The sequence below is a fragment of the Rhinolophus sinicus genome, linkage group LG01, assembly GCF_036562045.2.
Source record: "Rhinolophus sinicus isolate RSC01 linkage group LG01, ASM3656204v1, whole genome shotgun sequence".
Taxonomy (NCBI): Eukaryota; Metazoa; Chordata; class Mammalia; order Chiroptera; family Rhinolophidae; genus Rhinolophus; species Rhinolophus sinicus.
This window is the reverse complement of record NC_133751.1, coordinates 130,238,890-130,383,068: the sequence shown is the minus strand read 5'-3', so window position 1 is coordinate 130,383,068 and position 144,179 is coordinate 130,238,890.

Sequence of the window (144,179 nt, the reverse complement as noted above, 5' to 3'; positions counted from 1 at the left end):
GGAGGGGAGAGTTTTTATCATAATTCGTGTTGAATTTTGCCCAAAACTTTTTGTTTTTTAAATTGATTGATTGAAAATGAGAGTTCTCCTCTAGCTGTTTAATACAGTGGAATACATTACTCAATTTTCAAATATTGAACCAGCCTTATAATTCTGGAATAAAATCCACTTGGCCATAGTTATGTAGTTTTTTGCTGTTGTTGTTGTTGTTGAACACACACACACACACACACACACACACACACAATATTATATTATGTATATATATATATGGTTGAATTCAATTGGCTAATATTTTCCAATAAATTTTTGAGGTTATAATCAAAAGGGATATTGCTCTCTAGTTTCTGTTTTCTTTTGTCTTTGTCTGGTTTATAATTTCCTATGTTTTTGCATGGTTTGGGCATCAGAGTAATTCTATCTTAATAAAATAGATTGAAAAGTGTTTTTTTTCCATTCCATTTTATGGAAAGTAGTGTGTACAATTTATGTTAATTCTTCTTAAATATCTAAAAGATATCTTCAGAGAAACTATCGAGGCCAGAGCCTGACAAGTCAATGTTGTTGTTGTTGTTGCTGTTGTTGTTGTTGTTATTGTTGTTGTTGTTCTTCTTCTTCTTCTTCCTCTTCCTCTTCCTCTTTCTTTTCCTCCGCCTCTCCCTCTTCTTCTTCTCCTCCTCCTCCTCTTCCTCCTCCTTCTCGTTCTCCTTCTTCTATAGTTCTATAGTTTTTAAATTATGAATTTAATTGTTTTAACATTTGTAGGACTACTCACATGATTAACGTCATATTAATGAGTTGCACTAGTTTGTGTTTTCTAGGCACTGGTTCATCTTACAAACTTGTTAAATTTATGTGTATAGAGTTGTTCACTGTATTTCCTTGTTATCCTTTTGATGCATGAAGAACCTATAGTTACATCTGTTTCATTTTTGATATTGGTAATTGGTTTCTTCTCTATTTCTTTATGTATCTGTCTTGGTAGAGGTTTGCCAATTTTATCAGCGCTTTCAAGAACAAGCTAGCTATTTTTTAATTAAAATTTATTGGGATGACAATGGTTAATAAAATTACATATGCTTCAAGTGTACAATTCTATAATACATCAACTATATACCACATTGTGTGTTTATCACCCAGAGTCAGTTCTCCTTCCATCACCATATATTTGATCCCCTATACTCTCTTCTATCCCTCACACCTCCCTTAACCTCTGGTAATCACTAAACTATTGTCTGTGTCTATGAGATTTTGTTTCTTTATTTGTTTATCTTCTTCCTTGGTTGCTTTCAGTTTTATATCCTACATATCAGTGAAGTCATATGGTTCTCAACTTTTTCTGTCTGACTTATTCCACTTATCATAATAATCTCTAGATCTATCCATGTATCAACAAAACAAAGAGACAGCCAACTGAATGGGAGAAGATATTTGCAAACAGTGCCTCCGACAAGGGGCTGATATCCAAAATATATAAGGAACTCATGCTACTCAACAACAAAAAGATAAACAATCCAATTTAAAAACTGGGCAGAGGACCCGAAGAGACATTTCTCCAAAGAGGACATACAGATGGCCAATAGACATATGAAAAGATGTTCAGCATCACTAATCATCAGAGAAATGCAAACAAAAACCACAATGAGATATCACCTCACCCCAGTCAGAATGGCTGTCATCAACAAGACAAATAGTAACAAGTGTTGGAGAGGCTGTGGAGAAAAAGGAACCCTCACATACTGTTGGTGGGAATGCAGACTGGTGCAGCCGCTATGGAAGGCAGTGTGGAGGTTCCTCAAAACTTAAGAATAGAATTACCATATGACCCAGCAATCACTCTCCTGGGTATCTACCAAAAAAGTCTGAAAACATTTATCCGTAAATATGTGCTCCTATGTTCACAGCAGCTTTATTTACGGTGGCCGAGGCATACAAAAAACAACCAAAGTGTCCTTCAATAGATGATTGGATAAAGAAGATGTGGTATATATACACAATGGAATACTACTCCATGATTAAAAAACAAAATTAAGTAGTGCCATTTGCAACAGCTAGCTATTTCATTCCTTTTATCTATTGTTTTTTATTTTGTTTCAATTTTATTGATTTTTTTTCTCTTTTTTTAAATTTTGCTCTCCTTTTTCTAGGTTCTTGAGGCAGGAATTTAGATTACTGGTTTGAAACTAGTTTCCTTTATCAATGTATGCATTAAGTGCTATAAATTTCCATCCCAAAACTGCATATCTGTTTTCCACAACCTTTTTTTTTTGGGGGGGGGGAGAGGGGAATTCCATTTCTAAATTATTTTTATGTATATTTTTATCGAGATAACATTCACATAACATAAATTAATCATTTATAAATGTATCATTTATCGACATTTAGTACTTTCACAATGTTCTGAAAACATTACCTTTATCTAGTTCCAAAATATTTCCTTTTCTTTCACCAGTTTTATTGAAACATAATTGATACATAATAATCTGAAAGTTGAAGGTATAAACCTGATGATTTGATACACTTATATATTACAAAATGATTACCACAATAAGGTTTGTTACACATCCATCACTTCACTTCACATAACTGCAACATATATATATATATATATATATATATATATATATATATATATATATATATATATAATGTAATGGGAACATTTCACATCTACTGTGTTTCCCACTTTTAAGTATATAACACAGTATCATTAACTAGAGTCACCATACTGTATATTAGATACCCAAAAATTACTCACTTTATATCTAGAAATCTTTAACTTTTGACCAGCATCTCCTCTTTTCTCCACCCACCCCCAACCGCTTCAGCCTCTAACAGCCATCATTATACTCTTTGTATGAGTTTGGCTCTTTCAGATTCCACACATGAATGAGATCATGCAGTATTTGTCTTTCTCTGTCTATCTTATTTCACTTAACATAATGACCTCAAGGTCCATCCATGTTGTTGCAAATGGCAAGATTTCCTTCTTTCTTGTAGCTGAATAAAATTTCATTATATATATATATATATTAGGTTGGTGCAAAAGTAATTGCAGTTTTTACAATTGTTTTTAACCTTTTAAACCACAATTACTTTTGCACCCACCTAATACACACACACACACACACACACACACACACTACATTTTCTTTATTTATTCTTCTGTCAGTGAACACTTATGTTGTGTCCATGTCTTGCATATTGTGAATAATGCTGCTGGAGACATTGGGTGCAGATATCACTTCAAGATAATGATTTCATATTCTTTGGATATATATTCAGAATGGCATTGTGTATCATGTGGTAGTTCTAGTTTTAATTTTGGGGGTATCCTCCATACTAAAGTTCTTATTGGTTGTACCAATTTATATTACTACAAACAGTATACAAGGGTTCCTTTTTTTCCACATGCTTGCTGAAACTTGTTATCTCTTGTTTTTTTCAGAATAGCCAGTCTAACAGGTGTTATGTGATATCTCATGTTGGTTATAATTTCCACTTTTCAAGTATCTGTTGGCCATTTGCTTGCCTTCATTGGAAAAATATCTACTCAGGTCTTATGTCCATTTTTTAATCATATCATTTTCCTCTTTGCTATTGAGTTGTATAAATACTTTATAGACCATGGATATTAATCCTGTATCAAATATATGGGTTGCAATTATTTTCTACCATTCCATAGGTCATCTTTTCATTTTGTTGGGCATTCAAAGCCTTCCTGCCTCAGAGATGCTACATATGAGATTACGGGACACATAGCAGATTTATAGTTTTGAGCTTTCTTCTGATTATTAGTTATTATTAGACTTCTGAATTAGTATTCACATTATATCCTCCATTTTATTGTGAAATTACTGTGAATAATAGAGGATACAATTTCCTAAAAATCTAGAAACCCAGAGTCTGATTTTAACTTGATTATTTGTGATTACAAGAATATGAGTCAATTAAGAGTATGTCCACCTTGAATACAATTAATTGAGATTTAGTGAATGTGTTACCTAAACTATCTCAATTTAATTTTCTCTAGCTTAAGTATCACTATGATATGAACCATGCAATTGTTGGTTGATCGTGCTATTGCAATATCCTTCTAACTAGTGTGTAGCCATTATTTCCATTTATACTTTAAGATGGAGATTTCATTCACATCACTTTACCTTAACATGTTTCTTCAGACCACTTCACTATACCTAAGACTGAATCTTATGCTTCTCCCTCTGGACTTCTACAATTTCTTCTAGAAAGACTTTCTGCATACTTTCTTTGTAGCAGTTAGAATGGTAGGATGGCTTCATAATTCTCTTAAATGTCTCCTCTCCAAAGACTGCAAGAACACTGAGAGTTGAATGAATGCATTGTTCACCTTTGTCTCTGCAGCTTCTAACAAAACAACTAGAACAAGTATTTTGATAATGAGTAAGCAAATAGGTGAATACATGAATCAAAGCAACTATAAGGTTAAATATTATGAAATAAAAAAAAAACAAAAAAAACAGTAAGTTTCAATTGGGGGCAATTAGAAACTTCCCTAAATTTTTAAAATGGAAAATCGAACCATTAACACATTCCCATTAATATGAGCTAGAAGACATATGACTAAGAAAATTATTCTCTTCATTCTGGGTGATTTTAGAAATGATTAGATAATAAATATAAGGACATGGCATTGTGTTAAGTTAAAACTTAACATGGCATAACCCAACGTTTGGAGTTTTTAACTAAGCAGACAAAAAATTGTTTAAAAATATTATGCCTGTGATCTCAAAAATTAGTAGCCAAAATATTTAATCTTATAATGATACTCAATTCAGCATAAAATTGAAATTGAAATTTTGTACATATGAAAAATAGATATATGGATTCTATTTTTTATTTCCTGTGACTGACAAAAGCTCAGGCTTTAAGCCACTTATTTTTAAGAATATGCCTTATTTTTTCTAACATGTACTGTGTCACAGTAATCTTCAGAAAGCAGTCAAGTTGATCCTGACAAGTAATTGAGACATGACTCTACTCATTATTGGAAGAATATTCTAGTACCTATGCTTACAATAAGCCCAAATAAAAAAAGATTCTTTCTGCTCTCCATCCTCCCTAGAATTCATATAGTGGGTCAGGCTGCCCTAGATGCAAACTGGTATCTGTTTAGCAGTCTACATTTTCACACACCGCTAGAGAATAGATTAAATCTTAAAGGAAGGTGACTGCTTATACCTGGAATCATCCCTGAGGGTGATGTCCCTAGTCAGCTTTGGGACAGTGGTCTTCACGAGGGTGGTCTTTATATAAATGTGACATAGGCAAAAAGAGACTCTAGGGCAACTTAATCACCCCTCTCCGTGTTCTTTCTCTTTCTGTGACACTCCTCTCTTTTCAACTATTCTTTTTTCTCTAATCCATCTCTTTCTTGAAAATAAACACTCAAATGGATCTAATACTACCCAGTCACTTCCACAGAAATTGAAGTCAATATATACCTTCTTCCAAAGTATTTACTTTTCACACCTCATCTATGAAAGAGAAATAGGTAATTCCATTGTATTAATGAAATTTCCAGCCCTGGTAGACAGCAACTGCTCTAGTGGAATGAAATAAAAGATGCATTTACTACACTATTATAATATAGCCTAGACTAATATTATGCATTCAGAATTTTTAAAATATAAAAATAAGAAAAATAATGCATTACATTGAAAAAAGCACAAGTTTGGTTTTCTTTTTTTATACTTTTGTTATTGTACACCATTAAAATAAGCTAAATGTGTTGGTCAGGATTCTCCAGTGAAAGAACCAATAAAATATATATATTATATTATCATGTTATATATATTAAATCTTAAAAGAACGTAACTGCTCATGCCTGGAATTTATATAGTGGGTCAGGCTGCCAAAGACGGAAAACTGGCAACATCACATAAGTTATTATATATTACATATAACAATACATAATAAAATATAATTTATATGTATATAAATTTATTTATATATGTATGTAAATGTATTATTATGAATTGGTTCACACAATTATGGAGGCTGAGAAGTCCAGATCTAGGAGAGCTACTGCCAGGGTGAGTCTGACCTGAGAACCATGTGAGCTGATGGGTAAGTTCCAGTCTGATTTCCATTCTAAAGGCAGAAGACAAATATCCTAGCTCAAAGACAGGCAAAAAGAGAGTTCTTCCTTAGCCTTTCCATTCTATTCAGGCCTTTAATGGATTTAATGAGGCTCATACACACCAACAAAGGCAATCTGCTTTACTCACTCACCAATTCAATGTTAAGCTCATCCAGAAACATCCTCATAGACACACTAGAAATAATGTTTAAGCAAATATCTGGGTACCCTATGGCCCAGTCAAGGTGACATATAAAATTCACCACCACACTAACGAAGATTATTTAAAAGCTTTATTGGTACCAAATTTGGGGGAGGGAGACTTTTAGATGTATATGTAGTTATATAGAACACCATGTATATTAGTAAGTTGTCAAATTTTTTTAATTTTCGAGGAGGGATGGAACAGGGAAGGAGTTCTTTTCCTATAAATCAATTTTCAAGTTGATTTTCAATTTTCTTGTAAATCATTAAATTATTGTCTTATAAGTTGAATGCTTTTACATTGTATTAATTAAACAAAATTTGACATTAGTTTACACAAACCAATTTCTTGACAGCACCCTAGTAATTATAATGATAATCAAAATCACAGATTTTGTTTGCCACCCTCATGCATACTTGGAAAAGAGAAATGATAAAAGAAATTCCTATTCTAAGAGCTTTTAAAATCTATGGTGGAAAAAGTCAACAATGGGAATACCGACTCTAGATAAATCAAAACATTAAAAACACTGGCTTTGTCAGGAAGATATTATTTCATATTTGTCCTACTTTAGTTAATAAAGCTGTTATTGGGCAAATCCCACCAACATAGTATCTGGACAGAAAAGACATACTTAAGATTTCTAGTTTTTTGTCTGTTTTTTATTTGTTTGTTTGTTTGTTTGTTTGTGTTTTAAGGAACAGAGATGGAGACACAATTAACATCTCAGTTTCAGAGACCAACATCATGAAAATGTATCAGAAAAATGACTGTCTGTCTATCTATCATCTATCTACCTGTCTGTCTGTCTGTCTGTCTATCATCGATTTACCAATATAGATGCACACATATATGAGTGCATGTATTACAAATAACGTTTGCCCATCATGTGTTGCTTAATTTCATAGTAAGAGTGTAGACAAAATTCAGTATGAGGTAAAATGCTGATTGGCTTCAAAATCTGTTGTCTCTCAGGGATACCTTGATAAAGCATGATTTAGGGTTATCTTATATTCACCTGGGATAAAGGCCTGAAAAATACAAAAAAGATATGGCATCCACACTGCTGTACATATCTACATCATCCAGACTAAATACCAGATACAATCTAATGAACTCTCTAACAATAGGATTAAAAACAATTTTTGTTTGATACTCAAGCATTTTCACTATATTCAGCACCAAATCTAAATCTAACTTGTAAATACATCTGACTTAGCTGTGGTGTTATGTAGACCAGAGCCAATTACTCCTTTAGATATTAGGCTTATTGCCTCTTTTCAAACTATTCCTGTTAATGAGCAAACAAGGAACATATAGTAGATGGGAAAAGCAAAAGAATACATATTTGTATTTTTATTTCTACTTTGATTTTCTATATGGCTTTTCCTCAAAAGAAAACAGATGGGAAGCTTTGAAGAAAGTCACAAGATGGTAGAGAATGTACAAAATAAGATCTATGGGGGAAGGTTAAGAGAACCGTGTGTGCTCTGTCTGGGGGATATCGAAAGACAGAGTGGAAATATCAACGCTGTCAACACATATATAAAAGGATATCAGAGTGATGTGTTGTTGCCATTGAGCAGGACCAGCAGGAATTGAGCTAAATGACAACAGGAAAACTCCCGGAGAAAGGCAGGTCTTACTCCCACCCCAATCTCAGCCCATCCTAAATCAATGCTGCCAAATTCTCATGTAAAGAAATGAGAAGAACCAAGCCATTATTCACATTCAATAAATTTTAAAATAGTTCAAGTCCAACCATGACAACCAAATGAAAATAGATTATCCAACATAAGCAGCTGTACTAAATGCCTGACATCAATCTGTACATGCTGCTAACTACTCAGTAGAAAGTTAGGTTAAAGGACACTCTGGATATGTAGGGATTGAGGGACTGGGACTTTCTCAAGCCCATTATTATACTGTCTAGTGTGGGGGCACCAGGAAGACACCCTTCTGCACAGAGGCCTCTGGAAAGGACAAAGGGCCTTGGCCTGGCAGCCGAGAAGACTGAATTCTGGTTTAATATGCTATTGAATAGAGCATTCCATCACGAAGTTCTGGAGACTCACTAAGGTTCCTTCCAGTTCTATTGTCCAGAGAAGTAGATAACTGGTTGGAGAAGAGCCTCTATCGTCTCTTTTATTTTATACTCCTCTTATTAGAGCAGTTGTGAGCTATTGCTTAAATACAAAAACTATAGTTTTTAACACTTTGAATTCTACAGCATGTCCCTTTCCAATATTCTGTTTTAGTGAATTCTGTCAACTTTCTGAGGAAGACATCATAATCTCCATTTGAGACTCAGAGAAGTTCACAATAGGACATTATCAGTAACAGCAGATCCCAGTAGCATCACAGAGTAGAAATGTGAGTATCCACGCTAAACATGAAGACACAGAAATCCAGGGAAAGTGAAGAAAGAAAAGGAGCAACAGATTTGAAAGAAAGGTGAGGGTGATGGAATTGTTGCAATAATGTGCTTACGTTATCTAATTTAATGTGATTTTGTATTCTTACAATCATATCAGCTACTTTATCAAGATTTCAGCAGTCATCCTGTCCCTTGAGGTCCCCATTAAATCATTTCTAACTCCATCCCATTCACAGCCCTTCTCCAATATTTCTGCTAATTTCTACAGTTTCAAATTAGTTTGTGTGCTCCTGATGGATTCTCAGTTTCGTATTATGTCTTTTATCACTGTTTATTTATTGAGTTCCTCTGACATCACAGTTTTCACTTCTTGATTTGATGTCCCTCGCCTACATATTGACATTCAGAGGAGATACAGAGTTCGCTATAGACTTTTACACAGAAGAGATTCAGGGGGCCATGGAGACAAGCACTTCGTTGAAAAACTATATAGCAGATGATTTAAAATAGAACATTATAATTTCCTGTTACGCAAATAAACTTCCTTAGTAATTTTTATCAACAGAGTGGATGGCCTGTCACTTTCCCTCCCTCTCTCTTACCAACTTATGTATTCAAAGGTTCACCATTTCTACCCCATTTAGAGACTGAATGTCCTAAATAAAGACATTCATTCTCTAAACGAATTCCTGGTGACAAGCAGGGATATAATTTTAACTGATCTTATTTCAGAGGTGAAGAATTTCATAATAGGAGTAGTTAACATTTGAGGTGTTTTCACTTACAAAGTACTAGAATCAACATGTAAATCCAAGTCTTTCAAAATTTTACCTTGCCAGGGGAAACATATTTCACCTTATACATAGCTTACCCTAAATAAGCTTGACTCTTTTGAGAAACATGTTATAGTAGAATCTCTATAACATTTCTCCTCTATGGAATACACTAGGCATATGGAAAATCTTCCAATCCTCCTCCGGCTATCACTAATTCCATAAGGTTGACATGAGATCTTCATTCAGTACACATATATTTATAATTCCTTCTTGTTTGCTTGGAATATTCTTTAGGGATATCTTATTTTTAGATTAACTTGAGCCTCACAGCAACTATGTAAATTTACAGGAAGGATAATAGTCTGACTTTCTGAAAACATTTTTATCCCATGACTGGACAACAGCACCTAAGCTTCAAGGCCATCACTTCTGTAAGGGCTTGTCTAGCTCTTCAGGAGAAACTTCCCACTAACATTCCTGAGTTGGTGAAAAATCTTTGAGTTATAATTGAAGCAAAGGACTTTGGAACATAGCAGCCAATATCCCAGAGTTTTGACAGCATGCCCTGGAGCATCTCATCCTTGCTTAGGCCCAGAAACTCTTTGTCTTTGAAACATTTTTTCCCCATTCTTGAGAGATACTCAAGTAGTGCAAGGGAAAAAGTAAACATCAGGTCAAAACTACCTTGGTAATAACAAGTATGCCCTCATGTCTTTTAGCTCTCCTTTAATCTCTCGGATCAGTAAGTAAAAGGTCATTAAGAATCTTGACCTTATTTCATTTTTATCATAACTTAACAACTCCAATTAGCTTACCCAATAAGAAGGAGCATAGAATAAATATCCTTTTAAAATGGAAGGGCTGAAGCAGAGCTCAGTAGAGAAGAGCTTATTGTTAAAAATGAGGATGAATTAAGCAGGCTTTAAATTATATTCCTTTTCTAATTTCTTTTTAAATTATAATAAAAATTTTTCATTAGCTTTCCAATGGAAAAGAAGGCCTATTTTAAGACATTTACTAGGTACCCTCTACACCATTATACAGTAGAGAGAATCATGACACATGTTATGCACATTCACTAAAATAATTCTTGGGATATTTTAATAGCATCTCTAGAGTAAGCATAATGACATTCTGTAGAATGATTATGAACTGGATCCTGAAAAACAGCTCTGATAATAAAGCATCTTTGAGTCTAATTCCCCTACCCAGTGCTCACTTCTACTTAGTCAAGGTTAAAAGGACTTTACAAACCATGTGAGTAGAATAAGATTGTTGTTTCTCTTGTGTAGCACTTTTCCTTTTACAGAATTAAAGGCTCTACTTTTCTTCTTGGTGACACCCTGCTGCCCACTGGGCAACAAAAATACACAAAAAAGCCACATCTATCTATGAAGACTTTGTGCTCACATTAAGGAGTTATCTGTAATTTCCTACAAGACCATAAGGAAGGACACCTATGTGGGAGATGCTTTACAGTGTGCACACACCCCTTCCATATTCCTACAAACACAAGATAATTTAGAGGACCGCATGACAGATAAAAAGGGGACAACTTCATTGTCAAATAATAATACATAATTCATGTTCTACTTTCAGGAATTTTGAATTTAAAATAGAATCCTGAAATAATCTGCACACAGTCACTAAAGACTCTCTGAATATTTTAATAACATCTTTAGTGTCTCTCTACATGACTGTCTTCTGTAGAATGGTTAGAAACTGGAATGCAAGTTTGTAAAGCCACTCTGATTCTATGATATCTTTGAATCATTTTTGCATTGCAGATCTGCTGAGTTAAGGTCAGTTAGAACCCTTAGAGTATGTTCACATAGGCTGATGACTTAACTTAAAAGGGATTGAAATAATTTAACATGGTAGAACAAAAGGGAAGCTTTTATATAGATAGATAGATCTCGCTATCTATCTATACATATATAAAGATTATATATATAAAGATTACACATATAAATAGTATATATAAATATCAGATATGCATGTTATATATAAATATTATATATAAAGGTTATATATATAAAGAATAAACATATATATAGAAAGAGAATATGTGTGTGTGTGTGTGTATATATATATGAAAATGTAAAATAAGGCCTTTCTCTCCAGTGAGTTACAATCTCCTTGGCATAGCTGAGAATATAATCCCAAAGTGCTCATGCCTGAAAAAATGTACCTTGTACAACTGGGACATCAAGGAAACCCTGAACTATTTTTTTTTTTTTAATCATTCCTCTCAGCCCTTCCCCACCTTGCATTTTGTATTCCTGTTTGAATATTTTGTATTTGTAAAGGAGTATGACTAGTTTTACATTCAGATTTATCTCATAAATCTCTCATTAGCAAATGCAAACTTTTAAGGAATTTAATTAGAAGACTTCCACTTCTCCCAAAACTATCCATAATGTAAAAGTTTCAAATAGCAAAACAAAAACATTGGGATTTCTAGTATAATCTACCACTGATTATTAAAGAATACATGAAGTCATCCATGGGTTAAATAACACTTAACTGAAGATGGAAAAATCCTTCACTTTTTCTAATACAAATGCTAGAAATAGGGATCCTGCCAGGTAACCTGTTGGAAATTATCAATTATGAAAATGTACTGCTGAGCTGACTGCCCAGAAGAAGAGGGATTAATGACTCTTCGGTGAACTTAGTATGATCTTCTCTCTCCAAGATGGGAGAAAAGCTGTCTGCTATCTTCAGCAATCGTAATCACACCCCAATGACCTTACCTCTAATGGCAAGAAAAATGAGTTTCCAGAATTGATTTAGCTGCATACTGCATACAATTTATTAGGTACTTTTTACTAATGATGCTGCTCAGCAAAACCTTAATCTTAAAAAAAATAAATAAAAAAAAAAATCCATGTATAAATATATCCCTACAAACAGTAATCATGCAGGATCACTTTTTGATCAATTTGTAAGTATTACCGGCTTCTATAATGAAGGAAAATGGTGAATGTATCCATCAACACCTCCAATAAAGCTTTGCTTCTCAACAGTCCATGTCTTGGTGCTCACAGAGCGTGATGCTATGTGGCCACCATGCTGTAAATGGACAGGGGACAGGGCTTGCAGCCAGAGGTCCTCAATTCCTGAGTCCTCCACATTGAGGCCTGAGGGGTTATTTTGAGCACTCCTGGATGCAAAAGCCCTGCAGTACAGCACTTGTGTGAGATAATATATTTAGTCCTGAAGAAGAATTGGGTTTACTGATGACAAATGGCTACATTTTATGGACCTCGTTTCTTTACAATCATTTTTTCTAACTAACATTTTATAAAGTAATATTGTCTAATTGTATAAAGTAAGATATTCACTTTCCTATTCTTGTAGAAAGAACACACAAGATATAAACACTTCTTCCATTATGAGACTTCTTGCTGGCAGAAATTCTCTTATATCTTTAATCCTACGGGCTTCACAAATAGTAGAGTCTCCATAAATTTTAGTTGAATAAATAAAAAAAACAATTACTGTCATATGCTCTAATATAGTAACACCCCCTGCATTAATGTGCAGTGTAGACTAATACTGTCTCTCTTCCATCATGAATGCCTCTCTTTTCACTTCTTTCTGCTTTATCTACACCTAATTCTTATTACTCCAGCACCACTTCTCACATCCTTTTGGCCTAATATGCTGTTAATCTTTTCTTTTTATTTTTGTCTTGTTCATTTTTGTTTGTCCTCAATTATTTTCTTTCCTATTTCAGGTAATGTCTTATTAGACAGATAGATGATAGATGGAGCGATGGAGAGACAGAGAGACAGATAGCAAGATAGATAGATAGATAGATAGATAGATAGATAGATAGATAGATAGATAGATAGATATAAAGAAATTCTTAGACCTGTGAATATCCTTTTTATCTGGTTCATTAAAAAGCCTGCACCCCTGAAATCTCTAGGAGGCTTACTGGTACAACAAGCAGTACAACTATAGTTAACATTTTTAAATTCTTACTATATGCCAGGTGCTCATCTAATGTTTTTCATGAGTTAACTCATTTAACCTTTCAATAGACATATAAAGAAGTTAATATTATGATCTCATTTTATAGGCTAGGCTAATGAAACACAGAAAGTCTATATAACGCACCCAAGGTTATAAAGTTAGTTAGTGTCAGAGTCAGGATTCAAAAATACACAAATGTACAATGCTGATTAAACAAGAATTTCACTTTATTTAAGTTAGGCTCTTCAGTGCTGAAATGTCCCTCCCGCTTTCGGGCCCTGGTATAAAGATTATTTAGAACAGAGATCCGGTGGTTCCAGACCCATTCGGCAGGTAGGTTCTCATACAGATGGGCTGCTGAGGCTTCTCACCATGGGATACACATCAGTAAAGAACAGGGAGGTCCTGGGAGCCCCTTTTCCTCTCTGCACCACGTGTCTATGATTTCATGCATGCCCTTCACACTGTGCATTAAATCCATAGGAACTGAAGGTAATCTCAGCCCAGCTCACCTCGTCCCTCTTAACAATTCTCAAACCTCAACCAGGCATTGTGGTCTGGCCTATTTTTTTTTTTTTTAACTATAATTTGGTTAAAAGAAGATTATTTGAATTTCAGAGCAAGTATCCTGTGTATGCAAGGTGCAAAGTGTCACTGAAGCTAAAAAGCACATATCCTCTCCCAGAGCTGCAGTTACTCTCTCTGTTATTGTACTTAATCACTTCCTCCCCATTCCCTTTAAGGCCTATGAGTGATAACTCCCTGATGTTGCTAGCTGAGGAATGCCTGACCATATCTTGTTGTCTTCCCTTAACCCTGCTCACATCCTTGTAAAGAGCACCGTCATTAATATATTCTCCAGCACACCTTGTAAGTGTTCATCTGTTTCCTGCTAAGGCCTCCATTGTTATACAAGGCAGCCAATTTCTTCGTAATCTGACTCTCTTATAGTATTCCAGTTTCTTTCAAGTGCTGTGTCTATTTAGTTTAAAATTTCTGTGCTTGCAATTCCCCAAACAAATCATGCTTTTTAAGTCATTCTACCCATTGTTTATGTATATCAATCTACCAGGAGATCTCTTTTCTTTCTTGTCTACCAGAATAACCACACCCCATCTTTCAGGTCTCTGTTTGTGGTGCCCTTTCTGTCAAGCCTGCCCTACATTCCACAGTTAACTTGGAAGCCCTTCAATGCAAGCACACACCCCAGTCTGCATTGGTTCATCCACATAATCATTCATTCGTTATTCACCTAATCATTCATTTAAATCCATTTAAAACCTATTAAATAGGTGTTTTCTATGTGTGTCAGGTACTTCTCTAGAATTGAAGTTATAATAGTGAATGAAGCAAATAAAACCCCATGGTACATTGGGAGGGGGGCATTAGATAGAGAAGAAATAAAAATGGGTAGGAAGACCTTTTAGCAAAACACTAGTCAGTGCAAATCCAGAAAGAAAAGCCTGCCTTGGGCAGTGTAACTGTAACAGTAAACATGAGCGAGAGTAGAAAATGAGACAGAAAATGTGAAGAGCTGAAGACAAGGGAGGCCACTCTAAGGACTTTGGCTTTTACCTAAGTGGGAACAGGCTCCCATAGGAGGGTCTGAGCAGAGGTGTCACATACTCTAACTTACGTTTAAGACAGTATTACCTAGCTGCTCTGTCAAAAATGGACCTGAAGGGATGCAAGGGAGGAAACAGAGATTCAGGTAAGGGATACCATAATGTCTCAGTTTTATTGTACATCTTTCTCTTCACTGACCTCTGAGATTCCTGAATGAAAGGTGAAAACAGAATGTTTACATCTATGAAAAAAATCTGTACAAGTATGTGCAGAAAACACAAATTTTGGATTCAGAATAGTTTCTATTTTGAGTATCAGAGCTACTAATTACTGTTACATAGCCTTGAACCACTTTTTCAACCCTCTCATCTATTTTTGAGAAAGATTAAGAATTCCTGCCTTATAGTATTATTTTATGACTATTGAAAAAAAAGTATGTAAATACCCTGACACCGAATAAATGTTTTTATTTAGCATTTTATTTAGCTAACAAAAAAAATAGTTTGTTGTAGCTATTGATATAAAATCTCCCAACCATTCATTGAAGCATACAGCACAGAAAAATTGATCAATAAATATTTAATGTTTTGGTGTTTATATCAAGAATTTTTTTTTAAAGTAACATTCCCAATTCCACAGAATAAGTAAATCGTTAAAGAGAAACTAGATAAGCCCACAGTCTTCATATGTATGATCTGTTCTGATCTCTCTACATATATTTAATTTCTTTCCTGAATCCCCACTGATTAATGAAATTACTATCCATTAACTTTTACAGTACCTAACAAGGCCAAGGTCTATATTTTGCCTTTGTATTTTCAGACTTTCTAGTCACACACACACACACACACACACACACACACACACACACTTTTCAAATATAAAGCCAAAAATTCCAATAACTGCTGTGATACATAGTAAATAGCATTTCAATGAATTTACTTAGATTTGAATATCAGTTGATTGCTAATGCACTCTAATTTTAAAAAATAGAATGTATTAGTATCATATTTGTATTGTAAGAGGTATACTGTCTAGATTGGTGATTGGATACCCAATTCTGAGGTTTCCTAGACAAAAATGTCCGACATATGAAGGTCTCTGGATACAGATTAGAGATGGGCCAATGAGTCTGCCAGTGCTCATTTGGTGGACAAGTTCTAAGACTTGAAGCTCTGAGTGAAATGAGAGGGGTCATTAGAAAAATAATTTGAAATAATTGCATGGAACACTTCCCAATGAGACATGTTCTAAGGTATTCTTCTGTTCTTGAAATTATGGTACATTTTTGAAATGCAGCTTCTGCATGATTGAGATTGTTATAGGAATGCACGTGAGAAGGAGGAAAAGTATACTCTTCCATTTTTGTCATGGTGATCATGGACAATTTTGTGGAGTCCCAAATTAAAAAGAGTTTAATGTTATTTGTCTACCTTGTTGTTACTTTCAAACCATTTTCCCATTCTCCTGAGGCTACTTCTGATTGATCAACTTGCTGTTTTTCACTCCATATGAAGCAAGACCTCCAAAACTAGCTGACATACAACAGGACCACCGTCATTCTTGGACAGCAATTTGGCAAGATATACTGAATTTGCATATCAGCTTACTCTTCTACCAACAATTCTACTTTGGACTGCAAACCTCTCACATGAGAGATAGGAAGCCATATAAGCCATATATAAGTATGTTTTTCCAACATTTGTCATAAAAATACAAAATTAGAAAAAAAAAATACAACTGTCCATTGGTGGTGAAATGTATAAAATACAGTCTGGTATGTTCTCTACAATTTATACAGCAGTTAAACAGCATGAACTAGGTCTACATATATCGACAGTGTTACATTTTGAAAACATCATATTAAGTAAGAAAATCCAATTGCAGAATAATACATACAACAAACACCCGGTCATTAATGGAGAATTGTAAACCCATATTGTAAACTACTAACACTGTAGAATAAAAACACAAATGGAAAGGACACAAATAACCTTGAACATGGTACTTACCTCTAAAAAAGGAGGAAGGGAACAGAATACAAAGAAAGCATCAGATTGTTCAGTAACAATTTGTTTCTTATACATTATAGTATTCATTATATTATTCTCTATGCTAATTTTTATACTTGAAACAGATGTAAGAACTTAATCTATAAATAAAAATTAAACCTGATTTTAAAAACTTACAATTGCACACCAACATGAATGAATTGTAAAACGCAAGTGCTCGGAGGCTGATCGCCTTAAGGACTACTCTGTCAGACCCAGAGAATCCAGGAAATTGACTCATGACTGAACCCAGGCAGTATTTGTGGATTAATATGTCAGAATTGACTAATCTTAGCTTCAAAGCTGCTAAGAGACATGACTATTCCCTGATTCATTTGATATATATTTTTTACATTTGACTTCTCAGATCAGTGGGCAAACTTACGTGAATATAGCTAGAATGGCCACATGTTTCTCAGGAACTTCGGCAATGACCACCGGGGTACATATAACTGCCCCTACACACACACACACACACACATACACAAACACTCCTCCCGGAAGGTATGATTCTCTAGTGTATTAGCACTTTAGTTAGGCAGCAGGTCATTTTCATTAGATTTTTTTGGCCTTCCAGGGAAGTGTGTCCTTCCAAAGAGTGAGGGTGGCTGAGTTTCATAATGTCAGGCATCATCTTCATGTGCTTATTGGTCTTCCCTATGTTACTTACATTTGCATTATTTTGTCAATCATTGCTTCTCTTGTGACAGCTGCACACATGTAAAAACTCATAAAATATTTGCAACATAAATCTCATATTATAGATATTATATGCATTAATGTAATAAAATATAACCACCTATGATTCAACATTATCAAGTATTTTTATTTTATTCACTGCAAAAAAGTTTAAGAATTAAGAAAAACAATTTTATCCCAATATATGGGCCACAATGGTATTTAAAAGTTATCACTTATTCCTGTCAAAAATGTTGATAGCTTAGAAATGAATCTATAAGATACACTAAATATATACACGAGATATAGATAGATAGATGATAGATGATAGATAGATAGATAGATAGATAGATAGATAGATAGATAGATAGATAGCAGAAAGAGATATACGGAAAGGATGTGTACAGGAAAGGATAGCACTTGAAAAGGCTGGAGATTAAGTCAGAACTACTAGTTAGGATGCCTGATTTGCTACTTCATAGCTGTGTCTTTATAAACTTATAAACACACACACAATGGGATTTATAGATGATGTAATACAGAATTGTACACCTGAAATCTATGTAATTTTACTAACAATTGTCACCCCAATAAATTTAAAAAATAAATTAAAAATAAAATAAAATAAAATAAAATAAAATAAAATAAAATAAAATAAAATAAAATAAAATAAAATAAAATGGGGGATACCAGAAACTATTTCATAGATTAAACATAAAGGTTAAATAAGATGGCAAATGCAAGTCACTTAGCCTTGTGTGACATGTAGCAGGTATCCAATAAATGGAATTTCAATTTTGTAAATTCCACATCCATGAAGATAAATGTACATAATGGAACAAATGGACTGAATCCATTCATTGTCCATTTTGTCTCTTCTCTAGAATTTATAATTAATGAAGTGCTACAATATCCTTTTACTGCTCACCAAATCTGTGTACAATTTGCATACATTTACCCAAATAGTGCCTGTAAAAGGAAATGTCATAGAAAAGTGGCTCTAAATGTAATGGTTTAATTAACCCTTTTTTGCCTGTGTGTATAAAATAACTCTTGCTTAATTTTTTCTGAGGGATTTTTTTTCCTTTTAGCTACAATTTTAATTCAACAAAAATTCAAATGAACTTTTAAAGTAATAAGTGACAGTCTAAGCAATATAGAACTAGTGTATAATCATATAGTATACTGTTTCACTCTTTAACATTAATAACCTTCTGATTACTTGAAAAATTAACATGGAAGACTGGAAATAATTTCTTGAGAGAACTGCAATCATAAAAATATTAACCTAATAACTTTTCTATTCCTATGATGCCTATGCATTTCTTTTCTAGCTTTTCAAGACTGGAAACATATATGAGTTTCCTTTACTTGAAAAGATGTACATAATATATCTTAGGAAAGGCAACAAAGCTCAATAAAGTAAGGGGATTAAGGAATAGAACAATTTAATTTATGGTTCTACCAACAGTCTCTGTTCAATCTTGGGCAAGTTGCTTAATCAAGTTGGAAGTCAGGAAATACTACAATAGACATAAGCAGTGTCTTAGAGAAATAAGTACCAGAGATCAAGCTAAATAGACCAAGGGGAGTTGGGGCAATATGATTAGAAATTGAGCTTATTAAAATATTTATCCTGGCACTTGCCCTTGCCCTTAAAGAAGAATAAAGACAGAAAGAAGTTGAAAGTAATGATGGAGTTTAATAAATGTCAAGATGAGTCTTCAAATACCATCACACATAACCTTGGCCAGGTTATATAACTACTTTGAAACTTGGTTGCTTCATTTATAAAATGTTGGCAATAATGTTTCCCGCAGAACAATTCCTGCACTGTTTAAATAAATTACTTCACATAGCTAGAATAGCCCAGAGAGTGCCTCTGGACAGATATTTTCATTTTTGTCATTAATAACAATTAAGAACCATATGGTAGTAACTCAATAAACAGTTTTGCCAGAACTTATCACTGTCACTTTGTCTTCTAGGAGAAAATAAACAGAATCCTGAAACTGTCTATTCTTGACTAATTATCTATTTTGAATACTATCTATTCTTGACTAATTACCTATATTTGAATATTTATATATTTATATACATATATACATATATATATTCATTCTTATATGAATATAAATATAGATTGATATAGAATCATAACTATATCCTCTATTTCTCTAAGAGCTCTTGGCACAAATTATTTTCTGATCTCCCACCCTGGTAAGCATAGACACAGGTCATAAGTGACACCTCTGCCATTTGTTTACAAGTTTAGTCTGGAGCAGATCAGAATTTTTGATTCTCACTTTTTCCCTACATCCCAACCAAGTAGGTCTCACATCTCACATTCCATGTTCAAGAGGAGGAAATCAGAAAGTAGATTTTATATTTTAAGGCCTAGAGCACGACCATTCTAATAGCCTTCTTATCTAAGTACAGATTCCCCAGGGAGTGCCTTTAGGTCTTATTTGAAAAATAATATACGAAACGAATTGTCAGAAGAGTGAACAAAACAAAATACCTAGGTGCTATGGCCTAATGAAGTTGATGCATAAAATTAAATATAACAATTTATTTAAATAAGGTATTCAGATTATAAAACTAAAACCCAAACACAGTCCACGTAAAGCAACAAAATATAGAAAAAATATCAGTGCCCTTTGGCTATTGCCTGTTTCAAGGATGATATCATGCCGACAATATACAACAGGGACTGAGTAAGGTGTCAGCCCAGGCAAGGGATCCCAAGAAGGTGCAGAGAGCAGCTGTATTCCAAAACCTTGAATGCAGACTCACTTGCTGTAGGAATAAGATCAAGTGACTTTCTATCATAGTAAAAACTTTGTTTTGTGGCATCACAGAGACTGACCTGGTCAGCTCCCAAACTCTTGTCTGGAGACAAGGTTGGGTGAGAGAATTGGTGAGCAATCCCAGACGTGATGTATTTCATAGTGCGGAAAAACTTCTTAAAGCTGAAACTACCTGCTCAATTATTTATTAATTATTGTTTATACAGTAGCTAAATCACAGTGGTATGTGATACAAATCATTGCAGTCATCATTATTGCAAGTTTGGCATGGAGTTTACATTCAGATTAATCAAAGCACAGCCAACCAGGGCACTGATGTAAGTGCACTGAAATAACTGAGTTCCTACGCTGCCAGCTAAAATTCACTAGCAATTTAGAATCTCCACTTAACATGCAACTTTATAGAGTAGGTGTTCCCTAAAGCAAGTACAGGATTAAGGTAGCCCAGACAAAATTAGCATGTAGGCTAATGTTAAATTGCTCCTCATATTTCTTATATATTGCAAAATGAAAGGTTTTTCTTTCTCTTGTGTTTTAAAGCTATGATTCCATATTTCCATTATAATCCAAAAGGAAAGACAAATCCTTATTTCCATTGCCAGGGTACAGGAAATATGCTCGAATATGACTAACCAGATAATAATGACCAAATGAATCAATTAATTGAGGCTATATCTATGTGACACCTCTGGAGTTAAAAAACAAAGAGGAAGAAAGGTGGCAGTAGCAATGGCACATTTGTGAATCTCTCCCAATCTTCACATAACGACAGAGAGAGCAACTTGATAGCTAAATAAATAAATAAATACATAATGATAGATAGATAGATAGATAGATAGATAGATAGATAGATAGATAGATGATAGATAGATAGATAGAATCTATAGACAGTAATAAACACAAAAGGTGTGTTCACAAACCACAATGCTCAAGCAGGTGAGGTGAACCCACCAATAGCCGTAAGACTTGCAAGGCATCAGTATCTGTGTGGGACAGAACAGAGAGAAGAAACAGGGTAAGTGATGTACCTGAGAGCAGAAGAACCTTAAAATAGCTAACAGTATTGAACCATTTTGAAAACAACAATTTTTCAACAAGCCAAAGTTTTGTCCAATCGAGTAACCAGTGAGTGCACAGATCCTGAAGTAATGCTTTAAAGAAAGGGAAAGTCTAGATAGATCCTAAGACATGTTGAAATTGACCAGCCAAGCCTCTCTTCCAGAACAAGGATCTACACTGAGAAGTAACAAGTGGTATGAAGTTAAAATGGAGCAGGAAAGGGACAATTAGAGAAGGAACACAGACTGTGCAAATTAAAGTGCCCGTGTTGGGAGAAGAGAGAAGGAAGAAAATCAGAAATCTGAGAAAGCAAGCCATCATAATTTTGAACACTGCACAAAAACAATAAATTGTTGACTCGATCCTCTGCTTCACCCAATCTAATGTTGATTCCCTGTAAAGTATTCTCTATTTCAGTTATTTCACTATTCATACCGTGTTTCCCCGAAAATAAGACCTAGACGGACAATCAGCTCTAATGTGTCTTTTGGGGCAAAAATTAATATAAGACCCAGTCTTAATTTATTATAATATAACGCAAGGTATGATATGATATGATATGATATGATATGATATGATATGATATGATATGATATGATATATTGAGTCTTATATTAATTTTTGCTCTAAAAGACGCATTAGAGCTGATTGTCCGGCTAAGTCTTTTTCTCAGGGAAACGGTATCTGACTGGTTCTTTTTTTTTGTTTTCTGTTTCCATTTTTTGTGTTTCCTATCTCTTTATTGAGGTTATCACTGAGATCGTTGAGCATCCTTATATCTAGTGTTTTGAACTCTGTGTCTGCTAGATTGCTTGTCTCCGCTTTGTTTAGTATTTGTGTTTGTTTTGTTTTTATTTTTTCTTTGTTTGTTTTTCTGGAACTTTGTTCTTTCTTTCATTTGGGACATTTTGGCTGCATCCTTGTGTTTGCTTCTATGTATTAGGTGGAGCTATTATATCTCCTGGTCTTGGTAGAAAGGCCTTATGTGTTAGGTGTCTGGTGGGTCCCAGTGACACAGTCTCCCTGGTCACTGCTGCCAGATGTTCCAAGTGTGTCCCTGTGTGGGTTGTGTGTACTCTCCTGTTGTAGTTGAACCTTGTTTGCCCTTGGCACATCAATAGCAGGGATTGACCCTCAATTTAATTAGTTGTAAGAACTGGCTGTGACTACAGTGGAGGAGCTGTGCCCGGGGGCTAACCCTATGGGACAGGATTTGCTTTAGTAGGGCTCTGGTGTCTGCCCAGTCTGCCCTTAAGGTATGTCATTTATGGAGGTGGTAAGGTGGTGCTCTGGTGTGCACTAAAGCAGGTCACTGTGTGTATTGATTCTGGGAGGGGCTGTGTTGAAGGCCAAGATCAGCTTCTGCCTGTGTCCTGTCTGTGGCCACTTGGTTATGAGCTACAAAGTAATCTGCAATTCATTTGGTCTGACCTTGAAGGCTCATGAGAGAAGCTAGGCTGTGAACTGAGGCTGTCTGCTGCTGTTGCCAGTATTAGGGCTGCTCATCATGAAGTACAGGGCAAAGTGAAGTCAGACTCAGCTTGTTTTTGTTTTCTGAAACTTTGAGAAATTTTAGGAAAGTCTGCAGCATGATTCAAGACAGGCTGCTTGCATGGTAAAGCCACTGAAAGTGGCTTGGGTGGTCCTGAAATTTGTGTGGGGCAGAGACTCAGCATTTCTCCTGTATGGGGCAAATAGTGTTAGTCAGGTTGATGGAGACACAGACATGGCACTCACATGCATGTGATGGTGGAGGGCTCAATAAAGGAACAATGGTTTCTGCCATTTCTGTCGGGGAGAAAGCTGCCCCTCCAGCTCTGGCCCTGCAGCAAGAATATTCAGTTTCTCCCACTATGTCCTCAGAGCCTTTCAAGCTGCTTCCCCAGCACTGGAGCTCACAGCAAGTGAGACCATCAGAGAGTAAGTCTATGAACAGGTCCTATAAGAGGAATGCCTAGGATTCCAGTAGCCCTCTGTCTCACTTAGCCACAATCTCCACTGGTTTTTACAGTCAGAAGTTGTGGGGACTTATTTTCCTGGCATTGGAATCCTGGTCTGGGGAGCCTAGTGTGGGGCTGGGACTCCTTGTTTCACAGGGGATATCTCCACAACTGAGTTATCCCTTCTGAGTTTTAACCTTTACAAATGGATGTGGGACTAGCCCGTTTCATGTCTCCACCCCTCCTGCCTGTTTTGAGGTGGCTTTTTCTGTATATCCTTAGTTATATGACTTCTGCTTATCTAGACTTCAGGTGATTCTCCTAAATTTTTTTTTAAAGAGAAAAGTCATTTTCTCTGGCAAAAACCATGAATGACTTGTAATAGGAATAAAGTTAGATCTAGGCTTTCCAGCAGCAATATTTTTGTTAAAATAAAAGATTTACAAAACTAAAATACTCAAAAAACTGAGCCAATCATTTTCTATCCAGCAAAACTAACCTTCAATATAATGAACACAAACTTATATCAAAATTCAAGAACTCACAAAATGTTACTCCTATGAGTGTTTTGTTTCTTTTTTTTTTTTTTTGTGTGTGTTTTTTATTTTTGAGGATTCTTATAGAGACTAAATTCCATACAATTAAAATGACAAGTGAATAGGTGTGATATAATTACTTATATAAGTAAGACTAGGTGAGGGTAAAAAGGAAGAGAGTATAATGCAAAGCGGCTATATGCTCAGAGAGTGTGGCTATGGCAAAATTACAAAAAATGAGGAAAGAATGGAGAATGCATATATAAGAATATTATATAGATGGGGATGACAAGAGTATAGTTCTTCTGACACTAGTGTGTGATTATTTGGAATAAAGTAAAAGACTAATTATGGGATAGCATAATTTTGCTATCCCCTGTGTCCTTAGAAAGCAGTTTGCTTAGTGTGGAATAAAAGAGATACATAAGTAATATAGAAGAGATTAAATAAAGACATTGTATAGTTCTAAATTCTACTTAAAGGTAGAAGTATGAACTCATGAAGAGTTTATCATATACACATATACATGACAAGCATATGTATGAATGTATATATGTGTAGATGGATGGATGTATTTTCTAGCTCTAGCCATTGATAAGGCATACAGGAAATAACCAAATGCAATACCAGTGAGGATCCCTAGCATCTAGATATCTTGGGATCCTAAAATGCTATTTTTCTAAGATATTTCACAACACTATTTCCTTCTTTAGGAAATGGATAATTCCATATCCAAAGCAAGGAATGTACATGATGAGGTAGAAACTTCTCTTAACTGTTAAAAAGGAAACTGTCAAAGACTACTAGTGCTGTTTCAAAAGGAATCAAGAACAAAGTTGAGGGGGCTCTTAAACGAACAATTAAAGCTTTAAAATAGATAATGACTAAAATTTATTAAAACCCATGAAATATGTTTAAATCAATGGACTAATAATGATTAAAATAACAGAAAATGAATTGGTCCCCTTCAGAGATGATAGCAAACTAGTAAATAAAATTAATAAATCAAGTATTTTTCTTGCTTTTCCCATATGAACTTTACCATTGGGTTATCAAATTATAAATGAGGGTGAACATCTCTTTATAAAACTAGTCCAAATACTGCATGAAAAAAGAAATAAAACTGTAATAGCACCATTTTGCATTTCCCAATGAATAAATACATCATTGACTAACAGTAGCTTCTAACTATATAAACAGAGAGACAACTAGACATTATATACTCCCTTGATGAAAGAACACACCACCACATACAGACTTGCCAATTGTGTCAAACCTGAGCCTAATTAGACCTCCTGATCCAGCTTCCAAATATCAGCGTATACAGGGCATTGAGGAACATGGCAAATAATATATTGGAATCAGCAACATCAGGACTAAAAATCTAAATCAGCAAGACTAAACAATTGTGTCTATAAATATGCATGTGGATGATAAAACAAAGGAAGTGATTGCTATAAGTCAGGATAATGGGTAGAGTTCAGGTCATCTAACTTTTTCATCCTTTTCTGAAAAGGAAAAGTGCATCCTTTTCAGCACTTCCAAATAGTAAACTTGGTTAACTGTTTTCCAGTTCATATAAATTCATAATGAATAATCCCTCAGATATCAAAAAAAGTTAGCAACATCGGTTCAACAAGTTCGTGAACTTCATTGTCAGACCTTGTATGTTCTGACAGAATTTTTTCTTTATGTATATAATTTGTATCCATTTTTTAAATAAGTGGGAGCAAACAGTACATGCTATTTTGCAATGTGCTACTATTACTTAAAAATCATCAATATATTTCCATTTTATTCCATATCATTTAACATTATTAAATGACTGTATGGCTATTGATTATATTTAAATAAGAACATATTCAACAAACCTCCTATAGTTAAACATTTATACTGTTTTGCTCCAATTTTTATTATTATATATAAGCCTGAAATAAACATAATAAATATTTATCCATATCCTTAATTATTTTCTGAGAATAAATTTGTAGAAGTGGAATTACACATCAAGGAGATATCTCTGTATGAATTGTAGAATTATCCCTCAGTTAGACTGGCGTGTTTTACAAGAGCATTACATTATGCAATGAGGTTGATTATTCTTATCAGGATATTAGTCAAAAATCATGTACAGTCAAACCACTCTGGGAAATTATTAGAATATATTATAAAATATAGTATATGTGGCTTCATGTAAATAAATTGGAAATGGCCTATAAAACAATGTAATTTCACTGGAGAACTCAAGATGTCCTATTCACGACACATTCAAGGGAAATAAAGAACAACATTCAGCTAACCACTATGCTGCATACCTGAAATTAATATAAAATAATATTAAATGTCAAAATAAATAAATAAATAAATAAATAAATAAATGTAAAAAAAAGTACGTTCACATTCATTAAAAAAACAAACAAACAAAAGAATCAAATTCTAGTCTCCCATATCTTGTTTTTTCCAACTCTCCTAGGAAATAAGATATATCTTGACTCTGTTTACATACTGTTTCCCTTATTTATTTACTTATTTATATTTATTAAATTTATTGGGGTGACATTGGTTAGTAAAATTATATAGGTTTCAAGTGTCCATTTCTATGATATATCATCTATATATTGCATTGTGTGTTCACCACCCAGAATCAGTTCTCCTTCTATCACCATATATTTGATCCCTTCTTCTGTCTTCTACCACCCTCATCCCCACTTACCCTCTGGTAACCAATGAACTGTTGTCTCTGTCTATGAGTTTTGGATTTTTTTGTTTGTTTGTTTGTCTTGTTCCTTTGTTGCTTTCAGTTTTATATGCTAAATATGAGTGAAGTCATATGGTTCTTGACTTTTTCTGTCTGACTTCTTTTGCTTTTTTAAACCATATTTACAACCACATTACAGTGATGACCTTTAAAATTTAAAATTATAAGCTTTCCTACTTGGATTAAGATATCCTTGAAGTCATGAAAAATGTCTAATTCATTTTCTTAATTTCTTCAGAATCTAGCCTAATGCAACTTGGAAAAACGTATTAATTAAACAAATATTCATTGAAAGAATATGTATTTATATATGAATATTTTGCTAATATTTTGAACATTTATTTTTACCAAGCATTAGGATAAATTTTCTTTTTGCCCTTTTTTATTTAATACTTCATGACATTTTCATCATTATTATCCCCATTTTACAGATGGGAAATCTAAGTCTTAGTAGGTAGCAGAGTTAGGATTTATATCTATGCTGTTTGACTTCAGACTCAGTTTACAACCAATACTTCCTTTATGAATAAATTTGGAGTTTCAGTTTTTGTTTTGTTTTTTAAATAAAAGCGGATGTGCTTTTAGCTCATTTTCATCTGTCAGTGAGATTTTACCCTATCTTTTCAAGATTTATTGAATTTAAAGCTGCCTAAAAACAAAGAGGAGAAACTGCTCAAATTCAGGAAAGCTACTTCTTTCAAAAATATATGGTACAAGTTTGGCTTAATTTTTCATTCTGCATAATTATATACTCTGATTAAACTTGATTGTGGTAGAGATAGCCCTAAATTTTTGCCCTTTCTGCTGTCAGCTTGGATAAAGGCAGAGAAATGCTAATAGTAGAAGTAAAAACCTAAGAACATATGAAGAAAGTGATTATATATATGTATATATCATATACATATATATAATTATATGATATAAAATTATATATGCATATAATTATATATATGGAATTCCTATTTCCTGTTACTTATGAATGTAATCTAATTCAGAAATAAGATCTTTGCAGATGTAATCAAGTGAAAATGAGGTTGTTAGGGTGGACCCTAATTTGATATAACTTGTGTCCTCATAAGTAGAGAAGAAAAGACTCAGATAGGCACTCAGACACAGAAAAAACCCACGATTAGGTAGTGGAAGCAGAGATCAGAGGATGGAGTAATGAATCGACAAGCCCAGGACCATCAAAGACTACCAGCAACTCCAGGAGCTACGAGAGGCTCATGGAACTTTTTCCCCTCTAGACCTTTCAGAGAGATCATTGCCCTGCTCACACCTTGATATCAGACTTCTAACCTCCAGACTGAGAGAATAAGTTTGCTGTTTAAAGCCACCCAGTTGTTGTACTTTGTTACAGCAGCCCTAGCAAACTAAGACAGACCCCTTACAGAAGCACTGCGCTAGAAGACTAAGTGTGATCCCCAGTTACAAAAGCCCAACACACGTATTTGCTTTCCCTCCTTTACTGGGACAGATCACTGTTTTGATATTGAACACTGGATCCAGTACTGGCTTGTGTGTAGGAGCCAGTGAGCTAGATGAAAAACAGGTAGATATTTTTAAGTGCTGAAATCACTCTTACTTAGTACAGCGATCTGCACACACTCGGAGGAATCAGGGAAAGGAAAACCAAATGGGGAAGGACACCTACCCATGTCTTTTCTCATGCTTATTCCTGGGGCCTAGAGGAAGGATAGGCTAAATCACCTATGCTCAAAATATTCTCTCTCTCTTTCCCTCTCTTGTTCTGTCTCTTTCTCTTCTAAATTGTACAGAGGGTGACAAAAACGCATACACATTTTAAGAAAGGAAAAAAGCTACTAAAATTGCTATACTCAATATACACCAATAACAAAAGATGAATATAAGTTACGTTTGACTTGTGCAATTATAAGAGGTGCTCAAAGTGGTTACCATCAGCATCCAGACACTTCTGATTACAGCGAACTACTTCTTGAGCAACGTCGACCAAAGTGTCCACTTGTATACATTTTTTGGCATTCCTGGTATATCTGAATTTACATAGGTGGGATCCACTACCATGAAATTTGTACACTATTGTGTACTTTACATTTCCTTTATTTTACTTGTCCTGAAAAATTCAATTTATCAAAATTGTTTCAATTTTATGAGAGTTTTGAATATATGCATTTATTGACCTCTAGTATGCTAAAATTAATTACTAAATTAATTTTACATATAAAATACACAATACATAAATATTATATGCAATGCATTTTTTGCTCATAAAACTATCATTCTCATAAAACTATTTGCTCATAAAACCATCATGCTTGATTTATTGAGTACAAACACGTAGTACATTTGGGCAAATAATACTAAAGAAATTTACTCTTACATCTGCTTACATTTTGTTATAACAGAGATATCAGCTGCTTAATTTTAAAAAAAAACTGCATCATATTTTTATCTCATTTTAGAAAAGGCAAAACTTGGAAGAGAAACTACCCTCTACATAAAAAGAAAAAAAAAAAAGTGTTGTTTGTACTAAATGCCATTAGATTAAGCATTTATGGAAATTGCTCATTTTATAAAAAGAGATAGCGATCCAGGAATTATTTTTTTAAAGAAACTGTTCCTTAAATACAGTTTGTAGGACAGAAACACCATCACCAAACTGCAGAGACCACATTAACATATGGCTGCCAATAAGCGAGGAAGTCCCTTGGTTTTCATTTCCTTATAAAACAGTCAGGACTCCACAAAAGCAAAAATGCAAATCCTTTAATGTTATGGGCCACAGGCAGAGTTTGGGGTCCCCTCTGTGCATGACCTGTAATGTTCTGATATAGTTTTTACTGAAACACTTCCTATGCTGCTCTTATAAGTAAATTATATTTAAAATGTAGGTAATAAAGGAATATCCTGTTTAAATATTCGATTCCTCTATCTAAACACAAGTTTAAAATGATCTTTTTTTTTAGCCCTGTTTAGAATGAGTAATGATTGTTACCATTATGCTCAAATTTCCACAGAAAAATTGAATACCTTTTTTTCTCTCTTTCCATGACAAGGAATATAGAAAAAAGCTAAAGAAAAATGTCTGATTTTACTATTCAGTTACATCTTCCACATTTTTACTTGCAAATTGAGTCAGCCAAATTCAACTTTCCAGCAAGGTGGAATTTAATGTACCACTTTGTTTATTTTGTTATAAAGACTCCTCTGATGCAGCTAATAATTAATAGATTAATTTTGGGTGTCTCCATTTGCCTAGTCTCTGAATTACCCTTAATTTAATTGTTTAATAATCTGCCTGCTCATGCATGGGAAGTTAATATTCAACTGCATTAGGAGACTCTGTCTGTGTAGTTTATAGTGTAGCTTATTTACAGAGGAAAGCTGTTCAAAATTTCTAAACATTAAATACCTTTATTTTACCATCTGATCATAGATGTTACCATATAAATATTGTCTGTATTTTATCCCACTTTATCATATGACTCCTAGATGCATATATCCAAAGGGATTTATCAGGGAATGGTTATGTAAGGTATATATATATATATATATATATATATATATATATATATATATATAACTTCATCTCTTCAAGTTTTATGAATGTCTGCAGAAATTAATTTTAATGGATTATTGCTAGGTGGAATATTGTCCTCTTTTCCTAGTACCCCTGGAAATTCATAAAATATAGAACAAACTCACTTGTTGCACCATTATACTAAGAAGTTCAATTAACAGAAAAAAAGTATATATATACTTCCAGTATTAAGTGTCCAGGTTTTATTACCTCTATCCTAGAAGACTGTAACAACCCCCTAATGTTCCCTCCACCTCTGGTGACTCTTTTCTCCATGTCCTGACACAGAAATCACATTCACCCTTTTAAAGCACAACCCCTTCCGTGCCTCCCCATTGTTGAAGATATTAAATAAAATTCTAATTATGCATTTAGATATCGAGAAATGCTGTGAAAAATTTCTCTACAGAACCCATTCCTCTTATTACCTGAGAGGATTTTCTTCTGTTTTTTTTTAATGTTTGTTTTTTATTTTATTTTATTTTACTTCTATTTACCCTCTTTTTATAGAACTTCACTAAAAATCCCAACTTATTTTTTCTCCAAAACCTAAAGTGGATGTGTCTTCATTAGAAAAAGCTCTTTTACTCTTTACTTCACACACCAAAGTCACTGAGCCCAGGAGAAAAGCAGATGCTCAGCCTACCTTCCACCACATGTCTTAAGAATGCATGTTGTTATAACTACTGATTTGTGCTTCCTAATCCCTTCACCTTTTCCCTCATCCCCACACCCCTCCCAACTAGCAATCACCATGCTTCCCCGAAAATAAGACCTTGTTGGACAATCTGTTGTAATGCATCTTTTGGAGCAAAATTAATATAAGATCGAGTCTTATATAAGACTCGATATTATATATTATATTATATTATATTATATTATATTATATTATATTAATTATATTATATATTATATTAATTATATACCTGGTCTCTTATTATAGTAAAATAAGACCAGGTCATATATTTGCTCCAAAAGATGCCTTAGAGCTGATTGTCCGACTAGGTCTTATTTTCGGGGAAACACGGCATCAGTTTGTCCTCTGTATCTCTGACACTATTTCTGTTTAGTTTGCTCATTTATTCATTTATTCAGTTCTTTAGATTCCACATATAAGTGAGATCTTATGGTATTTGTCTTTCTCCGTCTAACTTATTTCACTTAGCTTAATGATCTCTAGGTCCATTCATATCATTGCAAATGATAAGATTTTCTTTATGGCTGAGTAATACTCCACAGGACTATGAAAGACAGTTTAGGGATTCTAATCAATACTGTAAAGATTGTGTAGGGTGTCAGATAGGCACTTGTCTTATTAGGAAGACCACTTCATGGACAGTGTAGATGCCTGACCACTGTTCTGTACCCCTGAAGCTGAAGCTGAATAACAATGAATGCCAAGTATAATTTAATGTATATATAGTCACAGGACATGGAGTACAGCATAGGGAATACAGTAAATGGAATTGTAACAGGTATGTGCACTGTCAGAGGGGTAGTAGATTGGAGGAGGGGTTAACACTTTGTGAGGGGTGTAAATGTCTAACTATTACATTAGTTTGTACACGTGAAACTAACAAAAAAAGAGAAAAATTAATTAATTAATTAATTAAATAAATAAAGCGAAAAGTGTCACATCCTTTACCCTGTGACATACAAAAACAATGCACATTGTAATTAGTTACAGTGGCTGCTGTCTCCAAGTGTCTTTGGGTCAGGCCACCATGCAGAAGCTCAGTCATTCATTTTTTACCCTTTACTATTAAGACTATGTACATATGTCAATTCTACAAGGATTCTCGAGTAGGAATTTTCCTGGAGGTTACCACATACCTCTCTATTTTCCAGTGATGATCTTATGTCATCCGGGGAGGATTTCCTATCCTTTGTTGCTAACTTTTTTTACTTGCAGAGACTCACTTGTCCATACAGTTCTCCAGTTTGTTCTTCTCTCTATGTATCCTTTCATGTGTGTATGTAGAGAGAAACAGATTGATAAAACACAAATATATATACATATATATATATAGTGTATGTATATTTGTATGTGTTTTATCTATCTGTTTATATATACATATATATGTGTGTGTGTATATATATACATACAGCAGCAGGCAACAAATCTTGTTTTAACACCAGCATTTAATTAGTTAGCAGATAGACACAAAAATATAAAGTAGGCAAAGATTGGTTTCTTTTCATCTCTCATTTTCTTACTTCTTTCTATAGTGAGGGATCCTTGTTAGAATTTAGAGCCACTTCCTCCTGTGACTCAGAATGAGGCATCTCCTATCATTCTTTACCTTAATTCAACTGAGCAACATTTTACCAAGATTCCATCTTGAAAGACCTGTGTAAGTGTCTTTAAAAGAAGAATAATATGCCCAGCAGTTCTTGGAGATACATATTTATTATAGAAAAGGGTTTTAAGTTATGGCATGCCTGACAGAAGTTTGATTAGTAAACACTCAACACAACTTCATGTCAACATAACAAGTATGGACTGGGCACAGAATATACAAATATTCAGAGAACAAAATAGGCTGTTTTCTCTCTAGTTAAGGAAAAAGGAAGATAGGAGAGAGTGAATCAATGATTTTGTCGCTATCCAGAGGACTTAAATAATTTAATTAAGTGCTACTCAAACAGTTAGCCTAAAGTAAACTCTATGTGTTGTCATAGTCTTGAATTTAAGTCACAAGTTTATAACCCTAAGTCTGCATGATTTCCAGCAAGTTGCTTAACTTACTGAATTTTAACTTCCATTTTTATAAAGAAAATATACCTCATATACAACATTTCTTTAGGATTGATTAAAGAAAGTGTTTATGACATTGGTTTTCATACTAGGTATTACCTAACTCTTGGGTCCAATAGGAGTGGTTAGAAATCCTACAAAAATTAGATTCACATTTTGTATTATAATATATGTCATATTAGAATAATAATACCAACAATAACAATGATGATGGTAATTATAAACTACACATACATATGAAATGCTGTATTACAACCTACGTCATATGAGTAATGAGATACCACTTTCTCAATTAATACAAAGAACAACTACAAAATAAGTTGAGCAGAAATATGGAGGAGGTGTCAAACTAACATAATATATTATTTATTACTCTCCTCATAAAACTGGCTTTATATTTAGTTTGGTGGAGGAGGAAATGAAACCTTTAGGAATCCTCCTTTTTTTTCTTCTGTCATTCAATGGATCTTTCATCATTTATGGACAATCTGCTAATGTATTTCTAAAAGCTCCTTCTTACCTTCATTCTGAAATAATACATTTCGTTCTCTGGTTACAGTTATATACCTTCATCAGCGGATTTTTTAACACTATTGTCCTGTAGCTTCTCGATTTTCTCAAATCTTCCTTTCACATCAGCTGCCCACAGTCTCGGCTTTATACCTTGAATCCTGCCATCTCTTAGCCATGAACCACTGCCCAAATCTTTAATTTTGAAACAATTATTGACCAACTTCTATTATTGATACTAAATCCTCTCTTTAAATCCCCTCAATGTTCTCTGTTGCCTCAGTACTTTCATGCTCTTGGAGTATGACATCCCATCCTTACCTTATTTAGCATCTTTACTTGGCCATTTTTCCACCTTTAACAATTTAAATACTGTTCTGTGATACTTCTTGGAACTGATTTCCTTTCCATATGGTTCTTTCTTATAATTATTTGCCAGTCTGAAGCTCAGACCTCACCATTTTCTTTCTTCATTTCTGCTCTTGCTCGGGCAAGTACACCAGGAGAAAATTACAAAATTAGTTAAATTATTTCTATTAAAAATTGGATAAAGAAGTTGTGGTATATATACACAATGGAATACTATTTGGTGGTAAGAAAATATGATATAGGAACATTTGTGACAACGTGGATGGATTTTGAGAGTATAATGCTAAGCAAAATAAGTCAGACAGAAAAAGCAGAGAACCATAGGATTTCACTGACATGTGGTATATAAACCAAAAACAACAAAAAAGAACAAGACAAACAAATGAGAAACAAAAACTCATAGACATAGACAATAGTTTAGTGGTTACCAGAGGGTAAGGGGGTGGGGGGTGGGAGATGAAGGTAAGGGGGATCAAATATATGGTGATGGAAGGAGAACTGACTCTGGGTGGTGAACACACAGTGGGATTTATAGATGATGTAATACAGAATTGTACACCTGAAAACTATGTAATTTTACTAACAATTGTTACCCCAATAAATTAAAAAAATAAATAAAGAAACAATTCTGAACATCCAGAAAAAAGAAAAAAAAAATTCTGATATAGAACAAGGGTTGTAGATTGAAGGGCCTACATGGCTGAGACTGTATTATAAAATGTTTTTACTTAGCACAACATTATGAAAACAAACTTGTATGCCTAATGATGAATAATGTTGGGCTATCTGCCTAAGTGTGAGAAATCTCATACTTTATTATGAAGCTGAAAACTTCCTTCATGTCTATCCTTTGTACCTCAGAAGATCTATCTACATATAAGCCTTTGTCCCAGGAGAATGACAAAGAACACATCTCCTACTATCTGATTCTATTAGTTTTATTGCTACCACAATTCTAATTTTAGAATATTGTTACATTAATTATACCTTCTCATTTTTTTATAATTATTTGTTATTATCTGATACAGCCTTTCTCTTTGTCTACAAAACAGTTGCTAAAATATTTATGTTATCTCTGACAACTCAGCTCTGTTGTTCAATTTTGTATTGAACAACGAATAACAAACAGACCCATTTGTGTCAAAGATACCATATGTGATACTGAATACAATATCTGGTTAAGTTTATGGTCGATTGGAATTTACCATGATCTACCAGCCTTTTGCTAAGAATATACATAGATATTAAATGGAAATGATGGGAATCATAAGCCCAATTCCTTTAGTATTTGAGGATAACACTGATCTCTACATTTTTTCACCCAGGACTGAGGTACTGAATCTGATTCACTATCTATATCAGCAATGTTGGCAGTTTCAGAATTTTCCACATTGCTCTTCCTAACATAATAGCTCTCACTCCACAAATCAAGAAATCAATGTGAGTGTTTTGCCAACTACTAAGTATATCAATCTCCATAATGCATTTGAAAGTCTGGGGAAATGACCATGAAGTAGGGCTATGTGATCACTGAAATCACTATGAAATGTATTTGTCTTAAACCTGTATATAGTCTGGATTTTGTAAGACCTAGGGGTTATGATGGAATTTTGAATCTTCTGGTTTCAGTGTTAGCTGAGACCCTGTATTCAAGAGTACTTGAAAAATCTAGATATTCCCCTTTCTTCAGTGTACAGTTACTCTGCTAAATGACCACAGGTCTCTTTGTGAACAGATTAAGTATATATTTTTGTATATACTAACCTGTACAACTGAAGTCCTCCTTGAGGGGACCTATTGAGTCACCTTCCATTGGTGAGCCCTACATAATTCTGACAACTGGCATAGATCAGGAAATTAGGCAAAGGATATGATTTTGTGTTGAAAGACTAACTTGAACTTCCAACTCATTGGATCTAGATTTTTTATTTTCTAGTCACACAAAGCAAGCAATATCTTAATTGGTTTTCCATCTCTCCCATACCTAGGAACATCATTGTCTGTTGGCCTTTGCATAGATACGTATAAACCAAGGTAGCTTGGTTGCCACTTAAGCTTAAGGCTCTTTATGGCAACAACATTTATCTTGCCTCTGATGTTTGCGTGCTGCCACCTATTCTGCTATATTAGCATTCTCTAAGCCTCACTGACCATTGGAGAATCCAAGACTATAGCAGCATCTCCAAAGTTAACTCTGGCCAGCAGAGAACATCACTACTGTTACTTTCAATGATGTTAGTATATTCTTCAGTGACTAGTTCACTCTTTATTGACTCAATGAAGAGAACTTGGGGCCCCTGGGAAAATAGTTAATGATAGTTTTTATGGTCTCACACAAAAAATCCATTCTAACACAACCACCTGTTCGTCTTCTTACCCCTTCCTCAATACCCAGCCAGTGTAGTTCTGGTATCTTCAACACTCTGTAGGCCCTCGTTGTGTCCAAGCTGCAAGAATCCATCCCAGCCTTATATTAGGACCAGTTTCAGGTATACTTATTAGATGTTAAATTTGGCTTTATGGGAGAACACCAAAATATGTCCTATCCATCCTTATATTTCACTGACCTTGCTATGTCACCACTTACACAAGTGTCCCCCTAGTTTCTGCATGTATGTTTGCCAGAAAGTACAACTTCTTCCTGGTGTATGATATTTTCTCCCACATGAGAGGTAGCATTTTCCCACTTGGGCTACACTGAGAATGGGGCAATGAAGGTAGTTAGGAGTGATCTTGAGAAGGAAAAACACTATCCTGAGAGGCATCCATTTCAGATAACATCTTTAATCATCTCCAAGTCAAGGAAGGCTGATCTCAAACAGTGAGTGGGGAGGAGGATTTACATCTTCAAGCGTGGAAAGTTCATCAGCATTTGAAAGTCCAAGGTACACAGATGCAAAAATTCCAATACCCCCATTCCGGGGTCGTAGGGGTCTACTTCTTTCTTACTAGGAACTCTGACTTCAGCACAGGGGACCTAGCAAGGATGAGAGCTCAGGCTCCTTTGCAACTTCTGTCATGCTTATGATTAAATCTCACGCCTTATTTTGAACATACTCTGCCATTCAGCTTGAGAAGATATGAATAGCCCTAAATACTGCTGTGAGACTTCCACAGCCTGCCCTGAGTAAATATTTGGCTGAACTGAATTTGTCATTGTTTTTCTTCAAAATACTAGAGCAATGCCAGGCAATTAAGAGTACATTTTTCATGCACAACTCCCCTAAATCTTATTATGTTATGTCTCTAAACTTCCTTCCTTATTATTTTGAAACGTTATAATCTACTAATCTATATTCCAATGCTTTAGCCTCCAGCCCTTCATTTTCACCTCCTATTCTTCTCTAGAGATATGTCAAAAGCAGCACAAGCACAACGCATCCAAAATATATTCATTTTAGATCTCTTTATTTTCTCAATGTCTTATTTCTGTCTAGTGTGTCCTTCTCAATCCTCAGACTGAAAATCTCAAATTGACATCTACTAGTAACTTAACCCTTTCCCCATATCCAATAATTTTCCAATTGCTCTCTATTCTAAGGTTTAGTTCTTAAGTCTTCCCTCAACACTCACTATGTGTATTCTTGTTCATGACCTCACTTCTTCGAGTTAAGATTGCAAAAGCTTTCTAATGTGTCTGCCTTTTCAATGTATTTTATACGGGGCTAGCATGCTGTTTTCTTTGCAAGAATATCTCTGATTCAGACTCATTCTTCTAAAAAGCTTTTGATGACAAACCCATAGTCATTTATATGATAGCTAACATTTATATAATATTTCCTACATGCATACATAATATTTCTAGATATTGTTCTATAGTCTTTGCATTTATTAACTTATTTGATCTTCATAATATTTATTATTCCCATTTTACAGATGAGGAAATGAGGCACAGAGAATAAAGTAAATTGCCTTCAATCATTTACCTAGGAGCAAACAAATCTAAGTTCAAACATATAGGCTGCTTTAAAAGTCAGTGCAAGTTCACTGAACCACTATACTAAGATGACTCATGGAGGCAATATAGAACCAATGACTACAGAATAAAACTACAAACAGTATATAACTTTGTCCCAAAACACTTTTCAGAAATAACTTCCATTTTAAATAATTTATTTAAAATTAAATATCCTAAATTTTTAATATACAGTATTTTATTTACTACTCTCAATGAACCCCAAAATTTCTGATATCATTACCCTTATTTTTCTCACTTGGAGGCAATAAGGTTTAGGAAGGAGATATTGTTTGTAGATCTACAGTCCTTGGCCAGTAGATCTCAGAGCTAAGAATTAAAATGATTACCATCTGTCTCCTAAGTCTACGTTTGGACAACTTTACCATACTGCATCCATTCACACTTTACATTAGAGGAATGGTGAATTGTTCGCCATTCACCTATGCCCCTCAAGGCCCAGCCTCCATGCCATTGCTTACATCATTTTCCTTAAAAGAAAATTCATTTTTCCCTCCTGTACTTCTGCAGATTCAAACCCTGCTTATTTTTCAAAGCTTGCATTCAATGTTCCCTACTTCATGAAGTTTTTCTTGATTGTTATCTTGTTAGAGGTAGGCCCTTCATCATCTGGACTTGAAAAGCTCTGTCTCTCTCTTATGCCAATATCACTCTAACCAGCATTTACATTACAGGTCTTCATTTCTCTATTTCTATATGCTCCTTAAGAAAAAATATCTATTTTCTAGATTTTTGTGTACCCTCCATATCACCTAGCATGTCTGTAATATTTTTGGAGAACTTATTTATTTTTATAGCATTTACCCATCAGGAGGAGAAAATTATTTTCATTACCCTTCAAAACAAACATGTCTGCATGCAGAAATAAAATATTTGAAGGAAGGAAAAAAAATAACACAGGCCAAACAATCAAATTCTCAATGGCTTAAACAAAATTTATTACCAAAATGTGGCCACTGGGTGAGAAACATAAAAAGGTAATCGGGCATTTTATTTTAGACCTTATGAACATAGTTACTCTACTCATTCACCAAATATTTGTGGAGTCTCCACTGTGTGCCAGGTATGATGGAGAATGTTATGGATACAATGAGTATAACAAAGATGCCATCACTGACTTAGAACCACTATAGTGAAAAAGACAAACATTAATTAAAACAAAAACAAAAACACAGAAACAGAAAACATTGAAATTACAATAATACCTACAAAAGAAATTTTAAATAGGGATCTGAGAAAAAATTTGGAACACAGAACACTTCTGTTGAGTTCTGAAGTATTTGTTGCAGTTAGAACACAGGGGGAAAGGAAGAGTATTCTGTGCAGAGAATATGCAAAGGGTCAGTGGGTTGACTAGAGCAAAGAATAGGGAGGGGTGCTATTTCAATCAATCTAATCAGGCTCCTGAACAATACAATAGATACAATTTAAGAAGTGGCTGGTTACTTGAGTATAGAAATATAAATGTGGTAGAATGAAATCGTGAGTCATAGCAAATTAAGTTATGAATAATGATTAGATTACATGGCCCCCAGTTTAGTATTAATGTTCACTATAATGAAACAACATCTTATGTTTATTATTTTATCACCTGAAGGTACACAGGTGCTCTTCTGGGGGAATTAATTTAAGTTCATTCATTGAACACTTCAAGGTGATAGCTGTCAAAAAAATCTTAAATATTTTCAATATTCAATCGATTTTAATTAGCAGTTGATTTAAATTAAATTACTTCTCTATTCTCCCTTGACTGGAAAGCCCATATTATTATTATTTTAAGATTACACATAATGCGATATGTAGATGATGTATTATAGAAATGTACACTTCAAACCTATGTAATTTTATTAACCATTGTCACCTGAATAAATTTAACAAAAAATATGACTTTCAGCTTTTTCTTAAATTGAATCATTTTAATTAAAGCAATCTTAAATATTTTTTGTTCTCACTGCACTTGAGATTTTCATGACATAGTCGAAATATATTCCTAAAATTAAAAAAATCAAGTAATTAACATTGAACTTTGACTTTTATATCTATAAATGAAAAATAAAACATTTTGCAGAAAAAAATATACTCAGTAGGGATTATAAATGTATTAATCTAAAAACATTTTCTAACTACTCTCATATTTACAGAAGTTTTTTCAAATCAGAAAAGAAGCTTCAAGATGCTTCTCTTCTTAGCCTGTTCTTTCCATTAGAAATATAATGCCAGCCACATATGCAAGCTACATTTGAAATTTCAATTTTCTAGATGTCACACTAAGAAAGTAAAAATAGATGAAACTAATTTTTAAAATGTGTTTGATTTTATACAATATAAACATTATAAATGATAGACTGTACATTTTTTATGAACTGTTTAGATTTCCATATGCGTTTACAGTTACTAACAGCATATTTTAATTCTGAGTACTCTTATTTCAAATGGTCAATAGCCACATGTGACAATAACTATTGTATTGTACATTGTTAGTATTAGACGAAACCTATCCTTGGAACAATTTTCTCAAATCATCTCCTACTGTAAAACCTCAATTACTTGAATTGTAGTCAGGATACCAACCTACTTCTGCCTATTTCATAGATAAGTAGAGATAGATAGATGATAGATAGATGATAGATGATAGATGATAGATGATAGATGATAGATAGATAGATAGATAGATAGATAGATAGATAGATAGATACATATACTACCATAGCTTGATACAGATATATATGATGTGTGTGGGCATGGTGCATGTGTCTCTTTCATTCATTAAGCAAATATTTCCTGAGCACTCATACATTAGGCTCAGGGTAAATAAATAGTGAATAAAACATGCATTGACACTGCCCCCTCCCAGGAATTTACAATCTGTCTGTGTCTCTCTGATTCTTGTGACTGTAGGTGAATTCACCTTGTGTATCTCAATAACTAACTCCCTACATTTGTCATTGCTCATGTATATCCAATAATGTTGATAGTTATAGACCCTTTGCTGGTTGCCCAGGTTGAAATTCTTGGATTCATCTTTAATTTCTTTCTCATTTTCTCTCCACATTCATAAATATTTTACATTTCCTAAGCTCAAATTTAAAAACTCACTCAGGTCTGTTTCTTTCCATTCACTGAAGTACTCTATTTCTGTCTTTCCTTTCTCCCTCCAAAATGAAAATATACATATTTTAATTTAAGTTATAAAATCATGTATGCTTATTGTAACAATGACAATTAAAATGTAAAGGTAGAGTAGCAAAATAGCTCTGCATTTCCTTGTAATTCAATTTGCTGGGAAAAGCTGCTAAAATTCTAAATATGAATTATTGATAATGTGTCTCTTTCATGAACCACCAAAATTGACATTAGATTATAATAAAAAGTTAACATGCTTTGATAACATCTAGTACAATCTCAAGAACATCACTGTTTAATAATTATTTTTACTGATGTCACTTGAAGTATGATATTTTAAAAAATGGATAAATCATATTTGTAGAGAAACCTAATATAGAAGTTGTCCGTAACAACTAAGCCTATAGATTGTTATAAGCTTCACTTATAAAAGAATGTATTATAAATTTAATTATATTAAGCCCCGATACATCTATATTACACTTATTAACTTAATTAATGAAGCAAAAAAATGCTTCATGTTCAGATCTTAGTTGAATCTTGAGTAACATGTCATTAGTAACAAATCAGTCATAAGAAAATACAGCTATTAAGACAAATATGCAGTATCTTTGAATATAAAAATAAACATTGATTGTATAAGTCTACTTTCCCTTCATAAAATAACATGGGAAAGAATGAGAAACTGCTAAAATTCAATATCTGAAAATTTAGGAAATAGAGAAAAGCCATTCAATAAGCTATTTGTCACAATGAGTATCATTCATAACTGAGCAAGGCAACCACTTTTTATGTGACTGGAAAAGAAAAACATAGCAAATGTAATAAAAATATAATAAAATTCCGCAAATCCATTTCTTGAACTATAAGTAAGAGAACATTTCCTTATGAAAAATGTGATTATCTATGCATGCCACCAAAACACGCTGATGGAAAATAGAATAAAATAAGTTAATGTTGTTTGTTGAATGATTATTTCTGATCCCTGAGACTAGCTTCTCCATCATCAGACAAAATTAGTTTAGTCTGGCATGACTTACACTTAATAGTGATCACTGATTTCATTCCTAACTGTACATAAATCATCTCTTTAATAATGTTTGTTAGAATCTTTCCCAAACCCAATATCAAGAGTTGCAAACTCAAATGTCAAGCGACCAGGAGGATGACAGAAACAAAGGGGCAGGGGAATGTATGCCTTTTTTAATCTAACAGCAGTAACTGAGATCTGGCCAGTGGTGAAGATGAAATCTCCTGATTCCCCGTGCCAGCAACAAATTCTATACTTTTGATTGTTGATTTATTGGTTTTTAGACATTGAGAAAGCCTAATCCCTTCTATTACCCAGATTCACTTGCCATTTTACAATCTCTGACATGGATTAAACCAAGATTCTGTTGTCACCTTCTTTTTAAATTCAGAAGACCTCTTCATAACCACAGGTATGTTCCCCCTTCCCTACACACACACACACACACACACACACACACACACACACACACACACATTGTCATCAGGAAATACAGTATGACAATACTCAATAAAATATATACAAATGGCATCTGACATTATGATCCCCTGAAGAAGTCTGCTTTTGGAATTCCTATGAGGATGTAAACTCTTGAGGAATAGTTATCCAATCAAAGAATGAAAAATTTATATTTAAAAAACTTACATTTAAAAAACAGAACAAAAAATAATTTTAAAAATAATTTTATATTTGAAATCTATTTTTATAAGCTGAAAACCACCATCTGTTTTTTGGTGGAGTTTTTAGGGTTTGATATGTAAAGAATCATGTCATATGCAAAAAGTGACAATTTGACTTCCTCATTTTCAATTGGGATGCCTTTTATTTCTCTTTTGCTTGATTGCTCTGGTTAGGACTTCCAATACTATGTTAAATAACAGAGTCTGCTATCTGTCACCATACTCTAAAATTAACTCGAGATGGATCAAACAGATAAATTTAAGACCTGAAACAATAAATTGCATAGAAGAAAGCATAGGTACTAAACTTATGGACCTTGGGCTTAGAGAGGATTTTATGATTTTGACCTCAAAGGGAAGGGGAGTAAAAGCTAAAATAAATGAATGGGACTATAGTGAACTTAAAAGCTTCTGCACAGCAAAAGAAACCATCACCACACAAAGAGGCAAGCAACCGAATTGGAGAAGACATTTGCAAACAACACTTCCAATAAAGGGCTGCTATCCAAATATATAAAGAACTCATACAACACAACAATAAAAAAAAAAAGAAAGAAAGAAAAGAAAAAACATTCCAGTTAAGAAAATGGGCAGAGGATCTGAAAAGACACTTCTCCCAAGAAGACATACAAATGGCCAACAGATATGTGAAAAAGATTCTCAACTTCACTAGCTATTAGGGAAATGCAAATCAAAGCCACGATGAGATACTATCTCATACCTGTTAGAATGACTATTATCAACAAGACAAATAATAACAAGGAACCCTCCCTCATACACTGCTGGTGGGAATGTAAATTGATAAAACTATTATGGAAAACAGTATGGCGGTTCCTCAAGATATTAAGAATAGAATTAACACGTGACCCAGCAATCCCTCTTCTGGGTATCTACCCCAAAAATCTGAAAACATTTATTCGTAAAGATATATGTAACCCTGTGTTCATTACAGCATTATTCACAGTGGTTAAGACATGGAAACAACTGAAGTGTCCTTCAGTAGATGATTGGATAAAGCAGATGTGGTACATATATATACAACAGAATATTACTTGACCATAAGAAAAGATAAAATACTGCCATTGTGGCAACATTGATGGATCTTGAGATTATCATTCAAAAAGAAATACATCAGACAGAAAAAGTCTAGAACCATATGATTTTACTTACATGTGGGATATAAAACTGAAAGCCCACAAATAAACAAGACAAACAGACAAAAACTCAGACACAGACAACAGTTTTGTGGCTACCAGAGGGAAATGGGGAGGTAGAAAAAGGCAAAGGGGATCAAATACATGGTGACGGAAAGAGATCTGACTTTGTACGGTGAGCACACAATGCACTATACAGATGATGTATTATAGAATTTTACACTTGAAACCTCTATAATTTTATTAATCAGTGTCACCCCCAATAAAATAAAGACAAGTAACTAGAAAAAATATAAAACAAAAAAATAAAAATAAAACCACCAGTTAATGGATTTGTTCAAAGAATTGATTCTTCTTCACCAAACATACAATTATTTCATACTTACTTTACATAAATCATTGTGGTAGAAGTTTCTCGGTGGAAAGATGAATCAAATAAATTATATGACTGAACTTACTGGCCAAAATTGATTTAATTGTTTAGTGGAGAAACAACTCTAGTTTATTAATAATCCTGAGCTGTACCACAAATGAACCACTTTTAGTAATTGCATTGCCATAAGCATCCTTCCTCTGAACAATTTTATGTTTTGGCCTACTCTAATTATTGAGAAATCTTTAATTCTTTCACTCCCTGACATAGAAAAACTCTCACTTTTCTCTGCCATATTTGTATATCATGTGCTTACTCTCCTGAACACGGGAGAGCTTATCAGAACTTTTTTTTTGCTCATGACCTTATTTTTAATTCTAACTGTGAAAGAGAAAGACAGAATGGAGTTTATATAAAGCATTTTTTTTGACCATCAGATATAAAGTAATTCAGATATTCAGGGTAAAAACAGGAGGTATCTTTATCTTTCCTTTCTGCCTGTGAGCACCCTGTATTTCAACCTTTCAGCAGTGCCATTTTTTTCTCATACAGGGTCAGATATCTGAGTTTCACCTATGATGACTGTAGACCACAACCTGAAATAAAAATGTTCTGACTCTGCAAAAGCATCTCGTCTAACACAATCTCAGCAGCATCCACTCCCTGTAGCCCCCTAACCCCAACAACGACCCTTAACAGCACAGATTTACTTTTTAAGGCTTAGTGTTTCATGCTTAACTTCAATTCTTTTATCCAAGGCTATATTGCAAAAATTGCTACTCCAGCTACACCGTCTTTTTAAAAACTAATTTTTCTTCTCAGCTACCAGTTTCAACCTTTAAAAGTTTTTTTATTTTTATTTTTTTTATTTTTTATAATCACTGTGAATTTCATAATGATCTGCTCTCTGACAAGATTTTCTGTAAAGACCAATGGGTTTTTCTGAGCCATTCATAATGTTTTTATCTTATTTCTTTTCACCTAAAGCCTGTTTGTAAGGATGATAGCTAATGTTAAAGAATTGGAAAGACCAATTTTAGCTGATTAGTAAAGACGTTGGAACATAATCTTGACATTGTAGTGTCAATTTTTCTAAACAACTTCACTAACTAGCTCCCTGTGGTAGCCAAAGCCATCTGTCTACGAATACTCATCCAGAGAATCATACAGGGGCTCTTGATTTAGTTGTAAAGGTGCTTAGTAAATGTTTCTTGAATAAGTACTAATGTTTATTCATCTTCAGTCATGAATGTTTTCACTTGCACTAAATGATAATAGTGAAACCTAAATCAAATGCATGTTTTCTTCTTTATTTCATGATGGATTTCACTACATATTGTGATGAAAGGCAACTGGGAAACCAAAGCTTAACATACTTAAAATTATAAACTGGCAATCTGTTTTTCAAGGTACTTTTCTTTCTACCACACATTTGTATTATGCAAAAATATGTACATTCTGCATGATTTGTAACAAAAGCACTCATGGCAGAAAGATGTTACTTGCAATAATGTTGGTGAGATTGTAAATTGTGTGGGTTCATGCAAGGATGCTAATTTGGAGAATGCAAACATAACCCAATGGCAGGCCATTAAGATTCATGTTGAGTACAAAGTAAAGTGGTCTCAATACATGTAGCATCAGAAAAAATATATATAGCCTTCATCTGCTCCATATTAGTTGATTTCCAAAACATACATTACAGTTTTATTACCATAAAGCTTTCTTCTGCTTTCAATATCAGGTGGGCCATGATGGGAGAAAAATATCAACTCAGCTCTATAAGTGAACAGTTTGAATATGCTAAAGTTTTTATTTTTCTTAGGGAATAATGTCAACTTGATAGACTGGGAACCTTTTTAAAAATTTTTAGTAACCTTTTCATATTCCATTTAGGAATCCCAAGGTATTACATTTCTACTTTTGTAATTTATAGCAGTCAGGGTATGACAATCACATTAGAAAAAGTGGACAAAGTAAAAATAAAATGTGACTCTTTCTAAGAAACAAACATTAAAGCTGATATTTATGTTTCATGTTGATCTCTCCATTTTGTGATGACTTACAGTAAATGCTTTACATATTCTACATTTGGTATCAGTAATGTTTAGTTTGGCACTTTAGTGTTTGTTTCTATGATTCCTCTCTCTCTCTCTCTCTCTCTCTCTCTCTCTCTCTCTCTCTCTCTCTCTGGTAAAATTGCTTTTCTCTGTGCATAATAGCCCCACCAAACATTTAAAATTTCTCTGAGGGCAGAGAGTTTCACATAATTCATTTAGATTCCCTTGCAGAACCGAACACATCTCTGGTCAAAGAGTAGATGTTTAATAAGTATTCGTTTAACTAATTTGTTGAAAAAATGAATAACATTCATTTATTTACTAAATATATAGTTTAATTACTATGTATAAAGCACTATATTAAAGGTAGTTTTTTTCTCCTTAAGAATAAAAAATACATTTTTACAATTAGCTTCACAATATCCGTTTGAAATAAGGATATTTTTCCACTGATGATTATTTGTAAGGTAAATTCTTTTGAACATTGACTTCTTATCTCATAGATACATATGCTTTTGTAGGCATAATGATTTTAAAATATGCATGCTCTATATACAAGACATTAATAGATTAATGGAGATTTATTTTAAGCTACTCTTACCCAATTATTTGCAATAATCAATGTTTCACTTTAAGGATAAAAATATATTTTCCAAAATTAGTTTAAGAAAGTATGACTATAATTGGCTGACTTTCAGGATGACATTGTCTTTTTGCATCCAAAAACCCAGTAGTCTTCCTAGATTCAAAAATTGTACTTTCTTTCTAGATAAATTATTCTATTTTCCAACTATCTTTCCAATTTCTGACTTATATGGGACACACATCACCCACTTACATACTGCCTTATACATTTATTATGATAGTCATTGAGGTGCTGGTATATTCACAAGTCATTTTTTACCAGTAGCAGCTTCCTCCAGTAAAGACAACTACACCAAACTCTTAGTAGATCCCCAACTTTGATTACAAACTAATTACAAACTGATTTCCTATCAGGAAGTTGCTTCACAGAATACAATTATTTACAATATGCAGATTCTGCCTCTCTAATTTTCAAGTTATTTCTCACGTCCTGTCATCTGCCATGCGTGGGGGTTGGAGTCAGTCTCCCTGACAGGCTTATCACAGATGCCTTTGGGATTTGAGTCAAGAGTGCATGGTCACACCTCAGGGTTCATGATCAACATTGCAATCAAGATGAAACTGATTACAAAATTTATCACTCAGAATTGACTGTTGCCAGGGATTACATATAAAAGTATGGGTGTGTTTTCTAAAGCAAACACCTGAAATTTTCATTGTCTTCGAAGGAATGGTGGTAAAGGACAGAGGGGATGTGAGAATGAAAAGGTGCATTGGGGAATCAAATAGGTGCAAACTGATCAGATGATTACACAAAGAATTCTATGAGAAATGTCTCTTCAAGTCCTCTGCCCATTTTTCAATTGGGTTGTTTGTTCTTTTGTTGTTGAGTTGCATGAGTTCCTTGTATATTCTGGATACTAGCCCCTTATCGGAGGCACTGTTTGCAAAAATCTTCTCCCATTCAGTTGGTGGCCTCTTTATTTTGTCAATGGTTTCTTTTGCTGTGCAGACGCTTTTAAGTTTCATATAGTCCCATTTGTTTATTTTAGCTTTTACTTCCATTGCCTTTGGAGTCAAATTCATAAAATGCTCTTTGAACCCAAGATCCATAAGTTTAGTACCTATGTTTTCTTCTATGCAGTTTATTGTGTCAGGTCTTATGCTTAAGTCTTTGATCCATTTTGAATTAACTTTGGTACATGGTGACAAATAGCAGTCCAGTTTCATTCTTTTGCACGTGGCTATCCAATTCTCCCAGCACCATTTATTGAAGAGGCTGTCTTTGCTCCATTGAATGTTTTTAGCTTCTTTGTCAAAAATTGTCTGTCCATATTTATGTGGGGGACATACAAATGGCAAATAGACATATGAAAAAATGCTCAACATCACTAATCATCAGAGAAATGCAAATCAAAACCACAATGAGATATCACCTCACCCCAGTCAGAATGGCGATCATCAACAAGACAAATAGTAACAAATGTTGGAGAGTCTGTGGAGAAAAAGGAACCCTCATACACTGTTGGTGGGAATGCAGACTGGTGCAGCCGTTATGGAAGGCGGTGTGGAGGTTCCTCAAAAAATTACGAATAGAATTGCCATATGACTCAGCAATCCCTCTCCTGGGTATCTACCCAAAAAATCTGAAAACATTTAGAGATAAAGACACGTGTGCTCCAATGTTCACTGCAGCTTTGTTTACGGTGGCCAAGACATGGAAACAACCAAAATGTCCTTCGATAAATGAATGGATGAAGAAGTTGTGGCATATATACACAATGGAATACTATTTGGCGGTAAGAAAAGATGATATAGGAACATTTGTGACAACATGGATGGATCTTGAGAGAGTAATGCTGAGCGAAATAAGTCAGACAGAAAAAGCAGAGAACCATGTGATTTCACTGATATGTGGTATATAAACCAAAAGCAACAAAAGAACAAGACAAACAAATGAGAAACAGAAACTCATAGACACAGACAATAGTTTAGTGGTTACCAGAGGGTAAGGGGGGTGGGGGATGGGAGATGAGGGTAAGGGGGATCGAATATATGGTGATGGAAGGAGAACTGACTCTGGGTGATGAACACACAATGGGATATATAGATGATGTAATACAGAATTGTACATCTGAAATCTATGTAATTTTACTAACAATTGTCACCTCAATAAATTTAATAAAAAAAAAAAAAAAAAGGAATTCTATGAGGCACTGAGGCACAAGTAATATACTCTCGTCCTCACTTGGACCACTGGTTCCCTAAAAGAACAGCATATTATAATATTTCTTCTTGTCTCCCTTTTCTTTAGCTTCTCCAAAACGAGTCGTAAGCCACCTAGATTTATCAGAAATAGTTCAGAAAAATTACTCAACGTTGTCTCCAAATTTTTCTAAAGTTGAATTCAAATATCAGTTTATTTTAAAAATGATCATACAATATAATCATTTTCTTCTATTAACAAATTATATTATTTAGTTAGGTAATTCAGGACATATCTATAGATCCATTCATTCATTCAAAAAGTTTACATGACATTTAAGGATTAGACAAAGTTCAGACTTGGACATTTGCTATTAAGAACGTATTATAATTGACCCTTGAACAACATAAGGGTTAGGGGCACCAATCCCCATGCAGTTAAAAATCCATATAAAACTTTTTGACTCCCCAAAAACTTTACTAATAGCTTACCGTTGACAAAAAGCCTTAATGATAAGATAAACAGTCTATTAACATGTATTTTGTATATGTATTATATATTACATTCTTACAATACAGTAAGTTAGAGAAAAGAAAATGCTATTAAAAGTCGTAAGGATGAGAAAATACACTAACAATATTAATTGAAAAAAATTCACACATAAGTGGGCACATACAGTTCAAACCCATGTTGTTCAAGGGGCGACTGCACTTCCATTTGTAACTCAGGTTACAATTGGTACAGAGCCAGTCAGTATTTCCATTTCTGGATAATAAGTATGAAATATATTTGTGAATTGTGCAAATCAATTATATTACCTGCTGTACCTCCAACACCATTTATTTGCTCATTCATTTATTCATTAAATACTTACTAATTGCCTAGTAAGTGCACATGTTTAGAGACAGTTGGGACACTTAGCCTTGGATGGTTCATCCACAATTTAGTGATGGAGCAGGTGTGGCCCAGTGCAAAGATGAGTCAACACATCTTTTTCTTGGAAATTCAAACAGGAAAATGTGGAGAAAATCAGTAAGCAGCAAGTACTGAATTTTAACCCAAATTATATGTGTGCATCAAACACAGAGACAAGCATATACTTCGGCGCATGTTTACATGTAACTTCATTTTGAACACTGTGGTCACAGTCTATGCACTCACAGTCTGAGTTCACAGTTTCTTTGGAATCACTCTTGGTTACAGTCATGAATAGATGCTGACATGGTGACACACTGTTATAGTGCAAGCTTGTGGATTTTATCTCTTTATCATTCTTAAGATGACAGTATAGGTTTAAGAAATTTACTGTTTCATTAAATATAGCATCATTTTTTTTTATCCTCCTGAAACTCAAAAAGCTTCTCTTGAAAACCACTTAGAACTTCTACTAGATATATCTTTAGTGACCAAGTGTCAGGACTTCATGACACACAGATTGGTTGTTTTATCTTGATTTATTCTTAATACTTGAAAGTTCTACCTATATTGTTATTGTTCGGCTTGAATGCTTTTGAAACTCACTGGCTCTTTGTCTTTTAATATTATATTAAGGGGTAATAGTCTCAAAGCATGTTAAAAAACAATGAGGGATCCAAATTCAAGTTTAAATATAAACATTATGCCTTTATCAAAGCAAATAATATAACTTAAGTGGCAATCAAGGAACAGCTTTGCTCTATGTTTTGCTAATATCTCATAGGCACATGTGGCCAGAAAGTTGTTTTCTCTTTTTTCATCCTTTTGGATTTCCATAAGATTTTTATTCCACAAAATTTATTTAAGATCTTACTCTCTATGAATATCCCTTATCTTACTAACTTGAGTGTTCTTGGCATCCAAAAGATTTTAACAAAATTCAGAAATAAAATTGAGTCCCTCATACAATTTCCAATATGATGTTAACATTATATATCCTGGTACTTTGACAGTATATTAGGCACTAGATTGTATGACTATTTAAATTTAATAAAAATAAAATAAAATGAAAAATTATTTTTTTAGTTATAATAACACATTTCAAATATTCAATGACCACATATCTAGTTGCTATAAATTTGAACAGGGTATATTATGGAACATTTGCATTATTACAGAAAGTTCTCTTGCTCAATTGTGACAAATCCCCCCCCCCCTCCATTTTATAATTAGGGAAACAAAGACTTGCCTTAAATGATTAGGCCAATTTGTTCAGCTAGATTGACAGAGAGCCAGTCAAATATTCCACATCCTCTGATGCCTGAACCAAGGTTATTTTTGCTGTACACTGAGCTAAATGATTTTCAAAAGCAGCTCACACTCACACACACACACATACACACACACACACACACACACACACACACACCTTTAAAAATATCATATCTTCCTTCTCTGGTTTGCATGCATTATGAAGTACATATCCTGTCTTCAAACTATAGATGGTTGATTAGAGAGGAGTTTCACTGTGTTCATGATAGCGAATAAGGAAAACCAAAAAAAGCCAAGGAAAGTGCAACTTTTCTTCTAGAACACTCTGGTAGGATGAGGCACTGTTGGTTAGCATTAGCCATAGAAAGCAGAAAAAACAAACAAAAAACAAAGCATGTACATGATTGGTATCGTTAATATGTGTCAGCTTTTGGTATTCTGGTTTTTCACAGAAAAATTATTTTGTTATAAATTCATATAAGATCCTGCACTACTTAATATATTTGTAATGACAAATGTTCAATTAAGTTCAAATATACAGAAAGATTGAAAGAATAGTACAAAGAACCCCAAAATTATTTTCTTCCTTTTTCTCTCATTTCTCTCTCTCTCTCTCTCTCTCTCTCTCTCTCTCTCTCTCTTTCATCCCTTCTTCCTTCTCTGTATATTTTTTTCATTTGAAAATGAGTTGCATAAACCATGCTCCTTAGTCCTAAATATTTCAGTTTGTGACATTATCTTATATAATCACAGTAGAACTATCAAAATCAGCAAAAATAAACTTTAAAACTGATAATTTTGACTATATTCCAGCATTTATTTTTACACAATAGACTTCATAAATTCCTAAAATGAGCAAAAGAAAGATAACCTGCTTTCCCCACGTAGGCCTTGTCTATATAAAATATTTGCAGTTTTCTAGGACTTTGTCTTCATACTTATCTTATTTTAGGAGTAATCCTCAGGCTAAGCAAACGTTTAGTCATGCTAGCCATTAGCATATTCGATAATCTTCCTCAAGGTCAATCACCACACATACCAACCTTCTAATTACATCAAAATAAGATCATGGACGTTTAGAAATTAACTGATTCAATCCTCTAATCAAAAAAGTTCTAAATTTCCAAATCTTTTTCTTTCCTAGTCCCTTTTTTGTTTGTGTGGTTTAAAATCTTATTGAACTGACTTTTAAAAAGTGCAAAACTGAACATTAAAACAAGATAAGTAGAAGCAAAATGTCCTATCACTTGGGAATTATCATGCAGTGTGTCTCCATTTCTTCAATATACTTTAAATTCTTTTTATAACTAGACATTGATTTTATTTCTCTAACACGCATATTAAGTAGACTATTTGGATTGATTAGGCTCTAATATTCTGCTTTCCTACTGTGAATATGTCAGCCACCTTTATACAAAGAACAGAGTCTCCCATTTTGGAAGCTGTGCTTAAACTCTGTACCAGTAAGTTAGTTCAAATACTCTACTGCCAAGTATTTGCTCAAGGAAATTGACAAGCTCATTCAGGCCTACTGTGTTTCCCTGAAAATAAGACCTAGCTGGACAATCAGCTCTAATGCGTCTTTTGGAGCAAACATTAATATGATCCGGTATTAATTATATTATATTATATTACATTATATTATATTATATTTATTATATTACATTACATTGTATTATATTATATTATATTATATTATATTATATTATATTATATTATATTATATTATATTATATTATATTATATTATAAAGAGCCAGTCTTATATTACAGTAAAATAAAACTGGGTCTTATATTAATGTTTGCTCCGAAAGATGTACTAGAGCTGATTGTCCGGCTAGGTCTTATTTTCAGGGAAACACAGTATGTGCTTAACTGTAGTTAGATTGCATATTGTGTCTGTGCCCATACTTTAGAAATTACTGTTACTTATACTCATAAATTTATTGTGAAAAAGTAGAATTAAACATATGTCCTAAATGATGACCCCAATATTTAAAAACATTAAGTCAGCATGTTGCCTTACTTAAAAAAAAAAAAAAAAAATGCTTACACTCTCACTGCCTATGTCTCTGGCTTTTTGGAACTACTGGGCACATCCATATTCAAAGTTTTGTAATTTGGGCATTGCCAAAACATAAGTGTCCATTTTAGCATTGGACATTCTGTGATCTCTGAAGTCCTCTTGGTACCCAGGGGGAAAATGAGTGAGCTAAATTAAAGCTGCTAGCTCTTCATTTCTGAACTACCTTCCCACCAAAAAACAGTTTTCTGTTTTGGATTGTAGCAACACACACACACACACACACACACACACACACACACACACACACAAACACACAGTAAAAAGATATATAAAGATAGCTTTTTTTCTCCCTAACTTTTTGAAATAAAGCTTCCCCAGACTTCAAATCGCGCTTTGTCTTCCCAGCAATAGTAGTGCCGCATTCCGTAGCGTTCCCACAGGGGCACTCTGAAAACTTCTAGTGGAAATTGGCTGCAGGGGAATAAAACAACTGCTAGGTATTCAGTTTGGAATTTGGGGGCAAGTCTTGTTCTCAACTCCAAACACTACTACACTGACAGAGAAAAGCAGTGGCCGAGAAATTCATAACGAAAACAAACTTAAAGGGATATTGGACCGACTCATCTTGCTAATTCTGCCCAAGAGTCTCCTTTCTATACTTTTATTCCAGTTCCATCTCACAGCACATTTCAACACTTATAAAGCCTTTTTCCCTTACATCAATTGCTTCGGAAAGTAGTTGATCTGCCCATGAGCGATGATTCTAACACAAGTGAGCATTCATGCGTATGGTGGATGGTGGCAATACTTCTGGTCAAACTTTCTCTCAATTCCCCCAAATATGTCTGAATTACCAGTGACGAACAGCATGTACTGTGCTATCTTGCACACTGTTAATCCCTACAAATGTAAAGCTTGAAAGGCTTTAAGAATTCATCTAATCAAATTCCTCCAATAAGATTTTAAGTACTTTTGAGCATGTAGTGCCTCATTTCTCTTTTTAATCTTAACACCTAGTGTTGTGCCTAACTCACAGCAGGAACTTAAGAAGCATGGGTGTTCAATGATATAAACCAACACCTTTACGGATTTTATTTTAAAAAAAGCAAATTGAGATCCACAGAAGCGGGGTAATGTTTTTCATTGTCACACTGCCTGTTAATGGAAGAGCAAGAAGCTAGAAGTACACACGTCAGTATTATTTCCACTGCACATCAATTCCACTGTATAACAATGTCTTCAACACAAGCAACAGCTGTAATCACCCTCTTGCAACTCAATAATTATTGCTAAGCATCACTGTTCTGAAAGTAGGTAGTTTTTCACTTCAAAATGTAGATGTGTGCTGGAAATAGCACTGGATTTGGAGTAAGAATGCAGGTTTACAGATCTACCTCTTACAGCTATGTGAGAATCAGTTCCTCCATCTACAAAATAAAGTAAGAATTCTGGCAATAACTAGGAACAGTCTGAAAACTTTTTTTCACATGTAATTTTAGGCTTATAAACAAAAATGAATATTTGCTAAAAGTTTGAATAGGCTAATATATTGACTCAGAGGCAATGCCAAATAAGAATAATTAACTTTAAATAGGAACCTCCTCAAGATTTCCTTTCCGCCCCTCCCCTTCCCAGTTATGCCCCAGATGGCCTGATTCCAGGTGCTTGGTTACCTCCCCCAGGCCCAGCCCCTGTGAGCCAGGAGAATATTATATGCTATGTTCTGAGTGCAAAAGCTCCTGATGTGAGACAAATTAACAGAGCACCAAGAGCCATTTAACAAATTACCTCTCCCAGTTCCTATACTGGCACCTTCTTACCCCCTAAAGCTCAATGTTCACATCAATTAGATGAGCAACTCAGTCCCACAGATCCTTCCCTTCATGCCGACTCAGGCTGTGAACTTCCTTTTACAACCAGAAAATGAGCAGACCCAAGATGGGCAGATGAATTACCAAGAGAATTTCTTTTGGGGATTAAAATCATATACAGTAGAAACTCTCTACCTGTGTCAGTTTGGCTGTTTACAGTTGTTTGTACCATTTTTACCTTTTTTTTTAAATTTATTTATTTTAAGTGTATTTTTCCAGGACCCATCAGCTCTAAGTCAAGTAGTTGTTTCAACCTAGTTGTGGAGGGCGCAGCTCCCCCTGGCCCATGGAGGGATCGAACCGGCGACCCTGGTGTTATGAGCATAGCACTCTAACCTACTGAGCTAATCGGCCACCCCTACTTTTTAAGTATATATACATACTTAGTATGTGTACACTGATATTCACATACACTAGTATTTGCTTCTAGCCCCTTTAATATTTTCTATTCTGAATAATAAATAACGGTAGAATAACATTTGTTTAAAAAAATCCATCTATAGCTTTTTCTCTTTTCTCTGTTTTGGTGACCTCTAACTTCTTTTCTAAACTTGAAAGTGTGTGATCAACTTAGTTACTAAACTGTAAAGGGGGAAGAAACTGCTTATAACAAGAATTCTAAAGGAAGGAACTAAAATAGGCAAACTAGAATGAAAAAGAAGAGAAAAGAGAAAAAGAGGAGGTTTGAAGCATCTAAAAATATTCCTGAGGAGTAGTACAGAAATAATAATTTTTACTAAAGTTTTGGGAGTTTTATGACAGCATGGGGTGTTTTGTAGGAAAAAAAAATACATTATGGCATGGTATTTTCTATAAATACATTGCTTTTCTTTAGCATCTCAGTGGGTATTTTTTCATTCATTATTCAGTTGACCCTTTCACAATTTTTTAATGATAATCTGAAATGATAAAAGATATTCCAAATTTCCCCCTCATCATTTTGTGGGAGAGTGGGGGAAGATGAATATGGATGGGAGATAGGGAAGATAATTGATCCATACTCCTGTGCCCAACTTCTTCTAGGGCAGGGGACAGATCATTGTAATTACAGACATCTTGACACCTTGAATAACTTGAGACCAGTGAGGGGTACAATAAACAAAGACTGCAACAAGTGAGATTCGAGCAAACTCTGAGGTTTTAGGAGAAAGTCTCCCTTCCATACAACATTCAGGTTTTCAGTGTCCTTATAATGACTGCTTCCTGTAGTTTTCTTTTACCCCCTCTACTTCCAAACAATTCTTGCTTCTGGTACAAAAGATAGGATGAATCTTAGAGGACATATGTTAATTTAATAGACACAGAAAAACATAAAAGCCTCACAAATCCCCTATAGCAAAGTAAAAGAAGATTTTTCAAGGCAAGTATATACTCCCGAAAGAGCAATTGGGCACTGGCGTGATGATGGAAGGGAGAATGTATAATTCCTGGAATTGTGCAATGTTTCTGTGGGGAAAACTGGGAGGAAACAAAAGAGAGGAAAAACCAAAAGGGAGTGAAAACTTACAAAGCATTGCTCCTCTTTTAGAATTCAGACAAACTCTCTGGCCTCATAGACTTCGTTGCAGCCAACATCATGAAGTATGTCAACTGTTAATGTGCTTCCTTTTCAATGCTTTATTTGTGGCTAAGGTGACATTGGGCTCAATTGTAAGTCTGATACTCAGATCAAATTTTATTTTCCTGTTTTAAGGGGCTAGATTTCCACCTTAAGGGAGTAGATTATTCCTTGCCCATTCAATGCACACTTTTCCATGCTGTTCTAAAGTCAAGGTTATAATCCTGAACACAAGAACTAAAAATATGTATTAAACAAATGAAAATAATATATCTTACAATACTTCATGTGAGTGGCTTTGTACTATTTTTTTTATTCTAGATCTGAATCAATAATTTCTCTACACAATTGGATATGGAGTGAATACAAGAAATTTACTGAAAGCTAAGGGGGCATTTTAATTACTTTTGTGATTTATTACTTACTGGGATAATTCCTGAGAGTCAGCAGAGTTGCTTACCAGAGCTATGAGAAATTGCTGGTAGTGAGTTACAGGTGAGCCACATTAATCATTTCTGGGGTTTTGTTATTGTGGGTTTTCACCCCATGAAGCTTCTACCCCAAACAAGAAGCCATAAGAAGCTAACACTGCATCACATCACTGTTTCTTCAGATCAAAGACTAAGATATATTTATCTCTCCTACCCTGGTTACATTTTGGAAATAAAAAAAATATTGTCATGAGGACTAACATGGATAAAAGACAACAAAATGGGCCAGATAATGTCTGTCTTAAATTTGAATACACTTTAATTAGTTTATTTATTCAATAAATAAGTTTTGTTTTTAGAGCTTATTATTTTTGTTTAGTGCACTATTATAGGTACCTGGGCCACAGTTGTAAATAAAATCCAAGTGTTCACTCTCATGGAGCTTATATTCTAGGGGTGAGAGACAGAGATAAGTAAATTTATAAAATCTATCGGGTAGTAATAATTAGAAAATGAAAATGAGGAACACTTTTGTACAGAGTGGTCAGGAAATGTTTCTTTGTAAAGATAGTATTTGTGCAGAGCTCTACAGAAACTGAAGAAGAGACAATAAATGAATGTGAGAAGAGCTTGCTAATCAGAGTATTAAGTACTCAAAGAGCCTGAAGTGAGTGTATTTAAGAGCAAACAAGAAGGACAATGTCTGGAGGAGAACGATAAAAGAGACTGTCAAAAAGTTAACTGGAAGCTAAAGCATACAGAAGCACAACCATAGTGAGTTGAAGCTTTGAGAAGAAAGTGGCATGATATTGTATAAATTGTATTAGAATCATGTTAACTGAGGTGGGACAAAGAGATAATAAGAGGCAAGGATAGCTTCAGGGAAACTGGGGGCAACTGTTATTAACAATGTGAGAAACAAAGGTGATTGAGAGTGATGAAAACAGGCTACATTTGCATATAATTCAAAGACATTTTTAATGACCAATCAGCTTCAACTGAGAGAGAGAGAGTAGCCATGACATATCAGGGTTTGTAGCCAAATCAAATGGTAGAATGGGAATCCACCTAATGAGACAGTCAATTAGGAAGATTAGGAGCAGATTAGGTATATTTTTAATTAAAAGTTTATTTCTGAACATTTTAAATTTGAGCCTCTTTTGAGACATTTAACTGAAGATGTCAAATGGATAGTTGGATCCATAAGTGTAGATTTCATTAAAGAGGTCTAGATTGGAGAAAAAGAAATTTTGGCTCTTGTGTTAGAGAGGATATTTAAAGACATGGAACTGGATGAGATTACTTAAAAAGAGATTATAGAGAAAGAAGACAAGAAGAGTTAGCAAGACAAGGCCTGTGGTACTCCTACATTTAGAGTCTAGGATGAAGAGGAAGAAAAGAAAAACAAACAGAAAACAAAATGTAAAAGAAGCTATCAGAGGAAGAAGTAAACCATGAGCTTTGTGTGAACAAAACGCTGGGATAACAAATGTGCTGTCAACAGATGGAGTAAGATGAAGGCTCAGAAATGTCCTGTGGATTTGACAACATGGATGTCGGATGTTGTTGATGACACCTGGCAAAATTCAGAGTGTTTGACTCCGTCATTTAACTCAAGGAGCAATCAGCGACATATACCTTGTTTCCTATTAATAGACCAAAGCATTTTTTTAGAAAAAGTGGTATCTGAAATTGTTAAAACCAACATAGAATAATTACACACTACATTTAAAATTGATAGTGGGAGAGGAATTAATAAAAAATCAACATCTTTTTCTCTTTTGTAGATAAAGTCATTTTAATTTTACTATCATATGAAGAAGATGGGGTTTCTCCCCAGTTTTTTTGTGGGGGAAATATACATTAAAAAGCAAATTAATTTTCAATTTAATTGAACTTGTTCCAAATCTAAGCAAGTGAGTCAGCCATTCAAGAAATTAATTTGGATGGTTGACCATTTGGTTTTATGCATGCCAGTAAAGAAGAGTCATAGCACCTTGTGGTGCTCAATAAATACCTGTGGAATAAATAAATGAATGATCGAGTGAGTATACTTTCCATAGTCTATTCCCTAAGTTTTGGGTAGACATAACGGCAGTATCTGCTTATTCCACTATGATACTAGAGAAAAGCATGCAGATAGAACAAATATTTTGACTCCATTTTTTTTTTTTTCCCAGAAAATAAAATATTAAATCTTGGGTGCCAAAATTTTATTTAAAATTTAGTTATGTGAAATAACATTCAGAGTATTGCATTGCCTAAACAGTATTGAAATTTCCTATGTTAAACTAGATTTTATCATTGCTATTACTGAATGTTCATCATTAATTTTTTAAGACAACCCATGCTCTTCAGAAATTCTTTCCTCGTCTACTCTAATTAACAGTTTGACATCCTTCCTATTTCCCTATTCAACAGTATCCATTGTAACCTATATTTTCTTGCATCATTCCACTTAAATCACTTTATTGATAATCAGTTATTTGGTTTGTCACCCAGACTTCACTTTATGTTCTTTGAAGTTAGAGCCTTGACTCAAACAACATCATATTCTCAGTCTTGAGCACTGGGCCTGGCATGTATCAGTTACTCATTAAATATTTATGGATAATAATTGAGTTAAAAGAAATAATTCTACATATTTGCCATCTTATATTTTGAACACGTTATAAGAACCATTGTGTCACACATTATACAGTGTTTATTTTATGAGAATCCATGGTAGAAATTAAGTTTGAAGCATACAGTCAAAAAGAGTAAAGAAAAAGATTAACAATAAACTCTCTTCTTAAGAAACTCATTTGTCTGGTTCTTCGTTATAGACATTTTGCATTCTATCAGTAATATATTTCTATCTTGGCTGTCAGCATGAGAGTACAAAACTGAATACTTATCTCTAGCGCCTCAAAAACATTGTGGCATACAATGGTTTTATTTTCCTATCCAGGTCAGTATGGTGCCAAAGCCTATTGTCTGTCTACTACATCCTGGAATTTGAATATGAAATCAGGCAATATTAATCAATGACTGAAATGAGAGAATTAAAAGAAGCAAGGTATTTAGTTGATTATCGAACTGGGAAGAAAAGAAAGTGGAATGTTTAATTATTAGTTTACTTTCTTTCAGGAACTCTTCTAAGGCAAACCAGTGAAACTTCCGGTCTGCCTTTAAAAAGTGATCTTATTTTCCAGCACGTGTAGATATACACATAGACACACACACACACACACACACACACACACACACACACACGCAATAACCTGAAGGAGTTAATACGCTACATGGCTGAAGTAGTTAACATTTCCCTGGAATTGCAGCTGAGTGAACTAAGCATGTTGGCTGCACACGCTATCTTAGGTTTTTGACTGTGTTTCCCTTTGAGACAGCACAGGGCTGTGCTTGTCCTAAAGAGCTTGAAGCAAACTGATTTGTAAACGTGAGCATGTGCATTTGGGGGGAAGCAGTGAAACAAAGAGAGTCATTTCTGTCACAGTTCTTGCTTTTGCTAGATTATGAGCATGAAATGGAATTTGTTGGTTTCTTCTTTTGGGTGTGTGTACCCACTGCCAAATAGCCTCCAGGTGTATGAACAATAACAACAAAGACGCAGTTTATAGCAATATTGAAAAAGAAAACAACTTATTGTGGCATTACAATAAACTCAATGTGCAAACAGTGGCTTGCAACTTTCACAATACTGGCCCTTTGAGGGAGACACATTTACAATCATGATCTTAAACCACACCAGTTACTTCCATTGAGAGGAGCTCTGGCAGATGCATAAGCAAGTTTTCCAAAGGAAATGCTCATACCCTCATTTCACACCAGAGACATCCAGACACTATTATCAGAAATGTAAGAAGTAATATTAATTGCAAAATGGAATTACAGAAAGAGACATCATCACAAAGCTAACTTTGAAGGATTTATGGGAGGAAAGTAAAGAACTAGACCCTGGTATCAAGTGCTCTAGTACTTGACTACATATAGTTAGTATTTTGAAAATTTTGGTTTATACAGTCAACACAAACATTTTGTCAGTAATATTTACTGAGAACCCAAAGTATGTTGAATGTTATAAAGCATATAACAGAATGAAATGAAAGCTGTTGTGATATCTGTTCACCATTTATGAAACACTGACACTTAAAAATAAATGTGAGTTGGGTTCTCCAATACCTGGCATATGGAGTAGGAGGAAAGTGAAGGTCATTTTAGATCCAAATACATATGTCATCTAGAAGTAAGAGAGAAAGGGGTCATCTTGAAAATGTCCATGTCAAAGAAAAAAAAAAATCCTTATTAATTCATTGCACAGAGGGTGCCCAGTACATGTTATTGATCACACGTCCAGGTTGGCTGCATAAACTGCAGTTTTCAAAGAACCAAGTACATGCATTCAACTTAAAAGTCCCGTTTTACTTTTTTTCATGTAAAATCTCCAGAGTGTTCTTTATTAAAGCATTACAAATATGTAATACATAGACAAGCATCTAAGATGCCTTGGAAATTCACTAGTTCTCAAATATATATATATTTTGAGTTCCCTCTCAGATGTGTTATGCCAGTATGTGCTTATTTCTTATTCTGATTGAAAGGACTCCTAAAGTTATAGCCTGGGCAAGAGGAATTAGGTTCTGGAAAAGTCACTGGATTTAGAATTGTTTGTAAACAGCATTCAGCCAAATAAGATTGCCTTCTAATCTAACTTCATTATATATGTTCTCTTACCCTTTCTCAAATTTAATTGTAGAAATAAAAGAAAAATAATCTATGTCTCTCATTGTAGCCAAGGGTACTTTTAAAATGCTAAAACAGACAGAAGTAAAGGGGCCAATTGAAATAAGAAACTTGCTTCTTGGTTTTTAACTCCAGTTTACTTTCCGTTCATATGGGAACTTACTCATACAAAACAATGAAATAAATTCACACAGAATTGAAAAGAAAAATACCAGAGAGTAAACACTCTAAGGGCATACAGAAGACAGAGGGACATTTTGTAGGTGAAGTCAAAGTTGGAAATACCCACAGTTATTTAACCTATCTGTAAATATACCTCAACTGCCAAAGTAGCCCTGATATTGCAACTTATCTTAACTATTCGGGTTAACTGTACATTAAGAAAAAAATACATCACACAATTTCTATATCATAGTGATTAGAGGAAGATACAAAATCTATTGGCAAGAAGCTTGTGCATTCAAAATTCTGAAGTATTCTATTTGTGATTATCTCACCTTGGAAGATAAAGGAGAGTGAACATACAGTTGCTTCTAGAATTGCAAGTTCCGTGATAAGAAAGCAGTTGTAACAACCCTGCAATCATTACTGCCTAGCAGAAAATGCATTAGTTGCTCTAGCAGCTAAATTTTACTATACTAAGATAGAGGAATCAGATCAATGTGGAATAAAATCTTGCTTCAATGTAGCTGTTTTAGGGGAGATAAAGAAAAAAGGAGCAGGCCTTTGTCTCTGTTGAATGGATGTGAATGGAAACATTTTAGCAGGACTAAAAATTGGTCACAGGCTAGGACTGATGCTGTATGTTTTTGTTGTTTCCAATGATGCCTTGAGACCCAGGTTGACATCTCAGCTTTTCTTTAATCAAGCAATCAAATAGGGAGGGGTCTTATTAGCAAGTACAAATTCCCAAAATAATATTTATCAATATATCTGAGGATATATTGCCTTATACCCAATGATCACAGGGATGGGAACACTTTAAATTGGTGCCAGAAGTAATCTGTTGTAATTCTGACCAATTCCTTTTTAATCGAGACCCTATCTGTCCCTCTTCCTCTTATTTCTTGCAAAACTGAAAGTTTCCAGGTTTACGCAAGTCCCCTGGCCAGAAGGATAGGCACATGACCTCGCCTAGCTAATCATGACGCTCTTTACTTTTATGCCAAGTGATTTGTTTAAGAATGAAATAGGAGTTCCAAAGAGAACTAATAGGCTCTTTCTAGGTGATTTGGTAGATGGTTGCTAGGAAAGAAAATATTTCCCTCTCTTAGGGTTATCTACCGTAAGGTTGTTGGTTGGGAAATATCCATGGGCATTATTCTTATTATGTGACACAAACCTGTCTGTTGCAGGGATGGAATAAAATCGGCACACAGAGAGAAACCTAGAGATAAGCTAAACTAAGAGAAGTACAACTGGAGAGAGAAAGAGAATCCAAACATCATTATTTTAGCCCCTAGATCTAATATAAAACAGCTCTATTAGATCAGCTCTTGGATTTCTTGTATATGGTGGCAAATGAATGTCTCCCATTGTTTTTAATCTGAAGGCAGTTTGAGCTGGATTTCTGAGATTTTCAACAACAACAACAATAACAAAAATCCTCAATTTTACGTGTCACTACTTTCCACTTATGAATTTTATCCTAACAAGAGAACCCCTGCTTCTTAAGCCTCGGTGTTGGGAGAGCTTAATTTCATCCACCTATGTGGATGGCTTTAGAAAGACTGTGATGAATGGCTCATTCCCTACTTAATCTATTCTATAAGTCAGTTCCATCCAAAACACTATTCTAGTCCGAGTCCTCATCTCTATATGTAATGGAATATCACTGAATAAGAACACCAAACACTTTGTCTTCAATTTCTCTTGAATGGACAAGAGCTCAGACCACTCTTAGGTAGAATAGCCCTGTCAGATCTTTTCTGATCCTCATTCTGGTACCTTTAATAGAATAGGCTGGATGGAACAACAGAATTGCCCTGATAGTTTCAGAATAAAACAGCTCAGAATTATTATCTTCCATATATAGAGAGTAATGTCTGGCCTGGGTAGGAGTGTCTTTATTGAGCCCAGGAGAAAACACTGACATATTCAACATACATCTCATGATTTGGATCTAACACATTAATAATATCAATCATCTTTGCGACATTTATCTCTGATTGGATAGCATATAATTATCATGCTCCATTACTGACTATAACCCATTTGATTGAACAAAATTTAAAAATGTTCTCTTTATTAGAAGATACCAAAGTCATTGGCAATTAAAATACATTTATGGTACAGATACAGCATTGTCTGTCTCTCATGCACTAATTATTTGTCACCCATTATCAACAGTTGATAACAGCTCCTCAAAATCACCGAACTGCTCCATCATCCTTTCCCCCATGGCTATTAGCTTCTCTCTATCCAATTATGATCATCATTATAGATGCTGTGCACTTGTGTTCTGTACTCTTAACTCCTCACTTGGTTGTACACTCTTTAAGGACAGAGGTGACATTTGTGAAAAAAGCTTACTTAGTCAGTAACCTTGGCTTTGTAGGTACACTATACATCTTTCTTCAAACAGGGAATCGTTAATCAACATCACAGCAAAACAACTGTGCTGCAGTTTGGTAGTATAGAGAAAATAAAAGTGTTATCATTGATTATATTGGGGAAATGTTGAATTTTTTAAAAGTATTGTAGATGTCGATGTCTTAATTTAAAAAATTTCAGTGTTTTAGTAGATAAATATCCAATGTGACTCACCACGTTGAGATTGGAAAGAAGTACAGGTTATAGCTCACAGGTTTTCTCTAATTTATTAAAGATATTTCTGCACACTGCTTCTAAGGACTGAGTTCTGCAGACCTTATTTTGGGAAAGGATAGTTCAGTGGTCAAGAGTTCGGGCTTTCGAGTATGGGCTGAATTCAACCTCTATCTGCCCTAATTACTAGCTGTGGAACCTTATATAAACTACTGAACTAATACAGCCCTAGTGAGATCCTTAATGTGTAAAATGGGAAGAATAATAACTACAGATGATTATGTTGTAAGGACCAAATATAATAATATATATGAAGTGTTTATCATAATTTAAAATTTTTAAAGCATTATTAATTTAGAACGTTAATTGAATTGATTGAATCATGGGTCATCTAGGTATCACTTATTGCTGTCTCTTAACATCCTTTCTACTCAGCCCTTCTTCAATTTACCCTCCTCTGTTCATCATTCTTTTTCCATAAGTCGAGACCTTGCAAAATGGCTAAGCTCCAAGAGCGTATATGAATCAAGCCCAAGTCAAAGGTTTTACCATGGAAATTTAAAAATATCCTTGGGGAAAAGTGGTTCTGCAGAGCTTCTCATGATATTTCATTTCTTTAGGTTGCTAACCAATCAAGCTCCTTTCCCTTCTAAAATAGTGGGTTTTTTTGTTTTGTTTTGCTTTTCTTGTGGGATATTATTTCCATTGTTTTACCAAAGTTCACCTCATTAATTTATTTTTGGTCAAAGAACACATCTATTTTTGAATGTACATTCCAATGATTCTGCAAGCTCTTTTGAGAGCTGCTCTACCCCGTGCAGAAGGCTTTGGAAAAAAGATGCCTTTTTCCTAGCTATTTTCAGAAACTCTCCCTTTGTTTCAGGGACAATTCTGTTTAATTTTAGCCCTTTGTGCATGTGCAATACCAAGCTTAATCTAATCCAGGGACAGCTTTCCTTCACTAGGTTATCAGCTACAGCCACAGTGAAAGGCTATTGTCTGGCCATGGACCTGACTTAAACAATTTGCATGTTGCTTAATTCCAATTTGATTCTATTGTGCTGCTGTACTTCACCTTCTCAGCCAGAAGAAAAGTCAACCAAATGCAGCACTGTCTCAATCAATGCCAAAGCACAGAAATATGCCTAAAACAAAGGTCATAATGTGAGATCAGAGGCTCTGAAAGTAATCAGCAGAGGAAAACGAAAACACACCTAGAAAACATTTTTCCCTCTTGTTGCGATATTCTCTTTCCTCTCTCCTCCTCACACAGTAACCCTATTCATGAACAAAGTAATACCTACCTATCAGTGCGATGGCTTCCCATTTGTGCCAAACTGAAAACAAACAACTACAATAAAATGAGTAGTCACAGAATAATATATTTGAGTAGAAGAATAAAAGTATTTTGTAAATTGAACAAGAGGTGCCAGAGGAAGTGATATATATTGTATAAAGAAAAGAAATGTCACACATTCTGTTTATCCCCAGTATCATTTGACACTGAGATTTTTCTACTATAATCAGTATGTAAAGCATACAAAATAGATAAACAGCAATACCCTGGGAAAGGAGCATTTGTTTACAAAGGAATAGATTTTAACACCAGTTGCAGCAGCTCAGGGATCATTTAATAGGGGGTAATAGAGACATCATCCAGTTAACACTCAACCTAGGAAATGACAACAATCAATTCCCCCCACCCCCCTCAACTGCATCAATCATTTACAGGTGTTCATAGGCAGAGGGCCTTTTCGCATCATTAGCACATTGGAGGGAGGTGAAACCATTGACGTGTTCCATGTTGCCCAGAAGCTGATAGAGCAAAAAGGCATGGAAATACCTAGCTAGGGCCTTAGAAACAATTCAAGAATATGATTTGGGAATCAGAAAACTTCTGTATTTTAAAGGCTGAATTTTGAACGCATCCACACAATGCTGGCAAAAATGCTTTGTGATCAATATATCCATTATACACAAATGAATAAAATGTAAAATGATTAGTCTGCTGTACAGATGTAGATGAAGGTAAGATATTGATTCTAGAAATATGAATCGAATGCCTTCTACCATACTCAGTTCTAGAAAGTGAATGTACGGTCAGCAGGGATCAAATCAGTACTTGGAGAAGTCAGTAGATGTCTTTATCCATACTATAAATTCTGGTCGATATTAGTGGATAACGCAGGTTATAGAGCACACAGTGAAACTTGATTGAGAACAAGGATAGAGTTTTACTGATACCCTAGTGTGGCAGGCTTGGTCCTCAACCTCAGACATAATAGAGTTACAACCAAGAAGGAGAGAGATAGAGAGAAAATTGTGCTTAAGTTAATTCTTTACTCAAAAGACTTGATTTTCTTTCTGGTATTAATTAACCATTCTATGATCATTATTAACATAGCAAGTCAAGAACCATATGATTTCACTGATATGTGGGATATGAAACTGAAAGCAACAAAGGAAGAAGACAAACAATTAAAGAAACAAAAACTCATCGGCATAGACAATAGTTTAGTGGTTACCGGAGAGTAAAGGGGGCGAGGGGTGGTAGATGAGGGTAAAAGGGATCAAACATATGGTGATGGAAGGAGAACTGATTGGGTGGTGAACACACAATGTGATATATATTATTGATGATGTATTACAGCATTGTACACTTGAAACCTATGTGACTTTGCTAACCATTGTCCCCCCTATAAATTTTAATTAAAAAAATAAATTATTTCCCATTGGCAACACTCCTTTGGTTTCTTGTCTCCAAGATGGCCAATATCAAGTCCTTCCATTCCCATAAGAGCATCACAGTCTCAGCACATCCCTGTAAATCGAGTTGATCTATGGCACCATCACTGATGTACAAAACCTGAAGGATTACAGTTCAGCTGAAATTTCTGAAGAATGCTGAGCACATCCTGGTGATGCATACATACCATCTCAAGACGAGCATCACTTGGATTTAACCTGGTTCTTCTAATTCCAGCTTTTTGTCACTTGATTTTATTGACATAAAAATATACTGTTTAACCAAAGAAATGTTTGTATGTTTGTTTGTTTGTTTGTTTGTTTTCTCACCTTCCATCCTACTCAGTAGATTCCTGCTACAGTCACCATCTTATTTTCAGGCCGCTTGATTGACTGCATACCAATAATTTTTGGATTAAAGTTTTATTGTATCTCTAGTGTACAATAACAATGCATGCAACTCTTTGAGAAGCCAATGTGAATTCTGATCAAGTTGCATACTCTTGTCATGTTTCAACTGTGTCAATACTTCATTTATAGTAAATAATTTGGCTCAGAGATTCATTTTACTTTGGCAGCACTGTCTATATTCCATCCTTCTGAAAATATGCTGTTCCTGTGAACAAACTAGTTTATAGTTTTACTGGTCAATCCTTGTGGAAGAAATGGGTGACTTGTTCAGCCACCTATACAAATTCTTTCTATAGCAGGGCTACTCTAATACCTCCCTAAGAATCTGAAGCTTTACAACCTAGCTCTTTATAATTCCATGCATTTATTACAATGATATGTTTTGTATCAGTTCAATAGAAAGCAAAGTCATACCCAAATTAGATGAAGACACAAATACAAAACCAGATAGATACATGATGAATAACATGATGAATATGGTTTTCTTTTCTTTGTATCCATGTCTTAAACTTTGTGGTGTCATGCCTTCTTTATTCTTTCTAATGATATATATTTAAAATTATCCTCTATAAATCCCATTTCCTTATACCTTTTTACAAAGGGACTATCATTCATTACAGTAAACAGACTTCTTATCCATTCTCCTGTACAGTATAGCTGGTGTCTTTATTCAGAAGCTAAATTTTCATATAATCTTTAACAAAGACCTGGTGTGGAGTGAGGAGAAATTGAGAGAAAGATTTGAGGCCTGGGAATACATATTGAGTGCCTTCTACCATACTAAGTGCTAGAAAGTCAATGTATGGTCATCAGGGTTCAAATCAGGGCTAAAACTCTATTAGAGAACAAATGAATGATTAAACATATGAATGAACACACATAAACACTATTAACTTTTTTAGCAAATAAATTATTACACGAACACTTACAGAAACAGTCTACCTTAACCTTTTAATGTTGAATAAAAGGTAACTATATCCAAATGACAAATCAGCTGAACAATACAACCCATCTAGCTCTCCTTGTTCTTCTGGATCTTTCTGTTTGTCATGAATCTGTTTGTCACATTATTGTCATTATTATATTATTGTCACAGAATATCTTCCATAGTGCTTTAGAGATCAAAACATAATTTTACTTACACTAACCTCCTTAATACGTGACAGACTACTTCAGAAACAGAGAGGCAAAAGATTATACTTCATGTTTTATGAGTGACGAAACAGAGAGAATTTTTTTTTCTGAACATATCCTTTTAAGATGGAAAGCTTATATTAAAATCATGTCTTCTGATTCTTGGGTTAGTGCCTTTCATCTATTTATGTCATTGACAGAGAGCTAAGATGCAAGTTCTGTGGGCTTGGACAAAACTGGATATCAACAAATCACTTTCTCTTTGCAATAACAATGTCTATAAAAGTAAATGTACTCAAGACCAAAAATTACCCCTAGACTTGAGACATGAAAATGGCCAAATATGTCTAAGGAGTGAGATACATCACTCCAAGAAATCGTTCACATTCAACAATGAGACAACTGGGCTGGCAACCTAGGGTAAAAGTAGGATGGCATGAGAGTCCCGAAGTCTGAAGTAAAACTGACAATTACAACAAAAAGATAATTTACACAAATTAATAAATCAAACTGACTCAATTTATGAGATTTATACCTTTTTAAAAAGTACTGAGTTCATTCAAAAACAGAACTGTCTCTGACTTCTGGTCTTGGCAGTACAGTCAAGCTCACCTGACACATTCTTTTGACCCAGGAGCATAGGTGCTATTGCTTGGGGCCACTTAACTGATTTATCTATCGGGGACTATGTCATTGGGCATATCTCCCCACACTGTACAGTCAGGATGAGCAAGCCCCAGGCATGTCCCCAATTTTTATTTCTCAGTCAGCATTGCACAGCCAAGTGTGCAGCTCCCTTGTCTCCAGCCAGTCTCTGGAAGCATGGTGACAGGTAATTATAAGAGTTAAATAGGCTTGGCATTGTCATTTTCAAAAACTGCTTGCAAAGCACACAAACTCCACTTGCTGCACTCCCTCCATTTCAACATCCAAGACATATTAAAAGGATTTTTACTTAGAATTTTATGTTCCACAACCACTTTGTATTTTTTTCTCCCTACAGAAAACTTTCATTTGCTCTGAGTAATTGTTTGTGTGTTTTTTTCTTTGTTTTTTAAACCAAGCAATTTACGGTGGCTGACCAAAGTCTAGGTTATTGTTGTCAATTAAGAATAAAAGATGGAGAAGCTTCAACCATAGTGATGCAAGAGATAATGGAAAAGTTTCCATTCATATGCTTCCAACGTTTTCCCATAAAGGTGTATGTCTGGTAGGTTGCCATACTAGATTTGAGCAGCTTTTCTATTTCCTGATGTCTGTTCATTTAGAGAGCAATTCAACACAGGTTACTCTACTCCAAGGTTGAGGGGTGGGGAATATTATTATTATATTATTATTATTTATATTATATTATTATATTATATTATAATTATATTATATTATTATTATAAAGTCTTTGGGAACATATGGTTAAATCTAAAAGAGCAGAGATTCTCTGTATTGGTTTAAGTCAGTTTATTTTTAATTAAGGGGAAACATGTTAGTGGTTTACATACATTTGTCCTTTCAGTATTCTTCTTTTATATTGCTGGCATTTACAATTCTAACTTGAATTATCATGAAAGAATTGTTTTTATGCCCTCCACATCTTAACCTTTGAAAAGTACCTATCTCACAAGTGACAGTAAACATAGCATTTTGTTTGTTTTCAAAGAGAGGGTAACACCCTTCCATATATAAACCTTGCCCTTTGTTTCATCTCAATTGCTTTATTTACCTGCTCAATAATTTAATCATATAACTCAGGACTCCAAAGTGGTAAACACAAATACAGCAATGAAGATACCATCAATTCTAATTGGGGACAGTTGCTGATGATAAATCCTGAGGGTGTCTGCATGGCTCTTACACCTGTAATTGAGTGATGAATGGTGTTTTTCAGTTTCTCTGGTAAGCCAAGGCTGGGACTTCCTGTTATAATGAGGCGTACTGGTTCTGTGTGAAAAGACAAAAATTTGCCTTGGTGTCCAGAGGTCAGTTCAATAGGAGAGTGAGAGGAATAGGAAGATTGTCAAAGTCAGCCATATGCCTGAGAGGATTCTGGTAATTTAGTTTGCTGCCTGAGCATCTGATCATTTATTTAGCTTCCCTGAGAGATTTGATAACATTTTTATTTGCTATTTTGCAATTGGAGTTTATCCACAGAGCATGTGGAGGGGGGTGGGAAAGATCAGAACTAGTTAGTATCAACAAATGTTGAAGCATTTCTTCAGGGTACTTAAAATAAATTGCATTCAAAAACAGGAAAGGGAGGAGGAGGAGAGACATGTGACGCTCAGTGGGAAAATAGATAATGCTGCATTCTTTTGCATTAAGGCATCATTTTCCATTGTGAACATCATGACAAGTAGAGCAGAGTGAGACAATTAATGTAATAAAGTTTCAGAGACTAACAAAGGCCAAAATCTAAATCTTCTGGAATTTAAATGGAACTGAGTATGCATTCTCTAGCAGACTGAAATAATAATTTATTGATGCCAGATCTACTGGATAATGTTAATGGGGTCAGATAGAAAAACTTTCATTGAAAACGTGACCTGCCCTGATGGAAGCCAAAGAACAGAGTTCAGAAGGGTGACTGCCGGCTTTCAAGGCTACTGATTAGGAATCTCTGGGCTGTGTGTATTCTATGCTGAAATGACTGATTAAAAGAAAATCTCCAAATCAACATTGGCTAGGCCATTCCTTTCTGACAACTTTGGAAGGTTTTTTGGGAAGTGTAGGTCTGCAGGGCTCCACTGTGATGCAGATGGAGTCTTGGTGAATCCAGCTCTCAGCAGCCAGTATTCTCTCCTTTATAAGCAGAGATGACAGCTGCTTATGCCGGGCATTTGAAGGACAAATAACATCCTCATCTTTTGAAAAACTTCCTCTTAGGATAGTGCCATTCCATGCCCTAGTCCATTTTTAATTTTCCTCCACACGCACTGGAACTGTTGGGAACCTGACTCACTCTGAAGTTGCCCTTAACTCTGAACTCAAGGCCCATCCTTCCTAGCCATAGCTGCAAATACTTGTACCAACTGCTTCCTGGCCACCTTTCTTGACAGCCAGTGAAAACTCTATCTCGAGGTACCTAAAACCCAAGATACCACACACCACACAAAACTATTTCTCTTTTGACTTTCATAGCGGTATTACTGGTTCCCATTTGCTATTGACAGGCTCAGGAAATGTGCATTATTTTTTTTAACTTTCTTTCTCTTCTGTAAATCATATCAATAAGTTATCAATGTCTTCTCATTTTCCCCTTCAAAGAGAATTAATTACCTTATCATTCTTATGTCCACTATTCTGTTGCCCTATTTACCTTCCTGAAGTACAACGATTTACCTTCCTGAAGTAGAATGGGATGATAGTCATACCTTGCTTTAAATATTTGAAAGGGACCTACAGTGAAAGTCCAGTCTATTAAAATGGTACTGAACTCCTATCTAATCAATATCCAGCTTTATCTCTCACTACAACCCTCACACATTATTATGGGCTAGATATCCTAAGTCATAATACTTCACAAGGTGATTGTTTTGGGAGTTAGAGCCTTTAAGGAGGTGATTACATTGAAACGAGGTCATTGGGGTGCCCCTAATCTAATCACACTGGTGTTCTTATAAGAAGAAAAAATGTGGACACAAACATACACACAAACAGAGGAAAGGCCATGTGGGGACCCAGAGAAAAGTTGGCCGTCATAGGCCAAGAAGACAGGCCTCAGAAGAAACCAAACCTGCCGATGCGTTCATCTTGGACTTTTTGACTCATCCAGACTGTGACAAAATAAATTTCTATTGTATAAGCCATCCAATCTGTGGTATTTTGTTACGGCAGCCCTAGCAAACTAACACACACATTTTAGAAGCAAAACTATACTGCTCTCCAGGTGCAGCGACATCACTGCAATATTTCTCGCTCAGCGTTTTGAATGCTCTTTTTGGTATTTAATGCCTTTCCTTAGCTCTACACTTGTTGTCATCCTGAATCTTTAGCTCAGATGCTGCCGTTTTCTGGAAGATATCCTAGATTCTTAAACTTGAAAATGTTCCTTCTTTCGGTCACCAATAAAATTTTATTTGTAACTCTAGTAAACTACCACAGCATGACATAGTATAATCACATGTTCATTTGTCATTTTTTTTAGTGTTCTTCCAGTCCTTAAAAGCAAGCACTTTGTCTATTATGTTGTTGTAGCCTCTGTAGTACTTTAAATGGTTCTCTGCACAGAGGTGAGGAGTGTAAGTTCCATTAGTGAAAGAGCCATGTTTACCTTACTTATCATCTAGCCTCCAACATCAGCACAGCTCCTGTATAAAACAGTATTTAGTATTTATGGGATGAATATATACTCAAGCAAATTGATTAAAAGGAAACTTAGAAACCATGTAGTTAAATTCCCTCCTATTACAAGCAACAAAAATGATGTATAGAAAAGCTAGTGCCTAAATTTCAGTTTTCTACTTAATTCATAGTTTAACTAAGGCTACAAGATGGAGCTGCACAATTCATGATGGTTTTCATAAGTCAGTATTGCCCTCCAGGAATAATATGACCCTGTTAAGAAGTTAGTGTCTTCTCAGGGCAGAAAAGAAAACATAAAGTCATTAATATGTGTTATATTTTGTTTATTGTATTATAAATGTATTAAAGTATAAGGTTTTGAGAGAATGAGACCTGGATAATTAGACATATAAGGAGTGATGTATTAGATGATAGACAATGTAGATTGATGCCTGACCATTCTCTTAACTATGGTTATTGAGATGCCACAGCTTGTCGAGAGTAAACATAAAAGCATTAGGACACCGAGCATTTCTGTACACATGCACGCGTGATGCTATGATAAAGAAGCACTGAAAATGCAGTTCAGAAAGACAATGGAGGAATGGGAAGTGCTCTAATGACAAACTCAAATTACTTTGGTTTTTTTTGTTTTGTTTCGTTTTGTTTTTTAGCAATTGTTGTGGTATAATATTAACTCATAACATAAAGAATGTTCTAAATTTCAAATTCTATTAAATCGCACTCACTAATAACTAATATATTTGCAATAGAACTCATATCAAGATAAATACAATGTGTTTTTCAACAGCTAATAGTTAAAGATAAAACTAACACTTTCTCTAGTATATACTCTAATAATGCAAAACTTCTCGCCCTCAGCACAACTGACATTTTGGGCCAGATCATTCTTTGCTATGAGGGCTATCCCAAGCATTGTAGGAGGTTTAATAGCACCCTTGCTCTCTACCCACCACATGCCAATAGCATTCCCCCTACCAGTTGTGAAAATCAAAAATGTTTCCAGACATTGCCAAATATTCCTTGTGGAGTAAAATAGTCCCTGCTTGAGAGTCACTGTTCATAACAAAAGTATTTTTTGAGGTTCTCTTGTTTAAGGCAGACTAACTGCTGTTCAAAATCCCCACAATTCCAGGGGCTGAAGATAGTAGCTTATTTCTTGTGTTAAAACTGTCTGATGCAGGTCTGGATTGGGAGGAAGTGAGGCACGGGGCTTGTCCTGTGCAGTGACCCAGGCTGCGGTACCTCTGCCATTTTCAAGGTTGCCCTGACTTGATACACAGTCAGCCGCTGGGAAAAGAGCTGGGTGGACAATGCGTGGTAGATTTCCACCAGCCTGGACTAAAATTGGAGCATAAACTGCCTACTTACATTCCATTAGGTGAAACTCAATCACAGGCCTCACTAAACTGCAAGGGAATCAGAAATGGATTCTGTGGGGAAAAGGAAATGATTATAGTAATATGGTTTCTTCCGTATATCTAGTAATACTTTTAAAAAATTGTATTACATTGTATTTCTACTAAAAGTGTATTTTTACTAAATGAGAGTGCTTCTTGCTTTTGTTAAGCCAAGAAAATAGTTTATTAGGAGTAAAGGATTCCCTTCAGTATATTTCAGAGTTGATTTTCCAGTCCCAGAACCAAAATTGATCTAAGACAGAAAGGGTCAGAGCTTAATCACCTTTGGTAGATTTACAGAGTAGGCTAAAAGAGACAATATATATTTGAAAAAATGAGAGTATATTTAATGGACGTTATTTGGTGGCCTCTCTGAAATGATATGTATTTTTTTAATTGTCTAACATTTGAAAAAAATTTAAAGTTAAAAACAAAAATTAATTCTAATAATAGATGCCCTTTGTATATAGGCATTTATGTTCTCAAGAGGGTAGGAGATTGACTATCTTTTGTTTTTCTTTGTTTTCATTCGTGGGAAATGTATATTCACTCTTCCATTGCAAATCAATACATAAAAGGGTTGGCTGAAATGGAGAGTTCTGTTTGTAATTTTGGAACAGACCAAAGCTAACAGATCACACAAAGATCAAATCTGTGATCCCAGTGTGTGAGGTCTGTACTTTTACATTTTGCAAGAATGAGCTGACCCTAAATGATATATCTCCCTTCCACCTTATTTTTGGATATGTTCTTCCCTCAGGAGCTTTACATCCCACCTCAGAGCTTTTTCCAAACTGTTTCCTCTCACTCCAACATACATTATCAAGAAAAATTTATTGGAAAGCACATACCTGTACCATGGGGTGATGCTTTCCAAAAGAGAGAGTTGTGCAAACAGCTAACTACATTCAACACTACAGATCAGCCTACATATAGCAGTTTTCACATAATGTTGAGAACAGGTTATGAAATAATTAAGTTGTGGAAATGTTAGCAAATGACTCACAGAGAAGAGTTTGAAAGGACATGTGAAGGTATATGAACTTTCTTAGGCTGTGGATGGAGAAAAGATAATTACAAGCTAAAGGAATAGTTTGATCAAAGGTGCCAAGGTGCTTTTGTGTATCTGGTATGCTCAGAGAAGGCTGAGTAGTTGGGAACAGAATAATTAGCATAGCCCAAGGTCCTGAGCTAAAGACATTTATTAATCTATCTCCTCTAGCTTTACCATTCCTATTTAGTCTCACATCCTCTACTTCCTTAATCATGCCCTAAATGAACTGTGCTCACTCTCATTTCCAGGGCTTACGCAGTTTTTACACCAACAAAAAGTGCTACCTTCTCAATATGTATTTAGCCAACTTTAGTATCTCTTCTTGAAGTTTTTCTTTTTGCTACCAACTTGCTTCTACCTGACCCTCAACACAATTCACATATATCCATCTTTTTCTTCATAGACCACTTTTTACCATCTAAAGACAAAAAAATTCATGCTATATATTTTACCATTTCTGCAGGTGTGGTGTGCTTTATTCTTTTACTGGACTATTCTTTTACTGGACGAACACTTATTGGCTGCATCCTTCACTTCCATGAATATAATCGCTTTGTAATTTGTTCACAACAAACTTTCACTTAAATATGTGAGAATCTTGAGGTAATAACAGGATCAGCTTTGGTATCTAATTGCAACTTTAAAATGGCAGAAAAAAAAAAAAAAAAAAGAATAGATACCTGTGGCAAAGATTCACTTTGCATTTGGACTTAAATCCACCACTAAGTGTTCCTCTGCTTATTGTGTATGATTTGACCTAGCACAGTGGTTTATATATTTAACCCATTTTCTGTTCAGGACAGATGCAGTTGCCATCAGGAAGATAGCTAAGAGGGATGTTTCTGTGTCACCTCACAAGAAAAAGAAGATGCCATCTTCTCTAACTCATGGAATGTATCTAAAAACTCTGAAATGATGGCAAGCATAGAAGATTATTTTAAAAATAGAACAGGACTAAGAAAGAATTATAAGGACAAATACCATTTTTCTAGTTTTGTTGACACAATTGTAAAACTGTTCACACGATTTTCTAATTTTGCTTACACAGTAAGTTAATTTTCACAGAAAGATTTACAAAAGGCAATTTAGGTAAATAGATATAATCAGATTAAATCCACAGACTTGGGAGGTGGTCTGCTGGAATTTAATCCTGGTTTTGTTATTACCGATTTACCTACGTGCTCAGTTTGCTCACCTGCAAGATGGGTTATAATAGGCAGTAGAAGTATACTAATAAACTCTACCTCATAGATCTCTGAACTGAGTTAATGTATTCAAAATGCCTAGAGCAGTGTACAGCATGAAATAAACTCTTCTTAAGCATAAGAGGAATCCCTAGGCCCATGGGATTCCTTCATGGGGAGTTTCCAAAATTCTGAAACTTCAAATAGCTCCTTATCTTTCCTTTGTCGGCTTGTTTCCAGTGAGTTCTCTGTTAATAATAGATGAACCAAGCTAATATTTGATGTGAATAAAAGGTTGACATGCATAAATGGTAGATGGAATAAAGAGTTTGGGGCAAAAATCACAAACTTTCACAATTCTGAAATGGCTGTAGAGCTATTGAAACATGGAGAGAGCTCATTAAAAACAAAAATAAATTCCAAATTAAAATTGTTCAGTGAGACAGAAAGAGGCTTGACCTGCCTGATATAATAGTCATAACATATTTTCAATGACACAAACTATAGGGCATATTTAACTGATAAAATAAAATAAGTAAACTTTCCTAAAATTTTCTAACCAGCATCTCTTCTCAGGAAATTCTTCATATGTTGGTCACATGCATGGAATTGCATTTTTCAATCACTGAATAAAAGCCTTAGTGAGAAATTGGCAACTAATTGCAATACATGGGATTAGTCCACTCTGAGCTGCCTCAGAAGACCACTCGTTTACATCTGTGTGAGTTATTGTAAGTAATATCTCCTTTAGATCTCAGTGAGAAAGCTTTTACTGAAGGGTCTTCAAAGGTGCCTGAAGGACTAAGTTCAGCATTCTCCATGGATTTATAGACATCTTCACAATTCAGGGGCTTAAGAACATAATCCACTTATGTTTTTTCATAACATAAGGCAATAAAATAATAGATAAGAGTTTAATTTTCCTAGTGATTGCAACAAGTGTTTAACTTATAACTAGAGGAGAGAAAAATTAACTCTTTGTTTTCAAGCTGTCTTAGAAAACAGAACTGAATATATTCACTGAAACCTTCTTTCCAAAGAAAATGCCAGAAGTCAATATACTATTAAAACAACCAACATTTTATATGAATTTTATTGTTGATGAACTTTTCTCCCAACATATACTTGAGCTTCCACATGGCTCTAATGAGAAAAGCAGACCCTAGAACTCGTAGCTATCTAGACATGGAAAAGGAAATAATTATAATTAACCACTACTTATGAAAATTAAAAGATGAGCTCAGTTTAATTGCCAAGACTGCCTAAAATGTCATCGTTCCTTTTAAAATTAGAAAATAGTAACAAAAATATACTCTTCTGCCTCAGGCAAATTTAGGGAGAAAAAAGGCTTCAAGTAAAAAACAAAACAAAACAAAACAAAAAACAGAATGACAGAATGATATAAGCATTTTACCCCAAACTATCTGCTTTTCCATCTTCAGTATTCATATCTCTGTTCTGCATATTTTATGAATATTCATTTTTATGAAATTAAACATGAAACATTGATTTTAACGTGTTAATAGGAACACATATTTTGTTATTTTACACAGAAACATAATATATTTAAAAATGTAGACCTATTTAAGAATGGCACTAAACCCTTCCAAAGAGATATACTTTCAAGGTTATCAGATGTATCTTGATGCATAAGTTGGAGATGAATGTGTTCTCTGACTGCAATTCGACTATATTTTGGCTGCAGTTTACATAAAAATACAATTTTTAGAGAAAAATCATCATCTTATCTGAAAATGTTTCTGGAGATAGCGTGCTGCCCCCTGATTCATTCCCACAGATGATGGCAGATAAACTGAATAAATTTGAAGGCAAGGAATGACACCTTCTGCTCCAAGATGAATTAATTTATCAGGCTTCCCACTTATGTGGGCCACTGTTGACTAGGGCTTAGAAACTGGATAACTTCATTGCATCTATGCTCAAGGAGAGCAATCTTCATCATTTCTCTGCTACTGCTTTCAAATTACATAGAGCTCTGTACAGGAATAAACTGTAATGTATGGCTGTAACCCTAAACATGTGTATAAGGCTTTACCTAATGTCATAAAATGAGAAGCCTGTGCATGCAGTCATTATTTAAACTGCTTTACTATTGAGAGAGGCCACATGCTACATCTACATTTTTAACTTTTTTTAGAGCTACACAGAAACATTACTGACAGCTAATGTGTTTTTATACAGGGGGTGGAGATAGGTATAGATTAGTTATTGAGGATAAGATGATATACTGGATATAAGTTAGTACCCTTTGAAATGCAAAGACTAGAAAATTGGCCTTTAATACAAATAAATTTATTATCTCACATAACAAGTAACTCAGGTGTTATAGGAGTAGTTGATTCAGTTGTCCAATGGTGATATCAAGGACCGTATTTCTTTCTGGCTCTTTTTTGACCCATCATTTTTAGAATGTTGACATCATCCTCAGACTAGTTTGCCTTTATTGTCACAAGATATCTGCCCCAGAGCAACAGAGGCAGAATCTTCCTTGTTTATAAGCACCGGGAAAAGATGTCAGCATTCAGTATCAATCTTTTTCTTTGATCTGGTTGTGCCTACTTTAGTCACATGTCAACTTCCTGTCCAATACAAGAAGCCAGAGAAATATTATGCCTCCAATGGTTTAACATTACTGGACTCTGTATCTGGAATGCTACCAGTTGAGTAACACTGAATACCTGAAAAATAGCAGGGTGCCTATTAATGAGGAAAATGGGGAAAACCGGGGGAGAAATGGTCGCTCTTGTATGAAATCAATAGTGTCCACCAGAAATAACATCAAGACTAACTTGAAGGACACAATTCAAACAAGCCATGTGCTATTAACTTCACTGATTTATGGCAAATTATTAACCCCTGGAACTAATTTTTCATCTGCAAAATAGGAATTACATTTCTTCCTCCTAGTGTGGTTGTGATGATTAGAAATAATGTAGGGATTCCATTTAGCACAGAGCCTGACACATATAAAGGTGCAAAAGTCCATGCTCAAAAAAAGTAGCAAAAATGAGAAACTGTTTTTGTTTGTTACTTGTGTCATAGACTGTAATATGGCGGATCTGATTCCTGGTACACAGGTGGGAGACCAAGTTTGCTTCAAGGAAAAGCAAATGTCAGTCACTAAAATATTTCTAGAAATAAATCCAGGACTCCAGGGCCCTGGTTGTCACAATACCAGCTATCACCCTGACCCTCCATCCTGCCTGGAATGGGAGTGAATACAGAGACATAATATCTTCTGTGGTTCCTTAAGCTAAATAGAATAGCATGACAGTTTCCTAAGGAAATTCTTCTGGATGGATAGATATAGAGATAGATAGATAGATAGATAGATAGATAGATAGATAGATAGATAGACAGATAGATAGAAAGATAGATAGATGATAGATAGATAGATAGATAGATAGATAGATAGATAGATAGATAATAGATAGATAGATAAATAGACAGACAGATGTATATATAAATGTATTGATATATTTCAGTTGATTAATTTGACTTTCCTCGTATTTCAGGGCAAAGTGATTCTCAACTATCTCTTAATTGATAGATTCATTAGTGTTGTTTAATGCAGTTTAAAACCTGTGAAATGTATTCTAATGGTATCATCTGTTATTCTTTCCTTCTGCAAAGCATTCCCTACCTTTCTTTATAGACTATAATTATCTTCCAAAAAACTTTCTGTTGTTATTGCTATAGAATGTATTATATAATTGATTCCCATGCCAACAAGGTACAAGTTGATACTTTAATATAAATTATTTCCCAGACAGTGACTCATTCATGGCTTAATTCAATATATCTAAAATATATTTAAAGCCTGTCTGGCTAGATTACTGCAAAATGTTGTAATCATGCTTCTAAACCCTTTTTTTTCTTTCCTATTTTTATCTCTTTATTCATATTTGAAGGTGCAACAGTGATGTGCCTCCTTCTCTGACTATATGTGATATATGATACGCACATTAAAAGATAGCAATCAACTGCAGGTGCATTAAATTAGGCCCTAGTGAGGAACAGCTGAAAGATATTTACATTGATTTAAGTTTTTTCATCCACTAATTCTGCCTGCCACTGTATTTCATAGGATGTTTACTTTAGCTTCAGTGCATGAAGCATGTGTTTTAATTTATAAATTAAATATTTGAGAGAAAATAAAATAATTTATCAGTTTCTTGAAAGACAGAATTTGTCACATATTTAGCTTATGGGACTGAGCAAATGTTGAGTTTAAAGAGTTGCTTTGATCATTAATAAAGCAAGGAAGACAATTAAAATATATTAAAAGTATATTTATCTTGATTTTGAAAAGATTTAAAATTTGAGGCCCAAATAAAACATAATTGATAAATGTAAATTAGGTGGAGTCGAACAGAAAAATTGAAAGATAAGTATATCAAAAACCTAAGTGAAACATAGTATATGTACTATGTGCCTTAGTAAGCTTGGGCTACTATAACAAAATATCATAGACAGTGTGGCTTAAGAAACAGACATTCATTTCCCATAGTCCTGGAGGCTGGGAAGTCCAAGATTAAGGTGTTGTTAAGTTCTTGATGGGGGCCTGCTTCCTAGATTGCATATGGCTGCCTTCTGACTGTATCCTCGCCAGAAGGGGAGAAGCTCTGGTTTCTCGGCTCCGTCTTATAAGAACAGTAACTCTATCTTCATCCTAACATAATGACCTCTCAAAGGCCCTGTGTCCTAATTCCCATCACATTAGAAGTTAGTGTTTCTACACATGAATTTGGGAGGGGACACAAACATTCAGTGAATGGGGGAAACACTATGTGACCCAACAATCTCATCACCAGGTATTTACACACACACACACACACACACACACACACACACACACAAGAAAACTTATGTTTATACAAAGATCTGTACATGAATGATTATATAGCAACTTTGCTGCTAATTGCCAAAAACTGGAAACAACCCAAATGTTTTTAACTGAAGAAGAGATGAATAATTTGTGATATAATCATAAAATGGAATACTAATCAGCAATGAAAACAGCAATCTATTGAGCTATATAATGTGGGTGCATTTCAAAAGTGTGCTAAGTGAAAGAGAACAGACAGAGAAAGCAATTACCATGTGATTCTGTTTATGTGACATTCCAGAGTAGGCAAAACTGTAGGGACAGAAATCACATCAGCGTTTGCCAGGAGCTGGTGTTAGGGAAGGAAATTGACTACAAAAGAGCATTTAGGAAACTTGAGATTGATGAAAGTATTCTATATATCGATTTTGCTGGTGGTTACATAATTATAAAAATTTACTAAAATATATGAAACTATACATCTATAGTAAAATTGTACCACAAAAAAAACCCACATTAAAAAAAAGACTATCATAATCAAAGGATATCCTTGGAAAACTCATTTGAACAGACATCAGCTATCCCCCCAGTAAAATTACTCACTAAGAAGTAAATAGAACATTAGCTGTTTAGTGTTTGGATAATCTATATGATATCCCAGTTTCCCCTTGTGAGAAATGTCATCATTATTACCTGGTTATCTCAGAATTCCAGAACTACATTAATCAACCCAAGAGACTGTCTTGGGCATAAGCAGAATAGTTCTGTGTGACCATGTATTAAAGAACCTCAAGCCAAGCCTGTTCAGTCTTCCCCGGTGGCTTGCCATTGGCCATGAAACATGCATCAGTCTCTCTTTTGGATTAAGAAACTGTAACAAACTGGGGTGGGAACTTTGATGGAGGATATCAAGGCTAATATGACTCATTTAGAAGTCACAGGAATTGAGACATCCCCTGAGAAGCACATTAGTGGAGCATTCTAATACACATTTGTACTGGTTCAGATCAGCTCTTTTCAATGAGAGGAGATATTAGATAGAAGAAAGATAGAAGTGATTAACAAGAGGGATTTTAAATGCTGGCTTTGCCCCCTGAGTGGTCTCTGTCATGTCAGATTCTTTAACTAATTTAGGTCTCAGTTTCCTCATCTGCAAGAAGGAGAAGTATACCATCTAGGGTGGTTTATATACAACACATATAGCCACACCCATATTTGGTAACATTCATTACATATACAATAGTAATTCACACATAGTAAGTGTTTAATAAATGTGAGCTATTATTAATTATTACTACATCACTCTTTCTTACTTGAAGGTTTTTAACTATCAGTCAAGTGTATAAATTATTTAGTATTTGCTGAATAACACACTACCTCTGTATTTAGTGGCTTAAATAAAATGATTTATTATTGCTACAAAGTCTATAGGTCAGCTGGGCAGTTCTGTGGATATGTGCGAGGCTTTGCGATCTCAGTCAGGCTTGCTCTTGTATTTTTGTCAGAGTGTCTGGGGACCGGCTGTCACTGGGGATGACAGTGGCTATTGAGCCTCCTATCTCATTATCCAGCAGGTTTATTTGGGTTTGTTCATTTAATAGAGGCAGGTTCCAAGAGAGTTGGAAGACAGAAAGAGATTATTTTAATCAGGAATTATCAAGGGATATACTAAGAATGGAGATGAACCATGAAATATGGAAATAAATTATATTTTGGGGAAAGTTTTAGTAAATATTCCAGCCAGCATGAAGAAAGTCTAGAGTTGGAAAGACATAAACAGAAAATGTTGGTAAAATGGGCAGAGAAGACTCATTTATTTGGCTGGAGCAAAGTATGTGGCTAGAACACTGGAACAAAGTGTGTGCATTAATTGGAGTTGGGGCTGGGAAAAAAGTCAAGAAAGGAATCCAAAGAGCCTCAGGTGAAAGAACTTAGTTTAAATGTATTTATTATTTAATTAATGAGAGATAATTAACATATTAATTAAATAATGAGATAATTAAGCCATTAACTCTCATTAACCATTGAGCTTATCAGACTAGTTAGCCTTTACCTTGATAAACAAGGACATAGACAAATTTAACCAAGGAAATTGCACTCTGATGAAGGAAGGTGACATTGATGGAAAGATTGGAGAATAATGTATTGTATGGAAAAGTCAAGTTCCTGTGTATAATGGGAGTAATTAAGAATACCTAAAAACTTCAAAGACTTGAAGAAAAAGTGGATGTTTAAAGAACGATAGGTCACAGATTGTGAAGATCTTCCATATTGGAGTCCTCCACTGACAGTCCCTGAAACCCAGAGGCAGAGTTATGAAGCTATTTTATGAACCAACCTTGGACATGGTACACATACAATCTCCCTCTATTTCATTGGCCAGACCTAATTCCAAGGCGTCTATTTCATGCAAGGGAGGCTAGAAAACGTAGTCCTTATTTGACTCATCCAGTTCTGATCGCTTAAAATATTATATAAAAAGTTGCACAACAAAGTTCAACCTTTTGAGCAGGACACATGTAACCGCAAGGTATGCACACATGTGCACACAAGCACACACATATACACACACATACATATAATTTGGCATACACAGTTTTAAATGTCTCAGATGGAACTTCCACTGTAGCAAGTCATTATTTATACATGGGGAAATAAATCCCTGTTAGTGAGTCCTAGGAGAAAAAGGAGGATTTTTTTCAGGAAACAATAAATTAGTAATTTTCAAGTTTAATTACAGATTCAAATCATTTGAGGATCTTATTAAACATGTAGATGCCATGACCCAGCCCCAGGGAGTCAAATCCACTTTAAAAAGCTTAACTTATCAGGATATATATACACTGTGAGAAACACTGCACCAGACCCTTCTACTATTTGGTGGTTCATGGGAGGTAACTCCTGGTTTCCTCCATGTCTGCTGCTGAAGCTCATCATCATGGTAATGCCAATGGCCAGTCTAAACTTCTCCAGCTGTCTGAAGACAATCTGATCACTGACTTCATAAGCCTAATTGTTTTCTTCACTCTGGAGACCAAAAACGTATTTCCTCCAGAGGAACTGATGAAAAAGAACCTGACATTCTATAAAGCTTAACATGAAGACACACTCTTTATGTAAAGCATAGTGTCTTCTTAATATAATACACACACACACACACACACACACACACACACACACACACACACACACACACACACACATATTTTTTTTTTTTTTCTGCCAAGAGTGATAAACACTATTTCAAGGTATTTGGGATTATCAGGTTGACTTTTGGCAAATACAAAAAAGGAAACTCATCTTACAGGGTTTGGAGGAAAGGAAATAGGACAATTACAAAAACCAAGATTCCTTTAGTTGCCAGACTAGAGTTAGGGCTACATAGTCAAGCCATTGGGTAACCCTTTATCTATAGGTCACCAATGGATTCAATAGTATAGTTCACTCAAACTATCATACACAGTAACTCTTACCTCACAGGATATCATAGCAAATCAGTATATTTTAACTTTTCCCTTTTCTCCTTACTCTTGTTGCCTGTTTCATCATTGAACAAAGTCTCTTTTTTGTTATTTACTTAGCCATAATAGGTATTTGCGAGTTTAAATAGTCCAAAATGAACAAAATACATTTACTTCTCAAAAATACATTTACTTTCTTTATTAACAAAAATGAATAAATTGCATTTTGGTTTTGTTTTCAAATTTACAAATACTGACTATAAGCTATAATCCAAGTGTATCTTCAAGAATTTTCATTTTCAATTCAACAACCCAAGATATACTTTTTTTCCTCAAACTTGGACTACTGACAGAATAATTTCTTAACTGGCATCACGGTCCTTCACACTTTTAATATATGCTATATACATCAGCAGAGCAGCATTTTCTAAACTCCTTCCTGTGTTATGACACCCCTCTGCTCAAAATTTTAATGGCATCCTGCTTCATAAAAGAGAAATATTAAGCCTTCCACTTAATGTTCTCTACATTCAGACCCTAAATTTGTCTTTGCTAAGCCTTTTTATTTAGACAGGTTGATCCATCCCCAGACATACGTTACTCAGCCTTTCTCTTTTGGTTTTACAGGTGGTGCAGTTCTTCTGTCTTCTTCTATCTTATTTCTACCAAATCTAGAGACATATGTAGACAGTGGATTTCTCACTAAATTGAAGTAGCCTCATGAATCACCTTCGATAAATGGGAATTCAGCCCCTCTGTTTTTGTTTTGTTGGTAGTTCTGGGAAGCAAACTTCTTGGTTCTACAACTGATTGGACCCCCATTCCTATTAATCATTCCAAAAGAAGAGAATGGTTTATTCCTGTAGATTTCTCCCCAGGCAAGAACTGGAGTCCAGATGCTGAGCCTCAGTGCCTTTCCTGAGGCAATTTTACCTACTGATTTCAGGTTTCCCTGCCATTGACCTCCAGCCAACTAGCCTTGGATGATGAATTCTCCCAGACTGCCATGAGAGCATCCCTCCTAACCACTGTATCATCCATTACTGCAGGTAGGAATCCTTGATGCCAGCAACTTCTCTGATTCACAATTCAAAAAACTTTATATTTGGGTGGGAACAGAGCTGTGGTGGCTTCTGCTCTGAAGCTGACCTCTGGGGGAGGAAGGGGAGAAATTTTTGGAAATGTTGCAAGCATGAGATAAGGTCTAGGAGCTCAGTCCTAGACCATATTCCATCAGAGCAAGCAAGAAATTTGGATAGGGCAAGAGCAACATTAAAAAAGAGAATATAAAAAGAGTGCATTCTAGAAGCAAAGCTATAAAAGAAGTAGTGCAGAAGTAACAATAGCTAACATTTATTGAGGGAATACTCAATAAGTGCCTTAGAACAGGCACTTTTAAGCTCTTTACTTGCATTTATTCACTTAATTATCACAAACATCCAATGAGGTAGGTTGTGCACATTTTATAGGTGAAGGAAAGGACGCACAGAGGTTAAATAAATTGTCAAGGTCACGCAATTCTTAAGTGGCAGAGCTAGTGTTTTAAACAAAGGTAGTTTGATTCCAGGAACTTCATTCTTAAACATTATGAATACTGGCAATATGTGGAGTGTAATTTTCCAGTTTTGTTGAGTACAAAACTTGGAAATATTATGACTATAATAAAGAAATCCATGATGTCTGTTACTGCTGTTTTCTATTAAATAGTAAAAAACAAGTAATGGATCAGTTAACGTTTTAAAACAAAGTTTCACCTTAGCTCTATTAAGTTGCATTTATTTTGAAGAAGACACATTGATGGGTCTTCATAAGAAATCCTTATGATTATCCTAATCCACTTTTTTATGATAAGAAGCAATTGAGCATCAGAGAAGGGAACAGGATTTATTGAAAATTGATGCTTTAGATAATTTTAAGATTGCGAATAAAGCTATGAAAGCATTTGCTGACACCCCTGAGCTTGGAGGGAACCCCACACCTGTGTCCACTGTGACAAGTTTTTATCCAAAGGTGGATGTTCAGTGGAACCCAATCTATACCAAGTGCCCCCACAGTAGCTTCTCTCCCATGTTCAGCCATGGTTCTATCCTCCCAGCCAAACAGTGGGGATTTCTTGGAAGAGAGACCATGAAAAACAGAGGAGAGAAAGTATAAAGGGGATAGGGATGGGCTCAGAGTGGAGCTTTCAGCCCTAATATCACCCTGTTTGAGTCATATTCAAGTATACTTTAGGCTTAATTCCTCAGCTGCGCTGAGAACTATGGGAGCCCAATAAGCAGCTCTAAGAAATCACCTACTTTCTCTGCTTCATATTGCTAAAGGAAGAAGATATTTTTATTGTATGAATAAATACATTCCTCACTAGATTCAACCAAGGCCCATTTAGATTATGTCACTCATACTATGTCAGGAGCTTTACACAAGATGTCTCACTTAATCTCATAACTCTGCAAAGGGGAATTTATCATTTCCCCACTTTTAGTGGGGAGAAAACCAAGGCTCAAAAAGTCTAACTTTTTTTAAGTTGTTCTAAGATTTCATATCTGTTGTAAGTTGCAAAGCACTTGTCCTAATTTTGTGCTCTATCTGCTAAACCAAGCTTCTTTTTTTACTTTGAAAAAAGAAGTATCATTGTATCTTGTATGCAAATCAAGCTTCTCCTCTTTTCAAAGATGTTACATTTCTTGAGGGGAAAAGAATAAGCAGAAGGTATATTCCTCTGATTAGGGGTGGAAATGTAACAGGAAGAAGTTACCATCTCTGCTGAAAGATCTTGCAGTTATCAGTTTCTACTGCCTTGGGGAAAGAAACAAAGGCAATCAAAACCTATCTCTAAAGGCATTCCTTGTCACAAATGCAATGGTCTGGGTAGTATTCATGAATAGTAAGTGTGTCTGTGTATCTGTGTTTCCCTGAGAGGGAAGAAAAAAGAAAAATACACACATAAAGAAAGAAAGAGAGTAAAAGTGTGAAAGTGCAGAGACACCTAGCTCTCTGCACTTTTTACTAACTCTCCTTAATTATTCTTATTGCAGGGTTAATTTTAGAGCTCTCTGAGGACTGAATTTTTGGTAAGAGTCAAATTACCTGTGTTACAAAAAGTAAACAGGGACATGGTCAGGTGAAGGAAACATAATTGACATTTATTGAGCATCCATTCTGCTCTGTACTGTGTTAGCCATCCTACAATGTAGAAGTTTTATGTTCATTTACAGATAAAGAAACTGAAGTTTAGAAAAATTAAATTATTTTCCCAAAGTTATAAATTCAGAAAGACTTAAATCCACGTCCGGAAAAAAAAAAAAGAAAAAAATCCATGTCTGTCTTCCTCCCAAGTTCATTCTCTTTCCACTAAAGATACTTTAAGTTAGACCCTTATATGTGTATCACTTCAAGTAGACCTAACTATGGAATTAATTGCTAAACTACCAAATGAATCTCCTACTGCCTCTAATATTCTTATACTTCAATCTACCCATATTACAAATCCAAATTTAAATGCCCCAGGTCCCCAAAAGATAAAATCTGAAGTTCTCAATATGGTCCCACTATAAGTGTCTAATCGCATCTTCCATTTCTTACCACCAAGGATCTTCCATTCCAGCTGATCTCTTGAACTGTCTACTGAGCACAAATCACACATTATTTTCTTTGGACATTTATTTTTGCTACATCCACAGTCTAAATTATCTTTTCCTCTCACCCACCTTCAAGTTCAGATGATTATCTCCAAACCTTGGCACCTATTATTTTCACCTTTTACAAGTTCTTACTTTGTTTGCTACTTCTTACTTATATTTATGCTTCATTTTGCCAGCTGACCACCCACTAATACCATGTTTCCCTCAAAATAAGACCTAACCAGAAAATAAGCCCTAGCATGATTTTTCTGGAGGACATCCCCTGAACATAAACCCTAAATGCATCTTTTGGAGCAAACCTTGATATAAGACCCAGTCTTATTTTTGGGGAAACACGATAGCGATAGTAATTCTATTTTATAATTTAAGTGAATTTAACAAATAACTTTTGAGAATGAATATGAGCCATACCAAATACTGGATATTTTAGACAAGGAAATACAAAGATATGTTGTCTGCCTAAAAGATTTACACACATAGTTACCCCACATAGCATCGAGGGCCATGGCTGTCAGACAGCAAGTGCTCAATAAACACACATATAAAGGGAAAACTGAAATGACATTGAGAGTGATCATCTAGTCTTTTCCAGTTGATTTGTATTTTCATGTATTTACAATGCCCAGATCATACGGGTATATGCTGTCAATACGACTCAACTAATTGCTCATTAGTTCCTCTGTATAGTACTCCATTTTATGGCACAAGTTTTTATCAAGTTTAGTGGGTTAATATTAAGTTCCTCCATGTTTCTGCTCAGTTTGAATGGTAGTTTGCTTTCTAAATGTGTGTTTGACTACAGTGAGCTCCTCTCCTCCCCTTTCTTTCTTTTTTTTTTTTTCCTCTTATTTTAACTACTAAGGAGAGACATTTGCCTAAAGAGAGACATCAGAAACAAAAAAGAATACGACTAACAACACAACCCAAGGTGGGTCAGTCCTGAGAACGTTAAGTTTTTAACAGTCATGAAGGCTACTCATAGCTATCATGGCCCTGAGCCTCAATACTAGGGCTCATTTGCTCTCTTTGATTGCATTTGTGAAGACTCAAATTAATAGCTTTGTGATTTCCCAATCAAGTTCTTTCACTTCAATTACTAAACACAGGCTTGATTTTAGGACTCCTCTGCAAGACTCAGATACCACCTCCACTAAATGTTTTAGAAAAGATGTTTGTGCTCCTTTTATATTTCACAAAAATAAAACTTTAGGAATAAACATTTGGGAGTAATTTCAAATATGTTTATTAATAAATAAGTGTAATAAACACACTTATTAGTAAATCTATTCATAAGAACACCATCTAACTTCTATAGTTTCAGTGGTTTAGGGCCTCCTTGGCAAGGGAAATGTGTGTGTGACTGTATGTGTGTGCATGTGTATACATATGTATATGTGCATGCACGTACATGTCCACACACACATGGGTATGTATACACTGCACATGTGTGTATATATGTATGTATATATAAATATGTGCATACACATACCTACACATATATTTATCATATTATTTATTTATTATATTTACTATTATGGAGGGTGTGGTATTTGTACATTATATACAATGTGATTTACTCAAGTTTAATATCTTTCTGCAATATTACCAATAAGTATCATTTATTGAGCAGTTGTAATTGCCAGACACTATACTTGGCATTTTACAAACACTGTCTTAATATGTCCTGTTAACAATATGAATTTATTACTTCCCGTTTTGCACATGAGGAAACTGAGGCTCATAGCAGCTAAATTAATTTACCTAAGACAAAATTCGACCCTTGATCTTCCATATGGCCTCTCAAGTGATTCCATTTTATTCTCTTACCCAATGTGATTGCTTGATTTTCCTTTAACTCTCTCTCAATTTTCCCCTTGTCTTTCAATTTGGCTTTCCTTTAGTATCGTCGACTGCATTCAAAATCAACTGCAGTCATCTTCTAAAACTCAATTTCTAGGGAGTGAGGTTTGATGCCGAGGGTAGGAAAGAGTAAAATACGTAATTTAGTGGAATTGGCAGCATTTTAATAGAAACAGCTACCTGATGCATCACAGGGCTTCAGATCCTGAAGGTAGGAAGTTGTTTTATACTCAAGCACCCACTCCCCATTTTACTGTGTGCTGATGACACACAGGTGACCAAGGTCTAAATAGTGACAATTGTGAGTATGATGTTGTTGGAAAGCTAAATCTGTAGGCATAAAGATGCACACAGCCTTAGTACTCATTTTGTTTTGTAAGATAAAAAACACTTGGTGTTTTAATTGTGTTCTTCATGAATATTTTATGAAACCCTATGTCTTCTTCTTTATTATTAAATTTAATTTTACTTTACCATTCGTTTAAACTAATTTGTGAATTCTGCCCATGTGATTTTTGTCTGTTTGTATATTTTTCCAATGTGTGTGATAGGATTTCTCTAGGCACATATTATGTATCTTACACTGCAACCTAGAAACACTAATCAAAGCACAGAAAGTTTAAAAGACTATGATGATGTGAAGTAATTCCCTGCTATATTTCAATCATACATCACTATTTATTTGAACGACTCTCTGACAAGTTAAAGATACTGGGGAAAAACAAAAAACAAAACAGAGTATTTTGCCAGCCTGCTTGGCCAGTGCATAGACTCACATTGATGAAGACACTTGGTTCCAGCAATGTGCACTCAGTATTTAGATCAGAAATACAATATTAGATTCAGCGGTTTCAGGGCAGGGCCAGATTAGGATGCCTCTGCTCACCTCTGGTGCAAAATTAAGGGAGCACCAAAAAGTCAGTAAGCAAGATAAATAATACTTTAATATTATATTCATAATATCAACATTTATGCAAAAACCCATGATGAACAAAACAGCCAAAATGAAAGTAAAGACAGGATAGGTAACGGCACAGAAGAAAGGTCTATCAGAGCCTGAGGCAAAAGGAAACATCAGCAGTACTGAATTTGTCTTGATTTAAAATTTTGACACTTGTTGTGCCCTAGACCTCATTAGCTGCATCCTAATCCTGGCCCTGTTTCTAGGAGATAGACTTATGTTAATCCAACTCACAAAAGCCTGGTGCATTAACCAAAAATAAAAACACAAATAACACAGTAATTGACATTGAGAAAAAGGCTACGATGACTGGCCACTCTTGTTCTCAGATAATGACACTATTTATTCATAGATATACCTACTAAAGTGCACCACATTGCAATAGAAATATAAATCAAAGCTAGAAGTTATACAATGTGACTTCTGGTCCTCACACTAAGACAATCTCTCTCTTGAACAGTGGCTGTTGAGTCCTGACAACACTTTCCATGATGCCTGCTGAACATGCCCCACTAATGACTGGTTGTCCTCACTGGTTCCCTTTGTCTATTAGAAGAGTGGAACTAGAAGACTCTATCAGGGAAGAAATTAGTTTTCAATCAATGTAGAATCCGAGAAACTAATCAAACCTGGCACAAAATAAGTGCTTAATAAATCATTATAGTTCTGTCTTACCTTTGCATATGTCTAATCATATCTCTCAGATATTGATTTTGAAGTTTTATTCTCAGAGTTTTATATATATATATATATATATATATATATATATATATATATATCTTCAAGATCTTAGATAATTCTGGAAAAACTAGGTGCTTCACATAAATGTTTTTGAATAAATGATATACCTGTTGACACAGAATCAATCAGTCGGTTTTGCAGCAGTCAATAAATAAAAAGGTTACTCTACCTCCCCACATACCCCTTTTCTTCTTATCAGTAGCTATGGCTTTCTTAAAGTTTTACTAAGTAACTTAAGTAAAGCCAGGCTTCACTGCAGATTTCAGTGTCTTAGGGAATGACACTTTTCTCATGATGCCAACCAGCAGTGTGAAAGTAGGTGATAGAAACACTTAAGGAAAGAATACACTTAAGTAAAGGTTGGCTAGATTAGACTATTGTGAAAAACTATTAACTCTCACCTTCATGATTATACATACATATATATATATATATATATATATATATATATATATATATATATATATATATATATATGTATATATAATATTAATAGCATATTCCAACAAGTATCACCTCCATGTGGCAGCATATGTAGTCTTTCCCCTCTTCCTTCCTTTTTTCCCTTCAGCAACTCTATTTCATCTGCATAACAAGCAGTGAGCTAATACAAGGGGAGGAAGGGAACTAAACAAGGGTGAAAGCACCCCACGTTGGAAATGTCTGTCCTTAGCAGTGACATGAGGAAATCTTGTCTTGCCTTTCAGAGGCTGAGACAAACCTGAGTTCTCTTCAATGAACTACATATAGAACAAATTAAATACATATAGAACAAAAAAGCTTAAAATAAATCTCAAGACTCTCAGTTCAAACTACTTATCTATATCCCAGTAACAAAAGAGACTATAAAATGCTAAATGATAAAAAATAATTCAAATTGATAGAATGACAAAGGTGTATCTTTTAAATGAAATGGAAATATAATTCTGGTCAAGGCAGGCCAGTTGTCATTTTAAACTGTTTAGCAAGGAAAGCTTATTTGACTTGATTGATTTAAACTTCCGCTATAATGTACATTGCTTTTTGAATAGTAAGGTTACAGAAGAAATGGAAAAGAGCAGTGAAACAAATGATGTGTTACCAGTAGCTGTGGAAAGAACTGTAGCATGGGAGAAAATAAAGTTATAAAATTGCCTAAATCTCTGTACCTCCTGAAATCAGTAAGGAAGATCCCCTTTAGTCTCATGCAAAAAACTAAGTAGAAACAAATTCAATGTTAAATCTGAAATTGAATAAAGGAAGTTAGTGCTGATCTATAAGCTACACTTTGACATACAGTTGACATTCATATTGTAAAAAAAATGATCATGCATGTCCCTATTTATTAAAAAATCCTCTAAGATAATGCTAATATACATAGACTACCTGTAATTTTCATAATTTTTCATTTCCTAATGCATTAAAATTCCATTGTTTTTCCTAGTTTGAATTCTTTAGGTAGCCTATGAGGAATTTATCCTTGTTCAGTGTGTAAAACTGTGTTCCTTTTAAACTACTTAATTTATAATCACACGCTTGCTCCATTTTTCCCATTTTAATAACTATGTGTGTTTCTATAACTATGCATGTTCATATCTCCTATGCACAATCATAATGGTTTCCTATTTGCCTTATACATTTTACGTAAGGGCGGGTTCTGCACTTAAGCTCTGTCCAAGGCTTTGGCAAACAGCACCTAGAAAATATGTTTTAAAAGTTGCTTCTGCTCCATAAAATCTGGTGTAGAAGTCATCTGCCTGTCTTTTAATCACTCCTGGAAAGAAGAGGAATGTTTTGGCAATGAGCTGTTCAGAAAGTTCAGCTCATGAGATCTAATTAAAATAATAACCTGACGTTCATGTTCCTCTTGGATTAGTGTCTTATGAATTGGTTGTTCACGACTTTCCAATGCCAAATCAATGTTGTCACAGCACAACCGCTAATTAGAATGAGAAACTGGCTAATTCACAATCACAAAACTGTTGACTGAAAAACATAAATGTCAAATGTCAAGTGTAACAATTCACTAAAACACAGAGTAGCATTAACTCCTAAAGTATTAGAAAGAATATTTTACAATCACATAATAAAAATCGTATGATGAAAAAGAAGCTTGAAGAGGAGGAGGAGAAAAAGGCCACATTATAAATGCAAGTATATTATGCTCACAATCAATATATTTCAGTCCCTAGTATGTAGAAAGTCTCACCAAACTATATGCGAGGTGATCCTTAGAAAGGCTAAAGGACCTGCTGGATGACACACAGTGAGAGAGTGGCAGAATCAGGAATAAACCTCATCATTATTTGATAGTTCAATATCGGTTCTCCATACACAATTATAAAGAAAGTTATATGTTTAGAAAACTAAAAGATTTTCACCAAGGGAAAACACTATAATAAAATTTCCTTTATTTCCTGGATATTGAATGTCTCTAATATAATTTCTACTGTGGGATACAGCATAAAGACATTGGGGTAAAATGTGTGGTTTGGAATCAGACCATCATCTTAGATCTAAAAATTGGCATTATTTCTTACTAATCAGGGAAATCTTTAACTTCCTTACATCTTAGTTTCTCTAGCTGTTAAAACAGGAGAGACAAAATGATATATCAACCTCCAGAAATTTTTTGAGTGTTAAATTAGATGTCTTTATTATTACTCAATAAGCTATTTTTGAATTTTATCTATTGGAGATAGTCAGCATTAACTTTGCTATCTTCTTGTCTTCACTTTCTCACTACAGTGGTCCAGGCTCCCACTTCTAACATTTGGTTATATCACAGTGTAATATATTTTCTGGGCTGAATTCTTGCAGCTGGCTTTCATTTCAACAGTCAGTCCATCAACAACACATACTGATGGATAGCATAACTTAACATGTCAGAGATTTAAGGAGAAAAATAAATTTGTGATTCATGTCTTGAAGAAAACCTCAAAAACAAAATGCACACATATACATAACTTTGTACACACATGCATATTAATTAATAAACAGATAAAACAAAATAAAATAATAGCATAGTTCAATGTCCAGGAAGGTCTGCTAACAGAAATTTTAAATAATATCAGAGTTTCAGCATAATACCAAAAATATTAAGGATTTTCAGAAATTACCAAGTTCATCATACCAGGAACTAGGAAAATCTCAACTTGAGTGAGAAAATACAGTACAGAAATGCCAATACTGAGATGGCACTAAAGTTGAAATTATCTGACAAGGATTTCAAAGCACCCATCACAAGGATACTATAAGCAATTATAAACATGCTTGAAACAAATTTAAAAAAAAAAGAAAGTCTAAATAAAGAAATTGAAAATGTAAAAAAAAAATCAAATCAAAATTTTAGAATTTAAAAAGGTAATAACTAAAATAAAACACCCAGTAGATGTGACCAACAGCAGAATGGAGAGGATAGAAGAAAGAATCATTGGTTTTACATTAGAATAACAGACATTACTTAATATAACTCACAAAGAGAAAACAGACATAATAAATTTGAACAGAACCCAGGGGCCTATGGGACTGTAACAAACAATTTACAATTTTTGTCATCAGAGTCTCAGGAAGAGAGAACAAAGAGGATGGGTCTAAAAAAGTATTTAAAGAAATAATATCTGGAATTATTCCAAATTTGTTAAAAATGCAAGTCTACTAATCAAGATTCTGAGAGAAACACAAATAGGATAAATCCAAAGAAATTAATTCCAAGATACATCATAATCAAACTTCTGAAAACTAAAGACAAAGAAAAAATTTTCAAATCAATGAGAAAGAAGTGACACCTTACCTAGAGTAGAAAAACAATATAAATGACAAGATTCTTAGAATGACAATGGTGACCAGGAGGGAGCACAACATTTTTCAAGGGGCAAAAGAGAACTGTCAACCCCAAATTCTGTACCTGGCAAAATTCACATTCAGGAATGAAGGACAAATAAATACATTCTCAAATGAAAGGAAACTAATATACTTTGTAAGTGACAGACTAAACTAAAAGAATGGCTAAATAAAGTTTGGGAATAAAAAAATATTAAAAAATGAAATTCTGGAACATCAGAAAGGAAGAAAAAACAATGGAAAGAACAAAAACATAGTTAAATAAACAGACTTTCTTTTGGATTTTCTAAAATATATTTGAAGGTTGAAGCAAAAATTGTAACATTGTAAGATGTGGTTCCTGAAAGAACGTAGAGGGAATATTTAAGATAAGTATACTATACATGAGAGATGGCAAAAGGATTTAAAGGGAGGTAAGATTTCTATACCGGATCTGGTAATCAACATTGATAGATTATGATAAACTATGTCAGTATAACATAAGACCTAGAGCAACTACTAAAAATGTACACTAAGAGATATATGTGAAAATATTATAAATAAATCAAAAGGAAATTTTAAAAAATTCAAATAACCTACAGGGAGGATAGAGAATGAAAAACAAAGGGAACAGATAGAAAACAAAAAATAAAATGGCAAACTTAAGCTCTACTATATGAGCAATTGCATTAAATATAAATGGTCTAAACACATCAATCAAAGTCAGAAATTGGCAAAATGTGTTTTGTTTTGTTTTAATTCTATACAGGACACACACACAAGGTGATATATAGATGATGTATTACAGAATTGTACACTTGAAAAAATTCAATACAGGAGCATTAATTTAAAAAAAGGCAATCTGAAAGGTCACATACTGTATGATTCCATTTAGATAACATTCTCAAAATGAAAAAAATTATAGAGATGAAGAGAAAGGTAATGGTTGCCAGTAGTTAGGAACAGTTGTGAGAAGGGAGGCTGGGTGTGCCTATAAAGGGATAGCATGAGGAATAATATCTTTATGGTGATGGAATGGTTCTATGTCTTGATTGCATCAGTGGTTACATGAATCTACACAAGTAATAAAATGACATAGTATTACACATACATTATGACATTGTCAATGTCCTAGTTTTAATATTGCACTATAATTATATATATATATATATATATATATATATATATATATATATATATATATATGGTAACCATTAAAGGGATCTGGACTGACGGTGCATGGGGCATCTCTGTAATATGTTTGCCAATTCCAATGTATATGTAATTGTTTCAAAATAAAAAGTTTTTTTTTAAAAGGAACACATAGAACTTGAGGAAAGGATCATATAGTACAGTAATGCAAGGAAAAGCAAGAACAGTTCAAGACAATTAGTGAGAAAAATTATTGGTTTGAAAGACCAGTGTTGTGGTTTGTGGAGAAAGACAATTTTAGCAGTAACTATTTAGATATCTATAAAGAGAAATATAGTGTGTGTGTGAGTGTGAGTGTGTGTGTGTGTGTGTGTGTGTGTGTGTGTCCATGGAAATGAGCAAAGTGGAAATAATATACTGAAATTCTTTTAAAAAGATTAAAAATTAATTTTTGTTTTTGAAATTTCATTTTTATGTAAGAGACTGCACTGAAACATAATACATCAACTGAATGACCTCTTGAGAATAAACATTTTCTTTCTGAAGGCTTCGAAAACATTTTATGATCCATATCAAAGAGCTCAGGACAATTAAGAGGATTTGTGTAGTATTTCTTAGTTAATCCCTTGAGACAACTAAATCTGTAACACAGCCTACTTCTAAGAGATATTCAGCCTTTGAATTTCAGTGTCTATCTATCTTCACTTTGTTCTGGCAATTATAACTCTGAGCTCACTTTATTGGTGGTAAAAACATATTGGAGATATAGAAGAAGCCTAAGGGTCATGGTAATTTTCTGCTTGCATAAAGATGTATTATAACAACTGAACTGAACCGCGGAAAAATTCTAGTATTTCTTCAAAGTATGTCAGAGCTCAGTTTGGCTTCATAAACAGAAAAGAATTGTTGTAATTCTATTGAGATAACTTTCAAAGAACCACTCTTGGGGAAAATAGAACATCCCTTCAAAGGAAAAATTCACCACTTATTTTTTTCTTTAGTGTCATTAAAAATATAATTACTATCCATTGTACCATTTGGGAGCATCTTTTGCTATATAAAAAAAAATAAAGAAAACTCTAAGAACATAGTTTCTACCATAGAGAAGTTAACCATATCAAATAAACCCAAACCTAACTCAGCTCAAAAAGTACAAACGGGCAACCAAGTAAAGTAATGGGTTTTAAATGGCATTTAGCGATGAAATTTTTTTTAAAAAAATGGTGAGGAAGGAAAGAATAGCAATATCCATTACAATTCTACAAAATGAAACCCATGGCTATTTTGAGAAATTATACAACTGCTCAAACATTCAACTAACAATTACGGAATTGTTTGTCTGGACTTCCAGTTTTATCCTGAATTACATTTCCACAGGAATATACGGGTAGTCTAGGCATATCTCACACCTCAAGCTTATCACTTTCTGAATTCTACTAAACATTTTTCTCTTATTAAGAAATTTTTTCCAGCACTTGCTAAAATGTTTATATATATATATATATATATATATATATATATATATATATGTACATATACATGTATATATACATATATGTATACATAGATACATATATACGTGTGTGTATGTGTATATATACATACATACATACATACATACATATATATATATATATATATATATATATATATATATCCTAAACCCCTCCCTCTCTTTCCTGAACTATAGTGAATTCCTTACCAATACTCAATGTATGTTCCAATCTTCTACTCTCTGGTAATGAGGTAAGTAATTTTCAAGCCTTCCTTGTCCCTTACTACAGACTCAAGAATGTTCATACAAGTACATTCATTAGCTAAGTGACTGGCTCTTCCACCACAAATAACAAAATTTCAAAATTATGATATGTTAAGGTAGATCAAAGCTTTTCATTGTTTGGATTGCAATTAGCTAGAGGAACTCTTTATTGAAAGCAGACAAAGGGAAAGTTATATCAGATCCTTCTGATAATTTCTGAACGAGATAAACCACACAGTATAGACAGTATATATAGTACTGAGTTAAGTAATGAAAGTGTTGTTTTATTTGTTTATAGCTAAAGTAACTAATTTCAATTTTGTTGAAGTATTTTATAAATTAATGAAATAGGTAACAATTCATCATTTAAAAAAATGTCTTATAAATTATTTGGTTATCACCAATTCCCTGTATTAAGGTTACATTCCTTGAATAACAACAACAACAACAAAAACTATGAATATCACTATCAATAATTAGGGTTACTAAACTAATGGTAACAAGAAACCAGTACATATGCTTTATTTCCAAATGAGACCTTTGCTATACCATAGTGTACAGTAGACTTTTTTGATAATTCTTACCCTATGATTACTAGAAAGTATCTTACTATCTAGCCTTCTCTTCCTCATCTTATAGAGAAGAGCAGTTAGAGTATAAATAACTTATGTCATCAAATTTTCTTTTTAGACTATATCAACAAATAAGTCTGTGATTTTAATTTATTTTAATTTTAACCAAAGCTGATATAAATTTCAAGCTTATAATTTTGATTTCATAATATCATTTGCTTTTAGATTTTTCTCATGAAGAAATAAAACTGTGAATGTTAAATTCTTCAAGAAATAAATTAAGAAAAGAATCTCATTTACAAAAGCATCAAAAAAAGCTAAGGAATACACCTAAGTAAGAAGGTAAAAGACTTGTGTACTGAAAACTATAAAAAAAGAAATTACAGAAGACACAAATCAATGGAAAGATTTCCTATGCCCATGGACTAGGATAATTAATATTGTTATAACACCAATATTATCCAAAGCAATCTATAGAGTCAATGCAATCCCTATCAAAATCCCAAAGACATTTTTTACAGAAATAGAAAAAAATATATATCCAAAATTTCATATGGATTAAAAAAAAAAAAAAGCCTGACAGGAAAGCAATTTTGAACAGAAAGAACAAAGCTGGAGGCATCATAGTCCTAATTCCAAAATATATTACATAGCTACAGTAATCAACACAGTATGGCACTGGCATAAAATTAGACATATAGACCAACGGAACAGAATAAAGAGCCCAGATATACATCCACACATATATAGTAAATTGATCTTCAACAAGGGTGCTAAAAATACACAATGGGAAAAGTGTTAAGAAAACTGGATATCCACATCCAAAAGAATACTATTGGACCCTTATATTTTATCACATACAAAAATTATTCAAACTAGATTAAAGATTTAAAAGTAAGATCTGAAATTGTAAAACTCCTAGAAGAAAACATAGTAGAAAATTTTCTTCACATTGGTCCTGGCAATTATCTCTTGGATATAAAACCAAAAACACAGGCACAAAAGCAAACAGATAAGTCGGACTATATCAAACAAAAACACTGCACGGCAAAGAAAATAATCAACAAAGTAAAAAGGCAACCTACCTATGGGAAAAAATATTTGCAAACCATGAGTCTGATTAGGAGTTAATTTCCAAAATATATCAGGACCTCCTAAACTCAATAGCAAAAAACAAATAAATAATCAATCCTACTAAAAAAGTGGGCAAAGAACTTACATAGACATTTCTCCAAAGAAGACATACAAATGGATAACATGTATATGAAAAGATGCTCAACATTGCTAATTTTCAGGGAAATGGAAATAAAAACAATAAGATTGCACACAGATGTCAACTGGCTATTAAAAGTAAAGGTAACAAGTTTTGGCAAGGCTTTGGAGAAACGGAGCCCTTGTACACTTGGTAGAAATGTTAAATGTGTAGTGTCTATGGAAAACAATACAAGGTTTCCACAAAAAAAACTAAAACTAGAACTGCAATATGATCCAGCAATTCTATTTCTGGGTAAATAGAGAGGGTGCCAAAAATATGTATACACATTTTAAGAAAGGAAAAAAATTATTAAAATTGTAATACTCAGTACCTACGGGTAACAAAGGTGAATACAAGTCACATTTGACTTCTGCAATTACACATTGCTACCGTAATTCAATTCAACTTAGAGAAGTAATACATAGATAACATCTCTTAAAATGTGTGTACATTTTTTGGCACCCCTGGTGTATCTAAAAGAATGGAAATCACACTCTCAGAGCAATATCTCTATTCCATGTTCACTGAAGCATTATTCACAATAACTAAGAAATGGAAACAACCCAAAAATTCATTTTGGATGACAGATGAATGGATAAAGAAAATGTGATATATACATACAATAAAATATTATTCGGCCTCTACAAAGAAAGAATCCTACCATTATGTAACAACATGAAAGAACCTGGAAGATATTATGTTAAGGAAAATAGACTACTTTCAGTAGGACAAATACTGACTGATTCCTCTCATATGTGACACCTAAAATAGTCAGAGGATAGAAGTAGGTGATAGAATGGTGGTTACCAGAGGAATATCAGAAATCGTTGTTCAATGGGTATAAAGTTACAGTTAATACATGATGAGTAAGTTCCAGAGATCTGCTGTACTATAGAGTGTCTATAGTTAACAATAAGATAGTGTGTACTTAAAATTTGTTAAGAGTTACACCTCATGGTAAATGTTTTTAGCACAAGAAAACGTGGGAGAGGACAAAGAAACTTTTGAATGTGATGGGTGTATTTATTACTTGGATGGTGGTGATGGTAACACTATTGTATACATCTGTCTAAACTCACCAAATTGTGTACATTATTGTGTGCAGTTTTTGTATACCAATTATACTTCAATAAAGCTGGAAAAAAACAAAAATCTTCCAATGGCAAGAGCCCAATACAGCATTGTTAGGAAGATTAGTGAGATTGTTACCAGAGTAACTGCTCAGTCTTTTGGCTGATGCACTAAAGAATTACAGATCAGCAGACATGAAGGTATAGAGTAAGCAAAGTTTACTAGGATACGTTCTCAGGGAAGAACAGGCCAAGTCAAGAGAGATAATGGCTCTGAAGGGTTTGGGGCTTGAGCTTCTATTGGCTCTGGGTCAGCTCTGCATGTGACATACAGACTTGGGTCATTTGATTGACATGAGTAGGTTATATAACCCATTTCTTTCTGCTCCTGCCCTTATCCATAAGGCATGCAGAAAAACCCATGGGGATGGGTGGGTTTAAAACCGCAATGCTAATTTATTGTAACTATATTATAATGAGACGAAGGTTAAACCAAGGGTAAGCTTTAACATTCTGCGCAAGCATCAAAAACAGGTAATTCTAGATGGATTTTACTTCCCACCTATCAGAAACTTCTAGCCACAATATTAGTCCTTGGGTGGACTTGGTCGTGAAAATCACCAGTTACACTATGGCCCACCACTCCTGTTGCTCATGCCTACCTTCTGCCTAACAGTTTTAGGGACAGGAGTGGATCTTATGCAGATGTAAAAACTTCTTTCAAGTCCTTGAGCCAGGTATGCATTCAGTCTGAAGTAAACAGAATCCTATGCATCGTAAACAGAGCCTCTGAAACTGGTATGCATAATAAATGTATAGTAGCAGGAGACATTAAGGTTTGGGCAGGGAAGAACAAAGAAAAGAAACACTTTCAAAAAGCCCCAAGCTAAATTACACGGTTAAATTGAATTAAGCTAGTGGTTTAAATCTCAAAATAGAAGGTACATTGCCACCATTACAAAATCATGAAGATATTCTTAAATCCAGTATTTCACAGACTCAGGAAGTCAGAGCAATTTGTCTTAAGAAGAAAACACTTATGAATGCAGGCTGGCCATTTTGAGGTCTCAATGACTTCTTTATTTTACAAATTCTTTGAGAGTAGAAACTGTATGTACCTCACATCTTTTCATAGCTACCCAAATACTTTGCACCTAAAGGGTCAATCAAGTGATCTAGTCAATCTCCTTTAATTTACAGTGAAATTCATTCATTAAAATATAAGTTAAGATTTTTTTTTTGTTTCTTTGTAAAGTTTACTTTTGCTACGTAAAACAATGGACAGTGGAAAACAATTTTAAAATGCCATGAAACTTAAGGTGCAACAGCAAATTATGTTCATCTTCATATCTATGTAGGTATCTATCTATCTATCTATATGATTTGATTTTTTTAAACTTTTAGCAAAATAATAAATTACTAGGCAACATTTTCTAAAGCCCAACTTGAATGCTATAAATACATGATTTGTCATAAAGTCAGATTGACCTCAATTAGTCTTAATTATTGGATTATTTAAAACTTGAAATACAGATTATCTGGTTTTCTTCTAGAATTTGCATGTTTTATTTTTTGGCATTTGGATCTATAAAATATTTGGAGCTTATGCTTGTATTTGGTATAGGGTGTAGATCTAATTTTATCTTTTTCCAAATGCCTAATTGTGCCAGGACCATTATTTTAAAAGTCCATCATTACTTCAGTGACTTGAGAAGCCACAGTTACCAATACTACTTTTCCATATATACTTGGGTTTATATCTACATTTATTTTCCATGCCACTATTACACTAGTCTATCATGTACCAGTACCACACTATTTTAATTATAGAGGCTTTATGGTATAGTTTAATGTGTGGTTGAGATAATCTCCCTCCAAGTTTTTCCTTTTCAATTACCCCCCCCCCCCCGCCTTTTCTTGCATGCCTCTTTTTCCTGTATAAACTTTAGTATCATGTTGTCCAAATCCATAAGAAAGTTTGTTGGATTTATTTGGTGATTGAATTAAATATATAAACTAAATCTGCCAGAACTGACACCTACATAATGTTAAATCACCCAAGATTAGTAGACAAGTTCCGTTTATTAAAATCTAGCTTTGCATCTTGTAAGAATTCTTTAAAGATTCCTTTGTACATGTTTTGCACAGAATTCTTAAATTGAAACCTAAGTGTTCATTATTCTTATTTCTGTTATAAGTGAGGTTTTTCTTTACCATTATGTTCACTAACTGTTTATTGTTTATGTATATGAAGATCAGTGACTTTTATATTGTAATTTTATACCCTGGTATATCACTGTATGTTTTTATTATTTGAGTTGTTTTATCATTGATTATCTGGAGTTTCACAGATAAACATTCATATCATCTGAAAATAGAGATAGTTTAACTTCTTTAGCCTTGTTATGATTTGATTTAATTAATTGTGTTTACTAATACCTATAGCACAATGCTGAATAGTAGAGTGAATATCCTTGCTTTATTCCCTATTGTAGAGAAAATATTTCCCAACTGCCAAAGGATTCCTATCTCTCTGCCCATTTTTCTCCCATAGAATCTATGCATTTCAAAAATCCCCCTTCAAATTACTATGTGTTTTAAGCCTCTTCCTATAAGCTATGCTCTAACCTACCAGGACATTCTTTTTAGATTTTTTAGACTTAGGGTATCCTTACACCTTTTGGGAGTGGTTTTAGATCAGTCTTAGGCTAGCAACTCTCTTCTCTTTCTTCAGCAGTTTTTTCTTGCCATAAAAGTCATAATTGGCAGTATTTCACCTTTTCTTATGTCCAAGTAATGTTTCACGGTGTATATGTACCTTATCTTCGTTATCCAATCATCTATCGAAGGACATTTTGGTTGTTTCCATGTCTTGGACACTGTGAATAATGCTGCAATGAACATCAAGGTACATATATCTTTATAGGTAAATGTTTTCAGATATTTGGGGTAGATACCCAGAAGAGGGATTGCTAGGTGATATGGTAATTCTATTTTGAATTTTTTGAGGAACCTCCATACTGTTTTCCATAGTGGCTGTACCAGTTTACATTCCAACAGCATTGCATGAGGGTTCCTTTTTCTCCACAGCCTCTCCAAAACTTGTTATTATTTGTCTTGTTGATGATGGCCATTCTAACTGGTGTGAGGTGGTATTTCACTGTGGTTTTGATTTGAATTTCCCTAATAGCTAGTGAAGTTGAGCATTTTTTCATATATCTGTTGGGCGTTTGTATGTCTTTTTGGGACAACGTGAATGGGTCTTGAGATTATCCTGCTAAGTGAAATAAGTCAGACAGGAAAAGTCAAGAACCATATGACTTCACTCATATATGTGGGATATAAAACGGAAAGCAACAAACGAAGACAAACAAACAGAGAAAGAAAAACTCATAGAGTCAGACAATAGTTTGGTGGTTGCCAGAGGGTAAGGTGGAAGGAGGGGTCGAATAAGAGGGAAAAGGGGGTCAAATATATGGTGATAGGAGAACTGACTCTGGGTGGTGAACACAAAATGCAATATATAGATGATGTATTACAGAAATGCACACTTGAAACCTATGTAACTTTAGTAACCAATGTCACCCCAATAAATTTAATTTTAAAAAGTCATGCTTAAGAGATCACTTGCAGTGATTTGGTGTTTTCTATTGCTTTACTCATAGTAATATTGAAGTTTGTGTGTTCTGTGTTTTTAGGTTTTGCTGTAGGCATAGTTTGTGTGGTTTATTTTCGCTTCTTGTTTTTCTTCATAGTTTTTGAAGAAACTATCGAGACCCTGATCTCAGCAGCTGTCATTGCTTTTAGCTACAACAATATTCAGAGAGGTATTTTTTCTTTTTCTACTTTGCCGGATACTGTCAAATTGACCTTCAGAACTCTAGTACCTATTTATTTTCCTATCAACAATGTAAAAGATTATTCTTACTAGAGTTTCTCATTCTAAAAAATGAAAATTGGTAGCCTATTTTTGTTTTAATTTGCATTTATGTGGTCACCAGGTATCTAATAGGACTTAATGTGCCCCTCAGGATTTTGTGTCTTTTCTGTGTAGAGACACCGCCATGTTCTCTTGGATTCTTTCTTTCTTTCCTTTTCTTTTTTTGTAGAAGTACACTGAGTAATAGTTATTGGTCCTGTTCATGTATGTTGCAAATATATCCTAATTTAAAACATATCTTATCCTTAAAAATGAAAAATAATTGCAGTATTAAATATCTCAGTCTTCTTTCTTTCATTTCATGTTATACCTTGCTTAAAAAGTCCTCCCCTAAGCTTATAAAATATTCCTTATTGTTTTATTCTATTACTTTTAAGTATTTATTATTGATTTATGTATGTATGTATGTATGTATGTATGTATTATATCATGTAAAGTGATCTGGAGATATTTTTGTAGTGTAAGGTAGGGTACATATAATTTAATATTTTTCTTCTATCCAAAGATTATATAAGTATCCAAAAATTATTTTACTTGTATGTATCCTACAATAATAAATGAGTAGTGGCCATTTGGGGCAAATACCACATAATAAACACTTGGGTAAGTAGTCTATTAGCCAAAATTATTCCGTCAAGTCCTCATAGTTTATATCTATGGCCACATAATTAATAACTACAAGGAATTCACCAAAGGTTATGTCCATGGCATCATACTAATCAGTAATGATATAGCAAAGATTATTATAATTAAAAAGCTTTTGAATGTTTTGAAATTACATTCATTGTATTATATTTCAAACCTAAAAATGGTGATCCATTTTTAAATAGTATATTTATTAAATTTGTCAATCATGCAATCTATTCAAACATTGATCGTGCTGAATTAAATCAAGTTTAGAACCTTGTAATCCAACCAAATAGAGTAAAGCTGCCTTTCACCCAAGAAGTCAGAGTTTGTATATCCCAGTGTCTGGTTACTTAAGATCATCTTCCATATGATTTACATCCAGTGGTGTTGCCATTCTGTCTGTCATCTAAGTATAAACTATCACAGGGTACAATTTATGGGAGAGAACCAAAGACTTTATGACTTTTCCCTCACCACAGACAAATTAAGAGCTAGTTTGAAGCACTGATTTCCTTATGTTATGAGAATTCATGATGAAAAGAGAAATTGGCTTATCATTTTTAAAACATTTAATTAAGACATGGAGTATTAGTAATAAATTTATTTGTAAATCTTAAATATTTTATCTGCATAATTAAACATTCTAATAAGGCAGATAATAAAATCTTTTTTTAATGGCAAATTTGTTTTAAAAAGTTTTCATTCTAGAATTTCTTCCAATATTAGAATCCTTAGTAATTTGACAGTGTAAAGCCTGGACTGCCAAAAGACAATAGTTGAAACTAAATATTACAGGTTATCTGCCTCTTTCTCATTGAATAGAATCTCACAGTTTTGCTTCTTCTTTCTCTATTTTGAACTGAGGAAAGTCTGTGTCACTTCTTTCCCAGAATAACAGGTTAAATGACTAACTTTACTTAAAAACTAATTGCCAGTCTCATTGCCCTTCTCTCTCCATTAAAAATATTCCATGAAAATCATATCCAATGGTGCATTCTAAGCAGCTCTTCCTGCCAGAACTTAGGAAATAAACCAGCTTGAACAAAGAGGGCAGTGAAGCATGCTATAAATTAATATCTAGTAGTCTTCATGGTTGTGGGAAAATGTGTAGGAGTCATGGAATTTTAGGCAAAGAAAATATATCTACAGTTAAATTTGGTGACAGTCTCTTAGGAAGAATATCATACCGTTTTTTGCAGCTGAATATTGTCCTGAGTCCATTAAGAATAAATCCCCATTGTACATTTGTTAGACATGTTGAAAGTCCAAGAATTTCACCTAAAAATAATAAAATAATTGATATAATTTCAGAAATAAATGTCTATATAGTTCAGTACTGTCCAGCAATTTTCGAGAGGGACATATTTCAAGGCCTGGGCTATTTCTGCATTCATGTTGGACACCGCTTTTTTTAAAAACACTGCAACTTTTTATCCCTCTTAGAAGAGATACATTAGAAGAGATACATATTAGGTGCATAACAGGGAGAGTGACCTTGGAAGTTCAGGAGTAGGGAGGGTCCCAAGAGATAGGGGAGTCTGAGTCACTTAAAGCGCACCTACAGCAAATGCTCTCTATTATTTCTCAGTAGAACTAACCACATATTTTATAACTTGAACTTTAACACAATAAGTGAAAAGATGCTGTTCTGGAATTAAGAATTTGAGGTGAATAGGAAGCAGATCTATGCAGGTGATTCAACAGACGTGTGCTTTTTCCATTCTGCTTGTCAGACCCATCAGATGCCTGAACACAAGGAACCATAAACACAGACATTTAGCTCTTTTTTTTTTTATTTTCAGGCTTTGAATAATTGATTTTACCTCCACCTACAGCTCTGGAAACATTTAGAAAAGTAACTGTGCTCCCTTGCCTGCAATTTTTGTATTCTCTCTCCCATCTTCCCAGATCAACACCACCACTGCACCACCTCTGTTCTGTTTATTGCAATTGAACTGAACAAAATGCATTTCTCAGGATCCCCTCTGCTGCCTCATCTATTAGAACTAAGTTATCTTCCCCACTTCTAATCATTTAGATAAACTAATAAACTAGTATGAATCAAGGTATAAATTGCTAAGTTACCAAGGAGGCAAATCAAATATATATATATATTATTTTTATTATTGGGGAATGAGAGATTACATTTTACCTGGCCCTGATTCCATATGCATACCCATGATATTCTAATTTCAAAATGACAGATTTGTAGACAGAAACATAAACATCTCTCACATTGGGATTTCTCATACCTGGCTAGTAATTAGAATGACCTGGAGAGTTTTACAAACATAAAGAAGCCCCCAAAACTTCTGGAATCACATCGGTAATTTTTAAAAGCCACACTTATGATTCTGATGCATACCCAGGATGAAGAACCAGTATTACATCCTTGCCACTGAAAGTGTGGTCCTAGAAAGCAGCAACAGCAGCACTGCCTGAAAGTTTGTTCGAATTTCAGAATCTTGGCTCTATCCCAGACCTGAGTCAGAACATGCCTTTTCACAAGGTGTCCAGTGATTGGTATGTGCATTTAAGTGTGAGAAACACTGAGGTAAAAGCAGCTACAACAGGCAGTATTTTATAGCTAGACCTGATAAAATAAGTAACTTTGACTTAAACAAGCAGATAGTCCTGAAAATTTATCTACACTTTGAACTCTTACAATGGCAGTTGAATCCCTATCTCCATGCTGAGTGAGTTCTAAATGAAGATCTTCCTTTGATGGCTTGTTCTCTAAAAATAGGGAATTTTAATGTGAATATCATCACATGAGTAAGCTTATTTCACTGAGCTAAGCAGCTCATTTAAACAACTTACTTTCTCCAAGAGCAAGAGGACCATTTTGTTAGCACTCTCCACTTAGTGTTAGATCTTCTCTGTCTACCTAAGTTTAAGATACAAAAAGTTTTCTTTAATATGCAATGGTGACTAAGTCACAGAGGAATGGACAAATTAAAATATTCAATCCACTTTTATGTGTACCATATCTTACTATTAAATATTTATTGAGCACTAACAAGTGCTAACTCTACAAAACAGAGTTAGATTCTGCTGCTTCCCAAGACGGTACTAAAGACAATGCAAAACAATAACACCTGTGAAAGTACACTCAGCTCTAGCTCAAAAGACCCACAAATTTAAGATAACATGTACCATTTAGACCAGGGCATCCTTAAGCAATTAATTTGGTCTCTCTGGAGGTTGATGCTCATATAATGAAAAGCCTTTCTCTCTACACAATCAGCACATTTGATTGCACGCTGTATGTTTCTGAAAACAATCAAATAGTCAAAAGATTGTGTTTTCTAACCCTGGAATAATTTCTAATTTCTCTCTCTGGAACTTAAATATTTGTTGTTGTCTGACTCTAGAAATCAGCTCGGAAAAACTCTCTTATGGTATAACAAAAAATTTTAATGATCATTATTCCAGGAATCTTTACTTCTAAATTAAGGAATAACATTATTAATAGGACACAGATTAGTGTTCAAGGCACTACTTTGTTTAAAAAAGCAAAACAATAACAAAAGAACTGTCGTCTGGAAGTCTGATCAAGACCAAATGATACAAGATAAGGAGGTATTTGTAATAAGTTGGGTACTTTTGACATTGCCATGGTTTAAAACTATCCACTATGACAATAACAACAATGAATGTCGTATTGAAAGGAAATATTTGTTTTTCCAAACATTCAAAGATTTCCCTTCTGGGCTGACTGGTCGATCTGCACATTTTCTGTGGAACCCCATCTGTCTACCAATGTTGATGTTTGCCAACACTCATTCAGAATATGATACATCAATTGATTTAATTTGCTGTAACCCTAATTAATGGTATTTCTTTCAGAGCATGGCTGTGGCCTGGAGACAGCATATTTTAAGAGAATGTGGACAGGCATAAGGAAATCAGGGTGAGGATTGCAAGGTTTGAAAAAAATGATGAGGGTAGGGAATGCACTCCTAAATTCTACCATCTGCTGAAATGCATACATGATTATATAAACTACATTGCCATTCATTCATTCATCATTCATTCAGTAATCCATTTAGTAAAATGATAGCCACTGTCCCGGGTGCTGAAAATACTAACCCAAACTATACTGATAGCTATTCTTTCAAAACACTTTAGCTCTGGTAGAGAACCATATTGAATTTGAATACTACTTTTACATATATTCTAATCGTCTGGAATGCATTAATTCACTAGCATGAATCCATTGTACTTATGCATGTATATTTAAGACAATGTCTTTCTAATAGAACTTAGTGCTTATAAATTAAATGATATTTGCTATTTGTTTTTCATGATAGAAGACTGGTAAGGGAATCAAGATAGGAGGAACAGAGAACAGTGCATTCCCATTCTACATCATTCCTGCCACAAAAGGAAATTAAGAGAGTTAGCAACATATTCCCATGGTCATACTTTCATCTCTGATATGCTGCTGCTTTCATCTCTAAATTTGAAGCTGCCATCAGAATACTGTTTCCTTAGTTAGTGTTACCATTTTTCATAATGCTTCAACTATACTTTCTCTGTAAAGATTTCCTTTGTTGCAGTCTGTTGTTTTCCACTTTTGCTGTTCTTCAACTTGTGTCACACTACATAAGAAGTTAGGTCTTATTTGCATGGGTCTTATAAATAATTACACCACATTTTTGTTTTATCCAATTGAAGTTAAGCTCTTAGAAGAGCCAGTGTCATTACATCTATGGTATTCCCTGTTTGTGCAAGTGAATACTTACTGCAAATACAGCAAAGACTCTAATTACTTATTGATTGATGAATGGGCTGATTGATTTTTTTGCTAAGCAGCTCCTCTCCAGGTCATGATTCCTTTAAATATTCATCACAGAAAAAATAAACAATATCTCCTTCCATCTACAAACTATCCCCACCTTCATCCCTCTGCTAGCATGTATTGCTGCACATTTCTAAATGCTTGATTTTTATCATTCTAGAAGACACTTTTCCTAACATTTCTATGATGTGAAATACTGTCTCTGAGAATGATTTATATTTCTAAGGAGGAAATAATTTGTTCTTATCTGTTCAAATACTTCCTCATTTTTATTGTTATGTACTTTTGTTATTCCTTATTTTTTATAAATAAAACACAGAATTTTGATAGTTCCTTCATCACTTGACTTAAATGATTGAAACCCTGAAATGGCTTCTCATTCACTTTTCTTCACATTTTGGCTCACATCTCACCTTCACAAAGAAGCCAGCTTTGACTGAATCCCCCTATATTAATATTGCTGTGGCTAGGACTTCCAGTACTATGTTGAATAAAAGTGGTGAAAGTGGACATCCTTGTCTTGTTCCTGATCTTAAGGAGAATACATTTAGCTTTTCCATATTTAGAATGATATTAGCTGTGGTTTTGTCATATATGGCCATTATTATGTTGAGATATGTTCCCTCTACTGCCACTTTGCTGAGAGTTTCTATCATAAATAGATGTTAGATATTCTGTTCTTTATTTTTATTTTTCCTCTTTGCTTTACAATTTGGGTACTTACCATTGACATTTCTTTCCTCAGCCATGTCCAGTCTACATTCCTGTTATAGTTTTTTTTTTTTTTTTTTCTTTCTTTCTTTCTTTCTTTCTTTCTTTCTTTCTTTCTTTCTTTCTTTCTTCCTATTAGGTTGGTGCAAAAGTAATTGCAGTTTTTGCAATTATTTTTAACCTTTTAAAGCCGCAATTACTTTTGCATCAACCTAATAGCATTTCCTTTGGATCCTTTCTTAGAGTTTTCATCCCTCTGCTTACATTACCCGTCTGTTCTTGCATCTGTTGCACTTTTTCTATTAGAGCCATTAGTATAGTAATCATAATAATTTTAGATTCCTCTCTGATAATTCTAAAATCTCTGCCATATGTGAGTTAGTTCTCATCTTTGCTTTGTCAGAAATTCTGTGTTTTATGCCTTTTATTATTTGCACTAAATTTGTATACTTATTGGAAGTGTTTTACCATTTTCCTCATACAGATTTTGCATGTTCATGGTTGAGCATTTTGTATATTTTGTTGTTATTATAAGTTACTTTCCTGTTATATTATTTAAAATTATATTTTGTGTATAAGAAGGCTATATTGTATAGTAATTTTAATATTTTCCTAACATTTTTAAAATTTTTTATCATAAATGCCCTTATAATATCATACCTGATCTGTAAATCAATAGAGTTTACCTTACTCTTTCATTTTTTATGTTAACAGTTTTATCTTGTCTTATTTCATTATTTGATAATATTAATATAGTAGTTCTTGATATTAAATGTGATTTTGTATCCCAAGGAATATTTGGGAATGTCTGGAGACATTTTTGGTTACCAAAATTGGTGGTAAGGGTTGGTTGGTGCTACTGGCAACGCATTGGTAGAGGCAATGGATAACATTTTTAAATGCACAGGAAAAGCCCTGCAATAAGGAATTATCCAGCCCAAAATGTTGATAGTGAAAAGTTGAGAAACTGTGCTCTAATATATTAAATAGTAGTGAAAATATTGAATATTTCTATCTTGTTCCTGACTCCATGGAAACGCCTCTTGTGCCTTTCCATTAAGTAGAAATTTTGACTTTATTGTTGTTGTTATTGACATTTTTTTAAAGTCTTTTTTATCCTTTTTCTATTATCTGGAAGAAGATATGTGACATTGCAATAATCTAAAAGTAGAAAGTTCAGTATAATTGCCCAGTGAAACTCTCTGGGCCCATATGAACTAAATGTTATGTCTTGGAAATGTTATCTCTGGGAAGTAGATTTTTTGGCTAACAATTAGAAATGCCATCTGATTTTTAACATTTAAAAAAAATAATGTTGGTTAAAAAAATGTGACCAGAAGTTTTTCTAGGCCGATTAATCAAAGGATATGTGTATGTATGTGTGTGTATGTGTGTATAATATATGAGTATATATATCACATAAACAAATGTAAATATATGTATGTAGTGTTTTACTCTCCTTGCAGAGCTAGTATGTCCACTGTATGCATAGTTAGATACATATGTGTCTCCTGTGACTCATGGATGCTAGAGTTCCCCTGTTCATAATAGATAATGCTTAACTAACCCACACATTTATGCCTAAAATGCAACTCAGGAAACCCAAGTGTCCCTAGTATCTTCACACAACAAAGGGTTTCTCCTTCATAATCATCAAACATAGCCAGAATCATTATCTAGTTTGACTAAAAGCAGTCTAATCTTTTTGCCAAGCATTTCTGAGACTCCTCAGGATATCTTTCTAAGTCAAACAGTTGTTCTGGAACGTTTCTTTTAAGATAACTTGTTTAAACTCCATGAGTTTGCTCCAGATATTATCAATGTAAACTCAATGACAGAAGATCATTCTGATCAAAACATTTAAAAGCCTAGAATTAATTTCATGTGAATTTTATGTATTACAATAAATATCAATAGAATAAAGAAAATGGATGTCAAATATGTCTTTCTTTGCTAAGAAAGCAAAGAAAGATTTAATTCTGCTCGACATAGTTTGTTTTAAAGCATTTTTATGGTAATTACTTTAATTATTAGACATGGCAAGTTATATGTGAGAACTCTACACATAACTAATGAGCATCTTATTGTTAAGTCAGGCTGAACAACTAAGGGTTTTGTTCAGTTTTTTAAAGCACGGCATGTATTTTAAAATCAAGATTTTATATCATTTTTCAGTAGTCATGTACTGTACAAGTGAATGGTAAAAAACTAATGTGCAGCAATAATATGAATACATAATAGATGCTATCCTATTTTATTTTTGACATCTTTCTTTGGCAGTTATTTGCCATATCTTGATAATGATGCAATAGAGTGAGCCCAGAAAAATTTCCATCTACATTTCATGTATTATTCATATTAATTTGAAAAGCCACTAGATTTCAAAGGGTTAGCTCTACAGAACAAAATTTTATGGTCACCTTTAAATTTTATTAACATAGCCAGGAGCTAAGGACTTTAGTTGTATTAAACACAACCTAAAGCAATTCAAACCATGTTTGATAAATGCCTTGTTTTCTCAGTAAAAGCCTTTTCTAAATCTCTTATGATATTTTAGAATGCCGACAAGGTTACTGTGACTGCCTGACTTCAAAATGGATAAAATGGTTCCAATGTCCTTTTACAATTTCCCTCCAAACACCCAAAGGAGGGATTAAATTCTTACCCAATAATAGTTTTGAGACCATATTATATAATAAATTACTATATTGGAACTATTTAACTAATTTTGGGAGAGACTATTTTGAGAAATGTACTGTGCAAAATCATGTTTGAAGGAAACTTCTTCAATTTAAATGGCATGTAAACATTGAATCAGTAATATTTCATTTCTGGGGTCCTATTTTCCAAAAACAGACAGTAGTTTAATGGGTTGGAGATTCACATATGTATTGTGCATGGGATAGCCATGGAATAAATACTTGCTCATTGATTAATGGTGACAGTTTGGAGTATGAGGTTTAGTTCATGGGCTGAAAACCTGGCACTAACACATCATTTAACACTATTGGTTACAGATGACAGAGCACTTTGCCAAAGAATAAGACTTACACCTTGTTTAAGAACAGTGTCTTGATGTGGTTTCAAACAATAGCTTTAATATTGTTTCTCCTGGTTTTTTTTCCTGCTTTCTTTGTACTGGCCCATTTCTGAAAAAGGCTCTACCTTCATGCTGCCAAGATATCAGAAATGATAGCCTTTCGCTTTTTCTGGATTTCATATAGCAGAAGTAACTCATAGGTCCCACAGCACATAAGGGATGGTATTACACAGGGGCATGAATAACAGAAGGCAGAGGCCTCTGGGAGCCCTTTAAGAAGCTAGATAGCCACTGAACCACAGTGGTCCAGAACAGGGTGAAGCAGAGCAGCCTCTGAGTTGATATATGTATCCAAAGAAGATGAGTGGTGTGTGCTGCTCAATGAAGTCTTCTTCTTTGCACTTAAGTGTTAAAAAGAGAAGAAGGAAGGGAGGGAGGGAGGGAGGGAGGGAGGGAGGGAGGGAGGGAGGGAGGGAGAGAGGTCATTTTTTAAATACAGGAACACATTTTTAAATTATTTAATTGTGTATTTATCAGACAACTCCAGTGATTGCTCATGGGTGGAATACTAGTGACTTTTCTTTTCATGTATATGTAGTTTCCAAGTGTTACATGATATGTATATCTTTTGGATACTTCTATTTTTAGAAAAAACAAACAACAACAAAAAAAGCCTGCACAAAACCATGAAAATGATACTTAAATTCCAATAAACGTTTACTCTGTGTCTCATAGTCTAGAGGTGCTAATTTATGAGTACTGCTGTTATTTTTTATAAACAGTTCAATTATTCATCGTTATCAGATGATTTGAGAGCACCATACCAGCTGTAGGTAAGAGGGTCCATTTCCCCACATAACTTCCTCTATATTGGGAATTCTCAATATTTTAATAAAATACTTTTTAAAAAATACTAAGGGATTTTAAAACCATACTACATTGGTGTTGAGAAATAACATTGGTGTCCAAAAGAAATGTCTTTGCTAGGGGTGAAATGGGGCAATAGGTTCAGTATGATACACCATAAGAACCTTGGCATAAGAACAAATGAGAGAGCTAATTTCACCTCCACATCTCAGAACTTTTAGGGTTCTTTGTTCGTTTTGATTTTTTTTCCCCAACAATGCTTAAAAACATTTCACTCAACAGTAGTCAATAGAAATAATACAGATGCAGAGGCTTCAGTTTAAATATAGAGCATCACTGAATATCAGAGGCTAAATTTTGGGAACATATACCTGGATAAAAATTCAGTAATGAAAAGGAACCTCTGGATCAGTGTAAATGCTGGGACCAGCACATTGTGATAACTAAGAGAACAAATACTGCTCAGGTGACTTCTATTTTCTTAGTTACTCGTATGCTGGCTGAGTAATAATTCTTTAGGAAGAAATAGTTAATAATCCTCACTTAGTTAATAATTATGATATAATTAGGCTTATTTATATGTATATGCAAGCTATATGCTATACTTCTTCATAGATTCAGCGTGTTTAAAGTTGCCTAAGTTCATACATGTAGTATATTGAAATTTATGGTAGTAGATTTTCCTCCTTATTCTCCCTTTTCCTCATAATTACAGGCAGTAAAGCAGAATATTAAGAGTGTTAACTCTGGACTCACAACGTAAGGTCTAAATTCTTGTTCCAATATTTACTATTTTTATGAATCTGGACAACTTACTTAACTCTCTCTGTTTTGGTTTACTCGTTTATAAAATGCAGATAAAAGCAATACCTACCATCTTGATTACATTAAAGACAAAACAAGACAGTACTTACAAAACATACAGAATACTATTCAGTATCTACTAAATATGTAATAAAACCAAGGCTTATTTTAGAATATTATACTAAGGACATTTATTTTTCTCATTTAAAAATTATTAAACCCCTCAATGCTGGTGAAACTATTAGCATTTTAGAAATGAACAAAGAGTGTTAGAGAGATCATGCAAATAACCTGAGATTGTACCACAGGAAAGTGGTTAGCCAAGACTTGAACTAATGTCATCTAAGTCAGTAGTAGCCTCTACACCAAACCATTGAGCTCTACCTGTCTAATATTAAAACCCTTATTCTTTTTACCCTATTATGTTGCATTTTATATTGCTACATTGTTTTTAGTTGTCCAAGTATTTCATTAATTGTCTTATTTAATTTTCAAGAGGTTTGATCAAGTACTATTTTTCTCATCTTCTTGTAAAGAAACTGATACTCAGTCAAATGGGTATTAGGATCTATTGGGACGATAGATGGAAGGGGGGTTAGGTGAAGGGTGGAAAAGATGAAGGGATTAAGAAATACAAATCAGAAGTTACAAAATAGTCAGTGGGTGGTAAAGTAAAGCATAAGGAATATAATCAATAATATGCTAATAACTGTGTAGTGCCAGGTGGGTACTAGCTAGTTAGGGGATCACCTCTTAAATTGTTTAAATGTCTAACCATTGTGTTGTACACCTGAAATTAATACAAAATAACATTAAATGTCAACTGTAATTGAACAGTTTAAAAAGAGGGGGGAAAAAAATGGCGGCGTGAGGTGAGCCTCTGTAAAGCTCCCCTGGAATCTACAAAGAATCGAACAACAAAAACTCCACAAAGGACTCCCTGCACAGCAGACAGGCAAGATGAAGAGGCCCACTACCGACTGAAATCACCTACAGGTGGGAGATTCGCTCGAGTAGAGGGAGGAGGAAAGGTAGAAGCGCGCGGAGACGGAGCCGCGCGGGCGCAGGACGCAGACCCAGCTCAGTGCTCCGAGCTCGCTGCTTCCCGGAACTACCGCAGCTGCGGGAGAGGGAAGAACTCGGACTGCTAGGGCTCCGCTTGTGGCCCACGGGGCTGAGGGGACAGCATATAACACGGCTGAACCCAACGCTCACGGCAGAGACCTCGGAGAAAAGACTGAGGGAAAAAGGCTGAAAACGGTGGTTTAAGCCCGCACTGCCGAGCAGAGAACGGAGCCTTAGGCACTGAGACTAGCCGCCCCCTCCCTCCCCTCCCAGAGCTCACCCCTCCCCCACCTGCCCGGTGCTAGAAGCGAAACAGTAGCAGTGTCAGATCAAAACAACAGAAAATTTGCTGTTTTGAGAACTGTGTACCGCAGACACAAATTCACAGCCCAACTAGTTCCGGCAAAGGGGAGAGATCTGTAGAAGCAGGACCGGCTGTGGTGGTGGTCGCCGCCATTGCTCTGGGCCACCTCTCACAACTCACCCCGCCCCTGACCCCACCTATCTGGGCGGATCCCTGCAGGAGTAAACAGAACTGCTGAAACATACGGGCTCTGAATCAGGAGCTGGAAGAGCTTTGGAACATCAAAAGCTCTTCGCACACCGCCCGGGACACTGCGCCCTGTGACCTAGACGAACTATAAATAGAGGAGAAGCCCGTCTCCCAGGGAATCCCCCCATTGTGTGAGAAGTTGGAATAGTGCAGAGAAAATAGCACTACCGTGTGGGAGAAGAAAAATAAGTTGCAGTTGGAGAAATAATAAAACATTCTACCAACAAGTACTGGCAAACAAAAGAAAGACTGCTTTCTATCAACCTGTTGCAGAAGTCACTCCTGTAGATGTCTAGGAAGAGAAATAGTAAACCAGTAATCGCCATGAATAACCAAGGCAAAAAGATAGCTCAGAAAGAAAGTGAAAAATCTCCAGAGAAGGCACTTAAAGATACAGAAATATGTGACTTAAATGACAGAGAATTCAAGATTGCAGTTCTGAAAAAACTCAACGAGATACAAGAAAACACAGATAGGCAGTTAAATGAACTCAGAAACTCAATCAAAGAACAGCATGAGCATTTTACGAAAGAGATTGAAATCTTAAAAAGAACCAAATAGAATTTCTGGAGATTAAGAACTCAATAGAAGAAATTAAGAATGAAATAACCAGCTTAGGTAGTAGAGTTGACCAGATGGAGGAAAGAATCAGTGACATCGAAGATAGAAACCTGGAAATGACACAGATAGAAGAAGAAAGAGACTTGAGACTTAAAAGAAATGAAAGAACTCTACAAGAACTTTCTGACTCCATCAGAAAGAGCAATATAAGAATAATGGGCATACCAGAAGGAGAAGAAAGAGAGAAGGGAACAGAGAATATATTCAAACAAATTGTCGATGAGAACTTCCCAAATTTGTGGACAGAACTGGACCCTCGAATCCAAGAAGCAAATAGAACACCTAGTTACCTCAATCCCAACAGGCCTTCTCCAAGGCACATTGTATTGAAGCTGTCTAAAATCAACGACAAAGAAAGAATCCTCAAGGCAGCCAGGGAAAAGAAGACGGTAACTTACAAAGGAAAGCCCATTAGATTATCATCAGATTTTTCAGCAGAAACTCTACAAGCCAGGAGGAGTGGAACCAAATATTCAAACTATTGAAAGAGAGAAATCATGAGCCAAGAATAATATATCCAGCAAAGATATCCTTTAGATATGAAGGAGGAATAAAGACCTTTCCAGACATACAGAAGCTGAGGGAATTTTCTAATACACGACCTGCACTACAAGAAATACTAAAGGAGGCTATTCGACCACCATCAACAGGGACAATTTGTGGCAACCAAAACTCAAAAAGGGGAGAGTAAAGGCCTGAACCGGAATATGGGAATGGAGAAAGTAAGCGTGCTGAAGAAAATGGAATACTCTAAATATCAAACTTTCTTTTACATAAACTTAAGGGTAACCACTCAAAATAAATCCAGAATTGAAATATATACTGAAATAAAAGAAGAAACAGAGGGAAACATCATAGAATACCACCACACAGAAATAATAGACAACAACAAAAAGGCAAATAAACAATGGAGACACAGCCGTACCAGAAAACTAAAGATAGAATGACAGGAAATCCTCACATATCAATAATCACCCTAAATGTAAATGGACTCAACTCACCAATAAAAAGGCACAGAGTAGCAGATTGGATCAAAAAACTAAACCCAACCATATGCTGTCTCCAAGAGACACATCTCAGCTACAAGGACAAGCATAGACTCAAAGTGAAAGGGTGGAAATTGACACTCCAAGCAAATGGTACCCAGAGAAAATCAGGTGTAGCCATAATGATATCAGATGAAACAGACTTCAAGGTGAAAAAGATAACAAGAGATAAAGATGGACATTTCATAATGGTGAAGGGGACTGTACAACAAGAAGACATAACAGTCATCAATATTTATGCCCCCAATCAGGGAGCACCGAAATACACCAAGCAACTACTAACAGAACTAAAGGGAGAAATTGACCAAAACACAATTATACTAGGGGACTTAAATACATCATTGACAGCTATGGATAGATCATCCAAACAGAAAATAAATAACGAAATAGTAGCCCTAAATGACACATTAGATGAAATGGACATAATTGACATTTATAGAGCACTTCATCCTAAAACATCAGACTATACATTCTTTTCTAGTGTACATGGAACATTCTCAAGGATAGACCATATATTGGGACATAAAATCAGTCTCAACAAATTTAAGAAGATTGAAATCATACCATGCATATTCTCTGATCACAAGGCTTTGAAATTGGATATCAACTGTAAAAGAAAGCGGGAAAAAACACAAATACATGGAGATTAAACAACATACTTTTAAAGAAGGACTGGGTCAAAGAAGAAATTAGAGGAGAGATCAAAAGATACATAGAAACAAATGACAATGAAAATACATCCTACCAAAATTTTTGGGATGCAGCGAAAGCAGTTTTAAGAAGGAAATTTATCTCATTACAGGCCTATCTCAAGAAACAAGAAAACTCCCAAATAAATAACCTCATGTTACACCTTAAAGAACTAGAAAAAGAAGAACAAGTAAAACCCAAGGTCAGCAGAAGAAAGGAAATAATAAAAATTAGAGCAGAACTAAATGAAATAGAGAACAAAAAGACAATAGAAAAAATTAATGTGACAAAGAGCTGGTTCTTTGAAAAGATTAACAAAATTGACAAACCCTTGGCTAGACTTACTAAGATAAAAGAGAAGACACTGATTAACAAAATCAGAAACGTAAAAGGGGAAGTTATCACGGACACCACAGAAATACAAAGGATCATCCAAGAATACTATGAAGGACTATATGCCACCAAATTCAACAACCTAGAAGAAATGGACAAGTTCTTAGAAACATATAGCCTTCAAGGCTGAACCATGAAGAACTGGAAAATCTAAACAGACCGATCACCAATGTAAATTGAATCAGTCATCCAAAACCTTCCCAAAAGCAAAAGTCCGGGACCAGATGGCTTCACTAGTGAATTCTACCAAACCTTCAAAGAGGATCTAATACCAATTCTGCACAAACTCTTCCAAAAATTGAAGAAGAGACAGTACTCCCTAACTCATTTTATGAGGCCAACATTACCCTGATACCAAAACCTGGTAAGGACAGCACAAAAAAAAAACTACAGACCAATATCTCTAATGAATACCGATGCAAAAATCCTAAATAAAATTCTAGCAAATCGAATACAACAATGCATTAAAAAGATTATTCATCACGACCAAGTGGGGTTCATCCCCGGGGCACAAGGATGGTTCAACATACGAAAATCCATCAATGTGATACATCACATAAACAAAATAAAGGACAAAAATCATATGATTATATCAATTGATGCAGAAAAAGCATTTGACAAGATACAACATCCATTTATGATTAAAACACTTAATAAAATGGGTATAGAAGGAAAATACCTTAACATAATAAAGGCCATATATGACAAGCCCTCTGCTAATCTCATAATTAATGGAGAAAAACTGAAGCCCTTTGCTCTACGTTCAGGAACACGACAGGGCTGTCCCCTATCACCTCTGCTTTTCAACATAGTGTTGGAAGTCCTTGCCAGAGCAATCAGGCAAGAGAAAGAAATAAAAGGCATCCAAATTGGGAATGAAGAAGTTAAATTATCACTCTTTGCAGATGACATGATGCTATATATAGAAAACCCTAAAGACTCCACCAAAAAGCTATTAGAAACAATCAACGGATACAGTAAAGTTGCTGGCTACAAAATCAATGCACAAAAGTCCATTGCCTTCCTATATACTAACAATGAAATCTCAGAAAAAGAAATACAAAAAACAATTCCTTTTGCAATTGCAGCAAAAAGAATAAAATACCTAGGAATAAACTTAACCAAGGATGTGAAAGACCTATATGCTGAAAACTATAAGACATTTTTGAAAGAAATTGAAGAAGACACAAAGAAATGGAAAGACATTCCGTGCTCATGGATTGGAAGAATCAACATAGTTAAAATGGCCATATTACCCAAAGCAATATACAGATTCAATGCAATCCCCATCAAAATCCCAATGGCATATTTTAAAGAAATAGAACAAAAATCATCAGATTTGTTTGGAACCACAAAAGACCCCGAATAGCCAAAGCAATCTTAAGAAAAAGAACTATAATGGAGGTATCACACTTCCTGACTTTGGCCTGTACTACAGGGCCACAATAATCAAAACAGCATGGTATTGGCAGAAAAACAGACACATAGACCAATGGAATAGAATTGAGAACCCAGAAATAAAACCACATAAATATGGACAGATAATTTTTGACAAAGAAGTTAAAACATACAATGGAGCAAAGACAGCCTCTTCAATAAATGGTGCTGGGAGAATTGGATAGCCACGTGCAAAAGAATGAAACTGGACTGCTATTTGTCACCATGTACCAAAGTTAATTCAAAATGGATCAAAGACTTAAGCATAAGACCTGACACAATAAACTGCATAGAAGAAAACATAGGTACTAAACTTATGGACCTTGGGTTCAAAGAGCATTTTATGAACTTGACTCCAAAGGCAATGGAAGCAAAAGCTAAAATAAACGAATGGGACTATATGAAACTTAAAAGCTTCTGCACAGCAAAAGAAACCATTGACAAAATAAAGAGGCCACCAACTGAATGGGAGAAGATTTTTGCAAACAGTGCCTCCGATAAGGGGCTAGTATCCAGAATATACAAGGAACTCATGCAACTCAACAACAAAAAACAAACAACCCAATTGAAAAATGGGCAGAGGACTTGAAGAGACATTTCTCCAAAGAGGACATACAAATGGCAAATAAACATATCGAAAAATGCTCAACATCACTAATCATCAGAGAAATGCAAATCAAAACCACAATGAGATATCACCTCACCCCAGTCAGAATGGCTATCATCAACAAGACAAATAGTAACAAATGTTGGAGAGGCTGTGGAGAAAAAGGAACCCTCATACACTGTTGGTGGGAATGCAGACTGGTGCAGCCGTTATGGAAGGCAGTTGTGGAGGTTCCTCAAAGAATTACGAATAGAATTGCCATATGACCCAGCAATCCCTCTCCTGGGTATCTACCCAAAAAATCTGAAAACATTTAGAGATAAAGACACGTGTGCTCCAATGTTCATTGCAGCTTTGTTTACGGTGGCCAAGACATGGAAACAACCAAAATGTCCTTCGATAGATGAATGGATAAAGAAGTTGTGGTACATATACACAATGGAATACTATTCGGCAGTGAGAAAAGATGATATAGGAACATTTGTGACAACATGGATGGATCTTGAGAGAGTAATGCTGAGCGAAACAAGTCAGACAGAAAAAGCAGAGAACCATGTGATTTCACTGATATGTGGTATATAAACAAAAAACAACAAAAGAACAAGACAAACAAATGAGAAACAGAAACTCATAGACACGGACAATAGTTTATTGGTTGCCAGAGGGTAAGGGGGGTGGGGGGGGAGGTGAGGGTAAGGGGGATCGAATATATGGTGATGGAAGAAGTGACTCTGGGTGGTGAACACACAATGGGATTTATAGATGATGTAATACAGAATTGTACACCTGAAATCTATGTAATTTTACTAACAATTGTCACCCCAATAAATTTAATTTAAAAAAAAAAAAAAAGAAAAAAAGAGGGGGGAAAGAAAAATATTATATAGAGGAATGACATAATAAATTTGAATTTGAATTTTTTAAAAAAAGATTAAATTATTATATCAGTTAAAATGAACTTTTAACATGCAAAGAATTAAGAAGCAAATGTTCACTTATCTTAAAACATTAAGATCCAGATATGGATTTGGCAGCATGGATATTATTTGGCCTCATCCTTTGTTTCACATGTGTGCTAGAGTATATTCTCCTTAAAGAGATATACATTTTTGCTGTATTTTCTACACCATTTAGCATGCTGCCTTGTAAGTACACATTCAGTACATATTTCCTGTTTAGTCCTTTAGCCAGAACATTAATCTAAAGGTTTAAGTGATCAAAGAGACAACATTTTTAATACCCTAAATGGTGGCTAACACCATATTAGGCATATGATAGGTTCTCAATATATTTATTCTTGAACAACTACCCTTATTTGGATTTAATTTGACTTATTTCTTGAACAATTATCCCTATTTGGATTCAATAAGAATTTACTTAGTTATATCAGAAGATGAAAGGGCCCTAAAAACCTGTTTATATTAAGTAATCAAAGGAATCCAGTTGTGATGAAGCTCTACCACATCTCACTGGTCACATTGTTGGTGGTATAGGGGAAAGAATATGAGCACCTAATGATACAGAACTATAATTGGTTAATTTTAATTTGAAGTTAGCTTCCATGATGTCTCTGATATTCAGAAGGAGAAGAAAAAACTGTACAGCTGAGAAAGGCAGAGGCACCAGGTACGCTCTGAAAGATTAAAGGTACGGGGGCCGTCGTGCCTTCCTGTAACTTAGAGTCCATGTTAAAATCCATAACATATGGATTCCATTACTCTACACCATAATGTTGATGAGAGTCAATACTAATGAACCAAAATTTCTTAAAAATTATGACTTTAAAACCTGAAAATAATCATTAACTCAGTTCAGTACAGTTATTTTGGGAAAAGGGGTGGTGAAAAATAATTAGGCTATTTTTTGAGAGAATCTGGCCAAAGGAAAGCTGTGTTTTTCTAAAGCCATAGACACCTACACATGTTTAATACAGCAAGTGCTGAACCTAACAGCTTGTTAAAGCTTACATATTTCTGGGTCCATTAATGTAGTACATCCCAAATTATCTGTTGTGAAGAGTCTTTTTTATTTTTATTGTTTTGCTTGCATGTGTGTCTATATATGTTTCATTCTCAGTCCATGTTGTTCAACTATTCATGACTTATTTACAGTTTGTACTCATTATGTACTACCCAAATAAATCTACACTCAGTTTGAGACGAGTGTGAAGATCATACACTTGGATATCTAGCCAATGTCAAATTGTTATAAAAGTTTCTAAATGCTTTATCTCAATTTCTCTAATCATCCCATCATAGACCCACTAACTAACACATAACCAAGAACTCACAGATCAGCGTTGGTTCATGGAGCAACTTTCAGAGGACCTCTAGGCCATAACCCAGACAGGAGAATCGTGAGACAAAAGATGAAACAGAGAAAGTCAGAAATGTTTGTAGGTAGATTATCATGAATGAAACAGTGAAAACACACTATGATAGAAAATCTTGTGGGTAAAGAAAAGTTTAACTTCAGTCTTTGGGTAAAAAGAAACCTCAATAAATTTATCAATGCAATAAAAAAAAGGTTAATATTCAGGATTTAAGCAATGAAAACTGTGTCATAAGAAAGTATATTAGTATACTCAAGTAGCCCATTTATTTATGCACAAAGATATTTTGGGGGTCCATTCTGTGAACAGCACTGTCCATTGCGAGGAGAGCTATAAAGAAGCATGGTACTCAGTGGTTCTCCTCAAGGGAATTAAAATGCAGATGGAAGATAGAAAATGTATAAATAAATGTTTAAATAATACAAGAGATAAACAGTAATAGTAAATAATTAAATGCATAAGAAATGACTGCATGCCATAAAACATTCAAGATTAGTCTGCTAGAGCAATGAGATATTTTCAGAAGAGATTGAAAGAGGGAGTATAATCAAAGAAACAGAAATGTGTGTAAAACGATTGGCAGATCATGGTGATAATCACAATTATCATTATTTATTGAAAACATTACATATTCTTATTAAAAATATTATATAGGTATTGTTCTAAATGCCTTAGAAACATGATTTTGTTTAGTATTATAATAATCCAGAGAAATAAATGTTATTAGTCACATTTTTAAATTGATGCTTAAAGAAGTTTAGTAACTTGTTCAAGACCATGCATCTAATAAATAGCATAGACAGGGGGTGGCTGAATGGCTCAGCTGGTTAGAGTGCGAGCTCTCAACAACTAGGCTGCCAGTTCAATTCCCGCTTGGGATGGTGGGCTGCGCCCCCTGCAACAAAGATTGAAAATGGTGACTGGACTTAGAGCTGAGATGCGCCCTCCACAACTAGATTGAAGGACAATGACTTGGAGCTGATGGGCCCTGGAGAAACACACTGTCACACTGTTCCCCAATATTCCCCAATCAAAAAACAAACAAACAAAAAAAAACAACATACTTTAAACATTTAAAAATATATATATAGCACAGACAGAAACTGAATGCAGGTCTGTTTGACTCCAGTTAAAACATCTCTGATAAACAACGGCTAACATAATATACCATTTAGAAAGGTTAACTTTAAGCTATTTACTATCATCTTGTTTGCCTTATAAAACATGGGGTACTATACAAATGTTAACCATTATTATCATTGTCATGAAAAATTTTCTATAGGAATCAAAATACATAGTCTTACTAAGGATAACAAAAATTGAGTTGATAATTTCAAAAGCATTTGTATTTTTGTATTTATGTGTGAATATGAGTATTTGTATATATAAATTAAAAACATAACAACACTCATAAAATCATGTTATAAAAATGAACTCAAACGAAAATGGAAATTCAAAGAACTTAATTACACTTTCCCTTTCTTTTGATTTTCTATTAGTTAAAATCTGAAAAATCACAATGTTCTATGTTACAATAAACATAATTCAAATATTTATCTCTCAGATAAAAAAAATGTCTGAGAGTAACCAGCTGAGTGGTACTGTGGCCCCATGCTTATTGCAGAATTATCAATAATCAAGATGAATTCATGGTCCAAGATAGCTACTAGAAATCCAGTATTCATGTATGAATTCCAAGAAGCACACAGGAGCTTAGTCAGCTTAATTTCAGCTGAATTCCAAGAAGCACACAGGAGCTTAGTCACCTTATATTCACTTTAATTTAATTTGATTGAGCTAGGAACACAGACTCACAAAGCTACAAGGAGATCGGAAATATGTTTGAGTTGAGCATATTGCTGTCCTGAATAAGATCAGGATAAGCAAGAAGAGGAAATTTGATATTGGTAAGCAATTAATTTTTTTTTTTGTTACAGACTTTGCCCATATTTTCTATTTCATGGAGAGAAGAACAACATTATAAAATATCCAGGCTTTCATGGACACTAGTGTATTTATAATATACACAGTTGTAAGATTTGAGCAGCAATTTTATTCTCATCTAAATTTTGGGTGTAATGCTAAGTGAGGAAGTCAAATTAACAAAAAAAATGGTATTCATAAGGATATGATATGCCCATTTAATTATGTTTACAGAAGAGTAAAAAGTAAGATTAGCACGAGTTTATAATTCACTGAATGATTCAAAATTTTCTGTATTGCCTTCCAACCCAGGAGAAAAATAAACAAGATAATCTGATGTACTGAATTGTGTACCTCCTTAAAAAAATACTAGAGTAGTAAGACTGCAACATTGTAGTTATAAGGAAAGGTTTTTGTCAAGAAGAGGAGATGAATTTATTTGTAAATTTAAGAAGATCAAATAAGAAGTATGTAATTTGCCAGTCAAAGGCATAGAGGAAACTAGCTGTTGTACATGTCATAGATGTCGATGTGATAGAAAAAAAGATTTGAAGCTTTGAAATAGTGTCTATGAGTTGTTAAAAAGCATTTTTGGATTTAAAAAAAAAAAATGGTTTGAAAGCCAGATAGTCCAAGAACTATGGTGAAGACTTTGTCTGAGCTGTCACAGACAAATACTAGAGAATAAACATCTATAGTATATAAATACAAACACACTAAAAGATCAAAACAGTTCCTAGGGAATACTTTCCACGGACAACAGGTTGTTTACATTGTTGTATATCAAAGGGAAAAATAAATTGTTGATCATGATAAAAAAGAACGCTTAGAGACAAAATGATCTAGAAAGAACTTGTCCTTTGAATCCTTTGCTTGTTATTCATTATTATTCTAATTAAATGTTGTGGCATGTAGAACCAGATTCCTTATTATCCACAAAAATCTAGAAAATCTATCTGTAATTTTCAAAAAAATTAGGGAACAGAGTAAAATAATACATCAAAAGGGGAACATTATTGAAGTAGTTCATCATGGAAAGGTTTGAGAAAGGATGTAAGAAAGTAGTTTAAAAACAGTAAGAGCAAATAACTGTCCTTTCTACTGAGTTTCCCCCAAAATAAAACCTAACAGGAAAATAAGCCTTAGCATGACTTTTCAGCATGACATCACCTGAACATAAGCCCTAATGCGTCTTTTGGAGAAAAAATTAATATAAGACCCGGTCTTATTTTCGGGGAAACACAGTAGGGAAAATTAGTGAGCACACTGAAAAGAAATTTTAAACTTTAAGATATGTCTGTATAATACGGTTAAAATAATGTTTATGAAAGATCGTCTCCTAATTATAATAAAAACAACAAAGATAAAATTACTCCTGACAAATAAAATACAAAAGAGAAACTGAGACTTTATACATGTGTATATATATATATATATATATATATATATATATATATATATATACAAGATTTATTTAAATATATTTTTAACTACCAATTTATAATTAAAGTTTATTGGGTTGACAATGGTTAGTAAAGTTACACAGGTTTCAGGTGTACAATTCTGTAATACATTATCTATCTCACATTGTGTGTTCACCCCCCAGAATCAGTTCTCTTTCCATCACCATATATTTGATCCCCTTTACCCTCATCTACCATCCCTCTCCCCTCTTACCCTCTGGCAACCACTAAACTATTGCCTGTGTCTATGAGGGTTTTTTTCCTTCGTCTGTCTTGTTCCTTTGTTGTTTGCAGTTTTATAGCCCACATATCAGTGAAATCATATGGTTTTTGACTTTTACTGTCTGACTTATTTTGCTCAGTATAATAATCTCAAGATCCACCCATGTTGTCACAAATGGAACTATTTCATCTTTTCGTATGGCAGAATAGTATTGTGTATGTATACCACTACTTTATCCAATCATCATCTATCTAAGTACACTTTGGTTGTTTCCATGTCTTGGCCACAGTAAATAAAGCTGCAAAGAACATTGGAGCACATACATCTTTATGGATAAATGTTTTCAGATTTTTTGGGTGGATACCCAGGAGAGGGATTTCTGGGTCATATGGTAATTCTATTATTAATTTTTTTTTTTTTTTTTGGAAACTCCACACTGTATTCCATAGAGCTGCACTGTTCTGCATTCCCACCAACAGTGCATGAGGGTTCCTTTTTCTCCACAGCCTCTCCAACACTTGTTATTATTTGTCTTGTTGCTGATAGCCATTCTAACTGGTGTGAGTTAGTATCTCAATATGGTTTTTAGTTGCATTTCTCTGATGATTAATGATGTTGAGCATTTTTTAATACGTCTATTGGCCATTTGTATGCCTTCTTTCGAGAAATGTCTATTCAGGCTTTCTGCCCATTTTTTAATTGGATTGTTTGGTTTTTTTTTGTTGTTGTTGAATTCTATGAGTTCCTTATATATTTTGGATATTAACCCCTTATCGGAGGCATTGTTTGCAAAAATCTTCTCCCATTCAGTTGGTTGCCTCTTTATTTTGTTGATGGTTTATTTTGCTGTGCAGAAGCTCTTTACTTTGGTATAGTCCCTTTCATTTATTTCAGTTTTTACTTTTCTTTCCTTTGAAGTCAAATTCATGAGATGATCTTTGAACCTAAGGTCCATAAGTTTAGTACCTATATTTTCTTCTATGCAGTTTATTGTTTTAGGTCTTATGTTTAGGTCTTTGATCCATTTTGAGTTAATTTTGGTACACGGTGACAGATAGCAATCCAATTTTATTCTTTTGCACGTGGCTTTCCAATTCTCCCAGCACCATTTATTGAAGAGTGTGTCTTTTCTCCATTGTGTGTTTTTTGCTTCTTTGTCGAAAATTATCTATTCATATTTATGTGGGTTTATTTCTGGGTTCTCAATTCTATTCCATTGGTCTGTATGTCTCTTTTTCTGCCAATACCATACAGTTTTGCTTATTGTTGCCCTGTAGTACAAGCTGAAGTCAGGGAGTGTGATACCTTCAGTACTGTTCTTTTTTCTTAGGATTGCTTTGACTATTTGGGGTCTTTTGTGGTTCCATAGAAATCTGATGATTTTTTGTTCTATTCCTTTTAAAAAGTGCCACTGGGATTTTGATGGGGATTGCATTAAATCTGTATGTTGTTTTGGGTAATATGGCCATTTTAGATATGTTGATTCTTCCAATCCATGAACATTAAATGTTTTTCCATTTCATTGTGTCTTATTCAATTTCTTTTAAAAATGTCTTACAGTTTTCAGCATATAGGTCTTCCACATCTTTGGTTAAGTTTATTTCTAGGTATTTTATTCTTTTGGTTGCAACTGCAAAACAAATTGTTTTTCTTTATTTCTTTTTCTGAGATTTTATTGTTAGAATATAGTAATGCAAAGGACTTTTGTACATTGATTTAGTAGCCAGCAACTTTACTGTATTCATTTATTGTTTCTAATAGCTTTTTGGTGGAGTCGTTAGGATTTTCTATATATAGCATCATGTCATCTGCAAAAAGAGACAACTTAACTTCTTCATTCCCAATTTGGATGCCTTTTATTTATTTATCTTGCCTGATTGTTCTGGCTAAGACTTCCAATACTATGTTGAAAAGCAGAGGTGTTAGGTGAGAGCCCTGTCATGTTCCTGAACATAGAGCAAAGGGCTTCAGTTTTTCACCAGTAATTATGGTAGTGGCTGAGAGTTTGTCATATATGGCCTTTATTATGTTGAGGTATTTTCCTTCTGTACCCATTTTACTCAGTGTTTTAATCATAAATGGATGTTGTATCTTGTCAAATGCTTTTTCTGCATCTATTCATATAATCATATGATTTTTGTTCTTTATTTTTATTTATGTGATGTATCACATTGATGGATTTGCATATGTTGAACCATCCTTGTGCCCCTGGGATGAACCCCACTTGGTCATGATGCATAATCATTTTAATGCATGTTGCATTCAATTTGCTAGAATTTTTTTTAGGATTTTTGCGTCTGTGTTCATCAGAGACATTGGTCTGTAATTTTCTTTTTTTCTGTTATCCTTACCAAGTTTTGCTATCAGGGTAATATTAGCCTCATAAAATGAGTCAGAAAGTCTTGTCTTTTCTTCAAATTTGTTAGAGTTTGAGTAGGACAGGTGTTAGATCCTCTTTGAAGGTTTGGTAGAATTCACCAGTGAAGCCATCTGGTCCCAGACTTTTTGCTTTTGCGAAGATTTCAGATGACTGATTCAATTTCCTTACTGATGATCAGTCTATTTAGGTTTACCAATTCTCCGTGATTCAGCCTAGGAAGGCCACATGTTTCTAAGAACATGTCCATTTATTCTAGGTTATTGAATTTGGTGGCATATAGTCCTTCATAGTATTCTTGGGTGATCCTTTGTATTTCTGTGGCATGCGTGGTAACTTCCCCCCTTTCTTTTCTGATGTTATTTATTAGTGTCTTTTCTCTTTTTTATCTTAGTGAGTCTAGCCAAGGGTTTGTCAACTTTATTCATCTTTTCAAAGAACCAGCTCTTTGTCACATTAATTATTTTCTATTGTCTTTTTGTTCTCTCTTTTATTTAGTTCTGCTATGATTTTAAATATTTCCTTCCTTCTGCTGACTTTGGGTTTCATTTGTTCTTTTTTTTAGTTCTATAAGGCAAAATGTGAGGTTATTTATCTGGGAATTTTCTTGTTTCTTGAGATAGGCCTGTAATGATATAAATTTCCCTCTTAAAACTGCTTTCGCTACATCCCAAAAATTTTGGTAGGATGTATTTTCATTCTCATTTGTTTCTATGTATCTTTTGATCTTTCCCTTAATTCTTCTTTGACTCAGTCATTCTTTAAAAGTATGTTATTTAATTTCTACATATTTCTTGTTTTTCCTTCTTTCTTTTTGCAGTTGATATCCAATTTCAAAGTCTTGTGATCAGAGACTATGCTTGGAATGATTTCAATGTTTTAAATTAGTTGAGACGAGTTTTATGTCCCACTATATGATCTATCTTTGAGAATGTTCCATGTACACTAAAAAAGAATGTATAGTCTGATGTTCTAGGATGAAGTGTTCCATAAATGTCAGTTATATCCAAATCATCTAATTTGTCCTTTAGGGCTGCTATTTACTTACTTATTTATTTATTTATTTATTTATTTATTTATTTTCTGTTTGGATGATCTAGCCATAGCTGTCAATGATGTATTTAAGTCCCCTAGTATAATTGTGTTTTGGTCAATTTCTCCCTTTAGTTCTGTTAGTAGTTGCTTGGTATATTTCGGTGCTCCCTGATTGGGGTCATAAATATTGATGACTGTTATGTCTTCTTGTTGTATAGTCCCCTTTACCATTATGAAATGTCCACCTTTGTCTCTTGTTATCTTTTTCACCTTGAAGTCTGTTTCATCTGATATCATTATGGCTACACCTGATTTTCTCTGGGTACCATTTGCTTGGAGTGTCAATTTCCACCCTTTCACTTTGAGTCTATGCTTGTCCTTGTAGCTGAGATGTGTCTCTTGGAGACAGCATATGGTTGGGTTTAGTTTTTTTATCTAATCTGCTACTCTGTGCCTTTTTATTGGTGAATTCAGTCCATTTACATTTAGGGTGATTATTGATATGTGAGGATTTCCTGTCATTCTATCTTTAGTTTTCTGGTAAGGCTGTGTCTCCATCGTTTCTTTGCCTTTTTGTTGTTGTCTATTATTTCTGTGTGGTGGTATTCTATGATGTTTCCCTCTATTTCTTCTTTTTTTTTAAGTTATATATTACAGTTCTGGATTTTTTTTTTTTTTTGAGTGATTACCATTAGGTTTATGTAAAAAAAGTTTTATATTTATAGTATTCCATTTTCTTCATTATGCTTACCTTCTCCATTCCCTTGTGCCAGTCCATACCTTTACTCTCTCCCCTTTTATGTTTTTGCTGTCAAAAGTTATCCCTGTTTAAGCTTTGAGTTGATTTCTGCACTGCAGTAACAAATTGTCTTTTTTCTTTTTGTAAGAGTTTTTTTTGTTTTCTTTTGTTTTATTTTTCCTTTTTGACTCTGTGTATTATGTTTCAGTGTATAGTGTCCTATTTGGTATAAGGATTGTCATTTTCTACTTCCATCTGTTCATAATACTACTCATTGTTTTGTATTCTTTTGCTTTTTTGTTTCAGGTCAAATAGCCTGTTTCAGTATTTCTTATACAGGTCGTGTGTTAGAAAATTCCCTCAGCTTCTTTATGTCTGCAAAGGTTTTTATTCCTCTTTCATATCTAAAGGATATCTTTGCTGGGTATATTATTCTTGGCTCATATTTTCTCTCTTTCAATAGTTTGAATATTTGAATCTACTCCCTCCTGGCTTGTAGAGTTTCTGCTGAAAAATCTGACGATAATCTAACGGGCTTTCCTTTGTAGGTTACCGTCTTCTTTTCCCTGACTGCCTTGAGGATTCTTTCTTTGTTGTTAATTTTTGACAGCTTCAATACAATGTGCCTTGAAGAAGGCCTGTTGGGATTGAGGTAATTAGGTGCTCTATCTGCTTCTTGGATTCGAAGATCCAGTTCTTTCCACAAGTTTGGGAAGTTCTTATCAACCGTTTGTTTGAATATACTCTCTGTTCCCTTCTCTCTTTCTTCTCCTTCTGATATGCCCATTATTCTTGTATTGCTCTTTCGGATGGAGTCAGAAAGTTCTTGTAGAGTCTTTCATTTCTTTTAACTGTCAAGTCTCTCTCCTATCTGTGGGGAGCGGGCTGTGAGCTGACAAAGGCCTTGCACCTGCAAATTCATTCCCATGGGAAGCTTTGCCTCAGCAATCTTCGATGTAGGGAGCGGGCTGTAACCTGATAAGGGCCTGACAGCTGCAAGGTCATCCCTATGGGAAGGCTGCTTGTTCTGCTAATACTTATTTGTTTAGATAACTATTCTAAGACTGTATAAAAATTGTGTGTGAAATAAAGACTGCGCCACTGCTCCGCCATCCATGGACGGTGGACCTCACGATCCCAGCTTTCCTGTCTCTGTGTCTTTTCTCAATCTCCTCACCCTTCCCCCTCAGGCAGAGCCCTCCCAGTCATGCGGGCTGCGACACCTATCGGTGTCATTTCCATATTTCTATCTTCAATGTCACTGATTCTATCCTCCGTCTGGTCAACTCTACTACCTAAGCTGGCTATTTCATTCTTCATTTCTTTTATTGAGTTCTTAATTTCCAGAAATTCTATTTGGTTCTTTTTTAAAAAATGCAATCTCTTTAGTAAAATTCAATGTCTTTAGTTCATTTTGTTCTTTGATTGTGTTTCTGAGATCATTATATTGCCTGTCTACGTGTTCTTGCATCTCATTGAGTTTTTTAAGAACTGCAATCTTGAATTTTCTGTCAGTTAAGTTACACATTCCCATGTCTTTAAGTTCATTTTCTGGAGACTTTTCATTTTCTTTTTTAGCTGTCTTGTTACCTTGATTATTCATGGCAATTAATGGATTATTATTTCCTTTCTAGGCATCTACAGAAGTGGGTTCTGAAACAGACTGCTAGGAAGAGGTCTTTCTTTTGCTTTCCAGTAAGTGTTGGTAGAGTTTTCACTCTGACTGCAGCCTTTTATTGTCTCTCACACTGCAGTATTATATTTTCTCTACACTCTACTGGCTTCTCATACAATGGGGGATTCCCTGGAAGGTGGGCTTCTCCTCTGTGAACAGTTTGCCTGGGTCATAGGGCACTGCATCCATGGGGGGATGTGGAGAGCTTCTGAAGTTCTGAAGCTCTTCCTGAACAAGTTTCAGAGCCTATGTGTTTCAGCAGCTATGTTTATTCCTGCTGGGATCTGCCCAGATAGGTGGGGACAGGGTCTGGGTAGGTTGAGAGAGGTGGCCCAGAGCAATGGCAGCGACCACCAGTACATCCACTCCTGCACCACGGCTCCCTCTCCTTTGCCAGAACTAGTTGGGCTGTGAGTCCATGGCTGCAGGTCACAGTTCTCAGAACTGCAAATATTCTATTTTTTTGACCTGACACTGCTACCATTCCGCTTCTAGCACTGGGCACGTGGGGGTGGGGTGAGCTCTGGGAGGGTGGGAGAGGGAGGCTAGGTTCTGTGCCTAAGCCTTCCATCTTCTGCTCGGCAGTGAGGGCTTAAACTGCCATTTTCACCCTTCTTCCCTCAGTCTTTGCTCCAAGGTCTCTGCCGTGAGCATCGGGTTCAGCTGTATTATATTCTGATCCCTCAGGTGGGACTGTGGGCCTTAAGCAGAGCACTGGCAGTCTCAATTCTTCCCTCTCCTATGACTGCAGTAGCTGTGGAATGCAGGGAGCTTGAAGCTCCGAGTTCCAGTCTGTGTCCATTCTGTGCCTTCACAGCCCGTTTCTCTGTACTTCCAACTTCCCTCCTCCCCTGTTCACCCAATTTGCCCACCTTTAGATGATTTCAGTTGAGTGCCTCTTCATCTTGCTTGTCTGCTGTGCAGGGAGTACTTTGTGGAATTATACTTGTTTAATTTGTTGTAAATTCCAGGAGAGATTTCAACAGGCTCACCTCATGCCACCATGTTTAGGTAATCTAATACGTGTTATTTTTAATGAGAAAATTATCTAAAAGGGTTTCTAAATTTGTCACAATTATGTATAGAAAAGATGATATTAAAAATATATGCCAAGGATTTTTTTTTCAGTGTTTATTTATTTTTTAAAATTTTTTTTTTAATTTATTGGGGTGACAATTGTTAGTAAAATTACATAGATTTCAGGTGTACAATTCTGTATTACATCATCTATAAATCCCATTGTGTGTTCAGCACTCAGAGTCAGTTCTCCTTCCATCACCATATATTTGATCCCCCTTACCCTCATCTCCCACTCCCCAACCCCCTTACCTTCTGGTAACCACTAAACTATTGTCTGTGTCTATGAGTTTCTGTTTCTCATTTGTTTGTCTTGTTTTTAGTTGTTTTTGGTTTATATACCACATATCAGTGAAATCACATGGTTCTCTGCTTTTTCTGTCTGACTTATTTCGCTCAGCATTGCACTCTCAAGATCCATCCATGTTGTCACAAGGATTTGTTTTTTTTGTTTGTTTGTTTTGTTTTTAAGTTGGTGCTAACTTTAAGGAAACCAAAAACTTATGGGATTGGGATAAAATCCAAAGTTCAACAAAGAGTACCCTAAGTTCATGCCATTTTAAAAGATATAGCACATGGTTCCTGTAATGACTTGAAAACAGCTGAGAGTTAAATGTTTAAAAGAGAAAAGTAAGAAGCAAAGATAAATGAGAGAAGAAAAGGAGAAAGTCCAAAAAAGTATCAAAATTAAAACAATTGTGAGAGAACGGAGTATTTTATTAGCTAGTGAAAGCAGGGCAATCTGCAATGAAATATGAAAGGTACTTGAAAAGTATTAAATGGTATAACGAGCTAACTTATCCCAACGTGGATTTGGAAGTTGATACAAAATAGATATCAACCACTGAGTTTCAATTCAACAATAAATTTAAAAATATGGTAAAAATTCAACTACCTGCGAATTTGGTTGCATCAGGTTATTTATTCCTATGAAAAAGTTACCCTGCCTAAGTTGCCCAAGGATACTGAAGAAAAATAAGTTTGTTTTCTTCCCTTGTTGAAGAGAGGAAGACCCTTTGTTTGTTAACTTGCCCTATTTAGTAATTTTGAGATTTAAATCTTTAAGCAGTTATCTCAAGATAATAGTTCAAACACATTTATCATCAACTAAAAATATTTCATTTTTTATTTTCAGTAAAAGAAAGTAGTTATGTTGAATAGCAAATTCATCTTGCTGTTCAGCAAACAACATCATCCATTTGCAAGTAGCCAATATAAAAAAATATTTTGAAAATAGCATTAGAAAGAATAGTATTATATCTGGAGAATTATAAAATTTTCATTTCATCAATGAAATGTAGTTAGGTTACTGTAAGTTCAGTAGAATCTCTATTATTTAAAGAAACCTTTTCTGAATAAATAAAAACAGAAGAAAAATGTAAAAAAATACATCAAAGTCTATTTAGCAAAGTGAAAAATTAAATGATATGGATGTTTAACCTCCATGCTAAATGTCTTAATCTTTGCTGACAATTTGATCTCACTCTTTACTTTTTATCTAAATATATGAAATCATGCATGAATGGAATATTCCTTTCAGAGACTTAACAATGTCAAGAGGAATTGTTCTGAGTTTATTTTAACTTCTGTTTTAATCTCCCCATTCTGTTCTATTAAATTCTCTACTCTTCATGCCTTCTCTGTTTTCTGTTCTTCTCCCCACATTCTCCTCACAATTTTTCTACTTCAGAAGAGGAACTTCCCAATTCATACTACTTAAAGCCATTAATTGACTCAATAATCTATCACAAGTCCCCTTTAGTCACTGTACCTTTGATTCTCCAATAAAAGCAATTACATCATTCTTCTTCTGTTCATGTTTTGAACTGTTTTCAGGATTAGGCATTATTTGGTGTTTACTCTTGTCTCTATGTGTGAGGATAACAATTTATTATACTATGAGCTATTTTAGTTTTATAAGAAATTCTACAAAATACAAAGATAATTTATTAAATATAGAGAAAAATCTCTGGATCTCCAGCCCATTTTCAATTATTTGTGTTTATTTATATTTCTTATGTTATCCATTCCCTCAAAATACCACACTGACTTAATTGCTTAACAGTGCAACTTCATTACAGTACCTTAATACAGTTTAATACAAATGCAAAAAGAATATTGCTTTTCTTCATGGAAATATGTGGCAGTAAGAATACATTTCCATAAGATAATTAATAAACATTTTTGAAAGATAATGAGAGAGATGATGGTGAAAAGAAGATCAAGAACATAGTTCCCCACTAAAAATAATAAATATGTTATCCTTTTTGATGATTCAATCAAATACTCATTACTCTAGCAGGTTATCAGTATTCAGTTAATTATGAGAAACATTGTTAGCACCTGGAAACAAATCTACTAACTGCTTTAGAGTCAAAACAAGCATAACACACTAAGTACAGATTTTTCTGAGATGCTGTCTTATGAAAATTCTTGGCATCAGAATTTTCAGATACTGTTCACATCAAGCATGCATTACTTGATAAAATATACTAAAACAAAACAAAAAGAGTATAATACCGTTTATTTAAAATCGCAGATTAGGTGGAGATCTAAGATGGCAGAGTAGATAAACACTGTGCCTGCTTCCTTCCATTAACACATTAAAATTACAACTAAGTTATAGAATAATCTGATGAACCATATAAAGTCTAGTTCAACAGAAGTTTTATATGTAGGAGCAATGGAGATGTGAAAGGGGTTGGTCCCAAATCTCTGTGGCAGTTGAGAATCAGGAGGCATATCTCGGCCACAGAGATTCTACCCTGAGGAGCAAGGGATCCCAACCCCACTGCAGGCTTCCCAGCGCAGAGTACTGGTGCTGGGAAGAGGAGCTGCCACCACATCTGGCTGTGAAAAACAATGGGAATTGGGACCATCCTGGTCGGAAAAAAATGCTGCAAGAAACCCAGATGTCCTCTTAAGGGGCCTGCACACAGACCCACTCTCAGGCACTCACCCTAAGCTCCAGTGGAGGGATGGTGGCTTGGGGGATGTTGCAGTCATGCAGAAGGCAGACAGAAGTGTGTGGCTGTGGGATGAGGAATGAAAGACAGTTGTCATCTTCCCTGTGGGTTCCTCCACCCATGCCACCAGCAGGCAGGTGCCATCTTTCCTGAGTTGATCCTTTCCTCCAATGCCAATGAACAAATCTAAATCGGAATTGGTCTGGTGAGCTCCCCTTCTCCACTGTGCTGACTCCTTGGGGCCATACCCCACCCAACTCCCCCAATGCAGGAGGCACTTTCTTGGCAAGCAGACAGCCCTACTCTCATTGCACTATTTCTTGGAAAACTACTGGAGTCCCCAAGTTCCAGGTGGGCAGACTCTGACCTTGGTGTGCTCTGAAACTTTTGCTGAATAGCTCCAGGTTTAGCACTGACACCAAATCAAAATCTCCATTAACCTGGAGATCACAACGCTTCCCACTCTGCTGACTCCCTAACACCCTGCTTCACCCAAATTGCATACCACACAAGGTTTATCAATGTCTGAACCTTAAGGGAACCACCAGGTGGCAGCAGGAATCAAGGTATCCTGGATTTTGCAGAGCTATCCCAGGCCTGGTACTGGTGGCAGATGACCTTGGTTTGCAGCGTGGTCTCTCCCACATGCCTCCAGCTTTAGCACAGGCAGCTAATAAGTGGGGTTTGCTTTGTCACTCCTTCCATGTAGTCCTTGGCCAGCCATAGCTGGTGGGTCCAGGGGGCACCTGCACCTGCTCAGGAGCCCCTTTCAAGAGGCCCTAGATACAACATGCTTAGAGGTTAGCTACAGACCACTGCAGAGCACAGCCCAAGTAGCCCCACAAGTGGCACACACAAAGGGCATTTTCAACAGGCACCAGAGCCCACTGGGGTGAATCCCACTTATGGGGTAAGCCTCCTGAAGAGCAGCCCATAAGCTGTGGACATGGAAAAACCCCACAGTCAATCAGCCTGAGGGGAAACCCATCCACTGACATGCCAATAGCAGGTGACCAGGGAGACTGTGCCAGGGCCACACAGGGCACCTACTATGTAAAGCCACCCAGCCAAGACTGGGAGACATAACAGACCTACATAATACATAGAAGCAAACACAGAAAGCCAGCCATAATGAGGAAAAAAAGAAATTCAGTTGTACATCAGTTTTTTAATGTAATCCGTTCCGGAAGACCGTTGGAGTTCTGAAATGTTCGAAAACCAAGGCACAGTTTCCCCATAGAAAGTAATGCAAAATGGATTAATCTGTTCCAGACCTTTAAAATCAACCCCTGAAACTGCACATTTAGCATGAATTTTACTATCTAATGATACCATAGATTCGTAAAATTTACGGCGTTCATAAGCCGAAATGTTCATCAATGGAGACATTTGAAATCCAAGGTACCACTGTATGTCCCAAATGAAAGGCCAGGAGAAAACTCCAAAAAAACAACTAAACAAAATTAAATCTAGCAAGTTAATAGATACAGAGTTCAAAACAATGGATATAAGGATGCTCAAGGAACTGAGAACGTCAACAAAGAAATAGAAAGCACAAAAAAGGACATAGAAACCATTAAAAAGAGCTAGTCAGAAGTGAAAAATACAATAACTGAAATGAAGAATGTGTTAGAAGGAATCACCAGCCAGTAGACTAGATGAAGCAGAGGGTTGAATCAGGTATTTGGAAGACAAAGTAGAAGAAAACGCACATTTGTAACAGCAAAAAGGAAAAAAGATTCCCCCAAAATAAAAATAGTTTAAGAGACCTCTAGGGCAACCTCAAGACTAACAACATTCAGGGGTACCAGAAGGAGAAAAGAGAAAGCAAGGTCTAGAGGACCTATTTGAAGAAATAATAACTGAAAACGTTCTTAGCCTGGCAAAGGAAATGCACATACAAGTCCAGGAAGTGCAGGGAGTCCCAAACAAGATGAACCCAAATAGGCCCACACCAAGACACATTACAATTGAAATGTCAAATGCTAAGGACAAAAAGAAAATCCTAAAAGCAGCAAGAAAATAGCAACCAGTAACTTACAAGGGACCCCCCATAAGATTGTTAGCTGATTTCTCAACAGAAACATTGCAGGCCAGAAGGCTTTGGCATGAAACATTCAAGGTGATAAAAAACGAGGACCTGCAACCAAGGATACTCTACCCAGCAAAGCTAGCACTTAAAATTGAAGGACAGATAAAGAGCCCCCCCAGATAAGAAAAAGTTAAAGGAGTTTGCAATCACCAAATTAGTATTACAAGAAATGTTACAGGGCCTTCTTTAAGATGGGGAGAAAAAATAAAGATAAAAATAATGAATAGAATGGCAATGGCTACATACCTATCAACATTACTTTCAATGCAAATTGATTAAATACTCCACAAAAGACATAGGAGGGTTGAATGGATAAGAAAACAAAACCTTTATATATGCTGCCTACAAGATAGCCACCTCAGATTGAAAGACACACAGACAGAAGTAAAGGAATGAAAAAAGTTATTTTATGAAAATGGAAACAACAAAATCTGGAATAGCAATACTTATACTAGACAAAATAGACTTTAAAACAAAGGCTATAAGAGACAAAGAAGGACCAATAATCCCACTTCTGGGTATTTATCCAAAGAAACACAAAATGTTACTTCAGGGATGTTTGCATCCATATGTTCATTGCACCATTGTTTACAATGGCCAAGAATTGGAGGCAGCCCAAGTGTCCATTGATGGAAGAATTTACCTATTCTTCCATCTTCAGATATCTATACATGATTATATATATATATATATATATATATATATATATATATATATATATATTTCTTGCCAGCTATGGCAGCACTGATGGATATGTAGGGTATTATGCTGAGTGCTGAGTAGAGCGTCAGACAGAGAAAGACAGTAGCAATGAGAGATTGCTTATATGTGCAATCTAAACAACATAAACAAACAGAAAACAAACTCATAGATACAAAAGCATTTTGACACTTGCCATATGGGAGGGGTATTGGGAGTATGGGTGAAAAAAAAGGGAAGGGATTAAGAAGTGCAAGTTGCTGAATAATAATGAATGTCAACTACAATTTCATATATATATATATATACACATATATATATGTATATATGTATATATATACATATATATACACATACATATATATATATATATATATATATATATATATATATATATATATTCATAGGATGTTGAGTACAACATAGGGAATAGAGTCAATGGAATTGTAACAGCTATGTATGATATCAAAGAAGTAGTAGATTGGGGGAGGGAGGTTATCACTTTATGAAGGGTGTAAATGTCTAACTATTACATTGTTTTTTACAGCTGAAACTAATAAACAAAAAGTACAAATTGATTGTTATAAAGTAGTTATGGGGATGTAGGTTATAGAATAAGGAATATAGTCAATAATATTGTAATAACTAGGTATCATGTCAGATGGGTACTAGTTCTATTGGGTAATAGGTGGGAGGGGGTTGGGGGACAGGGTTTAAAAGGTAAAGGGATTAAAAAGTACAAATTGGTAGTTATAAAATAGTCATGAGAATATAAATAAAGCATAGGAAATATAGTCAATAATATAGTAATAACTATGTACAGTTCCAGGTGGGTACCAGACTAGTCAGGGGGATCACTTCTTAAATTATACAAATGTCTAACCATATGCTATACACCGGAAATTAATATAAAATACTATTAAATGTCAGCTGTAATTGAAAAATTAAAAGGGGGGGGGAAGTGAAGGGCAATAAGAAGTCCAAATTTCCAGGTATAAAACAAGTAAGTCATGGAGATGCAACGTACAGCATAAGGAATACAGTCAATAATATTGTGATAGCAGAGTACAGTGTCAGATGGTTGCTAGACTTATGGTGATCACTTCTTTAGGTATATAAATGTTGAATAACTATGGTGTACTCCTGAAAGTAATATAATATTGTCTATTAGCTTTTTTAAAAAATAAAAATCTAAAAAAAAATAAATGAATAAAAAGTGAGCATCTAACAACAAAAATAAATTTAAAAATAAATAAAGAAATAATTGCAGATAGCTTTGGACAATGTTAACTGAGAAATGGGTTTGGAGAAAGAGCAGTGGGCAGGTTAGTTGTCCAGAGAACATGGCTTCAGGACTGAGCATTGTCTACTTGCTAGTCCTGGTATAATTTTAGTTACAGCTCTCTGGCCTCAATTTTCTCATCTATAAATAGGACACTTCACTGACAATCCCATAGTATCAATTTGAAGGTCAAAAGACACAATAAATATGAAAATATGTACACTATAGCATATGACATAAAGATGATATATTGGACTGTAGGCAATCAGAGAAGAGAATCTACCTGTCTCATCTTTGAATCCTCTGCAATGCTTATTATAATGCTGCATGCTGGGTTGGAATTTTAAAAGTAACTTAAATTTAATTGTTCCAGCCATCCCCTTAAAGCTGTCATTTTTCAAGTGTTGCAACAGCAGTTACTTACCAATGTACATTTGACTAAAAGCCCAGAAGAGCAATAATAAATGCAGATATCTGAGTCATGAGCCACTGTAAAGCTCCAGGACTTCTGGTGAGCCCCCTTGGCGAGCCGATGAAGCACAATGTGAGCATAACGGGATCCTGTCTGGGCCCATGTCTCACTCTGGATGAAGCTGAGATGACTGGGAGAAAAACTACCTGAGAAGCTCAAGCCACGCCTAAGTGAATATCTGTTCATAAAGCATGTCTCCTGTGGAGAAATCCTACCACCACTGTAGAATGCGGCTTTCATGTTACTTTACCCATGCCAATGAGGGTGACTCAGGACTTGTTAGGAAAGAAAGCATCTAGTGCCACAGTGGTTCTAATACTATGATTCAAAAAAGGTGGTAAAATGAAGCAACAAAACTAGGTCCAGCGTCTTTTAAAAGCCTAATGGAAATTGGAAAATTGCTAGTCAATATTTTTATTGCAAACTCTGCGATGTGTGGCCA